The sequence below is a fragment of the Phacochoerus africanus genome, chromosome 13, assembly GCF_016906955.1.
Source record: "Phacochoerus africanus isolate WHEZ1 chromosome 13, ROS_Pafr_v1, whole genome shotgun sequence".
Taxonomy (NCBI): Eukaryota; Metazoa; Chordata; class Mammalia; order Artiodactyla; family Suidae; genus Phacochoerus; species Phacochoerus africanus.
Genome location: NC_062556.1, coordinates 4,615,567 through 4,756,484, shown reverse-complemented (window position 1 = coordinate 4,756,484; position 140,918 = coordinate 4,615,567). Strand labels below are relative to the sequence as shown.

At 48.4% G+C, this 140,918-nt stretch overlaps 3 protein-coding genes, 1 long non-coding RNA gene and 2 other non-coding genes across 7 annotated transcripts in view; 2 read left to right on the top strand and 4 right to left on the bottom strand.

Moving 5' to 3' along the window:
* The window catches only part of RASL11A (RAS like family 11 member A), a 2,456-nt gene extending 1,404 nt beyond the window's left edge, over positions 1–1,052 (bottom strand). Inside the window, exons 1-3 of the mRNA XM_047756347.1 lie at positions 857–1,052; positions 424–480; positions 245–324 (exon numbers count right to left, since the gene is read on the bottom strand). Of these exons, the coding sequence (XP_047612303.1) occupies positions 245–324; positions 424–480; positions 857–980 (261 nt within the window). The 5' untranslated portion in view covers positions 981–1,052. The remainder of the gene's footprint in view (positions 1–244; positions 325–423; positions 481–856) is intronic.
* Positions 1,053–11,257: 10,205 nt separating this feature from the next.
* Positions 11,258–15,618, bottom strand: RPL21 (ribosomal protein L21). Of its 2 annotated transcripts, none has more exons than XM_047756231.1 (6): positions 15,388–15,618; positions 13,225–13,303; positions 13,017–13,078; positions 12,539–12,651; positions 11,503–11,653; positions 11,258–11,388 (listed from the first exon to the last, which is right to left on the bottom strand). In XM_047756231.1, exons 2-6 carry the CDS (start codon positions 13,289–13,291, stop codon positions 11,299–11,301), a joined length of 483 nt encoding a protein of 160 aa, XP_047612187.1. In that variant the 5' UTR covers positions 13,292–13,303; positions 15,388–15,618; the 3' UTR covers positions 11,258–11,298. The 2 variants fall into 2 exon arrangements, with proteins under 2 accessions (XP_047612187.1, XP_047612188.1); XM_047756232.1 differs by lacking the exon at positions 15,388–15,618 and adding an exon at positions 15,261–15,360.
* Positions 12,365–12,492, bottom strand: LOC125113699 (small nucleolar RNA SNORA27). Its single transcript, XR_007131562.1, has one exon. It is a non-coding gene; the product is annotated as a small nucleolar RNA SNORA27 (small nucleolar RNA).
* Positions 12,753–12,823, bottom strand: LOC125113693 (small nucleolar RNA SNORD102). Its single transcript, XR_007131555.1, has one exon. It is a non-coding gene; the product is annotated as a small nucleolar RNA SNORD102 (small nucleolar RNA).
* Positions 15,619–29,886: 14,268 nt separating the features above from the next.
* LOC125113558 (uncharacterized) lies at positions 29,887–49,695 on the top strand. Its single transcript, XR_007131489.1, has 3 exons — positions 29,887–30,019; positions 46,946–47,146; positions 49,162–49,695. It is a non-coding gene; the product is annotated as an uncharacterized LOC125113558 (long non-coding RNA).
* An 8,856-nt stretch (positions 49,696–58,551) lies between these two features.
* On the top strand, positions 58,552–135,820 carry USP12 (ubiquitin specific peptidase 12). Its single transcript, XM_047755729.1, has 9 exons — positions 58,552–58,763; positions 95,507–95,587; positions 107,622–107,835; positions 116,969–117,198; positions 119,104–119,180; positions 119,298–119,381; positions 126,721–126,918; positions 131,332–131,410; positions 132,685–135,820. The coding sequence occupies exons 1-9, from the start codon at positions 58,716–58,718 to the stop codon at positions 132,784–132,786; spliced, it is 1,113 nt and encodes a 370-aa protein (XP_047611685.1). The 5' UTR covers positions 58,552–58,715; the 3' UTR covers positions 132,787–135,820.
* The last annotated feature ends 5,098 nt before the right edge of the window (positions 135,821–140,918 follow it).

The window sequence follows — 140,918 nt, the reverse complement described above, 5'->3', positions numbered from 1 at the left end:
CCCTGGCCAGGGCTGCAAAGAGAAATTAAGCATCACTTTCCGAGGTGGCCGACAAGCGGAGGTGGCCTCTAACCACCCACTCTCCCTCCCCACCCCGCATTTCGGAGGGTTTCTAACACCGCAAGGACCGGCCCCACCTGGGGACAGCCGCCTCCCGCACCTACACGCACAACAGGCGTGCTTAGACACCTGGCTCAGGGGTTCAGGGGCAGCGGGAGAGGCATCTGCTCCGGGCTGTCCCTACCTGGATGCCCCCGGGAGTGTCCTGGATCTGCAAGGAGAGCTGGTCTCCCTCCACGCACACAAGCCGAGAGTACAACTTGCCTGGAGAAAGAGGGAGAGTTTGGTTTGTCAATTCTCACACGCTCATCAGGAAAAAGAAAATCAGAGCCAGCAGCCCCAACAGCACGAAATGAATCTAACCTGTATTCGGTTCGTAATCGCCAATGAATCTCTTGGTCAGGAAGCGCACGATCATTGCTGGAAAGATAGGAAAATCAGCTCAAGGACTAGGACCAGACGGTCGAACCCGGACGGTCTCGGGGAGATGAGGGCGTGCCAGGCCGCGGCTACTGCCCGCATCCTCAGGCTCTGCAAAGCCACGGATGGGGCCATGGCTTCCCGCGGGTTTTGAGGTGGGTGCGCCATCTGCCACACCAGCCCCCATTCTCCAACAGGTGCCCACCTGGCGAACGCCCCTAAGGGGAAGCTGCGGGGAAGCAGCGGGAGACCAGGAGGGTGGGCGAAGGGAGGCCGGCACGGTCTCAGACACGTCCGGGTCCTCCCTGCGCCCTGACCTCCCCTCTGCCGGGAGCCCGGCTCTCCCCCAGCCCTGACTTGTCCCCGGGGCACTCACCGCTCTTGCCCACGCGGCCGGCGCCCAGCACGGCCAGTTTGATGTCCTTGGGCAGGAGGTAGTCCGAGGAGGACTCGGGGATGGGCGCGAGCAGAAAGTGCCCGGACATGGTGGGCGGCCGCATGGAGCGCACGGTCCGAGGCAGGGACACCGTTGCGCGGGGACCGCGGCGGCCGGGGCCGCTGTCCAGGCCCGCTCTTTTAAAGGGCTGGGAGCGCGGGGCGGGGCGGGGGACGCGGGAGCTGCCTCTGGCTCCTCCCCTTCCCGCAGCGGCGGGGAGGGGGAGGAGCCGCAGAGCTTAGGTACCGTCACGGCGGCGTGCGCATCGCCCAGCCGTTTGACGCGCTCTGCGGGCACCTGCGCGGCTCCAGCCCCCGGGCCCTAGAGATCCAGCCTCCACTGTGCCGCAGAGCCCTGGCGGCCCCCTCTGTCCCACAGAGGCGAGCGTGGGTCACTAGACCAGTGGGAGAAACTGAGATCAGAATTATGAGCTGGGGGACGAAGCAAAGAGGAAAAAGGGCAGACAGCCGCCGTTTTTGCAATGATAGGAAGGATAAATTCCTGCCGAGTGTTAACCTTTTTATTTTGGAAAGGTGCTGCGGGGTGACATTATTAGCTAAAAGAGAGGAGTGGGAAAGAGCCCTGACTCCAGATTTGCGAAGACCCCCCCCCTCCTTGGGGGCAGTAATTGTTTACAGCGCAGCCTCCAAACCAAGGCCCTGGCGGCTGGTGCTGGTTGACTGGACTCATTACTCAGCGCTCTCTAGGCATTCCATCCATCCACTGAGGGCGCTGGCCCTAGACTAATTCTCCATCAAATACAGTCCTATGACTTGAGTCGTGCATTTGCTTCATTATTCAAGCACCTATTTCAAGGTATAAAGTGGAGTTTAGGGTCGGGCGTGGAAGTGCGAGGAAGAGGACACCAAAGTCAAATCCCGGCTGTCCTGGTGCCCACCGTGGCCGGGCAAAAACAAGCTTGGGATTGCTGGGCTGGAACGCTTTCATGCCTCTGGCCACCCCTGCTCAAGCCTCACAGGTCCAATTGCCTTACCGGCATTCCCATCCTTACTGGCCCCTCTCTATCCTGCTCGCATCAGCCTTCGCTGCTTGACAAACTGCACTAAACTGAATGCCTTAAAACAGCCCCTCACAGTTGCTCACAAGTCTGTGGGTCAGTGAGGACCTCACCCAGGCCAGGCTTGGCTGATGCTGACACACTCATCCTTTCGTGTATCTGCAGAGAGCTGGCTGTGGTGAGCTGGGAATGGGAGGAGGGGGTGAGTGCAGGATGGTGGGTCAGAGGGAATGCTGGCTAGTGGCTCCAGAACAGCTGTCCTGATACAGCTGACCAATAGTCAGCTGGCGGGGCCGGGCAGTGTCTGAGTCACATGTTTCTCCAGAATCATGCAGGCTGAGCAGAGTCCCAAGAGAGCGAGTGGAAGTACCAGGCCTCCAGAGACCTAGGCTCCAGTGTGGACCCATCAGCCCTGCTGCATGGCTGGCCAAAGCAGGTCACAGGGCCAGCCCAAATTCAAGGGCTGGGGAAACGCCCTGCACTCCTTGGCGAACGGGGCTGCAAGGTCTCATAGGAGAGGCTGAGAGGCAGAGACGGGCAAGGAGTAGGGTCCGCTTCCGCATCCACCACACTAACGAATGCGCCTCTGCCCACCCGGGAGCCCAGCGACTCCTCCAGCCCAGAGTCCCAGTCGGTCCACCGAGAGGCCTGAACTCTAACCCCTCTCGCTTGCACAGGGCTTGATGGCCAAGTTCCGTTGCTCCTACTGCCTCCATTTCCGTCTCCCTCTCCATCCCTCCTGCTCTCACTTCTCACTTGAAGAATCCTGACGTTGACCAGAAACAGATGGGGACTGGTTTACTTGTCCCTCCCTCGGGGAAGCGCGCTCTCCTCACTGCAGCCATCCCACAGCAGTTACTCCCTCTCAGGGAGCAACTCGGCAGCACCGCTCCCAGCTGTCCTTATTTCCTGGTGGAATATTTATTTGTCTCCCGAAGGCAGGGGTTCTAGAGCTTGTCTTGGGTGCCCAGCTCATAGTGATACCTCGGCCTTCCGAGGTCCCTACTGAGAGTTCACACCGACTCAGTGATGGATGGTGTCTTCACTGTGTGAGCCGGAGAAGACAGAAGTCAGGTGCATAACCAGTATCCAACACCTTGACTTTATCAGCGGTCCAGCGGGAGTTCCCGTCGGGGCTCGGGGTTAACGAATCTGACTAGGAACCATGAGGTTGCAGGTTCGATCCCTGGTCTTGCTCAGTGGGTTAAGGATCTGGCGTTGCCGTGAGCTGTGGTGTATAGGCCGGTGGCTACAGCTCCAATTCGACCCCTAGCCTGGGAAACTCCATATGCCACGGGAGCAGCCCTAGAAAAAAAAGACCAAAAAAAAAAAAAGTGGTCCAGGGACTGCCCTGAGATGAACTGCTTATTTCAGCTGCACTGCCCTTTGGCTGTTCCCAAGGCAGTGTCCCATTCAACTTCAGCTTGACCGGAAAGACCTGAAGCCCAGCATCTCCCTGGAGGCTATACGCGTTGCTACCCCTTAGAAACCAAGCAGTGGAAGAGGGGATCCCCGCTGAGCAACAGTTGCTGGGGTCCTCTACAAACACCCTTCACGCTCCTGAAGTAAAAACTTCAAGGGAAGAGAGCCCTTTCTTGGCTGAATCAGGAGCTTCTCTCTTCACCTCAGTCCCTTAGGATCACTTCAGGCCGCGGAGGCCTCATAAGGAAGATTGTCCCCTGCCGGGTGATGCTTATGTTGCATTTTGCACTTATACTGCCCTTTTGCTCAGAGAGCACAAAATGCTAATCCATTCCTCTTGGAAAGTTCTTTGCATTTGCAAACATACAAGATCATCCATGACCTTTTAATGCAGACATTGTTACTCAACAGTGGAATTATAAATAGCCTTTTCTAAGTTGTTGCTGCTTGCGTTCCATTTCGTTTTTGGGTTTGTGTCCAGAGTTACATAAAATTGTGGTGCAAACAATATAACACAGGCATGCTGAAGTGGTTTTAAAAAGATAATAGAAATGCGTAGGCACAGATATGAATACACAAATCTGTGGGTGTTTAGAATGAGTCTGCAGGGTAGAATTTGGTAATGTGCAAATAGCATCAGGCTTGGCAAGCTATTAACTCTTCATTAGTTGAATAAACTTGATTTCTAGCCCTCAGTCAAAACTCTCCCAGGGGCTAATATCTTTTAGCACCATTTATCACCCCACATTAACCATCTCTGTCTATCCTCAATCCCTGAATACTGATGCTGAAGGCTCTGACTCTGCCTTCAGGTACTTTCGCCAGCCAAAAAAAAAAAAAAAAAAAAGTGCCTCTGTCCTCTACCTGCTCCCTACTTTATTTCAATTCAAAAGTCAGAAATCACTGAAACTCTACTCTCTGCTTTAAGGGCTGGTACAGAACACGAAGAACAGCTATTAATCAAACATTTACTGAGAGATTAATGAAGAACAGCTATTAATCAAACATTTACTGTAAGACACTCTTGCCTGCTTTCACAAACATCCCCATTGTGAGTTAAACGTTTATACATTGCTGTTGAGTTCACAAAAAAAATTTCTCAATTATCTTCCCTTTTGGGGGGCGGGGGCACCCACAGGGACAGCCTGTGAAAGTTCCCAGGTCGGGGATCAAACCAGAACTGCTGCAGTGACGCTGGATCCTTAACCTGCTGTGCCGCAAGAGAACTCCATCTTAATTCTTAATCCATATCCTGTGTAATGGGTAAAAGTGTCCTTTTTGGGGGGCGAGGGGCTGTGCCTGCAGCATGCCAAAGTTCCTAAATCAGGAACCCAACTTTCACCACAGCCATGATCCCAAGCCACAGCAATAAAGAAAAAAAAAAAAAAAAAAAAAAGCCAGATCCTTAACCTGCAGTGCAACAAGAAAACTCCAAAAATTATCTTCTAAGTTGAGATCTGGACAAGTTTAGTCACTTATCCAAAAGCAAGCCCTCTGATTTCAAATCTTGGCACCAGAGTGTGGAGAGCAAGACAGAGAACACTGGTCCCATAAATGGAATGACAGAGCAGGCTGGGGTGAGAACTCCAGTACAACTGCAACAGAACTTAATCTGAACAGGTTTATAGCTGGGTTCTCAATTCTGTTCCATTGATCTCTCGTCTGTTCCTATATGAACACCATACTGTTCTGATAATCAGAAATTAACTATTTTAGTTCTGTAAAAAAAAAAAAGAAAAATACTATTGGAATTTTTATCAGGATTGCACAGAATCTGTAGATTATTTTGGGTAGTAGAGGCATTTTAACAGTATTTTCTTCTAGTCCATGAGCATGAACTATCTTCTCATTTGTGTCTTCAATTTCTGTGACCTACGTCTCAGTTCAATGTATGTCTTCTACCCCCTTCCATTTATTTCTAGTGGGTTTTTTTTTTTTTTTTTTTTGCTTTTGGTCTTTAGGGCCACACCTGTGGCATATGGAGGTTCCTAAGCTAGGGATCCAATAGGAGCTACATTTGCCAGCCTACACCACAGCCACAGCAACATTAGATCCGAGCCGCATCCGCAACCTATACCTGATAGCAACACCAGATCCTTAACCCACTGAGGGAGGCCAGGGATCAAACCCTCAACCTCATGGAGCCTAGTCGGATTTATTTCCTCTGCACCATGACAGGAACTCCTCTATTTCTAAATTTTTTTTAAATGCAATTTTAAGTGGGATTCCTTTAATTTTTTTCTTTTTTACACTTTTTCTGGCCATACCTGCGGCGTATGGAGGTTCCCAGGATAGGGGTCGAATTGGAGCTGTAGCTGCTGGCCTACACCACCGCCACAGCAACGCAGGATCCGAACCAAGTCTGTGACCTACACCACAGCTCAGGGCAACGTCAGATCCTTAAGCCACTGAGCAAGGCCAGGGATGGAATGTGCATCCTTATGGAGGTTAGTCAAGATCTGTTAACTGCTGAACCACAACAGGAACTCTTTGACTATTTCTTTTATAAAAACATAACTTCTCTACATAGGTTTTAAGGTCTAAACTAATGAATACATTTTATTCTAAAAGTTTCTGATGGAGCTTTTGGGGCTTTCCATGTATAGCATCATGTCACCTGCAAATAGTTTTATTTCTTACTTTTCTATTTAAATACCTTTTCTGGAGTTCCTGTCGTGGCGCAGTGGTTAACGAATCCGACTAGGAACCATGAGGTTGCGGGTTCGGACCCTGCCCTTGCTCAGTGGGTTAACGATCCGGCGTTGCTGTGAGCTGTGGTGCAGGTTGCAGATGCGGCTCGGATCCCGCGTTGCTGTGGCTCTGGCGTAGGCCAGTGGCTACAGCTCCGATTCGACCCCTAGCCGGGAACCTCCACATGCCGCGGGAGCGGCCCTAGAAATGGCAAAAAGATAAAAAAAAGTAATAATAAATAAAATAAATACCTTTTCTTTTTCCCAAACATGTATGGACAATTAATTTATGACAAAGGAACCAACAATATACAATGGAGAATAGACAGTCCTTTCAATAATTGGCACTGGGAAAGCCAAAACATGCAAAAGAATGAAACAAAAACAAATGGGACTATATCAAACCAAAAAACTTCCACATAGCAAGACACCACCAAAATAAAAAAACACAAAAATAAACAACTGTGTCTATGAAGGTTACATGGCACATCACAGGGAATTACAGCCATTATTTTGTAGTAACTCTTTTTTTTTTTCTTGTTGTTATTTCTTGGGCCGCTCCCTCGGCATATGGAGGTTCCCAGGCTAGGGGTCGAATCCGAGCTGCAGCCACCGGCCTACGCCAGAGCCACAGCAACATGGGATCCGAGCCGCGTCTGCAACCCACACCACAGCTCACGGCAACGCCGGATCGTCAACCCACTGAGCAAGGGCAGGGACCGAACCCGCAACCTCATGGTTCCTAGTCGGATTCGTTAACCACTGCGCCACGAAGGGAACTCCTGTAGTAACTCTTAAACCTCCATATGCTGCAGGTGCGGCCCTAAAAAGAGAAAAAAAAAAAAGTGTGGGTAAGGATGTGGAGAAAAGGGATTCCTTGTGCGCTTGTGGGCCTATAATTGATGCAGCCACTATGCAAACAGTATGGAGGTTCCTCAAAAAATTAATGTAACCACTGTCCGATCCAGGCACTTGAAATCCATCGGGGGCCTCCATACATTGTGTTCCATCCATGTGCCAGTGCACAGAGCTTTCCAAATGAGTGAGACGTGGCACATCAAGGAAGACCCGGAAACCTTTCGGAATAGTTCCTCTATGGCAGGGTCGGCGGGAGCAGGATTTGCAGTGGGGGCCTGGGAAATTCAGCTACAAAAGAAATGAGGAAAGCACAGGAAAAGCCATTTGTTCAATCTGCTGACGTCCACAAGTCTATAGGGGGAGGAAGTCAAGGTAGCAGTAAGTGGAATGGGTCAAGGAAACAAGAGACCTGAATAATAATGGAAAATAAGAACCCTGTGAACATTGACTCTCCCTTTTACACTCTATGGTGCCTCATTTTGCCGTGATTTAAACAGGACTTGCGGGTGTACTGCTCCTCCTGCATTGTAACTTCCTCAGTGGTGCGTGACCTCCACCTCTTTCCTGGGTAGAGCCACTAATATCCCCTGACGTAGAGAATCTGACTTTGGACTGGAAAGGGTACAACAATGATACAGGACTTTATAGGAATATAGAGGGACTTCGTATTTGGAGGTCAGAAAGGCCCCACAAAGACTACACTGGAGGTAAAAGGAAACCAGGACACTGTTTCAGAAGCTGACAGAAGCCAAGCTCAATAATGCAACACTTTCTCCTACCAGATTAGCAAAGACCAAATTCTAACAAGCAATGCTGAGTGCCCAGACAAGCATTTTCACTCACTCATGGGGTACAAACTGCCACCACCCTTTAGGACAGCAATTAAAATGAACCAAGAATCTGGAAAGCACCTTTTAAACTCAGTAATGTGTGTGAGAAATCTCATCTTTAAAGGACCAACAGGAGTTCCCGTCGTGGCACAGTGGTTAATGAATCCGACCAGGAACTATGAGGTTGCGGGTTCGGTCCCTGCCCTTGCTCAGTGGGTTAACGATCCGGCGTTGCCGTGAGCTGTGGTGTAGGTTGCAGACGCGGCTCAGATCCCACGTGGCTGTGGCTCTGGCGTAGGCCTGTGGCTAGAGCTCCGATTAGACCCCTAGCCTGGGAACCTCCATGTGCCGCAAGAGCGGCCCAAGAAAATGGCAAAAAGACAAAAAAAAAAATAAAAAAATTAAAAAAAAAAAAGACCAACAGGTTTTATGCATATTCGCAGTATTGCCATTGGCTGATGTCTTACAAAACTGCTGCTCTGGAGTTCCCGTCATGGCGCAATGGCTGACGGGTCCGGCTGGGAACCATGAGGTTGCGGGTTAGGTCCCTGCCCTTGCTCAGTGGGTTGACGATCCGGTGTTGCCGTGAGCTGTGGTGTGGGTTGCGGACACAGCTCGGATCCTGCGTTGCTGTGGCTCTGGCGTAGGCCGGTCGGTGGCTGCAGCTCCGATTGGACCCCTAGCCTGGGAACCTCCGTGTGCCACGGGAGCGGCCTGGGGAATGGCAGAAAGACAAAACAAAAAACAAAACTGCTGCTCTACACACCAGATGGAAGAGTTCCCATTCTCCGGTCACCCGCCCTACTGACCAACTCCCCTTAGCCGGGCGTGTGCGGCCTCAGCAGCCCTCCTGAACCAAAGGTTATCCTGCTCGCCCATCTCCTTTGGCGGGTCACAATTATACTTCATTTGATCAGTTAAACATGAATTTATAGACTCAACATGCGCTAAAATCTAGGAAGCACCTGGTCCAACCCCTAACTCACAGATGATACCCGCATTTTACAGAAGCAGCAACAGAAAGCAAGGATAACATGACTTGCTAGAGAATCAACAAAGAAATGTGTGAGAGATCTTGATCTTTCCACATCGTGAGGTATTTAATAATCCAAATTACTCTTGAGCAAAATGGTTACTCCTCAAAATTCAGAAAATTCACAGAAAAAAAAAGTGGACATAAAATAGATGCCTATTCATTAAAAAAAAAAAAAGCATTGAGAGGTTTTTATGTGCCTTGTATTTTATTATGTATAAAATATAAGGCACAGCCCCTGATCTCAGGCCCAGGAAAGGACGCAAACACCCCTGTATTGGGAACAAAGATACGGAGCATTTTATTCCATCAACCCCAACTGCCAAGTTCTCCATGAGCAGATCATGAAGTGAAAGCTGGCAGCTACTGAGGATATGCGACCCCACATTTTACATGGATTCCTGTGGAATCTGCATAACCACCCTTGGTGGGGGTGATAGTTAATTTACAACATAATAAGGGGACCAATAAGCCTTGAAGTTGCCATAATTGTTTAAGGGAGAAATGCAGTGAGACTAAAGGGGCAAGAAAGGAAGGCAGAAATGGCTACAAAAGGTCTTTAGGAAATAGGATTATACAAACGGAAGTTCTCAGGCTAGGGGTTAAATTGGAGCTGCAGCTGCCACAGCTCACAGCCATCCTGGATCCTCAACCCACTGAGGATCGAACCTGTCTCCTCATGGATACTAGTTGGGTTTGTTACTGCTGCGCCACGACGGAACTCCAGGAAACAGAATTCTTAAAACATGCAGTGAGTGACCATAGTTTAAAATGACTTCAATTGGGTGCATTAAGCGGTGCCATCAACCTAGACTGAAAAACAGGACAGACAGGAATGCCGACTGCTGCAGGTCCTAAGGTTCTCATTTTCTGTGCTAGTAGCAAACAAAGTGACTAATGCAGACTTAAACACAACCCTCTACCACTGGGTGTGAATTTTTTTTAATGGCCACACCTGTAGCATATAGAAGTTCCCAGCCAGCCAGGGACTGAATCTGAGCTATAGCCGTGGCAATGCGAGGCCACTCATCTAAACTGCTCCCCCCAACGGCAACCAGAACAGCTGCAATAGGATTCTTAACCCAATGCTGTGAGTTTTTAAGGGCAATTAATAACCACCATTTATTGAGTTACGTTGGGATAGGAATTTACCAAGATTTAAAACCAGGTTTGCTGGATTCCAAAGCAGCTCTACCACTATTGAAGTTCACTAGATAAAACCGAAGGTTTTAAACTATTCACAGCCTTTACTAAAGTTATAAATAGGGGAATTCCCACTGTGGCTCAGTGGTAACGAATCTGACTAGTACCCATGAGGATTTGGATTCAATCCATGGCCTTAGTGGGTTAAGGACCCAGCGTTACTGTGAGCTGTGGTGTATAAGGCGGCAGCTGCAGCTCCGATTCCGCCATTAGCCTGGGAACTTCCATATGCCACAGGTGCAGCCCTAAAAAGCAAAGAAAAAAGGGTGGGGGGAAGGTGGCAACAACAGCAATACAGCACCAGTGACTAAGATGCCTGGGTTCAAATCCTTGTCCAACGCTTTGCACCTGTAACTGCTGGCAAGTTATTTGTGCTTTAGCTTCATTTTATATAAAATGGGCAAAAGATACCTATTCAAAGTTGTTTGTTTTGATGACACCTGCGGCAGGGCTTGAACTGGAGCCATAGCAGTAGAGGCACCTGATCCTTAACCTGTTGTGTCACAGGGGAACCCCTCCAATCTTTTAAGTAACATTAAATGCTATATGTTTAGCCTTTGAAATAGTTTTCAAACTATTGAAAACTATTTCACTTTTCTGAACACTACTGCAGGAAAGATACCAACAACTAAGAACCAGCACATAACTCACAAAGAAGCAAGAGGGTACTTTAAACAATGTGTTTTTAAGCAACTGTTTCAGGGAGTTCCCTTCGTGGCGCAGTGGTTAACGAATCCGACTAGGAACCATGAGGTTGAGGGTTCGGTCTCTGCCCTTGCTCAGTGGGTTAAGGATCTGGTGTTGCCGTGAGCTGTGGTGTAGGTTGCAGACGCAGCTCGGATCCCGAGTTGCTGTGGCTATGGTGTAGACCGGAGGGTACAGCTCCGATTCGACCCCTAGCCTGGGAACCTCCATATGCTGAGGGAGTGGCCCAAGAAATGTCAAAAAGACAAAATAAATAAATAAATAAACTGTTTCAAAGTTTCTAATCTTTGAAACATAGCTATTTATGATGCAATTATGAGTAATCAACTTTCCTTGGGTTTAACTATAATACAATAGGTAATTTTTCAGACTATTTTCAAACTAGTACAAATGTTTTATAAACAAGTACCTGGCAGTACTTACCAAGGAGTCCGTTTTATATTGCTCAACAACCTCAAACTTTCAGAAAGAAAAAAAAATTAAACTTGGAATAGTAAAGACACCACCCACTGAATTCGAACACAAAACCTGCTTTAAATATTTCTCTGGAGGAGGAGAAAACACTTCCATTCAATTAAGAGAAACGTTTTTACAATCTAAGTCTTTTATTTTCTTTACACTCATCATGCCATGAATTCATAAGGAATGGGTTCCAACAGTTCAGGCTCCTTTCCGTTGGTTCTCACGAAGTGAGCTTCTCTGGGTGGAGCAGGCTAGTGAAGAAAAAAGGGTGAGGGAATAATTATGTAGAGTACAGCAACTCAATTTCAAAGTGCTCCCAGAGCTAAGTACCTACTCAGTACCAAGAACCCCTGCCAGTCACTTACCTGGCGCTTCAGCTGAACCCAAGTCCCTTTCTCTTTGGCTTCCTTCTTTTTCTGATCGTTTTCCTTCACACGTTTCAGGAAGCTGTCTCGGCTCTTAGAGTGTTTGATATGCTCAATACGCACATTAATTCTCTTGGCAAGAATCTTGCCCCTGAGAGAAGAAAAAACTCTTAAATGTTTCTTCAAAACCACAGCTGAGGAGTTCCCGTAATGGCGCAGTGGTTAACTTCACTACCATGAAGTTGTGGGTTCGATCCCTGCCTTTGCTCAGTGGGTTAACGATCCGGCGTTGCCGTGAGCTGTGGTGTAGGTTGCAGACGCAGCTTGGATCCTGCGTTGCTGTGGCTCTGGCGTAGGCTGGAGGCTACAGCTCCAATTCAACCCCTCCCTGGGAACCTCCATATGCCTCGAGAGGGGCCCAAGAAATGGCAAAAAAAGACAAAAAAAAACCCCAAAAAACACAGCTGAAATTCAGAAAATTCTTTTGGCAATTTCATTTACTAATTAAACCAGGAAAACTTTTACCCACAGACAGGAAAAACCAACAAGATGATAGCAAATTTATAATTATTTATTAAACCTTACTGGATGGGGCCTTGAGGCAACATCCCCATTAAAAATGGGGCCCTCTCTTTTTTGTCTTTTTGGGGCCACACCTGCGGTACATGGAAGTTCCCAGGTTAGGGGTGGAATTGGAGCTGTAGCTGCTGGCCTACACCACAGAGGCGCTCTTCTGATGAAGTACACCAAAGAACTCAAACTCGACTGCTCATAAAATTTACAGCTGATTAAACTTTGTATCCTCTGAAAACTAGGGCTGTTAGTAACACATTCCACAAGACCATGCAGTTAGTTTATCACAACTTGTTTCCTCTGACAGGTTACAAGACAAACACTCAGTTTGCTTGAGTTTTAAAAGGATTATTTTCTTTGCCCCATTTGAATGACCAATAAAGACACAAGTCCAATTGGCAAAGTGAAAAGGGGATGCGAGGGAATACTAAGTAGCCACAAAGAATCCTATGACGTCACTTACTTAACCTGTTTGTTTACAACAATGCCAACAGCATGCTGGGTTACATTGTAGACTCTTCCAGTTTTGCCATGGTAACACTTGTGGGGCATTCCTTTTTGAACAGTGCCCATTCCCTGTTAAGAAAGGAGATAAATGTTATACCAGCAATTTCCCCTTCCTTTTAAACCCAAAGAAAGATAGTCTAAGATTTCTTTGCCTTAAATGACAACTCAAGAGCTTTCAGAGCCGGTGAAATGTCATTCTCACTTTGCTTTAAGCAATCAAAAAGATCATCATCATCAAGCTCGAGTGCCAGGACAGGCGCCACCCAAATGCTCACCACCTCTTCTCCCTAGTTGTTCCCAGTAGCTGTTAACAACGGGAAAATTCTTAGATTCAAAACAGCACTTTTAAAACGCAGGTTTCTGCAAGTAAAACTAAAGTAGCCACGCTACACTCTCAAGTTCTTTTTAGTCATTTCCTCAATCTTATAACTTACCTTGATGTCTACAATATCACCTTTCTTGTAGATTCGCATGTACGTGGCCAAAGGAACGACTCCTGCGGAATAAACAAAAAACCTGAGTCAATATTAAGACTGAGAAGCTAAAAATAAGAAGTAAATATATACATACGAACCACAACAAACAGCAAACAAAACACGAATGTATGCCATGCTTGCCCCCAAGGAGTGTGACTCCACTCACCATGTTTTCTAAAAGGCCGAGAGAACATATAGCGGGTGCCCCTCCTCTTTCCCTTCGTGTTGGTCATTTTGGCGAATTACTGAAACCAGAAAACATAAAATAGTCAAATACAACTGCAAAGTTGTTACTTGCCCCTTAACCAAAAAAACCGTGTAATTACAAATGCACGCATTTCGGTAGAAACATCAGAATCAAGCCAGTATCTAAAAAGCCGGTTCACCATAGTTCTTAGAAAGGGTAAAAACAAAACAGAAACAAACTCAAGTTATTTTACCAAGTAAGCTTTCTGCCAAAACTACCTGAGTTCTATAACTTTAAAACTCCTAAAAAGCAGAACTGGATTTAAAAATCCAAACCAGTACTTTTCCTATTAGGATATAAAAACACAACAGGACTTGTGCCACACTAATCAGGAGAACCCAGCCTAGACTGCTAAGAGCACTGGGATTGCTAACTAGAAGATGTATGTACTGTTCGGGGACATGACAATGACAAAACTCAGTCTTGCGTTTTAACACAACAGATTAAAGCCCCTTTCTTATCAACCTACAGGTTTCATTATACAACATCTATTAACTGTCAAAACTAGCTCACTTCATATATCTAGGTTTACAAGGAAATATAAGACAGGAGGACATACAGTAGGCTTTAAAATCACTGAACTCATTTTGACATAGGTTCTGCCCAGTATTTGCTGGGAGACCTACTCTTAAGCTCTGACCCTCCCATGTGAAATAGGGTTAATGCTTTTACAACTAAGGTAATGTCTACAAAACACGGAGCAATTCCTAGCACTCGGAAAGTGGTTATTACTAGTAAATAGTAGTCAAAGAACTCATCAATAGGCTTTCACAAGTTGAACCTTTCACTTTATGTCCCCAAAGGTCAGAAAATGGCTTTCATTGCTTCAGATCATCCAAGTGGCGAACATACCATTGCCGGCAACTCCTCCGACCACAAGGCAAAATAAACCGAAGGCCTGCTTAGGCTTCTGTCAGTGTTCCAACATAAACCAGTCTCTTATTACCTACCACCCCTTAACCGTAAAGAACAGGGACACCCAAGTACCTTGTTCACGTTAACTTGTGTGGCAAGAAGACACCCAAGAACGGTTCACCTAACCCATTGGAAGCAAACCATTGTTAAAACAAATGCACCCTTCACTTTTAAAAGGCATTAAGCATCTACGCAGCACAAGTTCTGCTTTAATTCTCAACTCTGTATTAAGTTCATATAAGTTTGGGTCAAGTTCACAAACAAGGAGACATGCTTGCAGGTCCACCTCACTATGTGGAGTCACAAAGTGGCACAATCCGTAATGGAAGTCACTTCTGACTCCAGAATCCACGCTCCTTCCACTAGTCCCATTTTTTGAGCTAGAAATTGAACATGGTTAAATGCACAAACGAACGCGTTTTTAAAAATAACACTTAACGTCCCAAGCAATGATGCTTTAAATTCTGTAATACTTCCAAAAATGGGACCCACTACGGAATGCAACCCGCAGTTTGCATAACCAGACTCAGATGTAGTGGTTATTCACATTAGCTCTGACTCGGCTACTCATGAATCCCTCCGCTCATCACTTGTCCAAGCGTTAAGAAAACAGAACCCGCAGCACAGTTTACTCCCTTTGTCCAACTGTGATCCCAGCCCAGAATTAAAGCCGCGGGAAATCATTTCCTGCATCACCAACGAAAGGCCGGGACTTCCTTATGCAGATCGACGCAGCGGGCACCTGTGTGGTTCACCGACACAAGACCCCCGACTTTCAGACACACGTAGGCCTCACCGGAGCTTCAGGCCGGCGGCTGACTTTAAACCCGTTCCCACTACCCTAAATTTCTACCCCACAGCATCACGCTGCAAGTTCCCAAACGGGGGTTAGGACACCACACCGAAAACATTACAGAAGCATGTGTCTCTCCCCGATGCCTTGAGCGCGTTTCCCCCGAGCAGGGCCGCAGCATCGGAGCCCGGCCTTCGGCCCCGCGGCCCAGGCCGGAGCCCGCTGCGGACGGACATAGCTCCCCCACCTACGCCAGCGGGCCCGAAGCAGACTGGACAGTCTCTCCAGAACTCCCACGCCCGGCCGCCGCGGCCGCCGCGCTGGCGCTCACACCGGTGGCACGCGGGGCGCCGGGAGCCACGCGCGGGCCCTACCTGGAAGATGGCGGTGCCGGCCGAAAAGAAGGGGGCGGGGCCGCGCGCGCGCCTTACAAGGGCCTGCGGGCTGCCCGCGGCGCTGCCTGAGGGGACGCCGGCCCACAGCCACTCTTTTCTGGGGGCGGGTATCGTCCCCAGGAACCAGAAGAGCCTGTGAGAATGGTTTCCTTTCTTGAGAAAAAGAGGTACTCGACCCACGCAAGCTGACACTTGGATCTTGCCAGACAGCCCGGAAAGGGGCCTTCAAGGCCGCCACCCGGGCGGCGACGCCCCGAGCGTGCTGACGTCAAGCCTGCGACAGACGCCACGCCGGAAGCGGGCGGGTGCTTGCTTTGTGGGGCAGCTGGGAGCGCTTGGTTATTTCCTCTGAGCGCTTAGCTGCCGCTTGTAGACTTGACTACGTGGGCACAGAAGTCTCCATAGTGGTGGAGAGAGTCTATTATCCAGTTTGTATGTCTTTCAGTCAGCTTTTTCCTCCACGCGTCTAAACATACCGCGCACCTGCTGGTAGGTGCGTACATGTTAAGACCACCTTGAAGCAGTTGGGCAAACTCTAGTAAAACCGAAATACCCAAAGAGCAAATTCCAGCATTCAGCTCCTAACTGTGTATTTTATAGGAACTTTGCTGTGTAGACAAGGGTGTCCATAGCCCCACTGTGAGTAGGAGCAAAAAATTGGAAACTTCCATCAATAAGAGCATAAACATGGGATATTCACAGGACGCAATATTATATGCCAGTAAGTCAAGACTGAACCTAGAAATGTGATGAAGCAGAAGGAGGGAGATTTATGTAGGTACAATTTTTTTTTTCTATTTTTGCTTTTTAGGGCCACACCTGGGGCATATGGAGGTTCCCAGGCTAGGGGTCTAATTGGAGCTACAGCTGGTGGCCAACGCCAGATCCGAGCGGCGTCTTTGACCTACACCATTGCTCACAGCAACGCCGGATCCATAACCCATTGAGCAAAGCCAGGGATCTAACCCTGCAACCTCATGGTTCCAAGTCAGATTTGTTTCTACTGTGCCATGGTGGGAATTCGTGTAGGTGCAATTTTAAAACATGTAAAACAATGTTATATATTGCTTTTGTTATACATGCATATGTAGTGAAAGTAGTCCAGGAATAAAAGGAACTGAAAATCTAATTTAGAAGTGTGGTATTGTCTGATAGGGAGGGGACTATAAAGAAAGGGGTAGAAGGGAGGCTTTAACTTTCTTGACTATTTTTGAGCTGGGTATTGAATACCTGGCTGGGGGGGGTGGTGATTAAATTAGGAATTAAGCCTGGGAGACCACTCCAAGGAGGTGGGGGGGGGGGGAGAGCAAGGATATATGAGTTTTTGTAACAAAGAGAGAGTATTAGGGACAAAAGATTTACAGAAAACCAGATTTGCAGAAAAAGTTTTACAGAAAACCAGTTTCTTTGGAAAGATGCACCGGTCTGGGCTTACAGGAATCACTCCTCTGATATGCACCAGCCGTGGGCCAGTATTTCTTTTTTGAGTTCCTTCAGGGCTAACTGGCCCAACTTTGGAGTGACTGACCTTGACGTCTTTTGTTTTGTCCACTAAGTACAGCCCAGAAGGCAGTATTTCAGCCAGCTCTGAAATACTGCCGCCTGGAGGAAAGGGGAACTATCAAGCTGTAAGTGATAAAGGGGGAGGGGGAGGTGCATGCAGCCGTGCACGAATTTTACACAGTTTGCTGCTGGTCTTGTGAAGGCTACTTCTTGTCACATGGGGCAGATGTCACCATGAAAGGTGTTAGTGTTTCTCTAGATATGAGGGGATGCAAGAAGTGGGCTCATAAAATGTCCTAAAAATATCTATCTGGAGTTCCCAACGTGACGCAGTGATTAACGAATCCGACTAGGAACCACGAGGTTGTGGGTTCCATCCCTGCCCTTGCTCAGTGGGTTAAGGATCCGGCATTGCCGTGAGCTGTGGTGTAGGTTGCAGACGCGGCTCGGATCCTGCGTTGCTGTGGCTCTGGCGTAGGCCGGCGGCTACAACTCCGATTCGATCCCTAGCCTGGGAACCTCCATATGCCGCGGGAGTGGCCCAAGAAATGGCAAAAAGACCAAAAAAAAAAAAAAGAAAGAAAGAAAATCTATCTGAAGACCTGCTCTTCCAGTGTCCCCAGAGCACAGAGTACCTCACTCCTGATTTCCACCCGGAGATCTGCCCGTCGGTGCCGTGGTTGGCAAGTGCAGTGGATCATGTTTTACTCTGTGTAGAGGCTGATGACAAATCCCAAACTTCAGTCCACGTTAGAATGGTTCAGTTGTTACAATTAGTGAACCAGTATTGCGTGTTTTTGTTAACTAAAGTCTATAATTCACATTTTTTCTTAACATCCTTTTTCCTTTCCAAAATCTAGCGTTGCCACAGCTGTGGCTTAGGCTCAGATCTGATCGGGGCCCAGGAACTACATATGCCACAGGGCGGCCAAAAAAGAAAGAAAAAATTCTTGATGCTTCTTCCCAGTTAATCCCCCCTCCCCCTCTAGAACCATCCACAATTCTGATTTCTATAACCATAGATTAGTTTTTGCCTATTCTTTTTTTTTTTTTTTTGTCTTTTTGCCATTTCTTGGGCCGCTCCCGCGGCATATGGAGGTTCCCAGGCTAGGGGTTGAATTGGAGCCATAGCCACCGGCCTACACCAGAGCCACAGCAACGCAGGTTCTGAGCCGCGTCTGCAACCTACACCACAGCTCACGGCAACGCCGGATCCTTAACCCACTGAGCAAGGCCAGGGATTGAACCCGAAACCTCCTGGTTTCTAGTCGGATTCGTTAACCACTGCGCCACGACGGGAACTCCTCTTTTTTTTTTTTTTTTTTTTAAATTCAGCCACATCCCTGGCACATGAAATTCCCAAGGACCGGGGATTGAATCCAAACTGTAGTTGCAGCCTACACCACAGCTGAGGGCAACACTGGATCCTTAATCCATTGCACCCCAGTGGGAACTCCTAGATTTGCCTGTTCTTTAATATAAATGGTACTGTACAGTATGTACTCTTTTATTTGGCTGTTTTTGTTCAGCTTAATGTTTTTGAGGTTCAGTCATGTTGTTACTTATACCAGTAGTTCTATTTATTTCTTGTTGCTAAGAAGTATTCCACTATATGCGTATACCACAGTTCACTTACACATTCTCCTCCTGATAGAAATGTGGGGGGTTTTGGGGACTTCCCGTCATGGCTCAGTGGTTAACGAATCTGATTAGGAACGAATCTGATTAGGAACGACGAGGTTGTGGGTTCCATCTCTGGCCTTGCTCAGTGGATTAAGGATCCGGCGATGCCGTGAGCTGTGGTGTGGGTCAAAGACATGGCTTGGATTCCGCGTTGCTGTGGCTGTGGCGTAGGCTGGCGGCTACAGCTCCGATAAACCCCTAGCTTGGGAACCTCCATATGCCCCGGGTGCATCCCTAGAAAAAACAAAAACAACAACAACAACAAAAAAGAAATTTGGTTGTTTTTTTAAAACAAAAACAAAAACACAATTTAACGGTACTATGAATAAAGCTGCCATAAATATTTTTGTGAATATATGTTCATCTCTCTGGGTAAATACTTAGAGTATAGCTTGATCATAAGGTATGTCTGACTTCATAGAAAATTGCCAAACGGTTTTCCAGAGTAAACCCTATTTTATTTTATTTTTCTTGCTTTTCAGGGCCACACCTACAGCATATGAAAGTTCCCAGGCTAGGGGGCAAATCAGAGCTGCAGCTGCTGGCCTATGCCGCAGCCACAGCAATGCTAGATTTGAGCCACTTCTTCGACCTACACCACACCTTTTGGCAACGCTGGATCCTTAACCCACTGACCAAGGTCAGGGATCAAACCTGCGTCCTCATGGATACTAGTCGGGTGGTTGCCCCTGAGCCACAACAGGAACTCCCAATATATTTTTAAAAATTTATTTAACATTTTCCTCTGAAGATAGTAAGGCATTTATTTTTACGACAGGTTTTTTATTTTTTATTTTTTTGTCTCTTTTGTTGTTGCTATTTCTTGGGCCGCTCCCTCGGCATATGGAGGTTCCCAGGCTAGGGGTCGAATCAGAGCTGTAGCTGCCAGCCTAAGCCAGAGCCACAGCAACGCGGGATCCGGGCCGCGTCTGCGACCTACACCACAGCTCACGGCAACGCCGGATCCTTAACCCACTGAGCAAGGGCAGGGGCCGAACCCGCAACCTCATGGTTCCTAGTCGGATTCGTTAACCACTGCACCACGACGGACACTCCTACGACAGGTTTTTAAAGTAGATTTGTATCACCAGCTCCATCTACAGATATGAAAACCAAAGTGGTTTCTTAAGTGTCTAACGGTCAGTTTATCTCGTTTGAGATCACTTTGCATTAAGTAAAAAGAATAAGAAAAGAATTGAAACATGGAAATAGGAAGTAAATTAAATGTAGAAAGTAGGAAAGCTCAAAATTCATTCAATATTTATAAGGCCCTAGATTAAATCACATACTGTACTGAGGGATGAGACTGTAAACGTGAGTAAAACATGATCCTTGCCCACAAGGCTCCACAAGGAGTCTGCAGAGGAAGAGGGTGCTACAGTGTGCTAAGGAGACGGGAAACAGGTGCTGGCTGTGAGCAGTGTGGGGGCTGCGCACCTGTATTAGAGGAAGGAGTGGGAGAGAAGAACCCCTGCATGAAAAAGGGAGTTGCGTTCCCCTTGTGGCTCAGCAGAAACGAATCTGACTAGTATCGAGGATGCAGGTTCAACCCCTGGTCTCGCTCAGTGTGTTAAGGATCCAGTGTTGCCGTGAGCTGTGGTGTAGGTCACAGATGCAGCTTCGATCCTGAGTTGCTGTGGCTCTGGTGTAGGCCGGCAGCTGCAGCTCCAATGGACCCCTAGCCTGGAAACCTCCATATGCTGCAAGTGCGGCCCTAAAAAGCAAAAAAAAAAAAAAAAATAAGGTTGAACTTGATGAAACAGCAGCCATCTACCAGAGGATAAGTGGTAAGGATATTACAGGCAGACAGTAGTTTTTTTGGGTTTTGGACTTTTTTTTTAGAGCCAAACCTGCAGCATATGGAGGTTCCCAGGCCAGGGGTCGAATCAGAGCTGCAAGAAAGTAGGTTTTGCTTATGTAAAGGCATTGTACATATACAAAAACTTTAAACACTCAGAGAAATGAAAGTCTCTGTTTAAAACAACTTTAAAAACTCAACTTTAACAACTCAGAGGGGAGTTCCCATTGTGACTCAGTGGAAACAAACCCGACTAGTATCCATGGGGTTGTGGGTTTGATCCCTGGCCTCCCTCAGTGGGTTAAAGGATCCTGCATTGCCGTGGCTCTGGTGTAGGCTGGCAGCTGTAGCCCCGATTCAACCCCTAGTCTGGGAACCTTCATATGTCACACCTTTGGCCCTAAAAAGAAAAAAAAACTCAGAGAAATGGATAACGACTTTAAAAACTCGGACAAATGAAAGTTATCCAGTAGCTTTAAAACATAAGTTCAGCCCATGAGCAGGAATGTGATTTACTAAAAGGAAGCAAATTTGATCTTGCCTCAGACTTGAGTAAAATACTTATCAAAACCCTTAGGAATTCCCGTCGTGGTGCAGTGGTTAACAAATCCGACTAGGAGCCATGAGGTTGCGGGTTCGGTCCCTGCCCTTGCTCAGTGGGTTAACGATCTGGCGTTGCCGCGAGCTGTGGTGTAGGTTGCAGACGCGGCTTGGATCCCGCGTTGCTGTGGCTCTGGCGTAGGCCGGTGGCTACAGCTCCGGTTGGACCCCTAGTCTGGGAACCTCCATATGCCGCGAGAGCAGCCCAAAGAAATAGCAAAAAGACAAAAAAAAACCCAAAACAAACAAACAAAAAAAAACAAACCCTTAACTTGGAGTTCCTGTCTTGGCTCAGTGGAAATGAATCTGACTAGTATCCATGAGGACGCAGGTTCGATCCCTAACCTTGGTCAGTGGGATAAGTTTCCAGCATTACCATGAACTGTGGTGTAGGTCGCAGATGCAGCTCAGATCTAGCGTGGCTGTGGCTGAGGTGTAGGCCAGCAGCTGTAGCTCTGATTTGACCCCTAGCCTGAGAAACTACATGCTGCCAGTGTGGCCCTAAAATGACAAAAAAACAACAACAACAAAAAAAACCCCACGACTTTTGGTCATTAAAGTAAATTCAGGAGTTTTCACTGTGACTCTGGGATCGGTGGTGTTTTGGGAGCGCTGGGACGCAGGTTCGATCGAGCCCCACCCAGCACAGTGGGTTAGGCAGCCGAGGCTTAGGTCAAGACTAGCTCTGATGTCTGGCCGTGGAGCGCCATATGACATGGGGTGGCCAAAAATGAAAAAAAAGGAAAAAAAACCTAAATTCACATCTCTGTTTCTGTATTAACAGTATGTTTTGCTTTATTTTGTCTTTTCAGGTGACACTGGCAGTTTATCTCCAGCAGGGCAAGTTTTCTAAGCTTGGAAAAAAGATGGATTTGCCCTCTTAGGTGTGGGGCTTTAGTTGGGAACTCACATAGGACATCAGTCAACTCTGTTGGATTTGCCCGTCGTCTGGATGGACTGGCAGGAAGACAAGTTCAGGTAAGAATCGATGAGGAGTTTCTAGTGTAGAAAGTATATAATGAAAATTCATGTCTCCAGGAAAATGTCGCTGAATGATAGCTAAAATAATGAGGCAGAAGTACGATGAATAATTGAAAAACATATTGTGAAGTATAATTATGCAAAATAATCTTTTTTACATTAAAATTTTCATTCGAAGTGCTCCCTTTGTGGCTCAGCAGTAACAAACCCGACTAGTATTCTATGAGGATGTGGGTTTGTTCCCTCGCCTCGCTCAGTGGGTTATGGATCTGGTGTTGCTCTGAGCTCTGCTGTAGGTCACAGATGCGGCTCAGATCTGACGATGCTGTGGCTGTGGTGTAGGCTGGCAGCTGCAGCTCCAATTCAACCCCTAGCCTGGGGGCTTCAACTTAGATACTTGAAATCCGAACTGAAATCAAAAAGAATAAAATACTTTGGGAGTAAATTTAACCAAGGAAGTGAAAGACCTATATACTGAAAACTACAAGACATTAAAGAAAGAAATTGAAAAGGACACAAATAAATGGAGATATATTTCATGCTCATGGATTGGGGTGGAATTAATATTGTTAAAATGTCCATACTATTCAAAACGATCTATAGAGTCAATTCAGTTCCTATCCCAGTTCCAATGGCAACTATACAACTTTGCTGAATTGCCTGGAAGTGAGGTTCTTGGATTTTTACTTTATCTTGTAAGCTAGATTTGCTTCACTGTTATTCTGTCATGACTGTAGATTTCTAGTGGAACTGCTTATTAGTCCAGCAGGTCAGATTTGTGGGAAAATCAGATAGGTATGGAGCTAGGACTTACTTATGCTTATTAAAATTGCTCTCGGAGAAACTTTAAAAAGAAATCCACAGAAGTTTCTCAAAACTGGTTGTTAAATGAAATAGGTAAGCAATTAGGCTTCTGTCCTCTGAGTAGCTTCAGAATTTTCTGCTGACTGGCACAGTGTCCTGTCTCTGCCTCTCTGCTGTCATTCAGGTACTTGGCTGTAGTCTGATGGAATAAAGAAGAATCTGTGATTGAAATATTTTGACTACAGGACTTGCTGACAAAAGACTAAAACCTTTTTAGCCATTAGAAAAATTACTTTGGCTACAGTTTCATATATGCCAGGAATTTTTCAAATAGACTTTTTTGGAAAACCAACAATAGCTTTAACCATTATAATGAACCACAATGACATCAAAATGCGTCTGCAAAATAACTGATACGAAATGCTTTTAGAAAGTTTTAGCACTGGAGTTTGTAGTTAAAGCATAAAATGTTATGCAAATAACCTTTTTCAGACCTTAGTTTAATGCTGCTAATTTTACAAAGCTTTCAAATTTTGCAAATTCCACTGCCAACTACTTTCTTCAAACTAGTTTTCAAGAATCTGTGATGCTTAAAACTTGGTTTTGCTAGTATCTGAAAACCGATTTATGTGCATGAAACTGGTAAGGTTCAATTTACAGCATTTGCTAGAATTCTATTTAGTTTTAGTTGATCTAGGAGAAGATACTTGAAACCAGAGAGTAAAATAGACGGGGAACTTCTGAGGAGAGTGGTCTGATTTCTTTGGCACAGTGCATTTCAGAAAATTTTAACCTAAGCTTCATAAAGGTTAGGATTTAGTCCTTATAGGTGTACTGCCCTGTATTCCAGTGCTTAGCATATAGTGAATGCTTTAAAAATATTTGGAAACTGAGCTGGAAAAGATGGAAGTGGAAGGGAGCCACAGGATGATCCAATTGGGTCATTGTTAATATGAGTAATTTTTTTTTTTAATTTTTAGGGCCACGCCCAGGGCATATGGAAGTTCCCAGGCTAGCAGTTGAATCAGAGCTGCAGCTGCCAGTCTGCACCACAGCCACAGCAACACCAGATCCAGCTGCATCCCCAACTTACACAGCAGCCTGTGGCAACACCAGACCCTTAAGCCTTTGAGCAAGGCTAGGGATTGAACCCACATCCTCATGGATACTAGTCAGGTTCTTAACCAGCTGAGCCACAACAGGAACTCCTAATTCGAGTAATTTTAATAGTATTAATGGAATTTAAAGAAAATGATGGGATTTTAAGAAAATGATCATTCACACTTGCAGAGTCTTACAGTAACAGAATGAATTGGGATTTATGGCCACTTGAGATTGACAGTGGGTCCAACTTAGTCTGCTGCCCAGCTGACTGGTTTCCTCAGCAGTGCTCAGGGCATTCATTTATTCATTCATTCAGGGAGCAGACATTCATTGAGCATCTGCTCTGTGACCGGCACTGATCTAGTGCTGGAGGTATGTGGAAGTAAAACAGACAAAAATCCCTGTGCTCTTGAATTTACATTTAAGAGGTGAAAGACATATAAGAAATAATACACTATTTCTATATGTTATAATACCCATATTATGACAGATGGAGATGAGTGCTGTGGAGAAAAATACCAAACGGGAAAGGGGAAATGATGAAACATCACTAGTTAAAATAGGGTGTTCGGAGAAGACCTCACTGAGAAGAGCATTTGAGCAAAGATCTGAAGAAAGTGGAGGAAGCTATGCAGATGTCTGAGAGAAGAGCCTTTCAAGCAAAGACAACAGCAAGTGTGGACAAAGAGTGTCTGATGCATGAAAGCAATGTTAGGTTTGGCGTGTTGGCAGTGGGCTGGGCCAAGGAGGAGGGGGAGCTGGTGTGGAATGCTGTGAAAGATAAGGGGGTTTTTAGGCATTGTATGTACTTTGACTTGCATTTTGGGTGGGGTAGGTGGGAAGGCATTAGAGAATTTTGAAGAGGAGTGACATAATCTGACTTATTTTTTGTAAAAGTTCACTCCGAGGTTAGTGTTAAGACTAAACAGAAGGTAAGTGAAAGGAGAATTATAAAATTCAAAAATAATAGGTGGATTCCCTGTCAATAATGGATAGGACACTCGGACAGAAAATTAGAAGAATATATCAACCAAAACAAAAAAAAAATGTATGTATCAACCAACTAGGCTTAACTGAAATCTATAGAATATTCAAACAATAGCAGAATAGACATACCAAGTTCACATGGAATATTCTTTGGGATAGACTAGATACTAGGCCATAAAACAAGTCTCAAAAAATTCAAAATAATTGAAATACAAAGTATGTTCTCAAACCACAATGGAAACATAAGGAAAAATTTGGAGATCACAAATGTGTGGAAATTAAATGATACTCTGTAAATTACTAATGGATCAAAGAAGATATCGTAATGAAAATTTAAAAATACTTTGAGATGAATGAAAATGAAATATACCAAAATTTATGGGTTGCAATGAAAGCTGTACTTAGAGGAAAATTTCAGCTGTACATTCTTTTTTTAAATTGAGGTATAATTAACATATTAGTTTTAGGTGTACAACATAATGATTTGATATTTGTATATACTGCAAAATGACCATAATAGGTCTAGTTAATATTTTGGAATAAATTAGCAAAAATACAAAACTACAACATTTTAAATTACAAAATATTGTTGAATGCAATTGAAGACCTAAATACATGGGAAAACATTCTCTGTCCATAGATTAAAAAGGACTTAATATTGTGTAGAGATGCCCCCCCCAAATTGTTCCACATATTCAGTGTAAACTCTATTAAAATCTCTGCTGGCTTTTTTGGGGGGGTTAGAAATTGACAAGCTGGAATTCTCATGGAAATGCCAAGGATCCAGACAGCAATATTGAAAAAGAAGAATAAAGCTTGAGAAACTACACCTCCCCATTTCAAAACTTAATGCAAAGCTACAGTAATGTGTGATAGTGGCAAGAGGATAAACATAGATCAATAGGATAGAATTAAGAAGCCCACAAATAAACCCTTACATTTATGGTCAATTGATTTTTAGCAATGGTATCAAGAAAACCCAATGGGGAAGAAGGAGCCTTCAAAAATAGTTCTGGGACAATTGAAGATCCACTTAGGCAAAAAACTGAATTTAGATCTCAACCTCACACCACACAGAAAAGTTCACTCAAAATGGATCATAGACCTAAATGTAAGAGCTAAAACGGTAAATTTTAGAACAAAGCAAGGTCTTTGTGACCTTGCTTTTGGCAGTGATTACTTAGAAATAGCCCCAAAAGCACAGGGGTAAAAGAAAATATAATGAATTAGACGTAAAACTTTTGCATTTCAAAAAACACTTGCCAGGAAGTGAAAAAACCCACAGAATGAGAGAAATATTGCAAATCATATATATTCAGTAAGGGATTTACATTAAGAATATAAAACTCTAACAACTCACTAAAAATGACCCAATATATTTTAAAAGGGCAGAGGATTTGAATTGATATTTCTAAAAAGAAGATATACAATGGCTGATAAGCACATAAAAAGATGCTTACTATTACTAGTAATTAAGGAAGTGGAAATCAGAACTACAGTGGGAGGAGTTCCCACTGTGGCACAACTGGATTGGCGTCATCTCTTCAGCACCAGGACGCAGGTTCAATCCCTGGCCCAGCACAATGGGTTAAAGGATCCAGCGCTGCTGCGTCTGTGGCTCGGGCCTGATCCCTGGCCCAGGAATTCCATCTGCCTCGGGGCAGTCGGAGAAGGATAAAAAAGAAAACACACACACAACACACACAGGGGCTACTGCTTTACACCTACTATAGTGGCTAATAGGGGCAATGAACACATGTTCACACACAGAGTTTTCACATTGAATATTCAGAGCACTCATAGTCGCTGTAGCTAAAAAGTCAAAGCAACTGAAATGTCCATCAACTGGTGAGTGGATAAACAAAATGTTATATAATCTGTATCAAAGACGACTGGTTGGCAATAAGAAATAAAATACTGATACATGCCACATAAACATGTTCAAAGACGCTAGACACAAAAGAACACGTGTGATTCAATTCGTATAGACTATCCTGTGGGGACGGGAAGTGGATTAGTGGCTGGGAGGAAAGAGAGTTGACAGCTGTTGGGCAGAGGGTTTAGTCTGAGGATGAAGGAAACCATCTAGAATTAGATTGTGGGAAGGTAGTAAATAAGGTTGAAATGGGTCGAGTTTACGATGTGTAAGTTACCTCTCCGTGAAGCTGTTTTAAACACTGGCTCTTGTCTGGGGAGGCCTCTGCCCCGAGTGACTGTGGTGATAGGATACCGAGGTCACCATGGAGACCAAATATTATGCTCGCACGATAATGGATTTCAGCATTGCCTTTTTTTTCCCCACAGATATTTTAATGAATTCTTATGAAATGCATAGAAGAGATAAATAGAATTTTTTAGCAGGACCTGTGTTATTCACATTTCAACAGGAAAAAAATGTTTCCTCTTCTAGAATTTTGAGTGGGTGGCATTTTATTTTCGTGATCAAAGAACGGAGTCTATGGTTCTCGTATAGAATTGAAGGATTTTACTCCTGAGGACAAGAGGGGGTGGTGGGACAGACTTTGGCCTCGGGATCTAAAGACTGTCATGGGAGACGGTCAGCCTCGTGGACGATCAGAGGCAGATTCTCGGTCAACCTCCAGACTTTTTAGGCGGAACCTTAGGAATCTGCCTCTCTCAGGCTCCTGCCTCTCCAAGTACACGTGATAAGTGGCATCCGTTCTGTACCCGGCGGCCAAAGCAGCGGCTGCCTCTAGAAGGACGGTGGAGCCAATGCAGGTTGCTGCCAGGGGGCTGAGTCCCGTGGGACCTTCCTCTAGATGCACTCCCTTCCTGGGACACGTGTCCTGCCACGTGTGTCTGGGAAGGTGCGACAGATTTGCAGGCCTTCCTCTGGGAAACGTAGCTCCCTGCGCCAACATTTTTCCTCCTTTCTTTTTGACTTTTTATTTGGAAATAATTGTGGAAGCCGTAAAACAAGTACAAAGCGATCCGAGTGCCTTCACCGGGTCCCCCCCTGTGGCCGTAACTCATAGAGCTACAGTGGAAACCAGCCAGGTGACAGACGCTGTGTGCGGGGGTGGTTTCATGCCGTTTTATCACCTGCAGAGGTTCCCAGACCACGAGTGCGGTCAAGCCCCAGAACCCTTCCAGCCCGGCAAAGTCTCCCTGCTGCCACCGCTCCTTGTCCTCCCCACAGCCTCCACCCACCATCCGTGGCAGCCACCAACCTGTCCTTCAGCCATAGAATCTACCGCCTCCAGGATGTTAAATAATCTTACAGCCGATCAGCTTCTCTCTCTCTCTTTTTTTTTTTTTTAAACCACCCCGAAGCTTATGGAATTCACGGGCCCGGGATCAGATCCCAGCCGAAGTTGCGGCTTATGCTGTGGCTGCGGCAGCAACAAATCCTTAACGCGCTGTGCTGGGCCTGGGGTAGAACCTGCTTCCCAGAGCTGCAGAGACGCCACCGAGACCATTGCGTCACAGCGGGAATTCCTAGGTCAGCTTCTTTTACTCAGATGATTCATCCAAGTTGTGTTTCTCAATAGTTCCTTTCTTCTTAATATTTAGTAGTATTTCATGGTATGGATGCCCCCAGGTGGTTTAATCATTCGCTTATTGAAAGACTGTTGTCTCTTTCCATTTGAGGGACATTTTATCAACGGGATCTTTTAATCAGGAAAGTTTTAGGAGTTCCGTGGTGGCTCAGGGGGTTAAGGATTTGGTTTTGTTACTGCTGTGGTTTAGGTTTGATCCCTGCCCTGAAACTTCTTCATGCTGTGGTACAGCCAAAAATAAATAAATAAATGACATGGGTTTGTTGTTGTTGTTGTTGTTGTTGTTTGTCTTTTTGGGGCTGCACCCAAGGCATATGGAGGTTCCCAGGCTAGGCGTCTAATCAGAGCTGTTGCTGGTGGCCTACGCCAGAGCCACAGCCACGCCGGATCCGAGCCGCGTCTGCGACCTACACCACAGCTCAGGGCAACACCCGATCCTTAGCCCACTGAGCAAGGCCGGGAATCGAACCCTCAACCTCATGGTTCCCAGTCGGATTTGTTTCTGCCGTGCCACAATGGGAACCCCCCAAGAAGGAAGATTTTAAGCCAATGTGTTTGAAACCCAGGACACCAAAGTGAGAAACTGCTGCACATGTTAGGAATAAAAAGTATACTTTGTCGTTATTGACTTTTGACAGGAAACCTTTGAATGCCAGCACCTCGTCCCCAGTGCCTTCCTCATGCACCCCTCTATGTCATCATTCTCCATGCAGACCAGAATCATGACACCTACAAAATTAGAGGGTACCTTCTTGCTAAAATCCTCTAGAGTAGGACATATTTATTCATTCATCTTTTACCGAACTATTTGTAATGTGCCTTTTGATACTGAAACCTCTTCCTGAGATGGGAACAAAGTCTATGCCTTCAGGGAAATTACGCATTCTCCGGGGGAGACAGAGTCCTAACTAGTAATTAGAAGATTATTTAACAATAATTTTCATCTGGGCCATGAAGCACCAGCTGAGGCTGTGAAAGCACCAACGGCACAATCCTTCCTCTGGGAGACCCACAAAGACTTCCCAGAGGAGATGGACTCACACAGCGGGAGCAGTGAGGGACCAGCGAGGGGCAGAGGCGTTCAGCACGCCGTTTTTGGTCATTACTTGATAATCACATCCGGGCCCCTGAGAAGTATGCATTTTAGCAGGGGATACAAATTGTAAGTTATATTGACTCAATGATATATGGTCTAGGAAAAAGACCCACAAATTTCTGTGGTTCTCCAGGACATGTAGATTTTTTTTCTAAACAATTTGCTATATAAGTAATACATGTTGACCTTTTCAGCTTTAGTAATGAACATATTTTGCTAGTTTATTAATGTCAAGACTTTTCTGAGCACACGTGCAGACCGGGCACGCATGGGGGCTTCTAGATTCCTTGAAAACACAGAAGCTTTTCAAAGCCTTTATTCCTTGAGCTATGCCCTTCTTTTTTCCCAGGATTTTTGGTCTTTCTATTGCCTGACCTAATGGTTATCCTTTATTGCAGGTGGCAGCAGCTAATACATTTGCCTGTAAATGTTTTCGGTAAATGTCACCCAAGAAGCTGTGTGCAGCCCTTAAAGAGATCCTTCAAGGAGCTTCCATAGGGGTCAAGTGCAGAACCACAGTTCTCTGAGAATAAGGTCAGTATTGGGCCCTCTGGTACCAGTAACCTGCACCAGGAAATTGGGCTTCTGGCCTCAAGTCCGCAGTTGTGTTGGGGGGTGGGGGGGAAGGTAGCAAGGTAAGTTAAAATGCAACAGAGGAGTTCCCTCATGGCTCAGTGGGTTAAGGATCCCACTGCAGAGGCTTAGGTCACTGTGGGACTGTGGGTTCCATCCCTGGCCTGGCGCAGTGGGTTAAGGATCCATGGTTGCCGCAGCTGGGACGTAGGTCACAGATGTGCCTTGGATTTGACCTCTGGCCCCTGGAACTTCTGCATGCCATGGCTGTGGCCAAAAAAAGAAAAAATAAAGCCATAGAGCTCTTTTACCAAAATTTAGCTTTTTTTTTTTTTTCCTTTGTTAAGCTTTCCACTTGTTACTGTTAGTTTTAAAAAGTAGATTTTAGGGTTCTGAACAAGTTCACCATGATCTTTATTGCCGTTTCTTCACTGCTGTTGTGAACAGTGGAGTTTGGGGTTCTCTACTCTGCTGTTTTCACTGATTTCTGTCCAAGGCGGGGGAGTGGGTGACGTGGGTGTGATGTTACTGGTCCCTGTCAATAAGCAGCATCCAGTCCAGACCCCTTCAGGTTTGGCTGCGGGTCTTCAGAGTTGGAAGCCGCTCACCTGCCCCTTTCGTGGGACCACCTTGGAAGTAGGGGTGCAGCTTCCCACTCAGGTGCTAGCCCGACAAAAGGCTTTTCATCTGCTGAGTGCTCTCAGTTCTTTCGGAATAAGTAAATCCAGGACAGCCTGGCCCTTCGACACGTGGTGGCCCTCTTCGGCGTGTCCAACACCCAAAGGCCAGCACTGGACGGGGGCCCTGGGATGGAGGTTTACGTGACCAGGGCAGAAAATCAGCAGAGTCCACTCTTCCTTTCACCTGAACTCTTTTGAAGACCCCTCCCTGTTGACATCCTGCAAACCCCGCTCACGCTTCCCCTGCCTCGGGCCTTTGGTGAGAGAATCGGGGATGGCTTTCCACTCTCAGGCACAGAGGGTCAGATCAGTGCGGCCCGGGAGGCGGAGGTCGGCGAGCTGGCCCCTGTGCCGAGTGGGCGCTGCCAGGTGCAGAAATCCGTGTGAATTTGGTCTGCATCCAGCCTCTGCCACTGGCCACTCGCTGGCATTCTCCACGACCTGCAGGGTGTCCGGCAGAGCCGGGCAGAGAGCCCCGAGGAGGTGGCTTTTCCTCTCTGCTGCTCTCGTCCCGGCTCCGCTTCCCCTCTGGCTGCCACTTTGGAGCATGGTAGTCATGGGACGGAGCCTGATGTCGTCCAGGGAGCTTCCCTGTGCCTCTGGAGCTCGGATTCCGGGCTGCGAGCCTCCTCAGAGGAGGACTTGAAGTTGCCCTTGCCGAACCCAGGACACATGAACCTAAAATTTCAGAAGCTTCTGCACGAGTGCATAGGAAACATCCATAAGGACACTCACAGCAAGACTGAAACAGTACTTCTGCCTTTTCTGCGAGCATTAGCTAGATGCAAATTTTGCCTCTCTGGCTGAAGTCACCAGGAATTGTAGTTCTATGCATAAGTCAGGGAAGGGCTTAAGAACAAATAAGATTTTTGTAGAGCTACTCATTCCCTTTTTATTTTGGGTAATTTTATCATCAGGCTGGCAAGTCACCTCTAATAAAATACAAACTGAAAATAGATTTTTTTCTTCCTTGTCTAGACTATTTAATTTTGTCCTCCTTTGCTGTTGTCTAGTTCCAAAAGGAGCAGCTTAGTGTGAAATTTGTGGGAAGGATGCTATTCAAAGTTAATGTTATTATTTAGTAACCCAGTGAAAACCCAGCCAAAAGAATGTCGATATTTCTAGAAGATGTAAAAACTACTTAGAAATGAAGAATTGGAGTTCCCATTGTGGCTCAGCCGTTAAGAACACGATGTTGCCTCTGTTAGGATGTGGGTTCAATCCCTGACCTCACTTGGTGGGTTAGGAATCTGGAGTTCCTGCAAGCTGCAGCATAGGTTGTAGATGCAGCTTGGATCCAGTGTTGCTGTGGCTGTGGCCTCAGCTGCAGCTCCAATTCCATCCCTAGCCTCCTGGGAACTTCCACATGCTGCCAGTGTGGCCCTAAAAAAAAAAAAAAAAGAAGAAGAAAAAGGAAAAAAAAGAAAAGAAATTAAAAAAACAAAACAAATATATGATATATATGATCCATCAATTCCACTCCTGGGTGTTTATCCAAAGGATACAAAACACTAACTCAGAAAGATACATGTAGCTTCATGTTCATTATTTTTCATAGCCAAGACATGGAAGCAACCCAAAGAAATGGAAGAATGGCTAAAGAAAATGTGACCATACATACATGTAAATATTCAGTCATAAAGAAGAAATCCTGTTATTTGCAATAACACGGGTGAAACATCAGGGCATTATGTTAAGTGCAGTAAGACAGAGGAAAAAATACCATATGATATCACTCATGTGGAATCTGAAAAGTAAAACAGCAAATTTATAGATACAGATTGCAAATGGTATTTACTCTCCTGGGGCGGCCTGGGGGTGGGGGGGAGGGGAGGGGAGGGGAGGAGTGGGCCCTGGTGAAGGTGGTCGTGACATCCTGGACGCCACGCGCGTCACAGAGACTAGAGGTAATAATTCTGTGTCCTATACTTGAAAGTTGCTAAAAGAGTAGACCTTAAAAGTTCTCATGCCCAAGGAGCCCCAAACGGCTGAGGATCAGACTCGGTTTCAACTTCCAACGGGATGCGAAGTCTGTGTTCCCTGACAGAAATAGCCTTCCTAGGCCGCTAAGCCCAAGGTCACACAGGAAGCACGTCTTATTTGATGGTTGTTTGGTGTCGTGGTGAGAAGGGCCACCCCTGCCCCACCCTGTGGTTCCCAGACCACGGCAGTCTGGTTATGGCGTGGCTGCTGGGCTGTGGAACTGACTGCATCCAGCAGGAGAGCACCCCTTTGCAGGGATTGCCTCCCTGCTGGCTCCACACCTGTGCCCTGCAGCCACTCTGTTAAGCAGCCTCTTTCTAAGGAGCGAAGCAGGTGATAAGGCCAGTGACTCCCACTGGCAAATTACATCACCTCTGAAAAAGCGTCTCCTTTGGGAAGGAGGTGTTGAGCGGCAACAGCGTGGTCGTAGCTAAGGCATTCTGTAAGTTCAGGAGAGCTGGTGCCGGCAGAAGTCTGCAGGGGCCGCAGGGGGCGGGGGCGTGCAGGGAAGGCAAAGCCATCAGGGTAGCAAATATCTATGTCTCTGAGGCTGGTTCGGGCCGTTGTTGATGTCATCTTCTATCAGGTCTCTGGCTGATCCCCTTGGGAAGCGGCGCTGATTCAGGGTCTCAGTGTGGATCCATTGCCAGCAGATTAGATCTCAGCCCCGCAGGGTTAAGGGTCTGGCGTTGCCCTCAGCTGCGGTGTAGGTTGCAGACTCAGCTTAGATCCCGCGTTGCTCTGGTGTGACTGGGAACCCCTAGCCTGGGAACCTCCATATGCTGTGGGTGCCGCCCTAAAAAGCAAGAAATAAGATAAAATAAAATCCTAAGTATTGTGTCTCCTACGTGGTACGTGGGGGCAAGGTGCCACAGCTGTCCCTCACTTGTAGAAGGGGATATTCCAGCATGTCCCAGAGTACTGGGCCCCTAGGTCCATCACTGGTGTGGCAGCCCCTGGACTTTCCCAGGCTTTTCTCCCAGGTCACAGTGTGTTTATTTTACCAGTGCACTGGGCGCTGGCCACCTCCTGCTCCCTGAATCCAGTGAGCATGATGCCATCAGAGTAAGGACCAACAGGAAAATTCTCCTGTTCTCTACACTATTAGGACAAACAATGTCCTGCCAGATAATGACAGCAGGATGTGTCCTAGCCCTGAGGCAGGAAGTTAAGATAGAGTGCCATCCTTGACATGTGAAAACAAACTACTTTTAATTTTTTTTTTCTTTTGCTGATAAAGAAGGGGGTGGTGAAAGCATTTTCCAGATCAGCAGGTGCATACTAGGTGCCAGGAACTGTTGCTTCTGGAGCAGCCAACCCACAGCAACCCTGCTGAGAGAAAGCCAGGGTAATAAATATGCCAAACACTCTCTAATCTCCTGCTGGTGCCTCCAATTAGCCAAGTCCAACTAAAAACCAATCCTATAGCTCAGCCTGTGGGACCCAAGGCAGAGAAAAGAAGGTGGAGGTTGGGTCAGAGATGCAAATGGAAACAGTTACCATACTGGTGTGTGACAGTGCACAGCTAATAAATGGTGAATAATTGGGTCCTGCTCCAATGTTAAGAGAGGGTTCCTTTCTTAGGAAGAGAATTTAGGAGTCATGTTACTGGGCAGGAAGCTCTCTGGATCAATTAAAGTTAGGCTGCCAGGACAGGATGCACTTTCCGGCTATTGAATATACGGCGGAGTCAGAGCTCTTATACGCACACTAGTGAGCACAGGATTTGAGGTTTTGAAAATTCTCCTGTCCTCTGCTGACTCACCACTGTTTCAACAATCTCCTTAATGATGCTGAGTTTTATCACAACCTAATTCTTCCCACTTTCAGCTCCAGTTGGGGCATATTCTTGCTTTTGGATATTATCAGGAAGTATGAGGTATTAAAAAGATATTGGTGCTGATGGCTAAGCCTTGAGGGGGTTATGCTAAGTGAAATAAAGCAGCCACAGAAAGCAAATTCTGCCCGATTCCAAGAACATGAAGGTGCTGAGAGTCATCAAACTCCGAGAGAAACAAAGTAGGATGGTGGTTGCCATGGGTTACGGGGAGGGGAAAATGGGGGGTTATTATTCAGCGGGTACAGAGTTTCAGGGTTTTTTGTTTTAGGGGGTTTTTTGGTTACACCTGCAGCATGCAGAAGTTCCTGGGCCAGGGACTGAACCCCAGCCACAGCAGTAAGAGCCAGATCTTTAACCCACTGCACCATCGGGGAACTCCCAGGGTTTCAGTTTTGAAAGATGAAAAGAGTTCTAGAGAAGGATGGAGGTAATAGTTGCATAGGAATATGAACGTACGTAACGCCATTGAACTGTGTGCTTAAAAATGGTTAAGAGGAGTTCCCGTTGTAGCTCAGCGGTTACAAACCTGTCTAGTATCCATGAGGATGTGAGTTTGATCCCTGGCCTCACTCAGTGGGTTAAGGATCCAGCGTTGCCATGAGCTGTGATGTAGGTTGCAGATGCGACTTGGATCCTGCATCGCTGTAGTCGTGGTGTAGGCTGGCATCTGCAGCTTGGATTCGACCCCGGCCTGGGAACTTCCATGTGCCACAGGCATGGCCCGAAAAAGACAAAAGCAAATACAACCCCATGGTTAAGATGTTAAATTTTATGTTATGCATATTTTAGCACAACTTTTAAAATTGTAAAGAAAAGATATTGGCACCTGCTGTAGCAAAGTATGCTTCACCCACGGAGACAACAGGTCAAAATCCCAGCATTACCGCTTCCTAGCTGTGTGGCCTTGGTCAAGTTGCTTAACTTCTCAGAGCCTTGATTTCCTTACTTCTAAATTGGCACTGATAATTCCTGTCCCTCTCAGTCATTGAGAGAATTAGGAGATAATCTGCATAAGTGTTTCCAGCAGGAGCCCTTTCTAGATGCCGATTCCCTTCTGTCCTTTGAAACAAAAGAGCAGGAAAGAGGTGGTCTTAGGCCACAGGTGGGCAGTTCTCTGGGGAAGCTTGTTCGGGCCAGTCTATCCTGTGAGGCATAAGGAGGATGTTTACAGGCCCTTTACGTGCTGCCCACTCTCACCGGCAGGGAGCACTCGTTTTCACATGCCCTTCCTTCAGGCTGGAATGCCTTTCCACCCTCCTTTCTATCCCCCTACACCCATCCTCTGGCCCCCACATCATACCTGGTCATCCTTCAGATCTCAGCTTGGACAGCCTTTCCTCTGCAGGCCTTTCCTCACCCGAAAATCCGGTCGGGGCATCTTCCTGCAACACGTGCTCTGCTAACGCCCTGAGCTGTTCTACTCACGAGTCTAAACCTCACGAGAAGAGGGGCTGTGTCTGTGTCTGTCTTCTTCTTGCCCAGAGCCCAGCAGATCCCAGTGAAATGGGAGAGGCTATAGGAAAACAGTGGAAGGACACAGAGACCTTGAGAACAAGAAAGCTCCATCCACAGACAAGACACTATGGAGTATTTACAGACGATAGAAAGTGGGTAGAAAGTGGATCGCAGCAGAAGGAGACGTTAGCCCAGGCCACCCCGGGTGTGATGGCTGTTTTTCCTGGCAGAGCTCTGGAGGGATTCCAGGACGTGGAGTCAGCAGGTTTGGAGAGGAGCGATGACGGGAAGGACCAGCCACAGAGCAGCCCGGTCAGTGCGCCCTCCCCCTCCAGTAGGGACTTGGAGCAGCACCGCTTGGCCAGCTGCCGCCCTGGGAGCCCTGGTGTCAAAGGCAAAGCTGTGCCTGAGGAGACCCCCCGGTGAAGGTCTGGGGTCAAAGCTGATTGAGGCAGGGCGGGAGCTGAGACTCGGGACCCCCACCTGGAGTCCCAGGCACAGGCGTCCAAGATCACAGGGACTCCAGTTTGTTCCGGCAATTCCCAGAAGCCTGCCAGTGGGGAGGACAGGCCCACTTACACAGACTTGTACCCACCCCCTATTCTGGTGGGGGTGGGGGTGGGGGTGGGAGTAGGCTGAGAGGGCGGCCTTTGGGATAAATGGACCTACCTGTTTGCAAAGAAGACACATCTAAGTTGCCTGTAAAAAATCAATATATCCCATCACTCCTAAGGCAAGCCACGTCAAGCAGAGATCGAAAGACATTTAAAAGCAACTACTGCTATGAAAGACCAGTCTGAATAAGTAAAACACATGGTTTCAGAGAGTGGGAGATGAGAAACAAAACTTAAAAAAGAACTGTCTAATCTGAGCTCCAAAAGATATACTATTTATCTATTGGAAAAAAGAATAGGGACAGATGGCCATGAAAAAAAGAGAACTCAGGAAATTCAAAATTCTCAAAAATTAAAAACATCATTGCTAAGCTGAAAAGTCAAAAGTGGAAGGTCTGAAGGAAGATCAAACAGTAATCCAGGGGTTATGGATGTGGAAACATTTTGGTTTGTCGTTGTTGTAGTTGTCTTTTTAGGGCCGCACCCGCAGCATATGGAGCTTCCCAGGCTAGGGGTCTAATCGGAGCTACAGCTGCCGGCCTACACCACAGCCACAGCAATGCCAGATCCTTAACCCACTGAGTGAGGCCAGGGATCGGACCCTCAACCTCATGGTTCCTCGTCAGATTCGTTTGGGCTGTGCCATGCTGTGAGCTCCAGATGTGGAAACATTTTGAAACATGGAGCAAAGGGAGGGAAAGTGCAGAGACAAGGAGGATTCAGAATCTATCATAGGAGTTTCAGGAGGAGAGAACAGTGAGTGGAAAGAAAATGTTTAAAGAAACAACTAATGATAATTTCCCTGAAGAAAAACTCAAGTGTTCAGATGGAAAAAATCGATTAGTATAGAAAACAATGAATTTTTTTACTTCAGGAAGTGTATTGGGGGAGTTCCCACCGTGGTGCAGCAGAAACGAATCCAACTAGTATCCAGGAGGTTGCAGTTTCGATTCCTGGCCTCGCTCAGTGGGTTAAGGATCTGGCGTTGCTGTGGCTATGGTGTAGGCCAGCAGCTATAGCTCTGATTCAACACCTAGCCTAGGAACTTCCTTATGCTGCAAGTGAGGCTCTAAAAAGCAAACAAACAAACAAGAAATGTTAAGCACTCAGAGTTTACTGCTACATATTCCCTTCCTGAAAAAGAAAATGAATTGAGGATGTGCTCCTCCGGGACTGAGAAGGAATCTAAGAAAGAGGGGGCTGTGCGCCCAGGAAGCTGAAGCCGGGAGTCAGCCCAGATCACTGCAAAGAACGCGGGGGTCACGTGTGTAACAGGCCTGGGAAGCTGTCAGTTCACATGGAAACAGGAAGTCAGAGAGCTCCTGAAAGATCGTCTTGAGGAAGAAAATAGATTTCATTACACGCACTGAATACTTAAGAATTTGGAAGTACTTAATGACAAAATGAAGACATTTGCATAACTACATATAAACATGTGTGTGCGCCCACACACGCACATGCACACACAAGGAAACCAGAAACTGAGGAAAACAAATGCTGTACAAGGAAGTTATAGAACAAATAGGATTTTGAGCGATATAGAGACTCTAGAAAATACTCTCCTTGATCAGGCATAGGTGTCATGAGACAAAATGCTTTTCCTTTTCTAAGGGGTCAGTTACATTGCCTGTTTTTGTGATGAACCGCTCTATGAGGCACTTTACCGTTACAGACGGAATGAAGATGTAAGTGCAACAGCAAACTTGAACTTGAGCAGAGAGAGGGGAAGAGAGAGAAGCGGAAAGGCCTGCCCATCCTTTGCATCCCCCTTTCACCAAGGGCAGCCGCATCTTACCCAGCTCTGGGGAGCTGCAGGGCACCCCGGGGTGGGGGTGGGGGCTTCCCCCTGTGGGCTGGGGTCTGGAGAAGGAGAGAGGAAAGAGGAGGAACCGGGTTTTGTGTCCCAGCCCAGGGCCTCGGCAGTGACCTTGGCTTTGGTCTTTAGTCTCAGGTGGGGCACTTTTTGTCCCCATCACCGTCACCACAGGGGGCCGGATTCTCAGTTACCCCTGCCTGTTTGGAACCACTGCCTGTTTGGAGACCCATGGCCCAGGTCCCACCCGGCTCCTACCTTTCCTCTTTTTTGTCCTCCTAAGTCATTGTCTTATTATCTTTTTTATTTTACTCTGTGTATGCTCTGTTTGGCATATTTTGTTTGACATTGCTTAATGTTTTGCAGAGGATGAAATACATCTTGCTGTACCATCTTGACTGGAAAGCCACTGTGTTACAATTTATAATTTTTTTAATGATATCTTTTTTTTTTTTTTTTGCTTCTAGGACCATACCCTAAAAGGAGAGTGGCATTATGGAGCTTCCCAGGGTAGGGGTCTAATCGGAGCTACAGCTGCCAGCCTGCGCCACAGCCACATCAGATCCGAGCTGCCTCTGCGATGTACACACCACAGCTCAGGGCAACACTGGATCCTTAACTCACTGAGGGAGGCCAGGGATCAAACCTGCAACCTCATGGTTCCTAGTCGTATTCGTTTCTGCTGCGCTACTACAGGAACTCCTTTACCGGTATCTTAAAACACGGAAAATTCTTCCCTCTCTGTAGGATCTATTCTTCAATCTACTGAAAGTATGTAATTATTACTTTTTCCATACATGCAAAACTAGGACTTGTCTTTCAGATCAACACAGTACCCCGTCTCTGAACCCTGAAACATCGTTATTCCGTGAGCGAAACGGGCACGGGAAAGGAAACGCGTGATGTGCAAGCGTTCACCGGCCCCCTACCTGTGCCCCGCCCCTCCGCCCCAGCCCCGCCTTGGGGGAGGAGCATATGCAAATACCCCCGCGTTCAGGGAAGTCCGTGTGTACTCTCCACCTGCGGTATTTAGCAGCCTTCCTGCCAGCACCTTGCTCCTTACAGGTCAACCTAGGTCACCTCTGCCTCTCCTCCCCTTGCCTTCAGTCTTAGTGGCGCTAACGACCGGCCCTCCTCCTTCCGCTCCTGCTCCCTCCTCTCCCGGGGCAGAGTCCTTTGTGCCGCGGGAGACGATTATTTGTCAACCTTTAGCCGTTTCTTGCCCTGCCTGACTCACGCCCCTTCCTTAAAGTCTGTGCTAGGTCTTAGCGTTCGGAGCTGTCAGCCGTCTGGTGGCTTTTCTTTGAAATCCTCCCTGAGTCCTTTTGCTCTCTGAGCGTGGAGGTGGGAATGGGGCGGACACTCGCTGGCGAGCGTTTCCAGGAGCCTGGGAGCATAAACCTCTCCATAACTCTTAGGATTAAAACATAAAACGCCGTAAAGTAAACCCCCAACAACTGCGGCCTAACAAATAAGGAAGCAAATGAACACCTTTGCGGGTTGCCCTCATTTCTCTTAAATAGTATTTTATTTCGTGCTCGGAGCAGTTGCTGGCTGCTAGGCTCTGCTGGGGAGCGCCCTTTGCCTCCCCCATGGCCGTTCTCCTGGGTTCGTACTCGGACCCGCAGTGATCCGCTGGCACCTGACCCCCCAGAAGAGAGGCTATTTTCTAAGCTTCCTCGGAGCTCAATGGGATTCTGAGACCAGTTCTGACCAATGGAGGGTTGATGGACGTGTTGGGTGCCCCTACTGACAGGTGTTTTTAAAGGGGGAAGGGCAAGCCCATTTCCCCGCCCCCCTCCCCGCTCCTCCCCACTGCCTGGAACAGGACATCAGAGCACCTCCAGGGCCATGAGGCAGCTCTCTCTGGAGGGAGGGCAGTACAACCAAAGGCCCCCGGACCCAGATCATGTGTCCACTGGAAAAGTCCTGGGCTGCCTACTTTCTGGGTTATTTTATCTGTGAGAGGAATTAATTTCTGTTTTCCTAAACTGCTGGTGTATGTGTGTGTGGACGGGTTATTTATTCATTTCGTGCAGCTGAACCTGATTCAGTGGCCAGTGGAAGGTATTTATATGTTTTGTTTTGTTTTACTTGGAGGGAATGATACAGACCGAAACTATCCAGCTGGCTGTGCTTTGCTCTCCCTTGCGTGTGAACAGCTCACTCAAATGCTTACTGTATACCAGGTATTTTGCATGTCATGTCTTCCTTCAACCTGACATAAACCTATGATGCTGTTATTTTCATTTTCAATCAGGGTACGTTGACACCCAGAAGTTAGAAAATCATGCTGGGAGTTCCCGTTGTGGCTCAGTGGTAGTGAACCCGACTAGTATCCATGAGGATAAGGGTTTGATCCCTGGCCTTGATCTGTGGGTTAAGGATCTGGCATTGCCATGAACTGTGGTGTAGGCCAGCAGCTGCAGCTCCAATGCAACCCCTCGCCTGGGAACTTCCATATGCTGCAGGTGCGGCCCTAAAGAGAAAAAAAGAAAGAAAGAGAAAGAAAACCACGCAGAAGGTCACACAGTTGTTACATAACAGATACGGGATTTTTTTTTTCTTTTTTTCTTTTTTCCTTTTTAGGGCCATACCCTCGGCATATGGAGGCTCCCAGGCTAGGGGTCGAATTGGAGCTACAGCTGCCGGCCTATACCACAGCCACAGCAACACCAGATCCAAGCCGTGTCTACAACCTACACCACAGCTCCACAGCAATACTAGATCCTTAACCCGCTGAGCGAGGCCAGGGATTGAAAGCAACCTCATGGTTCCTAGTCAGATTTGTTTCTGTTGCGCCATGATGGGAACTCCCAGATGTGGGATTTGAATCCAGACAGCCTGGCCCCAGGGTTAGGGTAAGGGTTAGGGTTAGGTATTCATGGGAGTGTTGATTCTGTTCCCCAAGAACCTACTGAAAAGCTGTTCATAAGAACTACCATTCATTGAGTCCCTGCTGCGTGCAGGCACTGTGCTGGGACAGAAAGCACATTCTGGAAAGCCTGGACTGAACTGGGTGCAGGGGAAGCAGAGCAGGCCAGGGAGCTAAGGGCTCAGATGGCGCTAAAGCCTTTTCCAGTTCAGAGTGCCTTTCAGCAGTGCTGTGTAGCGCAATTTTCCTCTCTTTCCACTGATGTATTTTGAAATTGTGCTTGATGGATGAATTCTTTTTGGAAGCTCAGTAATCTGGGATTCTTTCTTGCTCTTTGGTCTAAATTAGTCTCTTAAATTGCTTCATCTGGACTTTCCTTTTGTTTTATGTTGAGGACATTGACATCATAAAAATCTGATTATTCATCTTATGCTTATATTAATTCTGGAAAGTAGTTACTCTGAGGTACATCTTGTCTTACTGACTCACATCCAAGCTGATTATGAGACAAAAAAAATATGAACTATAATAAAAATACAGTAATTTATCAGCTAGTCACCTGGTGATACTGTACATGACTTAAACCACAAATAGTCAAATAAAAGATTCTTCAGTGTCACTTTTACAAACTAACAGAGTATCGTTAAAATATCATCCTCGGAGGGAGTTCCCGGTGTGACCCGATGGGATCGGCAGCATCTTGGGAGCCCTGGGACTCGGGGTCGATCCTGGCCCAGCGCAGTGGGTGAGGGATCCTGCATTGCTGCAGCTGTGGCTTAGTTTGCAGCTGTGTCTTGGATCTCATCTCTAGCCTGGGAGCTCCGGATGCCACGGGGCAGCGAAAACAAACAAATAAACAAAGATCATCTTCCTTCCCATTTAGACTAACCACCTTTAGAGACGTCAATACTCAGTATATCCAACAAAGTACTGATTGATGGGACATGAAAATAACCATTCTTCTTATTTAGTCTCCTTTATCTATTGCTTTTCTTTTTTTTCTTTTTTGGCCACCCCCACAGCATATGCAAGTGCTGGGGCAGGGATGGATCTGCGCTGGAGCTGTGCAACAAAGCGTCCTGGCCATACACGCACACATATCCACTCTCTCTCAGATTCTTTTCCCACAGAGACGATCACAGAATACTGGGTACAGTTCTCTGTGCTATGCAGCATTTTTTTTTTTTCCCGTGCTGATGCACTAAAATGACACAAATAACATCAGTTGCAAGATAGAAAAAAATTTTTCATAGGAAAATTGGTAATAGGGCTTTGAACTACCCCACTAGTTCTTGAATATGGAAGCAATATAGTTTCTGTAGTACCAGGTAGTACCATAAAAAAGAAATGGTTAAGCATAAAAGCAATGTAAAAAGAGACAAACTCAGTAGTTAAAAATGTAACTAAATTCTGTATTGCAAAAGTATGGCATTCAAAATGCAAACTACAAATGTGTAGAAATAAATCTTTTTAAATTTTATAATGATTTTTATTTTTTCCATTATAGCTGGTTTATGTAGAAATAAATCTTTAAGGCAAAAAAACAGAGAGCTCACAGAAATAATTTAAAAAAAACACCAACGGAAGCATAGGCAAAGACTACAGATACATAATTCATAAGAGATACAAAGAGCTAATAAACATAAGCTACTCTTAGAAACAAAGAGATACTAACTAAAATGCACTGTGATTTTAAATATTTCATATTGGAAAATATTTAAAATAATGCATCATTAAATAGAAGCGGTTGGAGTGGACATCCTTGCTTTGATCTGATCTTAGGAGGAAAGCATTGATCTGAAACCATTAATTATGATGCTTGTTGTACATTTTTCAGAGGCTCTTGATCAGGTTGAAAAAGTTCCTTTCTACTCCTAAATTCCCTTTTGTTCTTTATTTTGACAACAATGCACAAGACTGGCAACAATGCAGCGAGACAGACACATGATATTCTGCTGTGGGAATCTGCACATTCTCCCTAGAAATTAAGTTAGCAATATGTATCAAATAACTTTATGCCATATTTTATGTCGATACTTTTGTTTCTATGCACCAGACATAAGAAAGTAATCTGATATATGGCTAAAGATTTATTTACGAAAATATTCGTTGGAATGTTATTCATAATAGTGACAAATTGAAACTAGCGTAAGGTCAATATGAGGAGAATGGTTGAGATAATTATGGCCAAACATAAAAAAGAATAATATGCAACCACTGCATTTCAATTTACAGAAGCTTCTTAATGCCGTGGGAAAGTGCTTGTAACTGGGGGAAAGGTACGATAAAGATCAGATCTGGTCCAGGAATTTGGTTTCAGCGTCCAGTTGATGACGTGAAGGGATTAGAAGTGCCAGGGCTCGGAGATCCTGATCAGGACGTGATGGGGGGACCAGAGATTGAGTGAAGACTTGAAGTAGGGTCGCAAGACCATAGCTGTGGGTTCCGTGGGGGCAGGGCTAGAACACAACGTAAGGAAGGAGAAGCAGAGTCATCCGTGAGGAAAGGCAGAAGACCATACTGCTTTGCCGGAAACCAGAACGTTCTCCTTGTGAGTTCCCGCAGGCTCAGCACCAGAGCCAAATCCAGGGCCCCAGGGCAGAGAAAATCTTGTTCAAATTGCAGAGAAAAAAAGACTGAAGGAAATACACCCAAATGTTAACAGTGGTTTTGTCTGAATGGTGGATCGTGGAAGACTTCATTTTCTTTCTTTACACCTTTATGTGTTTTCAAAATTTTATAATCGCAGAAAAGTTTTTTTTTTTACCTATATCTGCGGCATGTGGAAGTTCCTCAGGCTAGGACAATGCTGGGTCCTTAATCCACTGAGCCACCAGGGAACTCCTTTAAGAATTTCTGGCTGTAGAAAATCAGCTTTTTTTTCTTTTATTAATGATTCTTATTTTTCCCATTATAGCTGGTTTACAGTGTTCTGTCAATTTTCTACTGGAAAATCAGCTTTTTAATTCCCCATGCCAAGTTCAGAAACACACCGTAATGGAACAAAATAACTAAAAGATGGCAAAATTTGGGGTATAGCCTCTTAATCTCCAGGCCAATTCCCAGTTACTTCACAGGTGAACTTTTCTCCCGAGCGTACTTGAGGTACTGTAGTCACCTATGCTGAGCTGAAAATGTGTCACACATATGTTTCCTTAAACACTCGGTTCAGGTTGGCAGTCCGTGGGTGATTTTTTTAAGGTAACTAATCTTTTTTTTTTTTTTTTTTGACTCCACTTGGGTCATGGGGGAGTACCAGGGATTGAAACTGTACCACAGCAGTGATCCCAGCTTCTGTAGTGACAATGCTGGATCCTTAACCCACTGAGCCGCATAGGATCTCCTTCAATAATTTTTTTTTTCTTTACAGAACACCTGTGGCATATGGAGTTTCCCAGGCTAGGAATCAAATCGGAGCTACAGCTGCCAGCCTACACCACAGCCACGACAACGCAGGATCCGAGCCGCGTCTTCGACCTATACCACAGCTCACGGCAATGCCAGATCCTTAACCCACTGAACAAGGCCAGGGATTGAACCAGAAACTTCATGGTTCCTAGTCAGATTCGTTAACCACTGCGCCATGACAGGAACTCCCCACAAGTATATACTTTTATCAAAACATGTTGTACACTTAAAATCCGTGCATTTTACTACATGTAAATTTTTTTGTGGAAAAACTAGGTGATGAGTAAATTGGTTTCATTTTCCTATTCCCTCTACTTAGAGTCTGTAGGCTTGAAAATTTTTATAAAAAAGGAAGGAAAAGAAATAGAAGAAGAAAGACATATACCCCAGTATTGGAAGCAGGACAATTATTTATTTATTTAAATTTATTTTCCCACTGTACAGCAAGGGGGTCAGGTTATCCTTACATGTATACATTACAATTACATTTTTTCCCCCACCCTTTCTTCTGTTGCAACATGAGTATCTAGACAAAGTTCTCAATGCTACTCAGCAGGATCTCCTTGTAAATCTATTCTAAGTTGTGTCTGATAAGCCCAAGCTCCCGATCCCTCCCACTCCCTCCCCCTCCCCCTCCCATCAGGCAGCCACAAGTCTCTTCTCCAAGTCCATGATTTTCTTTTCTGTGGAGATGTTCACTTGTGCTGGATATTAGGTTCCAGTTATAAGTGATATCATATGGTATTTGTCTTAGGACAATTATTTAAATTAGAGTGGTGGCAGGATGAAAGGGGAATGAATGGGGACCGATTGAGAGTGACCACTTTTAGGAGTTCTCTAGTGGCTAACTGGGTTAAGGACCTGGCATTGTCACTGCTGTGGGATGGGTTCGATCCTTGATCCAGGAACTTCTGCATATTGCAGACCTGGCCCCCCAAAAAAGCGATGCCTTTCAGGTTCAAACAGGTGATGGACCATTGGGTCCGGCCTCATGGGAACACTCCCAGGGGGTCGCCATCCTGCAGGCGGGCTAGGTTGTTTTGACCTAGGCATTAGAAGAGATCACAAATTCACTCATTCGGTGTTTCCTGATGTAGTTCTCACTTTCTCCAACCAACTTCATTGCCGATGTCGTGAAAACGCCTGCTTGAGGAGTTCCCATCGTGGCGCAGTGGTTAACGAATCTGACTAGGAACCATGAGGTTGCGGGTTCGATCCCTGGCCTTGCTCAGGGGGTTAACGATCCGGCATTGCCGTGAGCTGTGGTGTAGGTTGCAGACACGGCTCGGATCCCACGTTGCTGTGGCTCTGGAGTAGGATGGCAGCTACAGCTCCGATTCGACCCCTAGCCTGGGAACCTCCATATGCTGTGGGAGCGGCCCAAGAAATAGCAAAAAATTAATAAATAAAAGGCACTTAAAAAAAAAATGCCTGCTTGATATTCTTGTCTGGAAGCAGCTAATCCGTCATCTCTTAAGGAAAAAAACTAAGAAGAAATTGTCTAAGAATGTGCTTTTGGAGTTCCCTTCATGACTCAGTGGAAACGAATCTGACTAGGAGCCATGCAGTTATGCATTCAATCCCTGGCCTTGCTCAGTGGGTTAAGGATCCAGCGTTGCCGTGAGCTGTGGTGTAGGTCGAAGATGTGGCTCGGATCTGCCGTGGCTGTGGCTGTGGTGTAGGCCAGAGGCTACAGCTCCGATTAGACCCCTAGCCTGGGAACCTCCATATGCCACGGATGCAGCCCTAAAAAGCAATGACAACAACGAAAAAGAATGTGCTCTGGGCAGCTCCCCTTGTGGCTTAGCAGTAATGAACCTGACTAGTATCCATGAGGCTGTGAGTTCGATTCCTGGCCTCGCTCAGTGGATAAATGATCCAGAGTTGCCATGAGCTGTGGTGTAGGCTGGCAGCTGCAGCTCTGATTTAACCCCTAGCCTGGGAAATTCCACATGCAGCAGGTGCGGCCCTAAAAAAACCAAGTGCTTTGGTTATAGGATTGAGACGTTCTCAGGCCATTTAACAATAGTCCCAGAAAGAAAGGTATTGAGGCCTTTCCCGGGTGGAGCTAATCTGAAAGAGCTCTGGCGCCGCGCTTACCGTCCGTGGAGTGCCGACTTCTGCTGGAACACTGTTCACGGAACAGACCGTATCGCCACTTTCGGGTCTGTTGATTAGTTTTTATTTTAATAATTTGAATGGTAACCATCCGCCTGTAGCTCTTTTTCTACAGATTTGATACTGCGATGACTCAACATGACTACCGGGGTGCTTGACGTCAGAGTTAGGGAGCAAGGAAGGCCAAGATGGACCGTGTACTGGGGCAAACGCGACGAGGCTCCGACGTGATGTGTGCGCGCAGTTGCTCATCCCCAGCTTTACCAGAACATTCTGAATTACGTTAACACACTGTCCCAGAGGTGAGCTGATGGGATGGAAAGAAGACATCAGCACAGGTGGCTCTGGCCTGGAAGTGGGTCATCTGTCCCGGGTCCTACCCCAGATCAGTGTGTCTGCCCAGCATCTGTTCCTTGCGTCTTCTTTTTTATTTATTATTTTTTTATTATTATTTTGTCTTTTTTGTGTGTGTGTTTTTTGCCATTTCTTGGGCCGCTCCCGCGGCTTGTGGAGGTTCTCAGGCTAGGGGTCAGATCCGAACTGTAGCTGCCTGCCTATGCCAGAGCCACAGCAATGCAGGATCTGAGCCGCGTCTGCAACCTACACCACAGCTCACGGCCACGCCGGATCCTTAACCCACCGAGCAAGGGCAGGGATCGAACCCGCAACCTCATGCTTCCTAGTTGGATTCGTTAACCACTGAGCCATGATGGGAACTCCTATTTTGTCTTTTTTTTAGGACTGCGCCTGCAGCATATGGAGGTTCCCAGGATAGGCGTTGAATCGGAGCTACAGCTGCTGACCTACACCACCGCCACAGCAACGTAGGATCCTTAACCCACTGAGCGAGGCCAGGGATCAAACCCGAGTCCTCATGGGTGCTAGTCAGGTTTGCTAACCGCTGAGCCACTAAGGCACTCCGCATCTTCTTTTTTTAGAGCTGAAATGTATTATCTTTTTATTCTGAAGATGGGACATCTGACCCAGGTCTTGGGGCTAAAATCAAGGTCTAGACAGGACTGTATTTCTTCCTGGACACTCTGGGAAGGATCCATTTCCTGGCCTTTTCCAGCTTCGAGGGGCCACCCGCATTCCTTGGCTAGGGGCCCGCTTCTGCCATCCTAAAAGCCGGCATCCCGCCTCTCTCTGACCCGGCTTTCATCATGGCATTGTGCCTCTCTCTTTCTGCTTCAATGCTTGTTTCGGCCAGAGTGGCCCTCATTCCTTAGACAGCCTGGTGCCTCCAGGGGAGCTCACCCCAGCCCAGCTCTGGGGGTGAAATTGCGCCTGTCCTCTGTTCAGAAACTAACTCATGCCCGTCCCCTCCACTTCAGGGTGAACTCCAGGAGAAAGTGGATGTTCATCTCTTGTGCCAAGAACCTGGAACACTTAATAAAGTGTTCCGGGCACTTAATAAAGGAATTCATCTTTCCCATTCTCTCCAGCAAACGCAAGCTGACCCCTGCTTTATGTCAGGGACTTTCCTGAGAGCTGGGGGTGAGCAGGTATATGAGGCCGAAGGAGTCCAGCAGGGCAGACAGACAATTCCCTAACAGTGTGCCGTGCTGGACACTGTCACACGCTTGCCTGGGAAGGCAGAGGGGTGTCCCCTGCAGGAGAGGGGCAAGGCTCCCCCCCGCCCCCGGCCCCCGACATCCAGCAGGTCATGGAGGATGGGCAGAGGTTGGCCAGGTGAAGAACGAGGGCAAACGCAGTGTGGCCCCATCACTTGTTGCCCAAAGCAGGACACTTTGGAGAATGAAAGGCAGGCTGTTACGAATAGCACAGAACCAGTGTAGACAGAGACTGCGCTGGGCAGGCCAGGCCATACGCCCGCCCTGGGCAGAAGGAGCTGCATGGGCCAGGGCAGAGGGGGTGGAAGGCGGTGGGGAGAGGAGCCCTCTGCGCGTGGGAATGATGAGGGGGAGGGGCTGGGGGCCGATGTGAGGGGCCTGTTCTGGCAAAGACCTTCACCTTGGTCCTGCAGCACCGGGGGGCCTGTGGGCTCAGCAGGAGAGCACCAGGACCAGGTTTGCGTCTGGGATCAATGGCTCTGGCTGTCGTGGTGAGAAAGGCCTGCGTCGGGGTGAGGGCAGCTGGGCCAGAGACTTGAGGAGAGAGAGCGGAGGCTGGCGCAGCGGCTCCTTAGGGGACCACGGCCCTGAGCAGCAGGACGGGAGGGCGGCTTCGGAAGGAAATACACACACTGGGAGGTCCCGAGGCAGAACTGACGGGGCCGGAGGAGGGAAGGCAGAAGTGGATGGCGCTCAGCCTTCCGGCCTCGGGCTCTGGTGGCTTCTTCTCTCCTTGGCCGTAGGTGGCGACAAGCAGAGGATGACCTCAGCGGCTTGGCAGACCCAGAGGCATCAGGGAGCAGAGACAGGAAGCGGAGTCTCGTGGGGCCAAGTGCCCCGCCTCGTGCGCCATCCAAAAGCTGAGTCACTCCACCCAGAGGGTCAGCACGGGTGGGAAAGAGGGAGGCCAGGTGACTCTCGGGACCAGGGAAGCCCATGAAGGAGAAGCACTGAAAAGGGCAGGCCGGGGACCAGGACCTGAGGCCCGGTTTCACACTGACCCATTGATGTGCCTGGTGCATCTGTAGCCTCTGCGTCCTGGTGGTGACTCACAACGGAGCAGGGCGCCTGGGCAGACGCGTGGGCGCTCTGGGAAGACATGCCTCGGGTGGAGCGTCGCCGGGCAGCGGAAGAGGCGGGCGTGTAGGCACGTCAGTGTGGCGACCGAAGAGATCTGTGCTCCGGGGACGGGAAGGTGAGGGAACTCAGCAGAGACGAACACACCGGGAGCTCCCGTCGTGGAGCAGCAGAAACGAATCCAACTAGGAACCACAAGGTTGCGGGTTCGATCCCTGGCCTCGCTCAGGGGGTTAAGGATCTGGCATTGCTGTGGCCATGGCGTAGGCCGGCGGCTACAGCTCTGATTGACCCCAGCCTGGGAACCTCCATGTGCTGCAGGTGTTATTGTGGCAAGATATACATAACATAAAATTTACCATTTTAACCCTTTTTAAGCATACAGTTCAATGCCCTTAAGTACTGTTGTGCCACCATCACCGCCATCTGCACCCACAACCTTTTCATCTTCCTCGACAGAGACTCCGTCCCCATCAAACACTAACTCTGCTTTCCCCCTACTCCCAGCCCCCCGGCAACCACCATCCTACTTTTTGTCTCTATGAATTTGACTATTTTTAGGTCCTTCATGGGAGTGGAATTATACACTAGTTATCCTTTTGTGACTGGCTTAGGCTTATTTCTCTTAGCACAGTATCCTCAAGGCTTATCCATACTGTAGCATGTGTCAGAAATGTGTTCCTTTTCCAGGAATTCATACTATTCCACTACATGTATTTGCCATAGTTTGTTTATCCATTCATCCATCGTGGACACTTGGGTTGATTCTACCTTTGGTTACTGTGAATTTCTTCTTCTTTGAAAGAGCAGCCATGCACTGTTCTGACTGAATTATCCTGTTGAGAAGAGAGGAAAGATTCCAGCAGAACAGCCATGCACTTTTTATCTCATCCATCCTGGGGGTTGCCTGTGCGTTCTGAGTCCTTGTGTGCAGTGTCTCCCTTAATCTTCCCAACGGCCTGGTGAAGTAGGGGTCTCCCCCTTTGTCTAATGAGGAAACCGGAGCTTAGAGGGTGAGAGCTTGTTCAGGATCACAAACTGGACATCCCACGGGGGAGGAGGGGAGGGATTCGGCCAAGCCTTTAGCCGCTAATTCTTCACTTGCAACCCGCTAGTGTTTCTAGCATTGCAAACGACCACAGACCTTTATAAAGTGTGTTTTCTCTTATTTATTATTTTCATTGCCTATTTCCTATTTCTTAGTAATGATTGACAATGGAATCCTTAAATAAAAAAACACCTTACTGCTTAGAGGCAGCAAAGATGAGGAAGCAGTGGCTCTGGGGACACTGTATGCCCAGGTTGTCAGGAGAAGCAGGCGCGGACTTGAGGCCTGGAAAGATGGGCTTGTGTTTCCCTCTTCTCTGAACGACCTATTAACAGACATTCTGGTTCACTTATCATTGTGTATCCTCAAGTTTTATGCCAGAAAGCAGCTATATCTGCTCTTGTGCATAATTGTTGTTAAAAAGAAAAAAAAAAAAGTAAATTTTCAACCATGCTTGGTAGAATTGACCAGAGGGAACTGGGAAAGTCTGAAGCCAAAAAAGAGAAAAGAAAGAAAGAAAAACCTATCAAAAAACCCCAGCAAAGGTTAAGATGCAGAGGTGCCTGGAAGGAAGAGCACTCTTCCTCTGCTGGGAAAAGCCCAGGACTGTTCTGAGGACAAGTGTTGGTGGTCATGTGATCACTGCTTACATGATCACGTGAGGCACTGTGGTCCTTTCATCTCTTTTCTGTTTGGGCCTGGAGGATGGAGCTCCAGGAACATGAGAACAGAGATTTTTCTGGGTTCACTTCCTTTCTTCCCATCTCTCAGTTCCTTCACAACTTCTTCCTTTTGACAGAGCAGGAAAAGCACCCATAGCCAGCCCTTTGAGGCAGGCCAAAAAGCTCGCCCTTCTGTAAAGAGACTGTTCTCTTTCTTAACTCTCTGAGTCTGAGCCAATGCAGGCAGAAAAGCCCAAAGAGAGTCCTGAGGAAGTATCGGAGTTCAAGTATGTGTTCTGTGTAGGCAGATTCAGACAAGAAGAACTAGGCTCGGACTAAGTTGCATTACAAAAAAAAAAAAAAAAAAAATTGTTGGAGTTCCTGTTTCGGCACAGCCGAAATGAATCCAACTAAGAAACATGAGGTTGCGGGTTCTATCCCAGGCCTCACTCAGTGGGTCAAGGATCAGGTGTTGCCGTGAGCTGTGATTGTAGTCCAGCAGCTGTAGCTCCGATTAGATCCCTAGCCTGGGAACTACCATATGCTGCGGGTGCAGTCCTAAAAAGAAAAAAAAAAAATAAATAAATAAATAAAAGAAAGAGAAAAAAATTGTTTAGCTAGTGCCTAGTAATTTAAAAATATTTTCACATGAATATATCTTTTAAGTTTTTAGAAAATTCAGTTCACTTAATTTTCAAAATAGTTATACATTTGCACGGTTCCAAATGCAAAAGGATAAAAAGTATACAATAAAAATTCTTTTTTCAACATTGTTGCCCAGGCTACCCATTCCCACTTCCTCAATCCAGGGAAATCACCATGAACAGTTTCTTGTATTGTCCAACAGGAGTTTCTATTTGCTAAATATATGTTGGAATTTTTCCTTTTGTTTAACATTGCAATTCTCGGTTGTTTTAATGGAGTCTTTTTTTAAAAAGAAGAAGTGGGAGCCATGCTCTTTCTCTCAAGTGATGACAGATCTTGTGCATCTCAGGAAACCCCCGGGGGGTACACCCTGGGGCCCCACACTAGTGCCTTAGGCGGGGCCTTTCAGTCAAGTGGCAAGGAGGCCTGGTGGTACCAAGATGCAAAAATGGCAGTAAAATCACAAGTTACATTGAGCTCTTTCTCTCTTTCTTCCTCCCTCCCTCCCTCCTTCCTTCCTTTTTTTCCCTCATTTTGGGCAACCCTGAGGCATATGGCATTCCTGGCTAGGGATTAGATCCAAGCCACAGCTGCGGCAACAATGGATCCCTAATCCACTGTGCTGGATCCTCGAACCTGCATCTCAGCGCTCCCAAAAGGCTGCTGATCCCCTTGCAGCACAGTGGGAACTCCAGCAAAATCACAAGTTAGAGCCAAACTTTTACAATACCAACTCCAGGCATATGGTTAAACTCATGTGGAAAAACCAGCCTCGCATTTTTGAGAAACGGGTCATAGGGAAGTGGCGGGACGAAGTGAGAAGCTGGTTCCATAGGGAAAAAACCCTAGAGCACAAAAAAGAAAATCAGAGTTTTGATTGGGGAGGTTAGGTGTAGGTGCATGAGGCTTTCTGGAATCCAGAAAGTAAATTTTCTCCTCCTTCTCCACCTCCTTCCCCTTCCCATACCTTTTCCTGTTCCCCCTCCTGTTTTCTGATGAATTTTCTCAGCAGAGCTGAGCAAATACTGAATGGGAAACTCCAGTCTGAAGAAAGTCAAGCGGCAGAGCATCTGTGAGCACTTTGGGAGACTTAAATTGTGTTGATTAGTTAAGGTAAAACACCTCTATGGAGCAGAATTCTGTTTTTGTTTGTTTCTTTGGTCTTTTTGCCTTTTCTAGGGCTGCTCCCGCGGCATATGGAGGTTCCCAGGCTAGGGGTCTAATCAGAGCCGTATTTGCTCCGGAGGTGGACATACCTAAAGTGTAGGTGTTCCTCAGTTTCCGATCATTCACTATCATTTATTTATTGAGCATTTGCACTGCTTCCCAGGCCTGGGGGATAGAACTGCAGAGAGATGCGGTTCCAGTTCTCGGGAGCTCCCGTGAGAGGTAGAGAGGTGAGGAGCTGGCAGCATCAGCGCGGGCCTCCTGGAGGAGGTGACCATGCGAAGGCGGAAGCGTGTCCCCGGGAGAAGGAACAGGTGGTGCGCAGTGCGGAGGTGGCACGGAGCTTGATGGTGTTTGAGGAACAGGACGGAGTCAAGTGTTACTTAAAAGCTCTAATTATGTCACCCTTGGAGAGTTTCAGCTTTTCTCTTTGGATCAGGTGGCCCCCTCTCCAGCCGTGGCATTTTAGGATGACCTACAGGATAAACAATCCCTTCTCTGAGCCCAAATAACAGTGTGAATCACACAATTGGTACTTATCTAACTTAAAGTGGTTTGTGTACACGTCTCCTCTCTCAACTTGGTGGCAAGCTTTGTGATGGAACAAGCTGCTTGTTCCTCAAGGATCTCCCACAAGCCTTCTGGAGTCGGAGTCGGAGGCACTCAAGGGATAAGCACCGACTGAAAAAATGGGGTTTCAGTGCTCATCCCTGGGGACTCGCAGGACGGGACCGGATCCTGTTTGCATCCAAGGCTGGCACTTGCTGGCTCTGTCTCTCTCTGCTCTCCCCTAGAATAAAGGGGTGCCTGCTGTTAGCCCTGGAAGAGGCGTCCCCATCTCAGTTAAGCTCAGCAACTCTTGCATCTTTTCTAAGCAGCCGGATGCTCCCCGGCCTCCTGGAGTCAGGCGCTGCTGGCTGAGGAGCGAAGCACTCAAGAAAACATTCTGGTTTCCCTCTGTGCTCCCCAGAAGTCAAGGTGTGCTCCCCGGTTCCAGACCTTTTAGTCTGAGATTCTCTGGCCACGCTCGGCCTCAGCAAATTCCAGGGCTGGGAATCCAAGCTGACACTACGGAGAACAAGGGAGAGGTTTTATTTAAGGTAGGGGCTGATTGTACCACTGATTCTACCCCCAAAACCCTTGCCCGCGTCCCTCTGGGTCGGATTAACATTCCACACTCGTCTCCACAAATCCACAGCCCGCTCAGCTGCGCAGCCGTACACGTACCCCAGGCTCCCACCGGTCCAAGCCGTGAGGGCCTCAGCCCTCCCCTCCCCCAGAGTCTTCATCCTGTGAGCCTGTCCTCAGCTCGTCCCTCCTGCCCGCAGCGTCTCAACCCCCTCGCAGTTGACAGCACTTAGCTCTTCACCTTTTCAGTCCATTTGCCATAAAAGTCATCTGTCTACCCCAACGGACTGGGTGATCCCCGAGGGCCCAGGTTTCTCTTGACCGTCCGTAGATGATGGATAGACACTTGTTTTGATGAATGAACTCACTTTTCAGGTTTAATAGACTATAAAGGGGCTGTGTCTTTGGCCTCCTAGTTGAAAGCTTAGATTTAAATAATGACAGGAGTTCGCGTCATGGCTCAGTGGTAACGAACCCGACTAGTATCCATGAGGATGCGGGTTCGATCCCTGGCCTCGCTCAGTGGGTTAAGGATCTGGCGTTGCTGTGAGCTGTGACAGAGGTCCCAGACACAGCTAGGATCCTAGGGTTGCTGTGACTGTGGTGTAGGCCGGCAGCTGCAGCTCTGATTCCACCTCTAGCCTGGGAACTTCCGTATGCTGCAAGTGTGGCCCTAAAAAGACAAAAAGTAAAAAAATTAAAAGAATAATGACAGCGTTGTAGATATATTAGCTGGATGCCATCCTGCCGAGCCAATCAGCCACATATCCACAGGGCATGTGATTTGACCTCACTGGTGCTTTAGAAAGCAGACTTTCTACACCCAAAACACTGTAAAACGACTATACTTTAATGAGCGAAAACAAAAAAAATCAGCCTTGAAAAATAAGTCTCTGATTTGTTGATTCAAACCAACAAGAATATGACTGTTTTGATGGCCATTCCCCTGGGACGGCTGGATGATATTAATTAATGGCACCGAGAAGTTTAGTTCATTCACCTGCCACTGGGCAGGGCAGCAAAGGCGAGAGACCATGGGTTTTCCAATCAGAGGGCCTGGGCGTGGCCCAGCCCTGCACTGGCTGGGCAGTGCTGCAGTGAATGTGGTGAAATGAGCACAGAACGATCCAGCTCCTAGGGCGCTGGAAGGTTACATAAGAAAACGCATCTAAGGAGTTCCCACCAAGGCACAGTGGGTTAAGAACTTGGGGACTGCACAGTGGAGTTCCTGCTGTGGCTGAGTGGAAACAAATCTGACTAGGATCCTTGAGGATGCAGGTTTGAGCCCTGACCTCCCTCAGTGGGTTAAGGATCTGGCATTGCCGTGGGCTGTGGTGTAGTTCACAGACTTGGCTTGGATCCTGCACTGCTGTGGCTGTGGCACAGGCCGGCAGCTGCAGCTCCAATTGGACCCCTAGCCTGGAAACCTCCACATGTCGAGGGGGCAGCCCTCAAAAAAAAAAAAAAAAAAAAAAAAAAAAAAAAAAGGCAAAAAGACCCTGACTGCAGTGGCTACGGTTGCTGTGGAGGAGCAGATTTAATCTCTGGCCAGCACAGTGGGTTAAAGGATCCGGTGTTGCCACAGCTCACAGCTGCCTCTCAGATTCTGTCTCTGGCCCGGGAGAATCCATATGCCTGAGTGTAGCCATAAAATAAAGTAAAATAAAATAAAAAAGAAAGAAAGAAAATGCATCTAAATCAGGTGACTGGCACATAGCAGAGGCTCTTTACATGTATGGAGGAAGGAAACCGGCAGCCTAAGAGCTGAACTAGCCCATTCTGACTTTTAAAATGTTGACACCGAATGTCCATTCAGCGCTGTCCTGTCTGCGTTGCGTGCAAGCCGTCTTAGAAACTTGTCTCCGTGTTCTATCCTCAATGCACCTCTCTGGGGTAGGCATAGTCATTACCCTTATTTTCCAGAGGAGGAAAGTAAGACAAAGAAATAGCTGTCTGAGTATATTTTGTAGCTAATACCTGCACATGGGTCCCCAAAGAGTCAGTGCCTTTCAATCCCGTTTTACTAGAATCAAAATGAAGCACTTTGACCTGAGCTGGTTAGCAGAAAGGATACAGGTGTGGCCTCTGGAGCAAGGTTAAAATCATGTTTCCATTGCTTACGCGTTGTGCAACCTTGGGAAATTTATCTCGTGGCTCTGTTTCCTCATCTAGAAAATGGGGATGATAATGGCATCTCCTCTCCTGGGTTGTTATGGGGATTTGAGAAAATGCTTGGGGCATGGGGCTAAGTCCTCGATGAGCACTCCCTGTCCTTAGGGATGCCTCTCCAACCCCTCCCCTCACTTCCTTCCCCCTCCATCATAGGCAAGAAATATACACAGCAACACGTGGTTAACTGGAGCCTGGGAGAATAACAGAAAAGATGAAGTGGCTTGCAAGGAACTGGACAGTACAGGATTGTATACAATTATTCAAGTGAAACCATTTTAAACTCGGCCCTAGTTTGTTTATTTCCTCGGTCCCTAAATTTATCTGAGTATAATTTGTAGCTTATACACTCAGGAAGGCCCCAAAGAAGGCGGTTGTACACAAACTCATCTTTCCCTACGTACAATGAAGCTCTTTGTGAAGCTGATACCACTACGGGTTAAAAATGATTCTAAGCCCAGATGATCCCTTTTAAGCTCTGGGGCAAAAGTATGACATTTCAGCTAAATCTTATCTTCAACTGCATTATATATGGCGAAAAAAAAAAAAAAAAAGAAAAGAAAGAAAAAACACCCCAGCACAGCACCTAGGACATGGAAGCCTCTCTTTTTATGTTTGTGCCTTTCTAGTCAACCTTACGCAGGGAGGAGGAGGCACTGTGAGCTTTGCCATTAGGCTCTGCAATGGTATCACCTGTGCCTTTCCGTGTGGCTATAACGCACAACTCCAGTCCAAGTCTAGGCAGCGATTAGGGAGGCGAACCCTCCAGGTACCTGAATGCGTGGTGCTGGCACCTTCTAGCACTGACTTGCGTGTATCAGTGCATAGAGGGAGGGCCTGGCTATCATGGAGGCAGGTGCCTAGAGAAGTGGGCCAGCTACTCTGGGACTTGGGTATATTCTATTTGCAATCGCCCCCTCCCCAAGCAAGCTTATAGTGAGTGGAAATCACTATGGAAACAGCATTCATGTATCAGAAATCTATTCTTCATCTAAATTTTGTTTGAATGTTGTTTTTTGAATGTCTTAAACCTGCAAGTTAAGGCATATCTGATTTTAGAGATCTGTCTGAATTTCTGCCCCAGTGAAACCGGGGAACCCCAAAAAGCCCCTCGCCACTAGTTCTCCAACAGTGAAAAATCACAAGCTTTCTAATATAATAATTGGTAAAGCTATTCTACTAACTTGAACTTCTTTCGCAAATAGGAATAAATAAAGCCTAGCTGTCTGGCACAAAGAGCAGGGTGCAATGATGCATCTTATAAAAACGGCACATAGGAATTATCCCCCTGACTAACACCATCTCTTTCTCACAGGACATTTTTCTCAACTTGCGGGACTTCTTGTCTCTGGGAACATCATCAGCGCGGGGTTGACATCCTCCCTGTTTTGCGACTCAACTTTTGGAACCAGTATATTTAGATACTATATTTATAACCATATTCTAAATTTATGGCCGACAAGCAGACAGGAAAAGCAGCTTTGCCCCCTTCCCCATAATTGACCTTTCTTAATTCAAAGAACTAAGCATATATAGTTTCTTCTTTGCCGCTTTCATTTTTATGTAATTAACTTGTCTTCTGCTACATTTCGGTATTTTGACCTAGGTGATCCACCCAATGTGCGTAAAAAGAAACAAACCCCCTTACATTTTAGATGTTTGGGACTCTGGATGACCTGGGCTATTTTGACCGTGTACGAGCACGTTTCCTCCCGCCGCACCCAGAATTTTGAGATCGCCCCTTCGGTTTTCTGTCTGGACAGGGCCCTCGGTAGGGGCTGCGGGGCAGCCCCTTGCACGACGGACGCCGAGGGCCCTCATCGCCCCCGGCGCCCCTCTCCCCGCTCACCCGCTCTAGGACCCGGCGGACGCGGGCGGGAGGCAGGGCCCGCGCGAGCCCCTCCCCGGCCGCGCGCGGGGTGGAGCCGGCGCCGGAGCTCCCCGACTCGCGCGCTCGGCGGCTGGAGAGGCTTCCTCGGGGAGTGGGCGGGGGCCGGAGGGGGAGTGGGCGGGGCGCGCGGCGGTGGGCGGGGCGCGCCGCTGGGCCGCGCAGCTGCCGGGCGGGCCGGGCATTAGGGCCTCAGCGGAGCCCGCTCCCCAGCGCGCTGGGCGGGGTGTGCGGCGGGCGGCTTCGCGGGCAGGCGCGGGCCCCGAGGCAGCGGCTGCGCCCTGCGCCGGGGAGGAGCCGGGGGCGGGCGGGCGGCAGGCGGGGGCTAGGGCCCGCGGCGGGGAGTGCCGGCGGCGGCGGCGGCGACGACGGCAGCGGCGGCTGAGCAGGCTCGGAGCGTGCGTCGGCGGCGGCTCGGGGTCCGCCCGCGGGCTGCGGTGCGAGCGGGCGGCCAGGCTCTCCTCCTCCCCCGCCCGCCGCCGCTGTGATTGGGTGGAAGATGGCGCTGGGCGGATGGAAATCCTAATGACAGTCTCCAAATTCGCCTCCATCTGTACCATGGTAGGTGCGGCGGGGGGGCGGCGGGCGGCCCGGGACCCCGCCGGCGGCCCTGGTCCCCGCCCCTCGCCGCCCGCGGGGCCTAGCGCGGAGCCGCAGCCGGGCGGGGGCGGCGCGGGCCGGGCGGGGGCGGTTGGACGGCCGGACGCGAGCGGAGCGGCCCCCGGGGACGGCGGCGCGCGGGTGGTCGGCGGGGTGGGCGCCGGTCGTCGGCGCCTGGGGCTCGGCCCCCGGTCCCCGCGGCGCCGGGGCGGAGCGGCGAGGCACCCGGGCTGTGGGCGCGCGAGCGGGGCCGCGGGCCCGGCCGGGGTCGGAGGGGAAGGACGCGAGGAGCGCCCGCCTTTCCGTCCGGCGGGGCCGGGCCGGGCCGGGCCGGGCCGGGCGGGCGGGCGGGGAGGGTCCCCGGCGGGCGTGGGGGCTGCGGCAGGAAGGCAGGGTCTCCTCCCCGGCCCGGAGGGGACGGAAGTCGGGCGCAGGTTTCCTCTCCGCGCCGCGGGCGAGGCCGAGCCCCCCGCCGGTGCCGAGGGGAAGGGGGTGTGTGTGAAGGTGGAAACTTTAAATAGGTGCTGGTGAAATTTCCCTTTTCTACCCTTCCTGAGAGGAACGAGCTCCCATTTGCAGCCCTGAGCCCAGGTGGCGGTCTTGTCGTGGGGAATCCACGTAAATCTTGGAAACGGCTTCAGCATTCCTGTCATTTGTTTACTTTAATGCCCCAGACGCATCCGTGTGTGGCTGGAAGTATTTCTTTGCAGGAGCTGACGGCGAGGGTTGCTGTGTGTGTGTCACCGGAGCTCTGAAATCCACTTTAAGGGAAAAGTGCTAATGCCTGTTGAAAAGTCCCGAGTTAAGCAAAACGTGGGTGCGTTTCAATCCGGTGTCTAGTGCTCGGGCAGAAGGACCAGCTTTCCACACGGTGGGGCAGATTGGTTTCATTAGCTCCTTAGGACTTAGATCTAGCGCTCTTAATTATGAGTCATCACAGAAAAGTTATCCTTTGCAGCGCGGGCCCAGTGATTATGTTATCAAAGACTTCTGGTATCTTTCCTTCTTTTTTACGTCTTACCAACCCTTTTCAACGCTTATAGCAGGTTCCCCAAACAATCTTCCGTTTAAAATTAGGGATGGTACCTTGCGCATACCTTTAAGAAGTGCTGAATGGTGAATCAGATAGGAGAGAGGCTTTAGAAGCAGATTCCATACAGCACGCCGAGGAACCGTATAAAAAATGGCTGAAAGCAGGTGGGATTAAAGTCTACAGTATTAAATCACACTGAAGGATGAATCAGTGAAGAACCCGTTTCCTCAAACGGATGTTTGTTTTTCTCTCACAAGTCACATTTTAGGAAAGCCTTGATATTAAAGGGACGATGTTAGAGGGATTTCGGGGGGTCATGTACATTAATTATTTTTAGGTAGGCCAATTATTATCTTATTCTGCTTCAAAAAGAATGTGATAATTAAATCTTGGAAAGTGATAATGTTGCCGGATTGCTGAGCTGCACAGATTGTCAGGTCATGGTTCACTGTCAAAGTCTAGTTTCTGGAGTGATGTGTTAGCCTTTGCTGCCTGTTCATCCACGTTTAGCACCTGCCAAGTGCTAGAGGGTATGCAGAGGGCTGGGGAGACAGCCGTGGTCCAGCCAGTCTCTGCTTTCCTGGTGTTGACATCCTAGTTAAGGAAGACAAACTGTATTCACATAACCATATTAATATATGCTCTAATCAGATTCAGAAAATGAGGCGCAGAGGGATTTGCCACGTCAAACACGGAGTAAGTGGGATTATGATCTCAAGAATTGTAGACTCCAAAACTCTTTCTAGGGCTTTCGCTCGGGGTGCGTTAGTTGCATGTGGTGTGTGGGTATTGTTGGCAGATACAGAAACATCGTGCCCAGCCAAATGAGATTGCTCCAGAAGTAGTGTTCAGATTGGGTGTGTCTGTGTTCTCACTAGAAGAAATTCTGATGCGCTCCCAAGATAGTGTCGAACACCTCAAAGTAACCTGCAGTTTATTCGTCAAGAGAACCGCCGTCTGTCGTCTGAGAATGACAGCACTGATAATCAAGAAAAGCAGAGATACTTACCTCTGCGCTTGTACAGATGTCTGGCAAGTTCATAGCTGTCTCTCGAGCGGGTAGCCTTGAAGCATCAGAGGCCTGTCCGTCCGTCCGTCCGTACCCCCCCCCCCCCCCCCCCCCCCCCCCCGGTCTAATTTCACAGCCTTTTTGTAATCTCAGCGCTTACCATGCTTGCTGTGTTGTACATTTTTCTCTTATCTCCTTATTAGGTTGCGAAGGCCCTAAGTGGAAGGACTCTCATTTATTTCTGCGGTTTGGGGGAGCACTAACTCCTGTGTACAGGACAGCGTTCCTGGGTCCTTCGTTTCTCCTCCCCCTGATGTCTGGGGGAAGTGAGCTTGGGGTTGTGTGTGGGGCGGTGGAGAGAAGAGGGGCTGGACCTAAAGAGAATGATCTTTCAGAGAATCAGCAGCTGTGAACACATTTGTAATGAGTTGACATTTTGTTCTATAAATACTAAAGTTGACGTAAATCTTTCATGTGTCCACATAAGGCCCCTGGGCGAATCAGCAGCCCTTTAATTGGGCTAAGAGACTGTTAAAAGGGAATCTCTTCAGGTGCCTCTTGTTGTCTGTCACCGGCTCTGCTGATTTGGGAACCTTATTAAGTTTGTTTCTCTTAAGTGTTAACAGCTCCACCCAAGTGAGTGTGATTAAGTTTAGATGGATTTGCAGGGTACTTCTAGAAATGGCTCTTGCTATTTGTCCATGAAATAATTTCAGTATCCCAAGGTGCTTGTTTTGCCACTGCAGTAGCTTCAGATTTCAGGGCATAGAGTAGCTTCCAAATGTTTAATATTATACTTCATAGTTGTGAAATAGTGGGGAAAGCAACCGAATACGTATAGTGGGGCCTATGCTTTGAAATCACAGTGGAAGTTGTAGAGCCGCTTGGAAAGTGACCGTGACCCTAGATGGCACAGCGGGGTGGGAGGGCCATCCTCTCTCCCTGCTGGGTTGTGGGAGTCCCAGCTGGGAAGAGGGTGTTGGGGGGCTCACACTCTGGGTAAGGAAGAAGTCGTTACAGGGGAGCTTAAGCCCTGGCCTGGCTCTTTGCCCACCCTTAGCCCCTGGAGGTCAGCTCCGTCCCCCAGGACATGGGGCAGCGAGGCCAAGGCCACAAGTCAGCTGCTCCGTGGGTCCGACAGGTTTGCTTCTAAAAAGCCTGTGTCTAGCACAGGGGCTGGAGGTGGTGACTTGAACTGTACTTACTGCAGACAAGTCCCAGGTGAGACTGACGGTCTTTTCTTACTATTTGAGTCTCCCCGGGGTCACTGACGAAGGGTCAGCTGTCTGTATGGTTGGTGCAGCTTATCACTCCAGAAGGAGGCCGAGAGGAAACCCTCCAAGCCCCTGCCTTGTTCGTGGGGGTGGGGGTGGTGTCTTCATAGAGTCGGAGGGTTATACTGAGTAATAACTTTATCTTTTCCTTCTCAAGAAATGATGTGGATGTAATTCTTCTTTTAAAAACATGCATTTTTATTTTGCCTTCATTCTTTTTTTTAAAAATATGTGTCTTGGAGTTCCCGTCGTGGCTCAGTGGTTAACGAATCCGACTAGGAACCATGAGGTTGCGGGTTCGGTCCCTGCCCTTGCTCAGTGGGTTAACGATCCGGCGTTGCCGTGAGCTGTGGTGTAGGTTGCAGACGCGGCTCGGATCCCGAGTTGCTGTGGCTCTGGCGTAGGATGGCAGCTACAGCTCCGATTCGACCTCTGGCCTGGGAACCTCCATATGCCGCGGGAGCGGCCCAAAGAAATAGCAAAAAGACAAAAAAAAAAAAGTGTCTTTATTTTGCCTTCTAGGCTTCACTCACGGCATATGGAGCTTCCCAGGCGAGGGGTCCAATCCGAGCCGCAGCTGCCGGCCTACACCACAGCAACGTGGGCCCTGAGCCATCTGAGCCGAGTCTGTGACTACACTATAGCTCACAGCAATGCCAGATCCTTAACCCACTGAGCGAGGCCAGGGATGGAACCCCCATCTTGGGATGCTAGTCAGTCAGGTTTGCTAAGCACTGAGCCACGACGGGAACTCCCATTTTTCTTTTCTTTTTTTCCTTTTTCTTTTTACAGCCACACCTTTGGCATATGGAAGTTCCCAGGCTAGGGGTGGAATCGCAACCGCAGCTGCCAGCCTACGCTGCAGCCACAGCCACGCCAGATCTGGAGATCTACATTGGCAATGTATGCTGCAGCTTGTGGCATTGCTGGATCCTTAACCCGCTGAGCAAGGCCAGGGATCCAACCCACATCCTCATGGGCACTATGTTGGGTTCCTAATTGGCTGAGCTACAACGGGAACTCTTAATTTTGCTGTTTTTAATGTTAGTTTAGGAGGGATGAAAACTTCAAAAATAAACATTTTAAATCAACTATAATAAAAAAAAGCACCACAAATCATTCTGATGAGAAAACTTCAAAAATAAGTCTTCTATCATAAATGGTTAAATAACGATAAGTAATGTTTAAACTTGTGTTTGAAAACCTCAGTGGAGAGAATGTTTAGAATAAGCTTTATATAAGCCTGCTGATCTTTTGAATTTGGCTAAAATACATATTGGACATTAAAAATTACACACTCTCATTATAGGAAATTTGGAAAAGATTTCTTTTTTCCTTTTTAGGGCCATACCTGCAGCATATGGAAGTTTCCAGGCTAGGGGTTGAATCTGAGCTGCAGCTGCTGGCTGTGCCACAGCCACAGCCACACCAGATCCAAGCCGCACCTACAGCCTGTACCCCAGCTTGCAGCAGCACCTGATGCTTAACCCACAACCCACGGAGCAAAGCCAGGGATCGAACGAGCATCCTCATGGATGCTCGTGGGGTTTGTTACCCCTGAGCTACAGTGGGACCTCCTGGAAAGTAGTCTATAAAAAAGAGTCTGGAAACTATTAAGGAAGCAAAAAATAATGTGCTCTGCTTCCCAGAGCTTTTGACATTTCACGTTTTAGTTTCCCGTGAATCGTTGACACCGAAAATAAAGGTGAGACCTTTGGGATTTGAAACTTCTTTTAGAAATTTTTTTATTATTTATTTATGTATTTATTTTTAGGGCTGCACCCACAACATATGGAGGTTCCCAGGCTGGGGTCAATCAGAGCTGTAGCCGCCGGCCTACACCACAGTCACAGCAACGCCAGATCTGAGCTGTGTCTGCGACCTGCACCCCAGCTCACGGCAACGCTGGATCCTTAACCCACTGAGTGAGGCCAGGGATCGAACCCGCCACCTCATGGTTCCTAGCCGGATTCATTTCTACCGCACCACAATGGGAACTCCTGGATTTGAAATGTTTAATGTGCTTTGAAAGTATGGTTTTAAATACTGTATTCAATTGTGTGAAACATGTGTGACGACTCCAGTCTCATTCTATATCGGTTGGCTTTGCTTTCCCTCTTGGGGGTTTTCTCCTTCCACCTCTGGCTCATCTTTTGATGATAGCTCTCAAGGTGGGTTAGTTAGCCTCCCACGATCCATGTGGCCAGTTCAGCCAGACTTTGTCCCAGCATAGCTGGTTGTCTGTCTTTTTTGTTGTTGTTGTCTTTTTGCCTTTTCTGGGGCCGCTCCCTCAGCATGTGGAGGTTCCCAGGCGAGGGGTCTAAGCGGAGCTGTAGCCGCCAGCCTACGCCAGAGCCACAGCAATGCGGGATCCGAGCCGTGTCTGCGACCTACACCACAACTCACGGCAACGCCGGATCCTTACCCCACTGAGCCAGGCCAGGGATCGAACCCACAACCTCAGCGTTCCTAGTCGGATTCGTTAACCACTGGGCCACGACGGGAACTCCTCTGGTTGTCTTTCTTGGTTCCTGTCTTCGTGGGGCTTCTGATCAGGCCCCCGGACGCTGAGTCCACTTCCATTCTCTCGCGTGGTTCTTTCTTCCTGCCTTTCAGGTCAGTGTGTCACCGAAGCTCTCCTGAAATGTTTTCTGTCTCCGGAAAGATTATTTAAGCATTCGTTTACTTAGCATTAATTATTTTCCAGAAACCTTCATTTTTTTAGATTTAAGTAATCTAGTTGTGTTTTGATTTCTCTTTCAGGAGCTCAGTTCCAGAAGCTTAATATAGTATTTTATAATGTGTCCTACCTCATGGTATATTCAAAAGAGCAGTTGGACCAGAAGGAAAACTCTAGTCCAGATTTTGACATTTAGATCGGTGCATATGGGAAAGTCTCTTAAACCTTTCTGAGTTTTTCTTGTCTGTAAAATAAAGGGATTGGACTAGACACTAATACATATTCCTTCTGTGTTTGTTTCCTTGTAGATCTAAAACTCAGTATTCTCTGATCCTTGGAGACTTTATAAATAATTACTGATATCATCATTTTGGGACCGCTAATCATGTTTAATTAATTTTTTTTGGCCACACCCGTGGCATACAGAAGTTCCCAGGCTAGGGATTGGATCTGAGCTGTAGCTGTGAACTATGCTGCAGCTCCAGCTGTGCCGGATCCTTTAACCCACAGTGCTGGCCCAGGGATCGAACCTGCACCCCTGTAACAATCTGAGCCACTGCAGTCAGGTTCTTGACCCATTGCACCACAGCAGGAACTCCCTAATTAAATTTTTTCTTTTATCTTTTTGACTTCCTTCACCCATTTCTCTCCACCCCCTGCCCCACCTCTGCTGCCTCTGGCAGCTACCAGTCTGTCCCCTGCAACTATGAACCTATGTTTTTTTTTTTTTTTTTTAAGATTCTACAGTTAAGTGAGGTAATATGGTATTGGTCTTTTTCTGACTATTTCACTTAGCATAATGCCCTCGAGGTCTGTCCATGTTGTCAAAAATGGCATTTTTTGTTCTTTACGGCTGAGCAGTATTCCATTGTGTATGTACATACCACATCTTAATCCAGTCGTCTGTCGATGGACGTTTAGGTTGTTTCTATATCTTGACTATTGTAAATAATGCTGTAATGAACACAGGAACACATTTATTTGTCTTTTCGAATTAGTATTTTAATTTTATTCAGTAAATATCCAAAGAGGAGTTGCTGGATCATATTATAGTGCTGTTTTTAGTTTTTTTGAGGAATCTCCATGCTGTTTTCCGCAGTGGCTACACCAGCATGGCACAGGGGTTCCCTTTTCTCTGCATCCTCGCCAACACTTGTTTTCTCTTGTCTTTTTGGCACAGTCTCATAGGTGTGGACTGATGCCTTAGGGTGGTTTTGACGTGCATCTCCCTGGCGACGAGGGATGTAGAGTATGTTTTCGTGCGCCTGTTGGCCATTGGCAGGTCTTCTTTTGAAAGATGTCTGTTCAGATCTCCTCCGTTTTAAATTTTTTTTTTCTTCTACCAGATCCTATGGGTTCGTGTGTGTGTGTATTTGGATATTAGTCCTTTATCACTAGGTTACGTCTAATCATATTTTAAGTGATACAGGAGCATGGATTTAGATATAGTTAAACATGAATTGTACTTGGTTTCCTTGTTTTTTTCCAGTGTCATGGAATTATGGAAAATTATGGTCCAAAGTAGACAGATTTCTTCCTTCAAAAGCATTTAGTGAAGGTGAGTGCTGTCACCATTTTATTCACGGACAGGCTGACCCACATAGCTATTTACTTATTTTTGACATTTTTTTTTCTTTTCCAATATTATTTCAAAAGAAGATGTGTATTGGTGTCCTTTTTTTTTTTTTTGGTCTTTTTGCTATTTTTTGGGCCGCTCCTGCGGCATATGGAGGTTCCCAGGCTAGGGGTCCAATCGGAGCTGTAGCCACTGGCCTACGCCACAGCCACAGCAACACAGGATCCAAGCCGAGTCTGCAACCTACACCACAGCTCACGGCAACGCCGGATCGTTAACCCACTGAGCAAGGGCAGGGACCGAACCCGCAACCTCATGGTTCCTAGTCGGATTCGTTAACCACTGCGCCACGACGGGAACTCCTGGTGTCCTTTTTTTGAGATTCCACTTTTATTTCTGTGGGTGTGAGTGTGACCTTGGACACGTGACTTCTCTGTGCCGCGGTTTTCTTATCTGCACAGCGGGGGTGAAATCAGAACCCATTTGTAGGGTCGTGGAGTGGTGCCGTCACTCGGTAGCGTTGGTGGTTCCCATCACCCTGGTCAAGTGATTTGCTCCCGTCTGGGCACGGAGCAGGACTCGTGGCACTGCTCCTTAGCGTCCGCTCAGCGAGTGCTAGCAACCAAAATGGAAAATTTAAAAAAAAAAGGCGGTTGTTTTAGTTCATTTTCATCACGAGAAGCAGCTTAGTAATGGCATATGCCTCTGCGAAAGCACACATTTATTTTGAAGTGAAGTAGGTTAGATTATAAGATTACATGCTAAGAAGGTAGCTGGTCTTTTCCCCCCTGTTTTGAATAGTTTGTAGAAAGAGATTTTATTTGTTTTGAAGTTCCTGTCGTGGCTCAGTGGTTAACGAATCCGACTAGGAACCATGAGGTTGCAGGTTCGGTTCCTGGCCTTGCTCAGTGGGTTAAGGATCTGGCGTTGCCGTGAGCTGTGCTGTAGGTTGCAGACGTGGCTCGGATCCCGCGTGGCTGTGGCTGTGGTGTAGGCCGGTGGCTACAGCTGCGATTAGACCCCTAGCCTGGGAACCTCTGTATGCCGCAGGAGCAGCCCCAGAAATGGCAAAAAGACAAAAAAAAAAATTTGTATTGTCTGGGAAGAAAACGTCTGTGCAGACATGTTTTGAAGCTTAGGGAAGGCGGGAATGCCGCTTCGAGAGGGAAAGTCCTCTTTTTCATATGGAAAGACGCGCACAGCTTCCTGTGGTCGTGAGGCTGCGGCGCAGCTTTGGCGGTGGCGGCGGCCGGGCCGAGTCTCCTGACGGGTCCCCCGGCTCCCCGGGGCCGTGGTCCCGCCCTCGGCCCCAGGTGCAGGTGCCCAGCCTGCTGTTAGAAGAGGACTGCTTATATGTCTGTAAAGTACCGTAAGGTGTTGGAAGAAAAAGCTAAATGCTGGGAATCGCGAGGCCTTACGGGTTGCTGAGTTAAACATCCAGACACCCAGTGCTGTTGAAAGGACCTGTACGTTGGGGACCTGATGCTCAGAATTTGTGTTAGGAGGACTTTGGGGAGTTACCGTCGAGGCTCAGTGGAAACCAGTCTGACTAGGATCCAGGAGGACACGGGTTCAATCCCTGGCCTTGCTCAGTGGGTTAAGGATCTAGCATTGCTGTGAGCTGTGGTGTAGGTCGCAGACACGGTTCGGATCCTGTGTTGCTGTGCCTGTGGGGTAGGCCGGGGGCTACAGCTCCCGTTCAGCCCCTAGCCCGGGACCCTCCATATGCTGCAGGTGCGGCCCTAAACAGAAAAAAGGAGATTGGGAGAGACAGAGTTTGGGAAGAAAAACCCGGAAGTTTCTTTGTTTTCACAAAAGTACTCGGTCAAGAATTTTGTGACCCTGTGAGGCGCGGTGGTGAAGGTGGAAGGTGGTGGAAGGTGGTCGTGTGAGGTGCTGTGGGTCTTCCCGGTCCCGGGCGGTCACTGCTTTCTGCTCTGCTGCTGCTGCTTCAGAAGAAAGAACACGAGCCTTTTCGCACAAGTGCGTGGTGTCTGCCGAGCGATGGATGAGCGTGCTTAGCCTCTCCACACGTCTGAAGCTGCGTGCAGTAAAAATGTATTTCCAGCTAAAACAAGAAGTGGATGTTTTTCTGTGATAACTGACAGATGTTCCTATTGAAATGCTTCGTCGTAGGTGCGGGACCCACCATGCATTTTCTGCTTGCGAGTGGTGATTTAGTCATGGTGTATTGTAATGGAGTGAGGGTATTGTCGCCTCTGATTTGATTTCAGTGACCTAAGGAAGCCTTCTGCCTGGTGGTGAATGAGTGTAGTAAGTGCGTTTCGTGCAAGGGGTGGGTGTATCCTTTTTAAGGTAATAGGATGTGTTCTTTTTGTAAATGCCTTTTCTTTTTGAGCCCTCTGAGGAAGTGTTCGTGGACCCTGTGTGCTGTCGGGGCGCACGTGGGCACTGAGAAGGCAGAGATGGCCGTGATAAGCTCTGGTCTCGCGGGGCTTCCCAGTCAGTGTGTGCAGTGGGTTACAGCCCTGCAGGGAAAGGAATCCTCTTGGCCCCGGGCAGCCAGGAGGTGTCGGGATGGACCAGAGGCCTCGGCCGGTCGCATCCAGGCGAGGATGGGCTCATCTGTGTGTTCTCAGCGTTGTCTGTGTGTGCCATGACGAGAAAAAGGCTGGCATGGAGGGTGGACATAGAAAACAGTAACAAGCAATGGGGAGCAGGTGGAAGAGAAGTGGGCATTTTCTCCCTGGGAGAGAGAAAGCCTCACGGAAGAGCTCTGTGAACCGAGGTCATTCGCTGTGTGGACAGGAAGAGGGGAGTCCGGAGGTGAGCAGAGGTGCAGCCTGTGGGATACTGTGCTCCTCTGAGGCGCTGGAGGTGGTCGGGGGAAGGGGTCTTGGGAGGAGTGAGGCTGGAGGGGAGGAAAGGCCAGAGAGTTTCCCAACTCTCGCCTCTCACTGAAGTGTCATCAAGTATTTAGCCCGAGAAAGTGGGTCCAGAAGAAAGTTGAGATAAAGAAACAGTGGAGTTGATAAAAAGTATGTTGGTAAATTTTGTTACGGTGATTGTTAAAAAGTTGTGTGAAAAAAGATGACAATGTGGGGGGGTGGGGTAGAAGGGACTATTTAAGTGGTCGTTAAAACCTATTAAGTAGTTTTTTCCCCCAAAAAACCCAGTATTAGAAAATCTAAGGTTGTATATGAATGTTAAAAATTAAGTCTAGGAGTTCTCAATGTGGCACAGTGGGAGCACGGGTGCCTCTGCCAGCACCAGGATGCAGGTTCAATCCCCAGGCCGGCACAGTGGGTTAAAGGATCCCGCTTTGACGCAGCTGCGGTATAGATCAAGGCTGCAGCCCAGATTTCATCCCTGGCCTGGGAACTCCATATGCACTCGGCAGCTAAAAAAAGTAGGAAAAAAAAAATAAGGCTAAATAGTTAATGACACAAGAAATGAATTTTCTTGCTTCTAAACCAGCAAGAAAACATAAACTTCTATCACTCAAGCTCTGAGGGCAGGAAAATAGACAGAAAGAAGATTTTTAAAAAGATCAATTTATTTATCTAATTTATTTATTGATTAAAATAAATCTAAAGGGATTAAATTTATCTGTATTATATTGAAGGAACTATCAGATTTCATAAAAAGCGAAATGTGGCTTAACAGCAAACCCGCCTGAAACAAAAGGACAGTGTGTAACAGCACACCCCTGTTGTCACCTCTGAGAACTTAATAGATGAATAGCTTTTCTAGATGTTTCAGAATGATTTAGTCCTTTTCTCTCTCTCTCTCTTTTTGAATCTCAGTCTTTCTCATCTCCGTCATCTTTAAGATCCTTGCGGAGCTAGAGACACTCAGGAAACGTTAGGCCCACCTTCACAGCCTGGAGGAACAAGCACCAGGGCAGCCCCCCGCCTTGGGCTGGGGCTGGGGTTCAAAAATCCCCGACTCCCGAGTGGATGATGATAGCTGCCAGCCAGTATGTTGCAGCCCTCATGGTTGAGACTAAGTTGCTTTGCCTTCCTTATTAAAGAAGAATTGGGAATTCTTTTTGTCCCCAGTTTGTAAGCTCTGTGTGTGTGTAGCTTTGAGTCCCAGTTCACTTACTGCTTATCTGCGTTTGGATGGACCTGATGGCAGTCGCGAAATGGAAGAGGAATTGCCTGGTTAGATCAAATGAGGGGATGTATGTGGAGTGAGGTGATTCACCGAGCGTCCTTTGCGCAATAAACGTAAATTCAGATCATCACGCGGTTGTTGCTGATTAGACTCCGTGTCCTCACAGTGAGGCCGGGGCTCAGTCCGAAGCCACAGCCTCTGGCAGGGGCACCGGGGCTCTCAGGTTCCCCTGGGCAAAGTGCGAGTCATTTCAGAGTTGAAAATGGGGATTTTTCGGAACCCCGGTCTGGAATGCTCATGTAAGTGATGAAGCCAAGTTTCAGATTACTCTTTTTTCTTTTTTTTTAAGTCTTTTTAATCTGTTAGAAATTTATGGTTCATAGCGCTTTTCTTTTTCTAATAAGTCATCGCTGGGCTTGGTGCTCTTACTGACTTGCGGTTCTTTGCCACAATTTCGCTGAGAGAGAGCAGTTCACCTCAGACGTTAGCAAACTTCCTGTCATTTCCTTCTAGTAACTTATTTAAGGTCTAAAATTACAGTGACTAAATGGTGATAATTTCTGAGTCTTGGTTTACCTGGGTTTTTCAGGGATCCCTGGAAAGAGAACTTTTGAAATTCTTTCAAATTAGATCCTAATCCCATCTGGGCACAAATAAAATAAGCAGTCGAGTAAGTCCTGGGGGCAAGGAGAGACGAAAACAAAAGCCTTGTGTTCTATGGAATGGAAAATATGTTTATAATGTGAGATCCCGTAGACAAAAACATGGATTCTGCTTTGGTGCTCGGTTCAAAAAGCTGTGCCCGGTACCTCGGAAGAAGTTAGCTTTTTCTCCAGAATGTGGTCCCGTGGTTTTCTGTTTTCCCCGATGCTGGGGGGATTTCCTGGTGGTGCACCTGCCTCATGCCACTGCTCCTGGGCAGGATGACCGGCAGTGCCTGGGTGGCCATTGGCACTTCACGGTTGGCAGGAGGAAGATGTGTCTTCAGTAGTAGAGGAAGGAGGTACTTGTTTCTGCAGAACAAGATTGAATGTTGAGAATGTTTCAGCCTCTGGCCTTGGGTGGGGAAGCTTTGATTCCTTTAGCAGCAGGTGCGGGATGGAAACAGGTGTTTTCGATGTTCATTATTTGTTGGACTGAGCGGTGATTTCCTCTGACTGATGGCATCAGGGTTTTGTTTTTTTGTTTTTTTTTTTGTAATAGTTATTTCCCCAATTCAATTCTTTTTTTTTTTTTTCCTACTGGACAGCATGGTGACCCAGTTACACATACATGTACACATTCTATTTTCACACATGATCATGCTCCATCGTAAGTGACTAGACATAGTTCCCAGTGCTATACAGCAGGGGCATCAGGGTTTTTTTTAAAGGTGAACATAGGTTGGGACAGTTTTGAAATGGCAAAGGCTCAAAACTGGATACAGTTGATCAAAAACAAAACCTACAATACTGTGCTTGGATTCTGCTAGGCAAATTTATTATTTTTGTTGTCATTATTTGCATGTGTTTCTTTAAAAAGACAGTTCACTTTTTTTTTTTTTTTTAATTGGTCTTCTTAGAGCCGCACCTGTGCCACATGGAGGTTCCCAGGCTAGGGGTTGAATCGGAGCTGCAGCTGCCGGCCTACACCACAGTCGCGGCAACACAGGATCCCTAACCTGCTGAGCGAGGCCAGGGATCGAACCCGCAACCTCTTGGTTCCTAGTCGGATTCATTAACCACTGAGCCACGACGGGAACTCCTACTGCATATTTCAAATTCCAGGAGGTTGCGTCTCCCTCACAGGGAGCCTGGCTTACAGACAGGAGCCCCCCCCCCCCCCCCCCCCCCGCTGCAGCAGACACCTGGATGGTGCCCATGTGGGGCAGCGGCTGCAAGGCCCCTCCCATGTCCCTGTAGGAATCCAGCCTCCCTGTACCCATGCTGGCACACCTGCATCCATGTCTTCTTGTTTGGAAACACTTAGAGATTGCCCCTTTTTAACCGAAAAAATAGAAGATGATGCTGTCACCTTTTTTGTCTCTGTGGGTTTGTCTCTGGGAGCTGCTCTTGGTTCCTGCCCCCTCCCTTGGTTGCAGGGCTTCACTCCAGATGTCACCGTCTTTCCCTTTCACGCCTGGAGCTGTGCTGTGGCGGTCATGCCTCTTCAGCGTGTTCCCTGAATGGTGACTGGCCATCTTAGCAGACTTGGTGAGATAGGAGGTGACTTCTGTAATTCTCAGCTTCCTGGGAGCATGTGTTGAGATGTGGCTCTTAGTGGCCTGGTGCTGTGTGCTTTTCAGATGGACTTAGTAAAATGATGGATGATATTCTCAAGTGGGTTATTAACAAGAGGTGAGGTATTTGGGTCTGTTTTTGGTTGACAGAGGCTGAGTGTCATGTGGGGCTGTGACAGGGAGAAGGCTGGGCTGAGTAGGTGTGGCCCAGGTGAGAAAGGAAATTTTGTGTGTGTGTGTTTTTAGGGCCACACCTGAGGCATATGGAGGTTCCCAGGCTAGGGGTCAGATTGGAGCTAAAGCCACTGGCCTACACCACAGCCACAGCAACACCAGATCCAAACCATGTCTGTGACCTGCACCACAGCTCATGGCAATGCCAGAGCCTTACCCCACTGAGCGAGGCCAGGAGTGGAATCTGTGTCCTCCTGGGTGCTAGTCAGATTCATTTCTGCTGAGCCACAAGGGGAACTCTGAGAAATGACGTTTAATGTAAAACCTCCAGGATTGAATTCCTGGTAGACACGATATGGTTGGTAAGTGTTATGTTTTCCTTTGGTCATTTTTGCAAACAAACTGTGTTTAATACTGACGCTGAAATAAAACAACGTGGTCAATTTGAGAAATGATGTGGTTGCTGTGCCTTTGCAGTTTGTAAATAATGAATTGTTTTGAATTAGGAAAATTAGGATCTTAAAAGTGAAGTAAACTTAGGTTTAGCTTTGTGGATTGTTTCAGAATACTATGACATTTGATTTCCTTGGAAACAGTAGTTTCTTTTATTTCTTCATTTTTAAAAAGTTAAAAAAAACCCATTTGTTATTTTAAAAAGTACAGAGTTGTGTGAAGGAACAAAATCCATCTCCTGCAAAGAGAAGGAGGGGCAGCCCTCATCCAAGAGCTCACTGCTTGTCAGAGTGGGTGTGTGGGTGCGGGTGGGTGGACGTGGCCCCGGGCACACGCAGACACTCACTGTTGTCTGTGTTTGGTCATCACCCTGCCCCCAGCGGACTGTGCAGATTTGTTTGCAACTTGCTCTTTTCACTTAATGCGGAATGGACATTTTTCTTTGTCATTAAGTTGCTTCCTTCTGGGTCGGAGCTGTGCTCTTTTCAATTCTCCGTCGTTGTCATCAGTGCTGCGTCGTGTTGGGAAAGGTCGGGTTTTACGGTACTGTTGGCACATTTTCATTTTCTTTACCATCAGTTGTCTTAGTTTCCCCAAACTGTGTGGTTTGAGATAAAGGAGGTTTAGGGTCTCACACCTCTGGAGGCAGGGTCCACCAGCAGGGGGTGGGCGGGGGTGGTGCCTGGGGAGGGCTGAGAGGGCAGCTCTCTGGCTCTCTCCTGGCGCCGGGGTCCCCAGGCAGTTTTTGGGGTGCGGCTGCATCCTTCCAGGCTTCGCCTTCATCTTCTCCTGCCGTCTTGCCCTCTGTTCCTGCGTCTTGCTGTTGCCGTCCCTCTGGGCAGGTCCGCATCGAACTGGGTTAGGACCCGCCCTAATGACCTTCAACTCCATTGCCCTTGTGAAGAGCCTCTTTCCCAACAAGGTCCCTGTTCTGAGGTGCTGGGGGCGAGGCCTGCTGATGTCTCTGCTGGGAGCCACGGTTCATCCCGCGCACCAGTGGGCGGTGAGGTCCGTTTTTACGGTCAGCATCAGTGAATGTCTGTCAAGTAGGGTTATGCACAGGACGCCAGAGGTGCATTTAAGTTTCAGTTTTTGTCCTCAAAGGACTTGAATGAATGAAAGATCAATAATGAAAATAAAATGCTACATTGGAGTTTGCATTGTGGCTCAGTGGGTTAAGAACCTGACTAGTGTCCATGAGGATTCGGGTTTGATTCCTGGCCTTGCTCAGTGGGTTAAGGATCTGGTGTTGCCATGAGCTGTGGTGTCGGCCGGCAGCTGCAGCTCTGATTTGACCGCCAGCCTGGGAACTTCCATATGCTGAAAGTGTGGCAGGGGGGAAAAAAACCTACATGAGACAACATTCACTTAATGCAAAAGAAAGCAAGAAAGGGGGAACAGGAATAGAGGGGAAAAAAGACAGGAGTCAGGGGAAATTTTCTAAAATTAGGGAGTTCCTGTTGTGGTGCAGTGGAAACAAATCTAAGTAGTATCCGTGAGGATGCGGGTTCGATCCCTGGCCTCGCTCAGTGGGTCAGGGATCCGGCGTTGCCGTGAGCTGTGCTGTAGGTTGCAGACTCTGCTTGGATCCCTCTTGTGGCTGTGGCGTGGTGGGCACCTGTAGCTCTGATTGGACCCCTAGCCTGACAACCTCCATATGCCGTGGGTGGGTACAGCCCTAAAAAGCAAAAATAAATAAATAAAGTACAAATCAAATTAAAAATACATATGCATATTATACATTTATATGTGTGTATATTCTCTGTATATTTTGGCTCTAGGTTTCACCATATAATCTTCGCTGGCCAGCATCAGCTTTAGCTTTATACTAGCTTCATTCCAGGGCTGTGCAGGAGCGTTGCTCCTCTGGCGGCCCATTCCCTTCTCCCCTTGTGTGACATTAGTCTTATATGTACTGCATCTGTCACTGTTACAAGGACAGCACCGGTTGCTCCAGTTAGTGCTTGGCCGTCTCTGTTTGCTAAGCCCATTGCAGCTTTGCTGCCACCCCTCCTTGGGTGCTGTTACGGGGAAATGTGTGACCTGTGCGTCACAGTTACGGAGAGTGTGTGCCCGGTGATGTTTTACATGCAGGCGTCTTAGTTTATGCAGTTGCTTTTAAATCAGCGAAGAGAAGAAAGAAACTGTGTGTTTATGGTGTGTCCTTTGTAGTGAGACGGTCACCGTCACGAGTCCTGTTTTTTTCGCTCCTGTGGGCTGTACTTGCTGTCTGAGGTCACTTGCGTTCAGCCTGAACAACCTCCTTTAGTATTTCTTGTGAGTCAGGCCTTCTAGCAAGAGATGGTTGGGGTTATTTTATTTTTCTGATCTGGGAAAGTCTGTGTTTTATGTTTAGTTTGAAAGTGTTGCCAGATTGAGTATTCTTGGTTGACAGTTTTTTTTATTTTAGTGGTTTCTCATTTTCTCTATTGGCAACAAAAGTTTGGCTTGTGGGTTTGCAGAGTTTGGGAGTTAAAGGACTGTATGACAAGTAGCCCTTTAGAGTGACAAGTAAATAGTACAGGGGAGCGCCCGCTGAGATCACGGCCTTTCGCGGTGATGAGCACACGCTCAGAGAACTTCTGAACATGGTGATTTAGATTCAAGCTACGTGGGAACTGGTTTATGTTATTATTAACTTGGCCTTCCTTCGGAAAAGTTACCCAACTGGAATGACAAGCATCGAAGGAAAGTGGGTGTGCAGGAAGCCGTCAACTAACAGATTCATTTCCTAGGGTCTTTTTTCCCAAGTCGGTTGATGGGCGCTCAGCGTGCATTTTGCGTGTGGCAGTGTGTGAGTTCAGCTCCGTAGCCAGGCCGGCCCGTGGCTTGTAGCACGGGGGTTGCTCTGGTTCAGCAGAGTCAGGGCGTGTGGTACACTTACGGGGGCTGCTCCTGCCACATGGGGAGGGGAGGGCCGGGAATGTCATGTCCTCTGCCACCCACATTCTTCATTCTTCGGGGAGGAGACTCACTGGGGGGTATCTCACCCTTGATAGCTACTTGAGGAGAAGGTGGCATTTAGGAGGGAGGCGTGACGAAAAGGGGGAGCTCTGTGTTTGCCACAGACCTGCACTCAAGGTTCCCCTCCCTTTGCACGTGCTCACTCAGTGAGGCGGAAACTCTGGGTGTCTCTTAGAAGGAGACCAGCACGGCCCTGCTGGCCTGCAGAGTTGTCCCAGGGTCACAGACACAGGGAGCTGGGGGAGCTGGACTCCCCTCCTGAGGGCCGGCTCCAGTCTTCCTTCCGAACTGTCACATTCACCTCCTTGTCCAAAACACTGCTCTCAGCTCCCAGGAGGGTAAATAAGAGAGCATGTCAGGGGTCCGCTTCAGCAACTGTTAGTTCCTTTCCTCAACTCCAGGTGTCTGCGAGGAACCCTGCAGTTTCGTGGCCGGCCGGCTGCCGGAGCACCGTCATGAATTCCCCGTGTCAGCAAAACCAGGTGTTAATAACACAGCACCGCTCTTGATTTGTCTGCACATTACCTTCCTCCTGCAGGGGCAAATCCCCCAGTCAAAATGTAGGCAGTTTCTGGGCGATGGAAAGGGGGAGGGCCAGACCCCGACACCGGGAAGGATCTGACCGCTCGGAGGTGATGTCACCTGATGTCAGGCACAGACGTCAGGTACTGGTCGGAGCCCTCCCCGCTGGGAGGTAGGGGCCTTGTCTTTGCAGTTTTGCTTTGCTTTTTCGGACCGCACCTGAGGCATCTGGAAATGCCCTGGCTAGGGTGGAATGAGAGCTGCAGCTGCCAGCCTGTGCCACAGCCACAGCAACGTGGGACCCCAGCCTCATCTGCCACCGCAGCTCACGGCAACGCCAGATAACCTGATCCACTGGTTGAGGCCAGGGATGGCACTGCATCCTCGAGGATGCTAGTCAGGTTGGCAACCTGCTGAGCCACCATGGAAACGCCGTAGTTTTGAATTATGCTTATTACCTCTTTCCTAATTCGGGTTCCAGTGAGAAAAAGGTCAACCTTTAGATTAAAAGTTACACACTTGAGGAAGAAATTGTGTTCTAAGGAATGACTGAGTAGGGAGCAGACTGATGGGTCATCTGAAAATCAGGGCGGGCTTCCGCCCGGCAGTCCTGCTCACTCACAAAGAGCCGTAGCAGCCTTCTATTACCGTCTGCTATTTAGAATGTATTCCAGTTGCTCACTTTGCTTAAAAATGTCTTATGTGGTCTTTTGTTTTTTGTTTTTTGTTTTTTTTTTTTTTGAATGACAGTCTGATCACGGGTCATGCTTTTACATTTGCTGTTCTGTCTGTATAGTCTTTTTGTTCTTTTGTCGTTTTTGGCCGCCCTGCAGCATATGAAGCTCCTGGGCCAGGGATCAGATCAGAGGCAGTCTTGACCTAGGCTGCAGCTGTGGCAACGCCAGATCCCTAACCCAGTGTGTCAGGCCGGGGATTGAACCCATGTCCCAGTGGCTTCGAAGACACCACTGATCCCGTTGCGCCAAGCGGGAGCTCCTGTGTTGGTAGTCTTTTAAGTCTAGAACAGTCTCTGACACTGACTTTTTGAGCAGACGAGAAAGGTGGTTTCATATAGTGACCCTCACATTTCTGTAATTTGCGCCTCTATCCCTTCTATTTCCTATAGAGAGTAGATCCTAGGGCTTGATTAGACTGCGGTGAGACATTTTTGACAAGCGTCATTTGTAAGTGGTGTCATGGACCTTGTGTGGCATGCCACGTGGAAGGTGATGGCACTTGTGTCACTGTGAGTGACGCCGAGTTTGATTCCTCGGAGTGGAAACTTGTCAGTCTCTTCCCTCTGCAGTTGCCGAGTGATTGGAGGACTCGGCTCTGCCTGCGTCCTGTTCCCCGTTCCCCCACTGACGATTAGGGCGCCTCTGCTCCTCGGGGGTTTTCCAAATGGTGTTTTTCTGATCCTGTTACTCCTTCCCTGTTGACTAGCAGGCATTTTTCTATAAGGAATTTTCCCTCCTTCGCTGGAGTTGAGGTGTAGTTCTTCCTAGAGAGGCAGAGAAAGTGTCTTCAGGGATGGGTGTTAGGATGCGGTGTCAGTACGACGCTCCGCGGCCGTGCTTCCGACGAGTCCTTCCCCTCCTGTCGCTCTTTTCCTCCTTTTGAGGATCACGGTGGAGCCTCATCTGAAGGTTTTATGACCAGGTACAGTTGATGGGATGGTCACAATCACTGTTTTGTTTCGTTTTGTGTTTGTTTTTTTGGCTGTGCCCACAGCATGCAGAAGTTCCCTGGCCGGGGACTGAACCCAGGCCACAGCAGTGACAACGCCAGCTCCTTCCTGTTAAGCCACCAGGGAACTCCTTGAATATTGTGCTTTGTTCTTCATGCTGCACTTGTTTGCGAAAGAAATCATCACCCTGGGAAAAGTCCCACCAAATGTTAACAGTAATGAAGAGAGGTATGTGTGCGTTCCGAGCAAACTGTAAAGAATAAGGTGTCAGTTGGTGAGTCGGCGAACAAGCCTGCGAGCAATGCCCAGGCCTCTCCAAGCGCCGCTCTGCCGTCCCGGCGCCCTTGGCATTTTCTCTTGGCTGGAGCAAGTCACAGGCCCCGCCCGCACGTGAGGGGCAGGCTCGAATCGGGCGCCGCGCGGGATGGGTTCGCGGTGGCTTCGCAGACGGGGACCGTCTCACTGAGGCCCATTCTCGCCTGGTGTGGAACATCTTCCTTGTGCTGTCCCCGGGACGCCACTTTCTGAACTGCTGCGGTGGTTGGTTTCACTTACTCGGCGGTTCACCATGTTTTGCATTTTGTTTTAACCAAGCCTAGACTTTTTCCTTACAGAAAAGTGAGCACCGAAGGTGGACGAGTAGTATGGTGGCACCGTGGCCACCCCCCCTCCCGCCCCCTCCCCAGGCGGCCGCAGTCATGGCATCTCTGGACCTGCCTGGCTTCTGGGCTCCCACCCACTTTAAACTCCCAGGTTAGTTGGAGGCCAATCCCAGCTCTCATTGTGTGATGCAAATCTTGTGGCTCGAGGTTCTCCTTTCTCAGGCTGGGTGTTCCCTGAGGATCTGGACCATCCAGTCCACAGCTCACTTTGTCCTAGGGGCCCTCGTAGGTGGCCCGCCACAGGCACACCTAAGTGTCCTTGCAGGATCCCACGGTGGACGGGTGCTCGCCCGCTCTTCGTGGTTGCTCTTTGCGGTGACCCGGGCTGGGAGCAGGCCTCTGGTGACATCGCCCCTCCCTAGCCCAGGCCTCTAGCTGGAAGAATTCTAGGTGGAATCTGCTGGAATTCTAGAAGGAGGGAGCCCTGTGGGAACAAAGCTCCTGCGTTCCAGGTGGGGCATCTCCCCAGCTCAGCATGAAGGAAGCATGTGTCCTTGGTCCCCTCCCCGGCTTGCTCCCAGCAGCACTGTTGCTATGCGTCTGTGTCCTGCCTAGAAAACAGCAGAGGTCTTATCATTTGTATGTTTCATAGACCTTAATACTTAGTTTGTATATGTAAATGTTTAGGGATTAGCTGGTATAATAAAGGGTTACTTTTTTTTTTTTTGGTCTTTTTAGGGCCGCACCCATGGCATATGAAGGTTCCCAGGCTAGGGGTCGAATTGGAGCTGTAGCTGCCGCCTACGCCACAGCCACAGCCACGTGGGATCCGAGCCGCGCCTGTGGCCTGCACCACAGGTCCTGTGCCTCCCTATGTTTAATTTATAAATGTTGTCACATGTAGAGATTTGAGGTGAAAAATGAGAATGTTTTCACATTCTCGCTGCGACGTCATGGTCTTCACGTCGAGGCTGTTCGTGGGTATCGTTTACGTCAGCGTTTCCTTCTTGCTTCTGTGACCCCGGCGGTTCGGAGAGCACATCGTCTCTCCTTTGGTTCAATGCGTCCCTACGCGCAGCACATTTTCGCCCTGCGGATGCTTGGCTGGGCAGCCTTTCTTTTTTTATACTATTGACCATTGGTTTTTGTTTGATTGTTTGCTGATATCCCCACGTAATAAATCACTGATTTCCTACCTATTCTTTTCTTCGTGAAAGTGATTTTAAAGCCTCATTTGTTGTAACAGCCTTCATGCACACTAATGAGATCAAATCTCTGGCCTAATTAACACATGGGTTCCAGTTCCTTCGTTCTCTCAAGGAATTAGAACGATCATTTCTTGGGGTGGTTTCCTCGGGTGACTATTGTTTTGAGTGACGGGGTTGCGAGAGTGCTGTTGGTGATGGGAGAGCCTCCAGGGGACCTGCAGAGAGAGGAAGTCCCTCTTCTGAGACTCTGAGTGTGCCGTGTTCCTGGGCAGGTGTGTGCATCCTTGCCCTGGACTCACGGAACTCTAACTTCCCCTCCTCTCGGATGGAAAGGATGGCCTGTTCTCTGCTTTCCTGTGGCAGTTTCAGAATGTAACAGAAGAGGAGTTCTCGTTGTGGTTCATTGGGTTAAGAACCTGACATAGTATCTGTGAGGACACGGGTTCGATCCCGGGCCTGGCTCAGTGGGTCAGGGATCTGGTGGTGTTGTGAGCTGTGGTGTAGGTCAAAGTCACGGCTCCAGTTCAGCCCCTAGCATGGGAAGTTCCATATGCCATGGGTGTGGCCCTAAAAAGACCAAAAAAAAAAAAAAAGAGTATAACAGAAGCTGAGTCTAGATGGCAAGCCACATGTGCTAAAGAAATTTTAGAAATTGAATTGCTTTTGATCAAAACACTTCCCTGGCAGTTCCGACTGTGCCTCGGCAGTTAATGAACCTGACCAGGATCCACAAGGATGGCGGTCCGATCCCTGGCCTTGCTCAGTGGGTTAAGGATCCGGTGTTGCCACGAGTGGTGCTGTAGGTCGCAGACATGACTCGGATCTGGCGTTGCTGTGGCTGTGGTGTAGGCTGGCAGCTGCAGCTCAGATTCAACCCCTAGCGTGGGAACCTCCATATGCCTTGGGTGCGGCCCTGAAAAGCAAAAACAAAACAAAACAAAAAACTTGCCCGTTTGTTGTCTCTCGCCAGGTTCTGTCCTGTGGATCCTTAGTAACTCTGTAAAGGGAACTTCCTTACTCCCTTTGATCTGACTGGAGACGCAGTTCAGTCATAATGTGTGGCTGATAAAATGTTTATGTAAGGACAGAATTTGAAATTTTTTTCTGAAATACATAATCTGTAAATTTCTTTTTATGTTTCTATATGAATACTTATGAAAACATTGGAAATTATTGCAGGGAACAGTGGTCTGAGTGAAACTGCCCTGGCACAGGCTGGGTCAGTGATGAGGCTGATTTAACACTGGAGGTTCTCCTTGCATCATTGTAGATGTTTATTGACAAAGCTTTTCATATGATTGAGACAACATTTGCATTCTGGAGAGAGGAGACCACTTGAAGTCGTGTTATACTCGTGAAAATAAAAACTCTTGTTTTACAAGAAATCTGTTGTAAGGGACCCTGAGGCCCGGCCGAGCACGTGGAGAGCCGCTTCTCCAGCCATGTCTGTGGCAGTGACAGACAGCTGTGTCTGCGTGCGTGCGGTGAGTGCTGTTGTGCTGAGTTGATTAAACTACCGTAGAGCTAGAGGGTAAACGGTGCTGCCCGTGGCCCAGGCCCTTTTGAGGAACCCCAGAGGATTAAAAAGGCCAGGGCAACAGACCCGAGTCTTCCCAGGCGAGCCCCTTGGAAGCGTGGATTTGGGATCTGCAGTTCCTGGTTGGGGCGTGGCCGCGACGCGTCACCATGGCGATGGCCGAGCTCAGTGCGTTTGGAAGAGCTGCTCGTCTCTCTTCCTGGTCACAGCCGAGGGGCCGGCCTGCCAGGTTTCTACTTGAGGGGTGTAACACCTGGTCACCTTTTCCCTGGGGGCTGAGAGGCCGGTAGAGCCGAGGGTGGGGCCCTCGGCCGCATCCCTGCCCCTGTGGACCTGCCTCCCTGCGCCCGGGAACTTGGAACCGGCTCCTGGGGACACACGCGCAGGATTCCCAGCCGGGGCCCCTGATCGCCTTTCATTCAACCAGCACTTCCAGACACTTCAAGAAACCCCGGAGCTTGCAAGGCAGCGGGAAACTTGGCAGCTGCCGGTTGACTGACCGAGGGCCGTGGTTCTGGTCCTCCGCCGCCTCCTTTTCCTCCGTGGCTTTCCTGAACCGCTTTTTGTTGGAGTGGCGATATTTGCTTCGGTTTTGGGGGCACGTAACTGACCTTTTCTCACGGGGCAGTTAGCAGCATCTCTCCCTGTCTGCCTCAGAGTCAAGCTGCTTCAAGAGCGTTCTCTGCCTCCAGGCTGCTCTGTTAGTGCCTGCTTGGAGTGGAACGTGGCAGATGTTGTAATGACAGAAGCTAGTGGCGGTGGCACCTGAGTGGGTAAACAAGTCCTGGCCTGTGGGGGAGGAGAGGAGGGCGGACGGGGAAATGGGGTTTATGGCGGGAACTTGCATCGGGTTTGAAATTGCTCAATCTAGGGGAAGATGTAGATACAGAGGGATGGGAGCCCTGACCCAGGGTCCGGCCCGGAACTGGGAATGAGAGTTCGGAGGTGCCGTGGGAGCGGCGGGTAGGAGTGTGCCCGGTTCTCATCTTGCAGAGCAGATTTCAAGGCTCTTGGTGAGATGTTACTTACAGTTGTGATAATAATCCCTAAAACCCAAAGCACTCAGTTGGCGGCTGGGTCTCTGGGGAAAGGAACGGGAGCCAGGGAGTGGCAGGTGACACTTCGGTTTGCTTTCTATCCTCTGCACTCTTTGTGTTGTTTTCAAAAGCGTGTGGGCATGCCGTGCTTATTCAGTCAGGTTTTACACAAGGCACACAGAAGGATTTGCTGCTTATTCTTGCATTTATTACAACTCTCCAGGGGGAGCTAACCTCAGACTTTGGGAGAGATTAAAGGTCTGTATGTTTTCCTTCTACTTACACAGTGGCTTGAAAAACAAAGCACAGAATGCTATTAAATTGGGTAATGGTGATCATTGTACAATTATAAATGTAATAAATTCATTGACTACTTCGCTGCCTTCTCTTGGAATTTTCTCTTGTATCAGTCAGTTTGGTAAAATGATCACTCAGGAAAATTTAAGTGGCTGATGCTTCTAGTACCTTCACCCAGTGGCATTTCACCCTCACTGGGTCTCCACACCCGTAAGCCTGGCCGAGTGGATGGTTCCCGGTGGTGGAAGGTGGGCCAACTGAGGCTGGGACAGTGACTTGTCTGTGGCTGTGAAGTGGGGCCAGGCTCGGGCTCAAACTCTGTCCGCATCCCAGGTCCCTGCTCTTCTCCTTGCTTGTTCCCGACGCCTGGAGTGCCTCCCTCCTTTGTCACGTCACTCAAACTCAGGTGACAGGCTCATTACTCCCTGCCTCCTGAAAACTGTGTTCCAGTTGTATTTAAAATACGTACGTCTATGGCGTTCTCATTCTGGCTCAGCAGGTTATGAGCCTGACTAGTATGCATGAGGATGTGGGTTCAATCCCCAGCCTAGCTCAGTGGGTTAAAGAATCTGGATTTGCCACAAGAAGCAGTGTGGGTTGCAGATGCGGCTTGGATCTGGTATTGCTGTGGCTCTGGTGTAGACTGGCAGCTGCAAGTCTGACTCAGCCTCTAGCCCCGGAACTTCCATATACTGCAGGTACAGCCCTAAGTAAGATAAAATAAATGGGCTCGAAAATATGTACATCTGCAAAAAAAAAAAAAAAAGTACATCTGTGTTTATTTTGAAGGAGGAATTTTAACTGCAGTTTTCAAGAAGGGCCACTCACAAACACTGGGTGTCATTCAGCCTCCTGCTGTTCCAGCCGCTGGCCACCTACTCCTTACCCCGCTGATCAGATCTGGTCACAGACATGGGTGCCCCCCAGCATTTTTCTGGTGTCTTTGTTTTGCACAGTTGTAGCTTGCTGAATCAAAGCACTGGCATGCTGGTGTTGTTTGCTTCAAGGATTATCATATCTTTTTGGGTTTGTGATACTGAATAAGCAACATCTGGCCCTCGCTGATTCCTGCAGCTATGTATTTTACCCGAGAAATGATGGATTTCAGCCAGTGACTGGCTTTCCAGAAAAAACGATGGTGGGGAAGGAAGCACATTTATTAACTCCTGAAATCCCAGTGAGACATCCTTGACCTTGGATCACGCGGTCTTTTTCTTTGTTTAAATTGTGGGTTTTATCTATATATATAATTGGCTCTTTTAACTGATTTTAAGTGTAGATTTCAGCAACATTAATTACATTCGCCATGTTAGGCAACTGTCACCACTAATTCCAAAACTTTCTCATCACCCGAACCAGCAGCTCTGTAGCCCTCCAGTAATAACACCCTCTTCTCCTTGTCTGCAGACTTTGCTTGAGAGTCTGCTTTCTGTCTTCTGTCAGTTTCCCTGTCGTGTGGACATTGCACATAAGTGGAATTGTACACTACTTGTCCTCTTGCGTCTGGCTGCTTTCACTTAGCGTGATGTTTTCAGAGCTCACCCATGTTGTGGCGTGAATCACTGCTTTCCATTTCCGTTATGTCTTTCCACACTTGTTCATGCATCTCCCTTTTTTTAATAATGATTTTTATTTTTTCCATTATAGCTGGTTTACAGTGTTCTGTCAATTTTCTGCTATTCAGCAAGGTGACCCAGTCACATATACATGTACAGGTTCTTTTTTCTCACATTGTCATGCTCCATTGTGAGTGACTAGATATAGTTTCCAGTGCTATACAGCAGGATCTCATTGCTTATCCATTCCAGAGGCAATAGTTTGCATCTATTAACCCCAAATTCCCAGTCCATCCCACTCCCTCTCCCTCCCCCTTGGCAACCGCAAGTCTGTTCTCCAAGTCTGTGATTTTCTTTTCTGTGGAAAGGTTCATTTGTGCCATATATTAGATTCCAGATATGTGATATCGTATGGTATTTGTCTTTCTGACTTACTTCATTCACTATGAGAGACTCTGGTTCCATCCATGTTGCTGCAGATGGCATTAGTTTGTTCTTTTTTAGGGCTGAGTAGTATTCCGTTGTGTATCTATACCACATCTTCCTAATCCAGTCATCTGTCTATGGACATTTAGGTTGTTTCCATGTCTTGGCTGTTGTGAATAGTGCTGCAGTGAACATGTGGGTCCCTGTGTCTTTTTCAAGGAAAGTTTTGTCTGGGTATGTGCCCAAGAGTGGGGTTTCTGGGTCATATGGAAGTTCTATGTATAGTTTTCTAAAGTACCTCCATACTGTTCTCCATAGTGGTTATTCGTTCATTTTTTAATGGATATTTGGAGTTTTTTCCACCTTGTGGCTGCTAGGACTAAAGGTGTGAACATAGACATATAATCGTCTGATTTCCTCTTTTCAAATCTTTTGCATATGTACCTGGGATTGAAGTTGTTGAGCCATATGGTAAGGCCATGCTTAAGGTTTTGAGGACCTACCAGATTACCTCACAACCTCACCATGGTTGTTATTTTCCATCCACCCCCCCCCCCACCCCCGTTTCTGGCCATCCTGATGGAGGTGAAGTGGTACCTTGGGATTTTGATTGCCGTTTTCCTAATGAGTGGTGATACTGAGCATCTTGAAATGTACTTATTTGCCACTGGTATATCTTTGGAGAAATGTCAATTCAAGTCACCTCTCCATTTTTTAATTGGGCTCTTTTTTTGTTCTTGAGTTGTAGACGTTCTTTTTTTTCTTGCTTTTTTTTTCTTTTTTGGACACCCCGTGGCATGCGGAGTTCCTGGACCAGGGATCAGATCTGAGCCACAGTTGCAACCTGTGCCGCAGCTGCAGCAATGCCAGATCCTTTAATCCACTGTGCCGGGCTGGGGGATCGAACCTGCTGCACAGACAGCCCTGATCCCATTGTGCCACAGCAGGAACTCCTGTAGAAGTTCCTTATTCTGGCTGTTTATCCCACCTGGCCATGGTCGGTAATCCTTTTAATATGTTGCTGTTACGGTTTGCTTGTGTTTTTTGAGGTTTTTGCATTTATATTCATAAGGAATATTGGTCTGTAGTCGATAGTCTGGCTTGAGCGTTAGGATAATGCTGGTTTCATAAAACGAGTTAGTGTTCAGGTTTTTGGGCAGTTTTACAACCCCTGGTTGTGAGTGTTGTGACGGAGTTGATGCTGATGGGTTTTTCAGCTGGGTGGTTCCAGGGGAGGGACCGACCCCTGGAACGTGCTGCTCATCCTTCCTGTGACGTCTTTCCGCCTCGGGGATGTTTGGGACGTGACTCCACGTGGTGCTGACGGCCGTCAGTCAGTTCCTCTCTGTATTTGACACAACTGTTTAAGTTTGACGATGGTTTTGATTACAGTTAGTCCCTAGAATCAGGAATCAGGAATCTGTTGTCATAGCAACAGAATCATGACGTCAGTCATGTCCGTAGGTTTGACTTCGCTTCACCCCAGCCGTGCCTCGTAGCTGCAGGGTGATTTTCTTCCCTCGGGTGTGAGGGACCTTCACGTAGTTCATTTACTGTAACCCAGGCCTTGGGGAAGATAGAGGTGTTGATGTTTTTGTAAGCGGAAAAGCATCGAGCGCATGTTTTCTGATCGGGCACCACCGCGATCCATCATCCAGGTCAAGTGTCTAAAGGAGTCCAGGGCTCCTTGTTTTTATAGAACTGAGACATTACTCGGCAACAAGGAATGTAAAAATGCCAAGAATGTGGTAGAAAGGGCTTGAAATGACCAACCGTTTCTTGTAATTTGGCTAAGCAGGTGCATCTCTGTGCTGAAAAGCAGGCAGAGATGCTGCGAGAACCAAGTCTCGCCCTTCTTTTGGTTCTAAGTACAGTGCCAGTGGTGGAGGTCAGCTGTGGTTGTGTTTTGGGGTCTTTTTGGCTGCACCTGTGGACGTGGAAGTTCCCAGGCCAGCGCCACAGCAGCGACCATGCTGACGCCTTCACCCCTGGGCCACCAGGAAACTCTCATGGGTGTGTTTTAAATGTTTAACCATCCGTGAAAGTATTTTGTGAATTGTTTGGATAAAGGTTTGTATTGGTAGAAGAGGGGGGTTTGTAAAATTCCTTGTGCCCCCTCAAATCGTTTGTTAAGTATGTTGCTCCTGCTTGAGGATTTTCTTTTTGATGCTGTTATTAAGGTTACTGTGAAGGTTTTCCAGAGTAATTCTTGCTAAGCCCAGCATCACTGCTGTTACAATGACGGAGGTAAATTAATGAGATTTTTCTCAGTAATTCATTGTCTCCTGGTCACACACAGGTCAAAAGCATGGGCTTTTTGGTTATTGGCTCCAGGTGAGTGCAACAGTTTTTCAGTGATTTAAAGTGAATCTGTGTCATCTTTTATGTGTTTCATGTAAATATTCTGTATAAGTAACACATATTTAGCCATGAGTTAGATAACCAAACTTTTCACTGGAGATATTAGATCAAATAATTTGAAGGTTGTAGTATTTAGCACCTGTCCGATAGGACCATTGAGTTTCTAGTGGGTATCTGAATTTCATGCCTGTTGTTTTTGGTTTGGTCATTTGTCATTGATTTACAGCAATGATGCAGATATGTAGCTCTTTCCTAGCTTCTGTTTCTTGTGTGGTATATTTGTGTATGCGTCACTGTTGGGTGAAAAGAATTACGTAAGTGCCGACCTCTGAGTAAGTTTAAATTTTTAGCGTTTGGCCAGTGATTAGTCATAGAATTGAGTTTCCCCGAATTACTCTGATGAGGAGTTTTCCGTGTTTAATATGCGCTTCCGTGTTGCCTGTTGATGAAAGGAGAAAGTAAGCTACTTTAATTTCTTCTGGGAAGAATTCTTTTGTAATTTGGCAAAACAGAAGAATCCCTCTGTTGAAAGGCATGCAGAGATGCTGTGAAAACCAAATCTTGCCCTTTTTTGGGGGGTTGTAGGTAAGGTGCAACCAAAGCTTGAAAACTTGAAAAACCTGGCCGAAGTCCTCCTGCCGGGTGGGTTGAGGATTTGGGGGGTGGTCAGCAGGGAGGAGGTGGGCGCGCTGACCTGTACACACCTCCCATAGAAAGAAATTGGTGGCTTTCAGAAGAGTTGTGTCATCACGGGCAAGGCCCTTCAGGCCCGTGGTGGCCCGAGCTGGCCTTTGATTCCCCCCAGAGGCAGCATCCTGCCTCCCTGCGCTGCTGACCCCGCTCCCTCTGTGCAGTGCCTGGCTTGGGCCTGGGCCAGCTGAGAACCCTTTGTCCTTTGTGCGGAGCTAAACCTCCACTGTGAGGGCCTCCGTTTCTTAGGATGGCTGCACGTCACGGGAACCCCAGACGCTTCCTGTGCTACTGTGGGGTGGCACTTTGCAGAGGGGTTCGCCTGGGGAGGGAGGAGGAGGGGCCCAAGAAGCTGCATCCTGGCAGCCTTTGCTCCAGCGGGCCCTCTGCGTCCTCTGGGCGTCTAGAAACAGGCCCCCACGGGGCTGCTCTTTGCCCAGGGTTGGAGATTTGGGGAAGTGGGAGCGCAGAGGCGGGCACATCTGCCCTAAATCCCCACCTTGAACGTGGTGGTGTGTTGCTGCTAGACGCATGGGTTTTGATTTTCTGCAGGTGCCGCAAGTCTGGGCTCCCGGCCAGGCTGTGAGGGGAGTGGGCGGTGGGGCCCTGCCGAGTGGCCCGTGTGTGAGCCCCGGGCCCTCCTGTGCCTCCAGGCTCTCGCTTCACCGCCCGAAAATCCCTCTGACGGCGGAGCCACGGCTCAGCTCTGTTGGTTCCATCTGTTTGTGGCGCCTTTCCAAATTCTCCGGCTCTCAGGTCCTCCCGCAGCACAAACGTGCTGTCACACAGCAGTTGGGTAGCTGTTCTCGCCTTTGTCATCTTAGATTTATCTTTCACTAATTTTCTGCCTGTGTGTCATGAAAAGCTCATTTTGATTCAGTGTACTTGGATTGGCCGTTTTTCTTTACCCTTTTTTATGTTAATCAAAACATTTTTGATTTCAGCCCATAGGGAGAAAGAGGTTCGACAGAGCTATAGAAGCATCGTTTACTCTTGGTAGGGAGAGGTATAAAATCCCACCTGTTTTATTGAACCAGAAAACGGTGGGGGAGTTCCCTGGTAGCTCAGGGGGGTAAGGATCCCACCTTGTCACTGCTGTGGCGTGGGTCACTGTTGTGGTGTGGGTTCGAATCCTGGCTTGGGAACTTTTGTATGCCTCAGGCACAGCCCCCCCCCCCCAAAAAAAAAGGAGCAGGAAAAGGTTGTGATCCACTGGATTGATCTCACCTCCACTCATGAATTTAAAAGCCAAGATCTCCAGCGTTTCTGCCCAGGCACTTCCTGAAGGGCGTCTTTGGCTGCGGGAGCCTGTTTGATGATGCCCGCAGCTCCGGGTATGGAAATGGCTCGTGCTTTCGCAAGCATGTGTGTTGTCTTTGATCTGGTTGCCAGGGGCGCGGGCGCGGGGGCCGTCGGCCTTCGTTTCTGCTCCGGTTTCTTGTTTGGGAGCTGGAGACTCGTCTCTCCCGTGGTCTTGCCGGGGGCCTCCCTGACCGCCCACAGTCGCGCTTCGGCGCGTCCACGTCCTCACGGCGGCTCTTCCTGCGCCTCCAGAACTTTTCTTGGGTCCTGAGGCCGCTTGCTGCTTTGATCTTCAGGAAGCCTTTCCTGCTGCCTTTGGCAGCTCTCCTCTGGCTTCCGACCTGGTCTGACCCTTTTCAGTATTAAACTTGGAACGATGATTGCTGGCTTCGAAGATATGACTGGAAACGCAGAAGTGGGGGGAGAATATTACATTTTCTCATATTTGTATTAAACACAAACTAGTTTAAAGAAGGAAAAGTGACCCTCCGTATCCGTGGGTTCCAAGTCCAAAGACTGAAGGTATTTGGGGGAAAAAATCCCGAAAAGTTCCAAAAAGCACGGCTTGAAGTGGCTGCATGCTGGCAACTGTTTGCGCAGCACTTGCTCTGCATTCGGTGCCGTAAGTAACTAGACCTGAGCCAAAGTGCGCGGGGGCTGTGTGGGCGAGCTCGCTGGGGGTGCCCGACCGGGTGCTGGAAGGACCTGAGCGTCCTCGGGGTTCTGTCTGCGTCCATCCCGGAACCCCTTCCCCACACACCCTCCGGGACGTCGGTGTTCTTGCTCAGGACACTTTCTGCATGAGGTGTTCATTCTTCAGCATTTTCATCATTTTTTATTTCTTGCTGAAATGTATTCAGTTCACTGTTTTCTTAAGCAGTATATACTGAACATAATCAGCTTTTCAAAATAGTTAGCTTTTTTTTTTTAAGATCCCCAGTCTAGCTTTAGACCATGGAGGCAATTTCCTTAATTTACTCTCCCGAAAACAGTCCTGGGTGTCCGTTTGCTGCTGTGTAATTGCTGCTTTCTCATAAGTGCAGACCACAGGGCAGTCAGATGTGTGCTTTCCGGGGTCGACTGTGTACACGTGATTTAACCAGGAGCAGCCGTCCCCCAAGTGGTTTTCTTTTTCCTTGTTTGCAGATGGTATCTTCACAACATGGGCATCCATATCAATAAATGAAAGGTATCCTTGCACTTTGAGCTGACTCTTCGTTCCCTTCGCTGGTTCTTCTCGGCATGAAAAAGCAGCAGTTGGTTCCCCAGCGTTGCAGGGACCGCGAGAGGCAGGTTGAGGAGGCCTTGGCTCCTCCGCCTGCCGTCCTCCGCGGGACTCTTTCTGCAGAGGTGCTGCTCTGCTTTCATCCAGAACTTGGTTAACGTCTGCCCTGGCACAGCCGGGGCGGCTTTTCATCCTTCCCGTTTCTGGAAGACTGGAAGAGCCAGTAGCGTCTCACCCTGCGGGGAACGTGGGGATGGGAGGTGCTGAGGTGTCAAGAACACGGTGTGAGATGATGGAGAAAGGTCTCTCTTGGAGCTCCACAGTGGAGCCAGTCTGCGTGCGTTTTCTCCTGTGAAACAATGCTCCCTATTTCTAAAAAAATTTAGTTTCAATTAGTAGCATTATATAGCATTATAAAAAATGTATCAGCAATATTAACCTTATTTCTCAAGCAAACATTGAGTTTTTTCCCCCCCGATGATTTATTAAGACTCTTGTTTTTTTTTTTTTTTTTTTTCCTGAGCAGTTTTAGTTCTATGGCAAAATTGAAAGGAGGCACAGAGGTGTGTGCCCCCCCCTCCGCCCCCACCCCTCCCCATCTCCCTGCTGTCTGCGCCCCCAGATGGCACAGTTGCTACAGCTGACGAAGCTGCGTTGACACGTCATAATGCCCTCGAGTCTGGAGTTTACAGGTCCCTCTTGGTGGGCATCCTGTAGGTTTGGACACGGGTAACGACATGTCTTTTGTTCTGTTTACTGACTCCATAGTTACCATTGAGTTTTTTACTTTCAATTGTAATTTTTATATTTAGAAGTTTTACTTGGTTCTTTAAAAAAGTCTGGTTAGGCTTTAAATTCTCATCTTTGTTCTTATAATCAAGTCTTTGTTATTTCTTGGCACGTGTTAAGCGTTTGTTTTATAGTGTATCTGAAATACTTATGTTATTTAATATCTTGAGTCTCATCCTGCTGTTTGTGCTTCTGGCTTTTATTCGTAGTGCTTTGCTTCCCTGTTGTATATGTGTGATTTTTGATTGTGATCTCAAATCTCTTGACGTTTTATTTGGGCGGATTCATTATGGGGTAGATCGAATTTGTTTTCTAGAGTGAATTTATAATTCTGCTTTGTGGGGGGTGAGGGCACTGTCAACTCGGGGGCTCTTTGAATTTCATATTCTCTTTTTGTTTGTTTGTTTTAGGGCTACACCCATGGCATAGCACTCCGGCATGTGGACGTTCCCAGGCTACGGGTCAAATCGGAGCTACAGCTGCAGGCCAACACCACAGCCATAGTAATGCCAGATCCGAGCCACGTCTGTGACCCACACCACAGTTCACAGCCGTGCCGGATCCTTCACCCACTGAGCGAGGCCATGGATCGAACCCACATCCTCATGGATCCTAGTTGGGTTCATTACCATTGAGCCACCATGGGAACTCCCTGAATTACATTTTCTACCTGAGTTTTGTTTGTTTGTAAGATCATAGAGCATGTGTGAATTTGGGTCACAAACCTTCATGGGGTCCAACTGGGGTTATGACTCTTGGAAGGTATTTGTCATCTCTCCTCTGTGCCAAAGACAAGTCAGGCAGGTTTCTTTGCTGTGTCTTGTTGCCCCTTACTGAAGACATAGCCCTCTTGGGACCCTGTAGTGCTGGGGTCTTCTTAGGCCTTCCTGTCTTGGGTGGGCCCTCAGCCTCAGCACCAGTGTCCGTGCTTTGCTGCATCCGCCGTCAGAGGAGGCATAAGGGTCACTGGTGCTGGCAGGTGCCCTCCAGGTAAAGTCTGTCTGCGGTGCTTGCTTATCTCCCAGAGTTCTCCCTTTACTACTTTCTTGGTTTCTGCAGATTCCTTTTTTTCTTTTCTTTAATTTTTTTTTTTTTTTTTTGTCTTTTTGCCATTTCTTGGGCCGCTCCCGCGGCATATGGAGGTTCCCAGGCTTAAGGGTCTAATTGGAGCTGGAGCCACCGGCCTACACCACAGCCACAGCAATGCAGGATCCGAGCCACGTCTGCGACCTACACCACAGCTCATGGCAACGCTGGATCCTTAACCCACTGAGCAAGGCCAGGGATCGAACCCGCAACCTCATGGTTCCTAGTCGGATTCGTTAACCACTGCGCCACAATGGGAACTCCAGATTCCTTATTTTCTCACCAGCTCAGTTATTTGTTATTTTTTCAAATAAAATGTTTATTCACCTTTTGGCTCCTTTCATCAGGAGGGTCATGAATTCGTAGAACTAGGTAATAACTAATAACTAATCGTATCTAGGTTACAAATAGGGAGGCAGAACAGCCAGAATATCTTCTTCCTTCTGTGCGTGTTGTGTTCTCAGACAAAACAAATGAACCTGGTGCCCATGAAAACTTTAGAGCAGACATTCCTGCCCGAGAACTCCAGCATTTCTTCGCTTTATCCAGACAGCACTGTTGCTTGCAGTCGGGTCCTGTTTCCCACGTGCGGGGCTGGAAAGCTGTCCGGAGCCGTCACTGCTCTAGGCTCAGTTTCATCTTGGGGTGCCTGGTTGACTGTTGCTTGACATGATAGGGTTTGTTAGCCTTCAGCAAAATCCTCAGGGGTGATGTTGGAGAGCCCTTCTGTGAACGTCCTCGGAGTCGAGTGGCGAATTTTCGGCTTGGTGGCGGTTTTCCCCCACGGCACATATAACTGTAGTGTTGAGTACGCTTTTAAGTAAAAAACTGCTCATTGGAGACGGACGGCCGAGCCTGCCCCTCGCCTTCGGGTCGTGGTTCTGCCTGTTGCCTGGCTTTGGGGGTGGGGTGGGGGGCGGCTAATAGGAGTAGCTTTTTCCCCTTGGAACCTTGGAATTGAGGTGGAGGGAGGGAAGAGAAGCGTGTCGTGGACACCAGCTTGCGGACGAGGCTCCGCCAGGTGCTTTGGCAGAGGCTTCAGCTCCGCCAGTTCGTAGCCACCCCATAAAGGGTTGGTGCCGTTTTCCTTCCACGTTTAGGAGCCTGAGGCCCGGGCGGGGAAGGGCCTTCTGATTAGCACCTGCAAGGATGACGGAGGCCCCGTGGGCCATCGGGGAGGGCAGGACCCGCGGTGCGTGGATGCTGTTGGGGTCGCCCGGGAGAGTGTTCGCCTGGCGTGCTCTCTTGCTTCATCCTGAGGGCCAGGAAGGCTTCCCCAGGTGTATGTACTGGCATTTTGTTCCAAGCAGGTAGGTGTGAGAGGCTGGACTTGGGATAATAGTGCTTTTTCGTTCCTTTTTTGTGGGGAAGGGTTGTGCTCTGTGAATACAGCGCTGTCAGTTTACATTCTTGCATCTGGCGTAGTGCTGGTTTTCCGCGCGTGCTAGGACATCTTGGGCCAGGACCCCTGAGCTGGAGGGTGTGGGGAGTGGGGCTTGCAGCCTTCCACCAAGACGGTGTCTTCAACGGATCGTAGAGTCGCTGTGATAATTGAGTTTGGTGTTAAAAAACCGTTGGTGGATCGCTAAATCGAGAGGTAAATAGCATATGTAAACTAGTGATTGCATCACGGTCTTTATGTGAAAGTAAAGATGTGGCAGGGATAGACCTGATAGGGCCCTAGTAGTAATTCTTAGATTGAGAAGAATAAGGGCAGTGGCGTGCTCCGTGCAAGTGCTGGGCGGCTGGCGGATGTTAGAGGAAATATTTTGCTGCAACCTGCCTGCTGGTGCACCCGGCCCCTTGCATCAGTGTTTATTTTCGGGCCTGGGTCGTCAGGAAGTTGGGAGGTCTGGTCCGCTAGGGTCTAGGCTTCCCAGGCTCAGGCACGGCAGGGCGGGCTCCTGGGCATCGGGTGATGCTGACCACGGCCGTGCCCTCGGGAGGTGGTGTGTCGTCCCGTGTGCAGCTCTGCAAGGCGGCCGTCAGCTATTTTGTGAGTAGAATGAGTTAAATCTACCTGGTGGTATGTGTTCTTGGGGGTTTTCACTAAGCTTAGGCAGCATTACCGTGTTTTCGGAGTTGCTTTTACTTGCCTTCGTCCTGAGTCCATCGCTGGCATGTGGTGGTGGGGGGGACCCCCCCCAACCCAGATGCACAGAACGGAGGCGATCGTGTTCCCGACGCCGTGACCCACAGTTACCGTCTGAGCAAGGCCCTTTTTTGTCGGGCTTCGTTTTGTTTTTTCCTTCTGCTCCTTCACTTCGATTGCCTGTCCCGGCCGCCTTCCCGCCCCGGCTCAGCTGTGCTCCGTGTGGGGTCTTCGGCCCCTTTGCCATGCCGCCCTTGGGTACAGGTGTGGTGGCCGCCTGGGTTAATCGCCTGCTTGCTTTATCTAATACTGTGTTTTTGAGAAATAGCCATGTTTTTGTATGTCAGTCTGGTTCATTTGTTGTGACTCACCTGGATTGCTGTCAGCCGTGAGGTCATCCGTGCTGTTTCAGTCAATGCTCTTGTCGCCTGGAGTTCGCTGTGAGAAACGCTCAGGTATATACCTCTGAGGAGGTGTCAGGTCACTGAATAGATGGGCCTTTAATTTCACAGAATTTTAGCTCTCCGAGATGGCTTCTATGAGGTTATGTTGCTGTTAGGCTACAGGACACAGCAGGCGTTTCATGCATTGCTTAGAAAAAAGAACAAGGTATGAATATATAATTCCTTGATCCAGCCTTTGGCTCCGTGAGAACATTCCTGCAAGCTGGTTTTTAGTCATATTGTAAAAGCCTTTATTCTTCACTGTCGTCCTTTATCGTATTTCCATAATGTCAGGTACAAGGATTTCTCTGTAATGTGTATATAATTATGACAGCATCATGAAAATGCCGTAAATACTAAGATTTCTGTGTTTCACTTTACAGGGCGCCAATGCCTCGGCATTAGAGAAAGAGATTGGTCCAGAACAGTTTCCTGTCAACGAGCACTATTTTGGGTTAGTCAATGTAAGTATCCATTGACACTTAGCCGTCAAAGTGATGGCTTGGAAGTAGTTTTAAGAATGATGAATGCAGTTCGCAGTTGATTCAAGGAAAATTGTTTGTTTGTGTCAGTAGGCTTAATGCCACGAAACCTGACTTGGAAGTTCAGCATCGTCTCTAATAGAGAAACAAAGTGACCTGATGTCTTCAGAATTTTGGCACGTTATCTAACTTGTCAGCCTGATTTTTCCTATTTTGTGTCAGACTTTTCTCGTAACCAGAATTTCATTTGGCCAAAAATCAGTGATCCCCCGGTTCTTTGAGAATTAGTTACATGTCTGAATATATCTGGTCCAGAAGTGCAGATATAAAGATGGTTTGTAAATACCTCCTGCATCTGTGAGTCTTCGTCAGTTTGCCTCTGGCCCTGTCCCCGTGGTATCCATTTAAGAGTGTATAATATAAGAAAAAAACATAGCCCCATCCTCGTCGATGTGATTCTTGTAATTACAATTATTAAAACTTCAAAAGAACTCTCTCCGGAATTATCAAATCTTTGTTACATAGTTGTCAGCGTTTGTTTACGCTGTTGTCCTGTATTGTTAGGTGTATCCATGCGAGAGTTTTAAAATAAACATGTACCGATGATCACACAGGCAAGTAAGTTATGTTGAACAAATCGGCGTGTCCCTGAGAGCTGGTGCGTAACTGACGTGCAGATAAGAGTTCCCCGTGCGATTCGACGAGGGCGGGTCATACTGTGTGTGTTCTTGTCGGGGACCCTTCCCTGTCTGCACTGGGCGGAAGCTGATCACACGCGCTCAACGGTACCCTCTCCTCTGTCCTTCCCTCCCCGAGGGACGCTGCTCTTCAGTCCTCTGGCTTTTTTCTTTCTTTTTTGGGTCTCACCCACGGCATATGGAGGTTTCCAGGCTAGGGGTCGAATCGGAGCTACAGCTGCCGGCCTACACCACAGCCACAGCAACCTGGCTATTTTTTTCTGGAATTTGCCCTTACAGTCTAAAGAAAGTGCTTATACTCCTATTAAAAAAAACCCCACCGACTTCCTGTTTTGGTAGATAAGAGACTTGGCCCTGCTCTCCGTCCGTCCCTGTCCAGCCTCACTTTCCCTCCTTCTTGGCACGGCTTCAGTTTTCATTTATTCTTCCCAAGTTTTCAACAGAACTAAAAAAAAAAAAAGTCCCCCATGTCAGTTTCCCCCGAGCCCTGCCGTCAGGTCGGTGCGCCGTCCTCTCCCTGCGAAGACGCGTGTCACGGCCCCCTGCTCGCCGCCCTCTCTCTTGCTGGCCGGCCTGTGCCCCGGGCGGCCTGTGCCCGGGCAGCCAGCCGGCTCTCTTCCATCACCTTCTCTTCTCGTGTCTCCTTTCCTCCATCCCGTCTTCTCACTTTCTTCCTCCCTCGCTGGTGGAACACGTCCTTGAGTACCGGGTTTAGGAAGTGTGCGTGCGAGATAAACGTTGAGGTCTTGTTTCTTTAAGAATGTTCTGGCCGTTGTAAGAGCTGGACATCCATCCATCCGAGGCCCCAGCCTGCCTTCAGAAGGACGCGTGAGGGCTCGTCCTCTCGCTTTCTGGCTGCCGTCGGTGCTGCGGGGCTGATGCCTTTCGGGTGCTTGATCTCGGGGTACTCGGCTTTTTCCCCGTTTAAAAACCTTGAGAGGCCTTCAGGGTGTTTTCTATCCACAGTGTTCCTTTTTTTTTGTCTTTTTAGGGCCACACCTGTGGCACATGGAGGTTCCCAGGCTAAGGGTGGAATTGAAGCTACACAGCTGCTGGCCTGTACCACAGCCACAAGAGTGCAGGATCCGAGCCGCATCTGCGATCTACACTGCAGGTCACTGCAACACCAGTTCCTTAACCCGCCGAGTGAGGCCAGGGATTGAACCTGCATCCTCCTGGATACTAGTCGGGTTTGTTACCTCTGAGCCACAACGGGAACTCCATATCCACAGTGTTCTGGAACCTTTGCATGTATCTTGCCACCCCCACCCCGTCATTGTGTTGGGTGTTGATTCAGACTGATGATCTTTTATTTCCCTTATTTCTAGAACATTTCTCATACTATTATTGGGATAGTTTTCTTCCGGTCAATGTAATTTCTCTGTTTTGTTTTTTTAATATGGTTAGTTGCATATTAAAACATATTGAAGCACTTAGACTGATTATTTTTCCTCCCATTGTTGATCATCTGCTGTACTCTACATTTTAAACTGTATTTTCCACTTCTTTGTCCAGCTCATTGCACTTTGTGTTTCTTAGAATGTTACTTTTTTTTAATCTTGTTTAATGGAGGCAATATTTTCTGCTATTTTTCTCAGGATATTTGATTGCTTCTGAGACCTTCAAGTTTCTTTTTCTTTTGGCTGCACCTGTGGCATGCAGAAGTTCTAGCCAGGGATCACACCTGTGCCACAGCAGTGACAATGATCCTTAACCCACTGAGCCACCAGGAAACTCCTCTATTTTAAACTTTACTGTCTCTGCTATCTGAAGCTTTCCTCAAGTTTTATTCACCTGTAACAGTGAAATCTCAAAGGAGGATTGGGGCTTTGCGCGTCTTGTGGGGGGAGGGCTCTCCTTTTGCTCTAGAGTGACCCCTGGCCAGTGCCTTCCTCCTGCAGCCCCACCCCATTCAGTAGCTAGAGCCACTTCTCTGGGCTGTTTATTTTCTGCGGGGAGGAGCCCTCCTGCGCCAGTCGAGGGTGGCTTCATTCTGTGTTTATTTAGTCTTGCTTCCTGTGTGGTGCCTCACTGCTGTCCTGAAGTCTCAGACCTGGAGTGTCCTAGTCATTTTCTGTGGACACTAAACCTGCAGCTAAAAGAAAGCGTAAATTGGAGTTCCCGTCGTGGCTCAGTGAACCCCACTAGCATCCATGAGGAGTCAGGTTCAATCCCTGGCCTTGCTCAGTGGGTTAAGGATCAGGTGTTGCCGAGAGCTGTGGTGTAGGTGGCAGACACGGCTCGGGTCTGGTGTGGCTGTGGCTCTGATCTGACCCCTAGCCTGGGAACCTCCGTATACCGAGGGTGCAGCCTTAAAAAGACAAAAAAAAAAAAAAAAAAAGAGAGAGAGAGAGAAAGGAAGCCTAAGTGCCCGGGATTGAAATGATTCTCATAAGGCCGCACACCCAGACTCATGTTCTCAGATGTCCCTCGCAGCCCACGGAAAAAGTCCCTGACCCTGTAGCCGTGAGTCTATTGTTTCCATTTGTCTCTAGGGGCCTTTGGGCTTCTATTTCCTGTAAGTTCGCTGATAACTGTAGTCAGCAGTGGTTTTCTGTGGCCTTTTGAGTTTTGGCCTAATCTCTTGTATTACCATCATTTTATCGGGGTTTCACAGGGAAGAGAGTTAAAGGAATATATTTAATCTCCTTTATCGAGAAGTCTGGCCTCCACTTGTGACATCTGAAATGTTTGTGCTCACAGACAGTTGTCTAGTGGAAAAAAGCCTCGTTTCAGTGCTGGGGGTGGCAGAACCCCCGTTTCTTCCATCTCTTCGGTGTCACCAGTATTTGGTTCAGATTCCAAAGCTGCTTTGTGTCTGGAACTGAGGTAAGGGGTGCCCGTGGTTCGGATCCCAGAAGAACCCGTTTTCTTGAGGACAGACAGCAGGGTCGTGTACACGGACGGCTGTCTGGCCTTGACCTTCTCCAGCAGAAACATCTCAGTCTCCATTTGGCACCTAACTTGTGTGCACGTGGCCTCAGAACAAGTCAAACAACATCCTAGATAAAATCGTAGGAGTTCTATCATTTTTTCTGCTGTTGTTTTTAATTAAAAATAACATCAGTGTCCACATAGCAGTGTTGATGGTGTTCAAAAATAAAGTTTCTAAGAAGGTATCATTTTTGTTACTCCGTAGGCATCAGTTTAAATGCAGAAGCTAGAATTTGTGTTTCTCCCTAAAGCTGAGGAACTGAGATCCAGTAAAACCAAGGAAGACAGAACTTGCCGCTCTAGTTTCTGGTCTCGGTGCCTGGTCATCCGGGTCCGGAGTGGAGATCTGCGAGGTGGCCGGGACGCCAGCCGTGAGACCGAGGAGCACCTGGAATTACACTCCGCGATGAGCTGGTGGTCAGAGTGGCTGCAGCAGAGCCAGTGCGGGGATGACCCGTCTCTGGGACCTGGGCGCTCGGGCTGCTTGGCAGCTCTGTTCTGTACCTTTAACTGTCTTCCCTTGCGTCCTATGTTCAGCTCTTAAATTATCTTCACGCTGCTCTCTCATTTCCTTCCGCCTTTTTGATTTGTGGAGTTATCACACTCTTTATAAAGTCTCTTAATCATTAAGGTTGGAGCCTTGAGGGGTTGGGGAGGGTGGCTTCATTGATGCAGAGATGTGCATTTTAACGTTTCCGCCCCTCTCTCTGCCTGCCTGCCTTGTAGTTAGTGTTTTAGGCAGCGTGGGATGTAGATGCTCTAAGAACTCGGTGGTTCATCTTTCCTGACCTTTGGAGCCTGTTAAAGTGAGGCACCCAGTTTCTTCTCATCAGCCTGTTCTTAGCTAGGTGTGCGTTTCCAGGTTCATTTTCACTGCTCTTCACAAAAGGCTGATACTGAAAAGAGTTCCTATTAGATTTGCTCGATTTGTTCCCTTTTTGCGACCAGTAAGTGGTAGAATCACCCAATAACACTTGCTTTTGGGAAGTAGTGCATGTACTTGGGCAGATAGCACATGAGACTTCTTTTTTCATGGAGAGAAGAAAAATAGACACAGTTTAAGTTAACCTTACCAGAAATTCAGTGAAGTGCTTACTCTTCACTTGGTTGGTTCATAACAGCCTGTTTTCCACTATTTTCAGTTGTAGCTATTTTTATCTTGGAAGAGTATTTTCACAAATGATAGCTTTTATGGCAGTTTATTCTTAATGGTAAATACCGAAGTTATTTTAAATTAAAAACAACAGCAGAAAAAATACTATAGGACTCAAATGACTTTACCTAGGATGTTGTTTTACTTGTTCTGGGACCATCTGCAAAGAAGTTAGATGCAAAATGGAGAGACTGAAATGTTTACTCTTAATGAGAAAATAGCTGTAACATGACATTATAATTGGCATCTTACGTGGAGTCGGTGGTGCCTCTTGCCTTACTCTTGGGGATTCTGGTGCTGATGACGAAGTCAGGGAGGAGGAGCCCTGCTGTGACGCGGGTTCCAAACCCTCTTGAGGCACAGGAGCCTTGGGCAGCTTTCTCTTGCTCTGAAATACCCCACTTAGCTACCTGTCAGCTGTTTACACTGTCAGCGGAATGCTTTGAAAACAGATTGCCCTAATCTGATAGGCCAGACTGCCTTTTTCCTTTCTTTTTTTTTTCCTTTCTGCCTTTTTCTAGGGCTGTGGAGGTTCCCAGGCTAGGGATTTAATTGGAGCTGTAGCCACCGGCCTGCGCCATGGCCACAAGCAACGTGGGATCCGAGCCACGTCTGCAACCCACACCATAGCCCATGGCAACACCGGCTCCTTAACCCACTGAGCAAGGCCAGGGATCGAACCTGCAACCTCGTGGTTCCTAGTCGGATTCGTTAACCACTGAGCCACGATGGGAATTCCTGCCTTTTTCCTTTCTCTCTCACAGCTCCTGAGTATTTACCGCGCAAAGGTGATAGCAGGGGTGACTTGGACTAGTGCCATCTCTTTCTGACTTTTATGCAGTCTCTCCATTGTTAATAGCCTTTTTTCATCATTTTATTGTGTGATTTTATATGAATTTTCTGATACACGAGGCCCTCAAACACAGGTAGGTTGAGCTTCATAAATCTCATTGTGAGGCTAGACCGTCTCATCAAAGGCCTTTTAGCCTGAATTGCTGGTAAGTCATTAGTCGGAACTCTGGATTCAGGGAACGGAGGCGGTTACGGAGGAAGGAGCGACATAAAAATGAATGTTTCTTTCCATTTGTAGGTTATAAAGTTGATTAGGCAGATGTCTCTGGCCAGATTGGATCAAGTGCCCAGGGCTGTGGCAGGGCCTGCAGGAGGCCTTGTGGCCGCCCCCTCGCAGGAGGAGGGACAGGCCGTGGGGTGAGGCTCTAGGACTGAAGATGGCCCACTAGCCTTTGGTTTAGGTCCCCTGGCGGCAGGGAGCCCGGTGGGCAGAGGCAGGTGGTGTCATGTTATGGGAAACAGGGCCACTGAGCGAGACATGGTGGCCGGGGGGGGGGGGGGGCGCCCAGAGGGGGCTGTTCCACAGGACAGGTGCCACTGCCAGCCAGCATGGGGACAGTGGCGCATTTAAACATTTTAAAACATGGTGCTCTTGACATAATGGTGTTAAAACCAGAGTCTCCAAATGAAATATGTAAACCGATTCATTGGGAGGAAAAAATTAGCATTTTTCATGTTTATTTTTATCTAATTCTTAATAAATTGATGACACTGGCGCCCACACTCTGTCTGTGGGAGGTGGTTCTCTTTTACCCACAGTTGTCCCTCTTACTCTCTGTGCTGTTGTGTTCTCTTACGACTGAAGTGTAGATTCAGAAACTGTGTGATTTCATTTCAGCTAATCTAATTCTTCAAAAGGGACGAGTGGCTCAAATAATTGCATAGGGGAGTTACTTTTGTGGCTCAGTGGTAATGAACCTGACTAATATCCATGAGGACACAGGTTCGATTCCTGGCCTTGCTTAGTGGGTTAAGGATCCGGCATTGCCATGAGCTGTGGTGTAGGTGGCAGATGTGACTTGATTCTGGCGTTGCTATGGCTGTGGGGTAGCTTGCAGATGCAGCTCGGATCTCGTGTTTCTGTGGCTGTGGTGTAGGCTGACAGCTGTAGCTCATTTGACCCCTAGCCTGGGAACCTCCATATGCCACCGATACGGCCCTAAAAGGACAAAATAATGATAGTAATAATAAAAACTGTAGTGGTGGAGTTCCCGTCGTGGCGCAGTGGTTAACAAATCCGACTAGGAACCATGAGGTCGAGGGTTCGATCCCTGCCCTTGCTCAGTGGGTTAAGGATCCGGCGTTGCCGTGAGCTGTGGTGTAGGTTGCAGACGTGGCTCGGATCCCACGTTGCTGTGGCCCTTGCGTAGGCCGGGGGCTGCAGCTCCGATTCAACCCCTAGCCTGGGAACCTCTATGTGCCGTGGGAACGGCCCAAAGAAATAGCAAAAAAGACAAAACAAACAAACAAACAAACAAAAAACTGTAGTGGTGAGGTACTTTGAACTATGCTGAGTTCTCCATGCAGATTATTCATTTAGTTCTTTACAGCGTCTTAGAGGCGGGTGCTGTTACAAACCTCCTTTACCGGGGAGGAGACTGATGAACGGTGGCTTGGTAACTTCCCAGGGTCAGATAGCAGATTGCACTTGAACCCGCGTAGTTTCAGATCCTCTGTGCTTAGTTGCCATGCTTTGCTGCTAGAAAGACAGGCAATTACTTAAGTGAATTGAGACAAACTTGTCAGATGACGTTGAAAATTTAATACCATCTTGTAGGATGTAAAGGCTGTCGAGGAGACGCTTCTCCCCTTGGGCCCACTTGTGTATCTCTGTGAAGGTACCCTTTCAGCTCTGATAGCCATGGAAACTAGATATCCAAATAATTGAACTGTCAAATCACTGCATTCAAATCTATAACCCACAGTTGACAAAAAACAAAACAAAACCCAGTCTCATTGCTCTCATGTAATGTTAATAATTCACGGGTTCATCTTACTTACATTTGTACATTTTAAAATTTTTTTGGCTGTGCTCATGGCATAGGAAATTCCCAGGCCAGGGATGGAACCTGTGCCACAGCAGCAACCCAGCAGTGGCAATGTTAGATCCTTACCCTTCTCTGCCACAAGAGAACTCCACATTCGTTTTGTGTGTGTGTGTGTGTGTGTATTTTTTTTTTGCTTTTTAGGGGCGCACATTGCAGGGTATGGAAGTCCCCAGCCCAGGGGTTGAATTGGAGCAATGGCTGCCGGCCTACACCAGAGCCACAGCAATGCCAGATCTCAGCTGTGTCTGTGGCCTACAGCACAGCTCATGGCAACATCAGATCCTTAACACACTGAGTGAGGTCAGAGGTTGAACCCACATCCTCATGGATGCTAGTCAGTTCTGTTACATCTCAGCTACAACAGGAGCTCCACATTTGTTATATTTTTAACATACATAATGTAGTACATCTATTATTTCTAAACACATATGTGTATATTAGGGATATGTGCTGAAAATCTTTTTTTTTTCTTTTTTTCTTTTTAAGTCTGCACCTGTGGCATATGGAACTTTCTGGGCTGGGGGTTGAATTGGAGCTGCAGCTGCTGGCCTATGCCACCACCACAGCAACAGCAGTGCCATATCTGACTCAGATCCGAGCTGCACCTGTGACCTACACTGCAGCTGGCAGCAGTTCCGGATCCTTAACCCACTGAGTGAGGCCAAGGATTGAACCTGCATCCTCACAGACCTTATGTCAGGTTCTTAACCCACTGAGCCACAAGGGGAACTCCAAAAATGATCTTACTGATGGGGGGAAGTTTTTTTTTTTAATACTTGGAGAAGAAGACATTAGAGAAAGCCAGGGATAGGTCATTGTATTCAGTCAACAGTTGAGTTCCCGGGTGGCCTAGTGGTTAAGGATCCAGCATTGTCATTGCTGTGGCTCAGGTTCCATCTCTGGCCTGGGAACTTTTGCACGCTATGGACATAACCAAAAAGAAAAAAAAAAGAAAGAAAAATCAATGATCATACCTTAAGGACAGCAACTTTTAATATTTGTTTCCTCCGATTTTACACCTGGTCATATCTTTGATCTTTAGAACGAGCTGAAAAAAACACAGGGTAGGTTTTAACCCCCCAGCAATGTATTTTTTAGAAACCGAGCATTTCAGAGACAAGAATGTGGAGGAAATCATCCCAGTCTTTTGCCGGAAAACTGTGTCTTTGGAGGATATGTGTTTGGGTTTTAGGAACCTCAGTGAAAGTTTCCATTAAAAGTCAGGGAACTAGAAGGAAAAGCGCCCAAGTTACGAAGAAGATTGAAGGTTAGCTTGTTCCGGAGAAACAGTCGTTTCAACTTTTCATTTTTCCGTGCTGGGATTGAGGCAGGCGAGTGAAGAGCACATAACAGAAGGCTCAGAATCCACGGCCGTGAGGCCTGTGCGCCCCATCCGGGTGCGGAGGTGAGCGGGCGGTGGGGGGCTGGCCCCGGCCTCGGATCGCGGGTTGCTGCTTCCCGGGCTTGTCCTCCGGGCTTCCTTTCCCTTCACAGGTCAGGGGTCATGATCATAAATGCTTTTAATAAGCCGTGAGATGCTGTCTTGTGTTTTCCTCCACCGACTCCATGGAAGTTGCCAGACTTTCCTGGTGTTGATTCTATAATAAAACGTCCAGATTACGGGCATTATATCTTGGTTTACAAAGCCGTGGTTTGTTGGTCATGACGAGTGCAGTTACTCGTGCTGTTCAGACTGAAGAACTGGAGAGTCTCCTGCAGCTGTGCTCAGTCCCTGGACAGGCTTTGCTGAGGTATATCGCAGTTACGTGTATGGCCGATGATAGCCATGCACCATCGGTGTGTACCTGTTGGAGCATTTCTCCGGAAAGCTTTTAAAGCGTCTGTCTTTATGAAGTCAGCTCTCGGCTGCAGCTAGCACTGTCAGCATAGATGCCGTAAATCTTCACCGCCTCTCACGTCCTACTCGTTTTTCCTTCTTTCTTTCCTTCCTTCCTGCTTTCCTTCCTTTCTGGCTGCCCTGCAGCATATGGAGTTGGCAGGCTAGGGATCAGATCTGAGCCATCGCTGCACCCTAAGCTGCAGCTGCAGCAACACTGGAGCCTTAACTCGCTGTACCGGGCCAGGGACGGAACTTGCGTTCCAGCGCTGCCCAGACACCACTGATCCCATTGCACCACAGCGGGAACTCCCCTGTTCCTTTTTTGGGGTATTCTTCCTCTGTTCCCTGAGTATCTCATAAATTAGTAGCTAGGTCTGGACACTTAAAGTTTAGTGATTTTGTTTTGTTTTTTAAGACAAGAAAACTTTTTAGGAATTGCTACATGCTTCTTGGTGCATCGCATCGTGAGATGTGCAAGTTTGGTTCACTTTCAATGAGTGCCCTGGGGGCTCGGCTCTGAGCCTTCCGCCGCCCCCCTTAACTTAATGCTTTTAGTATCCGTGATAGTTGTTGCCTAACCCACTGCTTCCAACTCTTTCCTCCGAGTTTATTAGCAGGAGTTATTCTCTAAACAAGAACTTCAGTGCCCCTGAAATACGGTTTCTGTAGGAAGGGCAGGGTAAAGCTTTGATGCTTTCCTTTTTTATATATTTACACCTCCGCTTGGAGACTCATAGGCTGTGAATTTTTACGTAGTCGATGTTCTTGTCCGTTGCAGTGATTCTCTTTGGTAAAAGTTGGCTCTCGAAACCACACAAAAAGATCTTCCAGGCTAACGCCGTTCGTTGTACAGTGTCTGCATACCTTGTGCAGCCGCATCTGTAAGTTGTCCGAGTTCTTTTTGTGGAAAAAAGGTTTTTAGAGGCCACAGCCTGTGTGTGTGGGAAACTTATTGCTCTGGAGGCCTTTTCAGTGGACAGGACTTGAGAACTTGTGCACGTGTGCAAACACACTTTAAGATTTACAGAAAGGCGTGCCTTTAGTGTTTTTCTTTTTTTTGTCTTTCGTCTTTTTGAATTGGAGCCACAGCTACCAGCCTACGCCACAGCCAGAGCAATGCAGGATCCTTAACCCACTGAGCGAGGCCAGGAATCAAACCTGCGTCCTCATGGTTACTAGTTGGATTCATTTCCGCTGAGCCACAACAGGAACTCCTCTCTGTGGCCTTCTAGGGTTAATGTTTACGGATCCTGTCCCTGGCAGGACTGTGAGAACCGTCCTCATTCCTTTTTTCACAATTTCCAGGCACTCCCCACAGCTTCACCGATTGACTTTTAGGTGTTTTATTAGTTGGCATTGGGAGCCAGTGTCTATTAATGGTAAGGGAAAATGAAGGCAGAACATATTTATCAATTATGTGTTATTTTCTTTGTAAGGCAGGAGTGTTTCCTCCTGTTATTAAAGAGCAGGAAGTTGAGGCTCCGTGAGTGGTATGGACCTTCTCCAGGTCACCTGGCCAGTAAGACAGAGGTCGTGGTTCAGGACTGAGCTCAGGAGCTGAGTCCACGTCTTTCCCATAGATCAAGAGTAGTCTGACCTGCCGTTTCAGCGCGTCCCTGGTGGATATGCTTTTGCACTGGTGCTTTTGCAGTTCATGCTTCAGAGGGTCTTGTTTTTCCTTGTCTCTCCTTTTTGTTCATTTTTTGGATACCACTGAGGAACCTGACAGTAAACCTCACTTATGTGGGGAAGAATTTTTTTGAGAGTTATATTTATTTTTATTTATTTATTTACTTTTAGGGTCTCACCCATGGCATATGGAAGATCCCAGGCCAGGGGTCTCATCGGAGCTACAGCTGCTGGCCTACACCACAGTCACAGCCACACCAGATCCAAGCTTTCTCTGCAACCTACACCACACATCCTCATGGATACTAGTTGGGTTCGTTACTGTTTAGCCACAACAGGAACTCGCAGAGTTATATTTTAAAATATATAGTATATCAAATGCTTTGTATATAATTGATACTAACGATGGGAATTGAAAAAGAAAAATTCTCCAGAATCCTAAAGCTTACCTATTCTCACGGTTTAAACTGCATGGTTTTTTGTGTGTTTCCTTTTCTCTCTCTTTTTCCCCTTTCTCTTTTGGAAGTTCCTGCACCAGATCCCAGCTGCAGCTGCGCCTACACGACAGCTGCAGCAACACCGGATGCTCATCCCACTGCACCACGGCAGGAACGCCCCAAACTGCCGAGTTCCTTGAATCTGTTTTCGTTAAGGCCAAACTTACTGCATGTGTTTGCTTCCATTGTAACCGCAAGACCGGAAGCGGATGCCAGGAGCATCCGCTGAATGTCGCAGCGGCCGAGGCAGTTTCAGTTCACGGGGATCACGAGGCCCCCCGCTCTTCTCTCCGCCACTCACGTGCGCATTCGTTCTCGTGACTGCGTGTTCCCCTTTTTCACAAACCGTGTCTTTTCCACCCCAGTTCGGGAACACCTGCTACTGCAACTCCGTCCTCCAAGCACTTTATTTCTGCCGTCCGTTCCGGGAGAAAGTTCTCGCCTACAAGAGCCAGCCCCGGAAGAAGGAGAGCCTCCTCACGTGCCTGGCCGACCTCTTCCACAGCATCGCCACGCAGAAGAAGAAGGTTGGGGTCATCCCGCCCAAGAAGTTCATCACGCGGTTGCGGAAGGAGAATGGTAATCGGCTGCGTGCCGCCTCGCTCGCGGGCCGGGGGGCCGGGCGGCCGGGCGCGGGTGCGGGAGCCTCCCCGCGTCGGAGGAGGTGCCGGTGCAGGGGGCGCTGAGCGCTGTTCCGCGATCTGGGTCTGTGTGCCAGCAAGCCGGGAAGCCTGGTGTCGCGGTTGGCCTGCGGGGCTTCTCTTCTCGAGAAAAGTTTGGTTTGGGGCCCAATTATTGTACACTTGTGGCTTTCATCTCGCTTTCGTGTGTGTTACCTCAGGTGGTCCTGACAGTAACCTGATCAGGGGAGCATGTTACTGCCCCGTTTTGGCATGAAAAAAACAGGCGCTAAGGGACTCGCCAGGAGTCACACCCCAGGGACGAGAAAAAGCCAACAGGAAATTAAACTGAACGTCCCGGCCTAGGATAGGCGGTTTTACCCCGTCCTCCTCCCTTTAAAAGTAGTTACTGGCGTTCCCGGCGAGGCGCAGTGGTTAACGAATCCGACTAGGAACCATGAGGTTGCAGGTTCACTCCCTGGCCTCCCTCAGTAGGTTAAGGATCTGGCGTTGCCATGAGATGTGTAGGTCACAGACGCGGCTCGGATCCCGTGCGGCTGTGGTGTAGGCCGGCACCTATGGCTCCAATTCGACCCCTAGCCTGGGAACCTCCAGATGCCTCAGGTGCGGCCCTAGAAAAGGCAAAAAGACCAAAAAAATAAAAAAATAAAAATAAATTAAACAGTTACCGATTACACCCCACTTCCCTTTTCTCTTAAGATGCTTTTCCTTCCGTTTCCACGGCCGGCCCGCACCTCAGACATCGGCTCCCTCCCTTCACCTGCATCACTGGTGCTCAGAGACGGTGGTGAGCTCGGCTCCGTCCTGGTCCTGAGGGTGGAGCACAGCCGTCCGCTGGGCTCTGCTGCCTGAGTTCAGAGGGGTCTAGGGGACGCGTAGGGTTCTGGGTTCCGTTCCGTTGGATGTAGGCATTTCCACCCCTGTAGAAATAAAGTCGGGTGGTGGTTTTAGTTTGTTAGCTGTCAGCTACAGGGATCCCAGTGCTTGGCTGTTTCTGCCGCACAACAGAGCGAGCCAGCTGGACGCGGACACCCTGACTCACTCTGTTGTGCAGCAGAAGTGGGCACAACATTTAAATCAACTGTGCTTCAATAAAACTTGAAAAAATGAAAAAAAATGCGGTGGTGTCTGCGGACATATGATTCGAGACGTCTTTAAGGTTGGTTGGTAAACACACCAGAGGGGCGTCCTGCCCTCGGCTCAGCTGACCTGTTCATCGTCACATGATTAAGCGGGGGTCGTATCTCACTTCCTGAAGCGCACAAAGACGCTGCAACGGCAGGGCTGTAGATGATTATTCTTGAATCTGATACCCGTGTTAAAGGTTTTCTTCATTTTTTTCTATATAAAAATATAGAGCAGTTGATGAACTGCTCACAAAACACACAGCTCTGTTGTGTTTCCCTGATTAAAACTAAACACTGATGTAAACTACAGGCCTGCATGGTATCTTCTGTTTTAAAAAAGCCAAGTACAACTCGGTTAGAATGTGGACTGAGTGATTCACGTCTTTTTGCCCGTATTAGTAAGAAACTTAAAAACGTTTGTCCTGGCAGAAAGTTTGTGTACAGTTGACCCTTGAACGGCGTGGTCTGACGCGCGTGGGCCCGGCGTCTGGGGTCTGCTCGTTAGTAGATCCCGCAGGACTCCGCCCTCTGCACTGCTCACAACCACAGACGCGGGACCGGGGCCAGGGACCGCGGGTACAGGGGATTGGGTCTCTGTGGGGAGTCCCTGCTCCTTATTCAAGGGTCAGCTGTACACGGTAACCGAACATGCTGTCCTTTCGGGGCGATGAGTGTTTCAGAAACATGAAACGTAGAATGTGAGTGCCCGTTATTTCCCTTTCCATGTAACAGGACGTTTTTCTTGACCTTGTTGAAGAGTGGATTGTACGTGTTCTCTCTTAGTTAGAGCCGCTGTAGTCAAAATCCCGGACACGAGGTGGCTTAAACCGTAGAGGACTTATTCCTCCCAGTCTAGAGGGTGGCCAGTCCCAGGTTAAGGCACCAGCAGGGTCATTGCACACGGCCACCCTCCTGCTGGGTCCTCTCGGCACGACAGGGAGAAGCAGGCTTTCTCATGGCTCTTCTCATCTGATCACTGTTCTCAGCCCACAGGACTAAATGACCTCCCAGAGGCCCCATCTCTAGACAATATCGCCTTGGGGACTAGGGTTTCAGCCTGTGGATTTGGGGGGCAGGTGCATGCCGTCCTTAGCGTTATCTTTAAGCGAGCAATACGTTTTGTTTTTTTTTTTGTCTTTTTGTCTTTTGTTGTTGTAGTTGTTGTTGTTGTTGCTGTTGCTGTTTCTTGGGCCGCTCCCGCGGCATATGGAGGTTCCCAGGCTAGGGGTCCAATCAGAGCTGTAGCCACCGGCCTACGCCAGAGCCACAGCAACGCGGGATCCAAGCCGCGTCTGCAACCTACACCACAGCTCACGGCAACGCCGGATCGTTAACCCACTGAGCAAGGGCAGGGACCGAAGCCGCAACCTCATGGTTCCTAGTCGGATTCGTTAACCACTGCGCCATGATGGGAACTCCCAGCAATACGTTTTTAATTCATGTTGATGCTCTAGCTGAACACAGAGTTCAAGTTACTGCTTTTGAAAGTTCTTTGTGGTTCAATATCTGCAGTTTTACACGTTAGCTTATCAAACCTGGGATATCTGTACAATGTTTATTTTGTTTCATTAATTTAATTTTTTAACTTTTTTTAAATAGTGCTGCACCTCTAGCATACGGAAGTTCCCAGGATAGGGGTCATATCGGAACTACAGCTGCCAACCTACGCCACAGCCACAGCGCTGTGGGATCTGTGCTGCATCTGTGGCCTACACCACAGCTCACAGCAACACCCGATCCTTAATCCACTGATCGAGGCCAGGGATCAAACCTGCATCCTGATGGATACTAGTCAGCCTCGTTACTGTTAAGTCATAGTGGGAATTTGCTGTTTATTATATTTGTTTTTAGGGCCGTACCCATGGCAAATGGAGGTTCCCAGGCTAGGGGTCTAATCAGACCCCTGTAGCCACCAGCCTACACCACAGTCACGCTAGCTCTGAGCCTTATCTGTGACTTACACCACAGCTCACGGCAGCACTGAATCCTTAACCCACTGAGTGAGGCTGGAGATTGAACCTGAAACCTCATGGTTCCTAGTTGGATTCGTTTTTGCTACACCACAATGGGAACTCCTTGTTTCTTATTTTTTAATAGCTCAGTATTTTGTATATTTTTTTTGTGTTTAGGCAGAGTCTGTTGATACACAGTAGACTTCTTAATTACTTTCTGAAAGAAATTGATTCCAGAATGAATATTCTGGAATGAATATTTCATAAGCTTTGTTTCATTTTTCTATACTTCAGAAACAATATTTAATAGAAAAGCACATTTATTACTTGATGTTGCTGGCTTTTGTTGTGTTTTGATTTTTGGCTTTTGGGTCCCCCCCCCCCAGTAATTAAGGGAGTGCATACAAATCAAAGAAGATTTAATAAGTTATGCATTGCCTAACTCTCCTGGGATTTTACTGGCTGGTTTACTTTAAATCTGAATATTAAGTTTGCTGCCTGTGTGAGTAGCTTTTGCTGTTAGATGTGCGTCTTAGATCAGTCTCCTTCCGGCTCGTGTTGAAAACCTCACATTCTGTGCTCTGAGTGGATATTAGCGCTACTGTTCTAACCACTCTAGCTTTATATTATTAATCATTTTGATAAATATCCCTTGGAAAAGAATCGATTTTACTTTCAATTATGGATTTTTATTTTTAAAATGTTGTTACCTAATCGTGGTAGCAGCTGCTACAGTGCCGTGCTCACACACAGTTGCTAACACATGCTCCACACGTGTGCTGTCTTTGCTGACCGGCAGTGTCTGCACGGCATTAGTGACCCTGCCGTGTGTGCCAGGTGCTGTGCAGGACCTGGGGACAGTGCAGTAGGACAAACCTGTGCCTTCAGAGGGCTGACAGACAGGCAGTTACATGAAATACTCTGTCAGTGCTATGAGAAGAGTAAGCAGGACAGGCTGGTTGAGAATGAGGGGGCTGATGAGTGAGGGGAAAGAGAAACCCGAGGTAAGAAGCAAGGTGTTTGAAGAGCCGAGGCAAAATGCCTCCAGGCAGGTAGAGCAGAAATTGCAGTTGCCCTGGGTGTTTCGAGAACAGTGAGAAGACGACCGTGGCCGGAGTGGCACGCGATGAAGACCAAGTTGGAGAGAAAGCAGCGCCGGGCCGGCACCTCGGGGGTCCTTCTGAAAGCCGTTGAGGGGCTCCAGGAGGGCTCTGATCTGCAGCGGAGGGTCCACTGGCCTCAGGGGCCTGGCGGGGGGAAGGGGCACCGGTGGGCAGCACGAGCAGAGGCGGGGCCTGGCCGGGAGGCCCCTGCAGAGGTGCTGTCGACTGTGACCGCCTGCCTGCGGGCTCTCCCGCGTGGAAGACTCACACGCGGGTTGGTGACCTAACTCCACGGCCAGCGTGGCCCAGCGGGAGGCCTGGCGGGCAGACCCGCGGGCTCTCAGCAGTGCGCCGTGTGCAGCTCTTTGGGGCCGTGTTTGTTCTTCGCTTGTCCTCTGAGCTGTTTGCACCCCTGCTGTCTGCTGGCCCGTTCATTCATTCACCCCCTTCAAGAGATGGCAGCACGTCTGCTGCGCGGCGGGCACCGATCTGAGTGCTGGGGCTCGGCCGGGACCGCCGCCGGCAGCGCCCTGCCCCTCGGGAGGCTGCGTGGGCGTGGTGTGCAGAGAGACGGGCACAAAACCGAAGAACATCCTGGCGATGGGTCTTCCTCAGGTGAGGAAGTGCTGGTTGTTCACAGGTAACAGCTCTGAAACAGATCCTAGGAAACAGCTTTGTCATATTCATCCATCCTTTTCCCCCCAAAGAGCGTGGAAGATATTTTGTATAATGAAAAGCTGTAGCTATTTCTGAATTATGAAGAAAACTTAACTTTTAGGCGGTGATTTCACTTTTCCTCTTTTTTTTTGTCAGTAATCTTGCAGCCGTGTCAGGACTTTGATAGCTCATATATGTCTTATACGTGTAATGAAATTGCCTCTCCCACTAGACTGTCAGTTGCTTGGGGTCGGGAGCCATTTGTTTTTTTCCTCACCTTTGTCTTCCCAGCACTTAATCTAGTTCCTGGCACGTGTTAGGTGCTTGCTAAACATTTGTCGAAGGAGTGAATTTGTTTGATTTGCCAAAGCAAGTTTTTTGTTTTTTGTTTTTTCTTTAGCCTTTTTGTCTTTTTAGGGCTGCACCTGTGGCATATGGAGGTCCCCAGGCTAGGGGTCAAATCAGAGCTGTCGTCACCGGCCTGTGTCAGAGCCGCAGCAACGAGGGATCCGAGCCAGGTCTGCAACCTACACCACAGCTCATAGCAACACCGGATCCCTAACCTGCTGAGCAAGGCCAGGGATGGAACCTGCGTCCTCATGAATGCTAGTCGGGTTCGTTAACCTCTGAGCCACGATGGGAACTCCTTGCCAAAGCAGGTTCAAAGTCCGCCTTTCCCATTATGCTTAGCAGAGAAGAGAGCAACCCAGGGAAAAAACAAGAGTTTAGAAATTAAATATAACATACAGGGATTGTTGTGTGGCCATTTAGTTGGTGTAATTTCAACGTTTATGTGGTCTTAGTGGGTGTTTAAAACTTGTAGTGGCTGCTCTTAGCTTAGGCTCTGCAGGATTCTGGCATATAAGGTATACTATGTTTATAGAAAATAGACTCTAAATTATTTTAAATGTCATCGCAAAATGGCGTATTCTCTGATCCACTTCACTTCTCACTTCCAGAGCATTCGAATCATTTGAGGTATTTCTGTGACGATGAAGTCATTGTTCTGTGTTAAAAGAACATCCAAATAAAGATGTTACAGCTTTAAAAAAAAAAAATTGCATATTTCTGCTTTACCAAAAAAGTATTTATTTTGGAAACATGTCCATATGCCAAAACAATTTTTTAGGAGGGAGAAGGGAGTTTAGGTTATTAAGCCGCCACGTAGGGATCCACCGTGACTTATTTAACCCTCACCTTAACCAGGCCCTTAGCAGCCTTCGTAAAAGCTTGTTTTGGGGAGTTCCCGTCGTGGCGCAGTGGTTGACGAATCCGACTGGGAACCATGGGGTTGCGGGTTCGGTCCCTGCCCTTGCTCAGTGGGTTAACGATCCGGCGTTGCCGTGAGCTGTGGTGTAGGTTGCAGAGGCGGCTCGGATCCCGCGTTGCTGTGGCTCTGGCGTAGACCGGGGGCTATAGCTCCGATTGGACCCCTAGCCTGGGAACCTCCATATGCCGCGGAGTGGCCCAAGAAATGGCAAAAAGACAAAAAACAAGCAAACAAGCAAGCTTATTTCGGGTACACTGTCATTATCCCTCGTCCTAGAATTTCTACGATTTCCCCAATTTGTTCCCAGTCAGCTCCAGCAAAATCTCCTTCCAGTCCTCCTCCTGAGGTGGGTGGGTCTGGATTTGTGTCCTGGTTTGGGGGGGGGGTAAGTGAGAGATGAGGGCTCTTTGTTTTTGGGGGTTCGCGTTCATTGATAGAAGCTGCCGGCTCATGGAGCAGGTTAGCGCAGGACTCAGGGTGCGTGGAGAGACCATAAACCAGGCCGTCCGCGGGTGGGGTGCTGGCGGGTGACGGCAGAAAGGTGCGGTTGAGGTCCGGATGGCCAGGACTTGGAGCTTTCTCCCTTGAGGGTGGGTTTTCTGTACCAGAAAGGGGGCGGTGCTTTACAGGTGGCAGCAGGGAGCTGGGAGATGCCGAAGGTGAATCGCTGGGGGGTCGAGAGCAGAAAGCAGCTCCCAGAAGGAATGGCAGAACGGCCGGGGGGGGAAACGAGGTGCAGCAGGCGAATGAGAGGAGTGGGGATGGGAGACGGGGCCCAGGGGTGGAGGCTTGGGAGACACGGTCAAAGGTGTTGGCCTCCGTGAGCTCCACCTCGGCTTCGCCGGTCCGGTGGTGGCCCCGTGTGAGGGTTCCCAGGGGGCTTGGCTTGTTCTCAGACAGAGGGGGGGCCAGGAGGTCCTGCAGAGGCTCGGCCGCCTCGCCGTGTGGGTGGCGGTGGGAACGGATCCACTGTCCCTCGCGGGCAAAGCCAGTGGACGCACAGGATTTCCAGGTCCAGTTCCACTAGGTTAGGGCGGCATGAGCTCTGCAGTGACTCTCAGGGCTCAGGGCTTTTACTATTCTTAAAAGTATAACATGGGGGGGGGTCGTTTAGGGCTCATCACCCCCTGGGACAGACTTAGAGCAGAGGAGTGAGGGGGGCCCCAGTGTGTTCTTAGGGTCCCCGGGTTTTGCAGCCCGGTGCCTCTGACGCCCGCGTGGTCGGGGCTTCGGCCACTCTTGCTCCAGCAGCTGCACCTTGAGTGGGATGCTTTTTAAAGTCTTTTTGCCACCAAGATTTAAATCATTACTTTCTTTTAATATTCCTGAAAATGACTGTTTTCACTTGTTTCCATTTGGTCTTTTAACAGCCTTGCGGCGGGAAGACGGGGTTTCATCTCACAGACAGAGGCGAAGGCGCTTTTGGTTACCCTGGGGTTGGATGTTTTTCCTGTGTCTTATTTAACCTTTTGAATTTTGTTACTGTAAATTGTTGATTTCAAGTGCTTTCCTATTTTGTATTTTCTTTTTAATAAACTTTTTATAGGTTGAAGGTGTTAATTTTCAGATTTCACTATTTAAACCTTTTTAAATGATTTCTAATGCATAGAACTTAGGCATATCTGTAGCCTTTCTAAAATACAATTTTTAAATTCCTTTTATCTTAGGACGGCTTTCCCTAAATTTCCTTTTTTTTTTTTTTTGGTCTTTTTGTCTTTTTGCCATTTCTTGGGCCGCTCCCACGGCATATGGAGGTTCCCAGGCTAGGGATCTAATCAGAGCTGTAGCTGCCGGCCTACGCCACAGCCACAGCAATGCAGGATCTGAACCAGATCCTTAACCCACTGAGCAAGGCCAGGGATCGAACCCGCAACCTCATGGTTCATAGTTGGATTCGTTAACCACTGAGCCACAACGGGAACTCTTTTTTTTTTTTTTTTTTGTGGTCTTTTTGACCTAAATTTTCTTAATTTCTGTTCTACCATTTTAAAAAGGTAAACTTTCTGGAACTTATTAAGTGTGCTTGGGGGCTCAAAGGTAAAGCTTCCTGACTGTGTGGTTGTCTCAGTGCATTTTACTGACTGACCGCGGTCCTCTTGTGAGGCCGGGAGGCCATGCTGCTTACGTGTGGCTGGGTGGGTCCAGTGGCCTGGCTTGAGCCCCGGCCCTGCCTCTTCCTGGCAGCGTGACTTCACTGCCCTGGTCCCACTTCCTCGCTGTGAAATCACGGTCATAGCGGCATCACCCGGCGTGAGGAAGACGGGGTGAGGCCCTGCCTCCCAAGCCCATCCTCTTGTGACTCGGGCCGATGCTTACTGTCCTGGGGCCACAGCACTTACTCATTAGTGGAATTACAGGGAGCCGTCCGCGGAGTCAGGTCTTGCCTTTGGAAGACGCCTTCGAGATCACCCGGAGTAGGGAGATAATTCACGATGCCTTTAGTCCTCGGGCCTGACTGCACAGCAGTCACCTGGAGTGGTTTTGAAAAGCGCAGGTTCCAGGCCTGGTCTCTGACCGACTCAGTCACAGGGTGTGCTGGGCTGTGTCCCCGAACTGATGATGTCACAGCTTCCTCTGCGGTTCGTCTGCATTCGGCTTGGCACTGCCAGGACATTGTCCAGCTTCTACTTTAAAACTTGCCGTGTTGTAATATTTGGGCATAATAGATTTGATGAGCTAATAAAAGCAGTTTCTTATCTCCTCGGTACATTCTGTATGAAGACGGGTTTTGCTTTTTCTCACTGATCAATTGCTTTTTTAAGATTCTCATCGTTTTTAATTTTATTTTCCCCCAGTTCTGTCGTAATTTGTATGTGTGAAAGATACCTACCTATTTCTCGTACATCACTAGCCCATTCCAAACACCTGTCCTTAGTTCTGATAGAATACTAAGTGGTTTTCAATTTGGTTTTTAATGAAGTTACTGATTCTGAAAGAATTCTCTCTGTATTCTAATTTTTAGAGCTTTTTGACAACTACATGCAGCAAGATGCCCATGAATTCTTAAATTACCTACTAAATACGATTGCTGATATTTTACAAGAAGAACGAAAGCAGGAAAAACAGAATGGCCGTTTGCCTAACGGTAATATTGACACTGAAAATAACCACAGCACACCAGACCCAACGTGGGTTCATGAGATTTTTCAGGGAACATTGACTAATGAAACCAGATGTCTTACTTGTGAAACCGTAAGTATATCATCAAGTTTTGTTGAGAACACATCTGATCTGTTGTGTTGGAGGGTCTCGGAGGAGGCGTGGGAGGGTGGAACTTGATCGTTGTCCGAGTGCAAAGCTGTGCCCGTCAGCTGGACGGCGTCTCCTGCACGTTAACATGCCAACATGAGGTGGCAGAAGGGAACCTGCTGCAGGTTGAATTATTTGAGTTTGCTTCAGTGCAGGAGGCCATAGAGCCCTGTTCTGGAAGTTACAGCCTTAGTTAAGCTCACAAGGAACCTACAGATCAGGGAGGGCTATTCCCTTGATATTCCTTTGCCTGCAGTGACCTTATTTGTGGTTGGAATGAGCCCTGGAGCACGCTCCGTCCGGTCATGGAGTTTCTCGAGATGAGCGGCAGGTCCGGCTCTTGGAAGCGGTTTCCACGCAGCATCTCCTGTTCAATTCTTAGCTCTTCCCCCTTGAGGAATGAAAGCTCACACTCGTAGTTGGCGCCACCATCCAGCTGAGCCAGTCATGTCCCCTGTGGACCGTCCCCGCTTTGGCACAGGGTCGGGTTTGAGGCTTTAGAGGGATGGAGTGAGGGTTAGGTGGGTGTGAGCACAGAGCGCCTCGGCCGCCCTTGCCCCTCGCTAGCGGGTGGGTGCTGAGCCTGCTGGGGCCTGTCACGTCCCCCCTCCCAGCCCGTTGCCAGGAATTAAGGCTATGAGCTGCCGCTTCTCCCGCTGCGTTGGGGAGGGCCCACTCCTGTTCCGCTTCTGCCTGTGCTGACGGTTCCCCAGCCCCAACCTCTGCACCAGCGTTAGCCCCAGGCTGTAGGGGGCTGGTGTTAGGAAGGAGCCGTCCAGCAACAACCAGATGTGTTGAGAAAAGTCACTGCTGCCCCACTTGGATGACCTTGGAGGACACAGCCTCACTGTGAGAAACGCAGGCCCTGACCATCACCCCCCTCGAGCCTCATGCGCAGCCCGGCCTGTCCTGGCTTCGGCCCCCATCCCGCACCGTCAGGTCACCTCACTTTCCTACAGCCCGGGGGCTGCTTCCTTAAGCACCTGTTCTCTTTCCTCCCTCTGAGTGGTCTCTCTTCCCCTTTGTTGTCACTGAATCTTGGGGGCCCCAGGTAGTTATCTTAGTGTCGCAGTACCTCGTATACACAGCCTTCTGTTGGCTCGTATTTGCTTAAGTATATATAACGTACAGCCACCAGCTGATGACCCCCGGCTGGTGGCCGTGGTCCAGGATTGAGGCGGGGAGGCGTTGGCTTGCTGGGTGCAGAGGCGTGGGTGGGACACGCTGGCGACTGACTCAGCCTTGCATGGAGTCAGCGAGGGAGGCAGCCAGGAAGGGGACGCACAGGGTTCCGTCCTGCTCCAGTGCAAACCAGTAAGTGGTAACTTTATTTTTCATGAGATGATGTCGTCGTAATCCAGAACAACACATAATTTAATGTGTAATTCAGCACGTTGTTAAACTTTCAGGGGAGGGATGAAAGAAGTCCATAAAGTGAAGATTGTAGTTTGGTGTTTGGGGCTAAATTTTTTTCTTAAACGATAAAACAATACAGATATCATGTCCTTTGCCAAACATTCTCGTTCAGTCTTGGCCTGTGTTTTTGAGGAACGAGCGTGTGTGGTGCCCTTTGTTTTCTGCGTGACAGTATTGCCAGGTTAGGGAGGTGACAGGAGCCTGCCACGCAGCCTGTGCAGTAGGGCAAGTCCGGCCAGGTGCCCTTTGCTGGTTTTTCTCCGCGGATAATGAGAGAGTCCAGGATAAGTCCCATCAGGTCGTTTTCTTTTGAACTCCGGGAAACAGAATTCCTTATATAATTACTACTGCTAATAGAATGCATGTAATTCTATCATTTTGGAACAGTTGACTGATATTAAAGAAATCAAAGGTAATTCCCGATTTTTACAGATAAGCAGCAAAGATGAAGATTTTTTAGACCTTTCTGTTGACGTGGAGCAAAACACATCAATTACTCACTGCTTACGGTAGGTGTCGAGTTATTTATTTTGACATTTGATGACTATCTTTGGTTCAGAGTATTTTTCCATGAATACGTAATTTTCGGATAGAGACAGAATTAACTAATTTTGAATTTTACACAGGGGTTTTAGCAACACGGAAACTCTATGCAGTGAATACAAATATTACTGTGAAGAATGTCGCAGCAAACAGGAAGCACACAAACGGTAATTGCATGTTTTTGAAATTTATGGTGATTCTTTGGCAGTGGGTGCTGTGGGCTGGCTTTTCTAGCTGAAAGTGATGAAGTGGCAATTGACCGTGAGTCAACAGTCTCAGTTTTATCACCGACAGTTGAGACTCATTAGGTAATTACTAGATAAACAGTATTTGACTCGGTAGGTACCCTTGGGTGATTTTCTGCATTTAGTGATTGTTTAACAATCGTAAACCGATGCAGTTAAACTGTGTTGCTTTGAGGCTTTCCTGATGCGGTGAACGTTTTCTGGGTGCAGAAGGATGAGGGCGAAAACACTTCCCTCACTCCCACCCCAGGCTCCACCATTCCTACATAGGATCTTGTAGTTTCTCTCTCTCTCTCTTTTTTTTTTTTTTTTACTTTTTAGGGCCCCTCCCACGGCGTATGGAGAGTCCCAGGCTAGGGGTCTAATCGGAGCCGTAGCTGCCAGCCTACGCCAGAGCCACAGCAAGGCCAGATCTGAGCTTCGTCTGTGACCTACACCACAGGTCACGGCAACGTCAGATCCTTGATGCACTGAGCGAGGCCAGGGATTGAGCCCGAAACGACATGGTTCCTAGTCGGGTTCGTTTCTGCTGTGCCACGACGGGAACTCCTGTAGTTTCTCTTTGTATATTACTATAAAGACTGTATTTTGGCATCAGGGAATCCATCCTGATTATTTTACTTGTTACTTTGAAACAACCTCAAACTCAGACAAGTTGTGTGAACAATACCAGGAGTGCTTTTCTACCCTAAGCCACAAGAGAATGCCTTCCGGAGGTGATGTCACATGATCCTGGACACGTGGGTAGCCCTGTCCTGGGTACCACATCCATCCCCTTCAGGAGAGTAACCCTGACCCGTGACCTTCATTGGAGGCCTTCCTTGAGTATCACCACAGGTCCCAGCAGTGTCCTTAGAGAAAAAAGGATCCCGTCAGAATCACACGTTTGCCCTTGGTACTCAGGGCCCTTCAGCCTTTCCCCACGTGGAACAGTTCCTCCGTCTTTTCTTTTCTTCTTCTTTTTTTTTGCTATTTCTTTGGGCTGCTCCCACGGCACATGGAGGTTCCCAGGCTAGGGGTCTAATCGGAGCTGTAGCTGCCAGCCTACGCCAGAGCCACAGCAACGCGGGATCTGAGCCGCATCTGCAACCTACACCACAGCTCACGGCAACGCCGGATCCTTAACCCACTGAGCAAGGGCAGGGATCGAACCCGCAACCTCATGGTTCCTAGTCGGATTCGTTAACCACTGCTCCACGATGGGAACTCCCCCTCCGTCTTTTCTTGACATTCGTTATCTCAACCCTTGAAAAATCACGGATTCGTTATTTTATGGGATGTCCTCCTCTGGATTCATCTCATGTTACCGTATGATACGGTTCGGGTTACGTATTTTGGGCAGGAACCTCGCAGACGTGGTGGTGTGTTCTGCTCGTTGTGTTCTCTTGGAAGGCGCGTGCTTTGGGTGTCACGTTGTGGGAGCAGGTCTCGCCCTCTTCTCACTGATGAGCTGTCTTTTCGCAGGGGAGTCTCTCCTTCCCGCGCGGAGCCAGGCCTCGCGCTGGCAGCGGGGACAGAGGGGCCGCCTCCCGGCTCTTCGCTGTGCGCCTCTGCTGTCCCCAGCTGTCACTTTACATATTTTGTGTGCAGCTGTGTAGCAGTGGTAAATATGTCCCCATTTCTCATCAGACGTTCCGCTTCCTCCGTCTCGGGGAGGCCTCGGTTCCTGTCCTCGGGCCCTGGTCTCTCACGTCCTTACGGTTTTCACCTTCAGACTCTCCCGCCTGGGCCGGCGCGAGCCCATCGAGCAGGCAGGCCTGTCCTTGGCCGCGGCCCTGTCGTCCTGCAGCCCCTCTACTCGCCGCCGCAGGCGCCCAGGCTCGCTCATGTCCCTGTACCTGCTGTTGCTCCCAGGAGCCCTGGTTCCTCTTAGGAGGAAGGCCTGGGACGTGGTTGAGACGCGCTTTCTGACTTCGGGGTGTCACGCCTCCCGGACCCCTCAGTGATCAGAACTGGGGGACGTGGGCACGTGTGTGTGCACCTGTGTGTGTGTGTGCGCCTGCGCACGTTTACGTCTGTACTTACTCATCTGTCTGTATCGAAAAATCGCAAATTCACGGTATTGCGATTGCTGCCAACAGCATAGGGTTTATTCTCGTTTGCTTTTTGTAGACATTTGTCGTCCCGCCTCTGACGGTAGAAATTGGCTCCTGTTATCCTCACAGGTGTACTGATTTGGTCGGTGCCCCGGAGGGAGCCAAGCTTGTCCCCGCCCCACCCCCTCCAGTTCTCTCCTGCAGACGTGGCCTTCGCTCTGCTTGGGGTCCCCTCCCCCCCCACAGATGTGACCCTGTGTGCTCTCATCTCGTGGCTGAGCTGGTGCGTTGGGGAGGGAAGGGGGAGGACTAGACGGCTAAGGAACGATGCTTTTGGTGTCAGTCTGGACATAGGTGTGTGTGCGAGGAAGGGAGGTGCTTTGGGTCATGGACACAGGTAATGAACACGGCTTTCCTCCGGGTTCCCTGCCTTGGGTGCGGGTGGCTGGAGCCCCTCACGGTACGTTTGACGGGGCACGGGGCCGCTGCATTAGAGTAATCCTGAAAGTGGCATAGGAAGCACCTGAGACCATGGGTCACAGAATGCACGTGGCAGGAGGAAGGCAGCACCCGGACGTCGCTGACCGCAGGAAGGGAGGGAAGGCTGGCTTCCACGCCTGGGACAAGTGGCTGCACCTGAGGAATTAGGACTTGTCTGCACAGTCACCCTCTTTGTGTGAAGGCATCCATGAGATTTTCACGTTATTTGATGTTAGCTTTGGAATTCCTGGTGTGGCTCAGTGGGTTACAAACCTGACTCATATCCATGAGGATGCAGGTTCAATCCCTGGCCTCGATCAGTAGGTTAAGGCTCCAGCATTGCTGTGAGCTGTGGTGTAGGTTGCAGCTGCTGCTCAGATCTGTTCCCTGGCCTGGGAACTCTTTAGGCCAAGGGGCGGACAACAACAAAAAGTTATAATCTGGATGAAGAACAGAAAAAACACACAATCCCAGTAGATGCACGAAAAAAGCACTTGACAAAATTTAATACTTTCACTTTTTTTTCATTATTTAAAAAAAAAAAACCCTCAACAAACTAGGAATAAAAGGAAACTACCTCAACATAATGAAGGCCATGTTTGAAAAGCCCACAGCCAACATGCTACTCAGTGGTGAAATTCCTCTAAGATAAGAAACAAAGCAAGGATGCCCATTCACCGCCTTTATTCAAATAGTACGGAAAATCCTCGCCAGAGCAATTAGGCAAGAAAAAGAAATAAAGGTACCCCAACTGGAAAGTCAGATCATCTCTGTTCACAGATGTCATAATCTTATATATAAAGACCCCTGAGGGTTGTAAGTCCACTTACAACACCATCAAAAAGAATAAAACACTTAGGGAGTCCCTTGGTGGTGGTTAAGGATCTGGTGTTGTTACTGCTGTGGCACTGGTTTGATCCCTGGCCTGGGAATTTCCACATACCTCAGGGGTGGCCAAAAAAAAAAAAAAACCAGAGAATAAAACATTTATAAATTTTAACCAAGGAGATGAGAGGCTTGTTCACTAAAAACTATAAAATATTATTGAAAGACCTTTTTAAAAATAGATACAAATAAATGGAAACATATTCTGTATTCATGTATCAGAAGATTTAATTTTTTTTTTCCTGTCTTTTTACCTTTTTTAGGGCTGCTCCCACAGCATATGGAGGTTCCCAGGCTAGGGGTCTAATCGGAGCTGTAGCCACCAGCCTACACCAGAGCCATAGCAGTGCTGGGTCTGATCACAGCTCACAGCAATGCTGGATCCTTAACCAACTGAGCAAGGCCAGGGATCGAACCTGCAACCTCATGGTTCCTAGTCAGATTCGTTAACCACTGCGCCATGACGGGAACTCCAGAAGATTTAATATTGTTAAAGTGGCTGTGCTACCCAAAGCCACTGGCAGGGTTGCAATCCCGATTAGCATCTCAATGGCACTTTTTTTTTTTCATTTTATTTATTTATTTTTTGTTACTCAAATGAACTGATCACATCTGTAGTTGTATAATGATGATAACAATCCAATTTCACAGGATTTCCATCCCACAACCCAAGCACATCCCTCCACCCCCCAAACTCTCTCCTCCAGAGACCATAAGTTTTTCAATGTCTGTGAGTCAGCATCTGTTCTCAATGGCACTTTTGAAGAAATTTAAAAAAAAAAAAAGAAGTTTTAAATTCATACAGGGAAGCTTTAAAGACTGACCATCCGACACAACCCCGAGAAAGAAAAACAAAGCTGGGACCTCACACTTCCTGCCTTCAAAACTTTACCAAGCTGCCGGAGTCAAAACAAATGGTGCCAACGGAAAGACACACAGGCCACTGGAACAGGAGAGATGGCCCCGAAGTAACCTTCAGGTGTGTGGTCAGATGACCTTGAACAAACGGTGGTGGGGTCACTGGGTATCTGCCTGCCCCAGATTGACGCTGGGCCCTTAGCTCAGACCAGGTACAGAATTAAACTCAGAGTGGATTCAAGACCTAAACCAAGACCCGAAGCTATAAAGCTCTTAGAAGAAAAGCTTCATGACATTGAATTTGGCAGTGGGCTCTTGAATGTGACTCCAAAGGTGCAAGCAGCAAGAGCGAAGACAGAAATGGGACCAGAGCAAACCTTAAAACTTAAGTGCAGCAAAGGAAACGGTGGAATGAAGAGGCATGAGTGGGAGAGAATATTTGCAAACCAGCTGTCTGGTAAGGGTTTAATATCCAGAGTGTAAAAAGCACTCAGGCACCTCGACAGCAGAAAACCCCATCACCAGGCTGAGAAATGGGCGGAGGACTGGTATAAACAGTCCTCCCAGAAGACCCGAGATGGCCAGTAAGCATATGGAAAGGCACTGATACCACTAATTTTCAGGGAAATGCACCTCAAAACTACTGTAACGCGGTTAGGACGGCCCCTTTCAAACCAACAGAACACAGCTACGTGTGGGCGAGGGTGTGGAGCAGGAGCCCCGGGAGGGCACTGCTGGTGGGAGGGGAGCTGGGGCAGCCGCCGAGGGGCCCCAGGACATCGAGAAGAGAACCGCCCTGCAAGGACTTAGAAGTCAGTGTACAGGAGAGAAACAGCACGTCTGATTCAGACTCTTAACCAAAGAGGAAAGAATGTTCTCTGTCCTGTTTTCTTCCTCAGCGTGTTTGTCTTTTGCAGAGAGCGCTGCGTCCTAAGCCCACTTCTGTAGAAGCAGCGACGGAGGGCCAGCGCCCCCTCAGGTCGCCTCTCTGCACTGAGTTGGAGGGGGAGGAGGACCGGGGCCCTGTCAGCCTCCGGTGTGTCGGTGGCACTGGCCTTGGCAGCAGGCAGTCAGCTGCCCTTTGCTTTGCTCTGCGGCACCGTCTCCCGCGTGAACTCGACCCCGCCTGTGTGTGTGTTCGTTTCTTCCCGATCCGTTTCAGTACCAGGAAGATGTGGCCAGCCGCTCTCTTGGCTTCTTTAAAGTATTTGGGCTTGGGCTGGACTCGTGTCGGGTTTCCTGGGGGTGGCTGGCAGCTCCTCCCCTGGAGCCGCCCCTGCCCCGAGGCTCCGCCCGTGTCTATCAGCCAGCGTCTGGTCTGCCCGGAGTTCTCCGGCCCCGGGGACCTCTCTCTCCTCCGCTCCTGAGGGATTTCTAAGAGCAGGTTTTTCCTAAGCACCAGGCGGCATCGGTCTCCTCTTCCTAGTCCTAACTCACTGCATCTCGTACACTGACAGGTAGGGTCTGCACCCCACAGCAAATGTTCAAAGGATGCTTTGTTTTTGTTGTTTTGAAAGAATTTGTTTTAGCAACTCTACATGAGTTTAATCGACATCTATATATATTTATGTCTTTTTTACTTTCCGTTAAGTACTTCCCATGCGTGCATTTAAAAACTTTTATCAGCATTGTATAGAGTTTTATCATATTTTCTTGTATTTGTGTTGCAGTGTATTCGAGCATTTCCTGTTGCTGACTAGCTAGGATTCTCAGTTTTTCACAATATACAATAACTCTGATGAAATTACAGAGGCGAAGGCCATAAAGACTCTTCATATTGTTAGACTGCTTTCCAGGAATGATTAAATGTTTACATTTATTTTCACTAATGTTTTGCAGAGGCCACGTTAGCAGAACAATAGCTATTTCTTGAATAACAAGCTGTCTCACCACATTTAAGATGTGTAGAATGCAGGTTTAGGGTAATGCTATAAAATGATTTTTTTTTTCACCTTATCAGAGGCAATGGCTTAGTAAATGTCATTTTTTCATTATGAAACGTGTTTTGCTTCGCTGAACACAGACAGAATTGAGGTCTACAGTGTCTGTGAGTGCCTGCCCTGTGCCGGGCGTGCTGCTAGATGGCAGGAAAGTGGAATGAAAGCGTTTGTGTGCCCGGAGTCCAGACCCCCACAGGGGACAGAGGCCCATAATCACCACAAGGTTTTATATAGTGTGATAAACTCTACAGGCCCCAAGTGACTGTGGAAAGTGCTGACAGGGGATTGAGGGGAACAGTTATCTGTGCAGAAGATAAAGCCTTCGGGCTGGGTGTTAGAAGAGCAGACCCTTGCGAGGTGACGGCGGGGAGCGGAGGCATTTCGGGGAGACGGCGTGGGGTCCTGAGCGTTGTTGAGGGCGGGAACGGAGCCCTGTGCTTTGCAGGTGAAGACTTCACTCCTGCGGTTCCAGATTGTTCGATCACCTTTCCAGGGCACAGGCAGTGGGCCCTGCTCATGTGGAGTCGCTGCTTTCCAGCCAAGACCTTCAGTGAATGGTCGTCCACGCGTTCCTCTCCTGCTCTTCTCAGTCTGCCGCCGAAGCGTGTGGATGAAGGGAGCAAAAGGAGTTCATTCTGCCCTCACCTCCTCAGCCGGCAGCGGCTCTAAGGAAGCGGGGCTTCCTCCCCCAGGCGGAGGCATCGTGCACACCCCCTGATCGTAGGGACCTGCATTTGAGAAATGCATCGTTCTTTTAAAGCAAAGCTGATGTACCGTGTTCCGTCAATTTCTGCTGTACAGCACAGTGCAGAAACACAGATTTTTTAATGAAATCTCACCCCACGTGCTGCGTCAGAACCTGGGGCTTGATGATGGGGGCAGGGGCGTCGTCTTAGGACGTTGAGGACGTTGCTGACAGCAGCGCAATAAGCGGGACGGTGGGCGGTGCTGGGCTGTTAAAACTGCCCGTCAGCTGTTCGTGGAATCACTGGGTTCGATCCTTCTCTTACGGACACGGTGACTATCGTTGATGACCTTTTGTTTTCATGTTTCTTTTAATAGGATGAAAGTTAAAAAGCTGCCCATGATTCTGGCTCTACATCTGAAAAGATTTAAGTATATGGATCAACTTCATCGATATACAAAACTTTCCTACCGGGTAGTTTTTCCTTTGGAACTTCGTCTATTTAACACTTCAGGAGACGCAACCAATCCTGACAGAATGTACGACCTCGTGGCCGTCGTGGTTCACTGTGGGAGGTAAGGTCCCCGACCGCCCCGCCCGAGGTGCCCGTGGTGGGCGGTGCACCTCGAGGCAAAAAGATGTTGCTTAAGAGCTTTTCCAAAGCCCTTTCTGAGATTAACTGGCTCTGTTCACCTGTTAATGAAAAATGCCTAAAAAAGGCTTTGGAGATAATCGGCAAAGGTAGGTTTTCTGATTGTAAAAGCTGTGTGTTGATTTCCTGTCAACCAGCTTAGTGTATTCCCTCATCTATAGATCTTACTTTATAAAATAGCTCTGAGTTCCCCTTGTGCCACAGTGGAAAGGAATCCCAACTAGGAACCATGAAGTTGTGGGTTCGATCCCTGGCCTCGCTCAGTGGGTTAAGGATCCGGCATTGCCAGGAGCTGTGGTGTAGGTCAGAGATGCGCCTCGGATCCTGAGTTGCTGTGGCTGTGGTGTAGGCCAGCGGCCGTGGCTCCAATTAGACCCCTAACTTGGGAAGCTCCATATGCCACAGGTGCGGCCCTAAAAAGACAAAAGACAAATAAATAGTGAAATAAAATAGCTCAAAAAATTCTCAGACCATAAGAGCATCTCCTGACATTTGGATTTGGAACGCACTGTCTTCATCGACTGTTGGGCATTTCCTGGAGTGGCTGGAACGCAGCGCGCTCCTCCTTTCCCCCTGGTTCGGGGAAACCAGTGCTGACAGCATGTTTTAGCAAATGGGCACGGGCCTCGTTCTCACTAGCTGCCCCTCCCTGCCGGCCCTGGGCTCAGATGGCGCAGGACGGCTGGGAGGGTCTCCGCCTCAGTCCCTCGGCCGCATCCACGGACGTGGGCCTCTCCCGCCTCTCTCCTCGGCAGCAGTCCTTCTATCCCATCTTTGGCGCCTTCTCTTTCTAAAGCACGAGGGGTGACCCCTGAACGGAGGACAGCAATATCCGAACGTACTGAGCTTGCAGTGGTGATGGGACCGGAGGCTTGAGAGGCAGAGCAGCTGGCTTTCAGTTCGGTTTTTGCCGTTTACAGCTGGTGTGACTCTGTACAGCACTCCCTGCCCGTCAGCTTTCTCTTCTGTACAATGAAATAATATTTACCCCACCACGTTGTTAGGATTAAAAGGAAAGTGTAAATTACTTAGCTCATCTCCTGTTTTAATGATAATAGATTAATAAAGGGTTACCCTTTCACGTCCTAACTTTGTAGTTCTCTAGCCTCTTCAGATTGACCATTTTCCTTAAATCGTGCTGCATCTTGGAGAAGTGCTCTGCCCATAAGATCCCGAACTCTGAGATTCCTGATCCCAGCCAGGGCCCTGTCCTCCTGCTCCCCCTGCCAGTGCCCCTGCCTTCCTGGCTCTGGAAGTCCTCCTTGCTGCCCTTCTCTTGGGCTTCAGGCTGCTGTGCCTCTGCTCACTTCACAACTGGATGCATGTTCTGGCTGCAAGTTACTGCTTTGTATTGTCTTAGATTTGTTAGTTTGCCTGAGACCGGGCCCTTCCTAAAACAAGAACTAATTTGTTTACAGAAGACTAGCGCTCTTTTAAAATCTTTTCTCGGGAATTCCCGTTGTGGCTCAGTGGTTAACGAATCCAACTAGGAACCATGAGGTTGTGGGTTCAATCCCTTGCCTTGCTCAGCGGGTTAAGGATCCGGCATTGCCATGAGCTGTGGTGTAGGTCGCAGAGGCGGCTCGTATCCCGTGTTGCTGTGGCTGTGGTGTAGGCCAGCAGCTACAGCTCTAATTTGACCCCTATCCTGGGAACTTCCATATGCCGCAGGAGCAGCCCAAGAAATGGCAAAAAGACCAAAAAAAAAAAAAAATCTTTTCTTGGGAGGTCCCGTCCTGGCGCAGTGGAAACAAATCCGACTAGGAACCATGAGGGTGCAGGTTCAATCCCTGGCCTCGCTCAGTGGGTTAGGGATCTGGCGTTGCCATGAGCTGTGGCATAGGTCGAAGACACGGCTCGGATCTGGCGTTGCTGTGGCTGTGGTGTAGGCCAGTGGCTATAGCTCCAATTGGACCCCTAGTCTGGGACCCTCCATATACTGCAGGTGTGGCCCTGAAAAGACAAAAGAAAAATAAATAAATAAAAAACTTTTCTCCTTTTTTATTTTCCCGATGTACTCGTAGGTGTGTTTCGCATGAGAATTTTAGAGGGCTTGCCTTTGCACCTTTGCCCATGGGGAGGGTCCTTTGCAGTGAGCCTGTGCCGGCGCAGCCAGCTCCCTCCCGTCCCGCGTGCCCGAGACGCGGTAGATTCCCAGCAAACTGGCTCCGTACTTGACTGTTAACCTTCACGCCCCGCTCGGACCCAGCTCCACACGCACCTGCCCTGCCCTGCCCTGCCCTGCCCTGCCCTGCCCTCCCCTCCCTGGATGTGGTCCTTCCTCGTCCCTGCCCTGGGGCCTGGCTTTCGCCACCTCTCTTCCCCCCACCTGGGGGTTTGGGAGCAGTTATCTGCTGTACTTTGTCCTGCTACAGCCAGCAGCAGTTCCTGCACACATTAGGCACCTCAGGCATCCGTGCAGGCTGGACCGAGCACGTTTCATCTTCCCCAGAGCAGGAAGGAATCGGCTCTCGTAGGTGTCTGTTCTTTAGCCTGTTATTAAGGCTAAAGCGGTCTCAGTTGTGGTGTGAACCTCTGTCCGCTGTCTTCGGCCTGAAGCTCTGGGCCCGAGGAGGAGCTGCCCGACCTTCGCAGTCTTAGACCTGCCTTTCCTCAGCCCAGCTCCCTTCCCTTTTGGGTGGGTTCTCTGCCTTTTGGTGATTTTTCTCTCTTGCACCCCTTTAAAAAAAGTGTCTTTTCTTTTTTACCCTCTCACTATAAAACACAAGACTTTTTAGATGAATTCTGTAGAAACAGAAAATTTTAGCATTAAAAGACTTATTTTAGCATTAAAAGTTGTTTTTAAATTTTGAGATATTTTCTTCCATAATGAAAAAGTCCTCTGTGTCATTTTGTCACCTAAGATGTTCATCTTAACTGTGGGATCTAAGATCTGAGTAGGAAACTTGGAAGTGGCTTATTCTAACAACTGAGGTTGCTACTTTTAACGTAATACTCACCATAAAGAGTAATTTTGTTGAAAATTATTTCAAATAATATAATACAATAATTGTACTAGAAATATAATTTAATGACATTGTATGTAAGCTTTTAGGATGAGTCCTACTTAGCCTGGGAGAGGTTAATATCTTTGACATGTTCTTTACAAAGAATTTATTTATTTTATTTTATTACTTTATTTTTTGTCTTTTCTAGGGCCGCACCCGCGGCACATGGAGGTTCCCAGGCTAGGGGTCGAATCAGAGCTGCATTCTGTATTCCAGATTTGTTTAAAATGAGATGCAGAGGCAATTATCATAATTACGGTAGGGCTAAGAGTTAAATACTTAAAAAGATAGCTCTAATACTAAAAAAATTGCCGTTTTCTTTCTTGCTTGCTTGCTTGCTTTCTTTTTAGGGCCTAACCCACAGCATATGGAGGTTCCCAGGCTAGGGGTCGAATTGGAGCTACAGCTGTCAGCCTACACCACAGCCGCAGCAACTCGAGGTCCCCAACCCACTGAGGCTGGGGATTGAACCTGCATCTCCATGGATACTAGTCAAGTTTGTCTCCACTGGGCCATAACAGGAACTCCAAGAATGTCATTTTCTCAAGGACGTTGATCAAGTTTGAACTTGATTTCAGAACATGGATACAGTATATTTTTTCAAGCATATCACATGGATTCTTTCCTGGAGGAAACTATTGCCAAGGGAGTAAGGCTCGAACATATGCATTGTTCTGTATTCAGTTCAGCATGTTCTGGCTGTGATTGCCTCGCTTATCCCCTCCATCCCCAAAATGCTACAAAATTTTATTAAAATTTTTCATAGAAGCAAATTTGAAATTAACTTAAAAATAACTTAAAAAGGTAACAAAGAATTTTAATAGTACACCTTTATACAAGTGGACTAACTGGTTATATGTCTCAGAGTACTAATTACTTGCTTTTAAAATTGAATGCCAGTTCCGGGAGTTCCCGTCGTGGTGCAGTGGTTAACGAATCCGACTAGGAACCATGAGGTTGCGGGTTCGGTCCCTGCCCTTGCTCAGTGGGTTAAGGATCCGGCGTTGCCGTGAGCTGTGGTGTAGGTTGCAGATGCGGCTCGGATCCCGCGTTGCTGTGGCTCTGGCGTAGGCCGGTGGCTACAGCTCCGATTCAACCCCTAGCCTGGGAACCTCCACATGCTGCGGGAGCGGCCCAAGAAATAGCAAAAAAAAAAAATGAGTGCCAGTTCCAATCAGTGTAGTCTGATCTTTGGGGGAAAGGATAGGTAAGGAGTATTTTTATCTGTTTGAGTTTCTCTGCTTTTTATAGAACATGAAATTTGGGGCACGGAGGGATGATATTAATAAACGTCGAATAAAATTAACTTCTCTTTCTCTCTGTTTTAGTGGTCCCAACCGAGGCCATTATATTGCAATAGTTAAGAGTCACGATTTTTGGTTGTTGTTTGATGACGACATTGTAGAAGTAAGTCGTTTCCGAATTTCGTGTTTTTCTTCAAAATCGTGTATATATTTTGCTCTTCATGTTTGTCTCCCAGCTTCTTATCTGTATATACAGGTGATGAATGTTAGACAAATATCCGAGTTCAGATCGTGGTCTGATTCCTACTTCTTACTCCCTAATAGCCAGTTCCAGTGCTGGAATAGTTGGCTAACCTTTAAAATGTTCAGGATCAAAATCAAGGGAAATCTTTTTTTTTTTCTCTTTCTCTTTTTGCTATTTCCTTGGGCTGCTCCCGCGGCATATGGAGGTTCCCAGGCTAGGGGTTGAATCGGAGCTGTAGCCACCGGCCTACGCCAGAGCCACAGCGACGCGGGATCTGAGCCGCGTCTGCAACCTACACCACAGCTCACGGCAACGCCGGGTCGTCAACCCACTGAGCGAGGGCAGGGACCGAACCCGCAACCTCATGGTTCCTAGTCGGATTCATTAACCACTGCGCCACAATGGGAACTCCAAGGGAAATCTTTTAACAGAAGAGGTAGTTTTTTTTTTTTTTTTTTAGAAAAACTTAAACTATTAAAAAAGAATTTTTGAGGTGGGTTCCCGTCGTGGCTCAGCAGAAATGAATCTGACTAGGATCCATGAAGACGCAGGTTCGATCCCCGGCCTCACTCAGTGGGTTAAGGATCCGGCATTGCCATGAGCTGTGGTGTAGGTCGCAGAGGCAGCTTGGATCTGGTGTTGCTGTGGCTGTGGAGTAGGCCGACAGCTACAGCTCTGATTGAACCCCTAGCCTGGGAACCTCCATATGCTGCAGGTGCGGCCCTAGAAAGACAGAATGTATAAATCATTTCTGAGCTGTAACCTACATACAGTAGAGAATGCAAATCTTAAGCAACAATTTAAATTTTTACATGTGAATGCATACACATATGTACACACACACACACACACACACAACACAGCTGCCATCCAGATGACAAAACAGTGTATTTTCTGGAGTGCCCATTGTGGCTCAGTGGGTTAAGGATCCAGAGTCAGCTGTGGTGTAGGTCGCAGATGCTGCTCGGATCCCGCATTGCTATGGCTGTGGCGTAGACCAACGGCTGCAGCTCTGATTCCACCCCGAGCCTGAGAACCTCCATATGCCACATAGGGTGTGGCCCTAAAAAGACAAAAAAAAAAAAAAAGTCATAAGAGGAAAGGCCTCATTCTAAGAAATGTTGAGGATTTTGCTCGGTTTAAGCAGTTCGGAGAACTCATTCTTGTCCTAATGTTTATGCTTTGCCTCGAAGAAAATAGATGCACAAGCTATTGAAGAATTCTACGGGTTGACATCCGATATCTCCAAGAACTCGGAGTCTGGCTACATCCTTTTCTACCAGTCTCGGGACTGAGGGAAGCGGCACGGAGACTTTCTGCCTCGTGTCTTCTCTGGTCGTTTGGGCAAGGATCAAGCACGGATGTTCCCAAGACGAGAGAAGCGAATGCAGGGAGCTCTGGGGGCAGTGGCGCCCTTTGCACACAATAAAGCAAAGACCGTGGATGGACATGCTCTTCCCGTCCTGGCGGTCGATGGGTTTGCTCAGGTATCACGCTGTCTGCGCAGCTGCACACAAAGCGAGAGCAGAGGTACCAGCTCCTCTTGTCCAACAGCCTTCCAGTAATTGACACGCATCTTCTCCTCCTCCGTGGCACCCGTCGTGGTTGAACTCCTTGGGGGTGCAGTAGAAAGCATAGGAGTCCGTGTGAGGTTGGCCGGAGGCCGCGGGGGCCAGCATTGAGCACACCGCATCCGCCTGGCTGGGTTGAACCCCTTGAGAAGGAATCCTGGGTGGTCTTTCCAAGCGTAAACCAGAAATACTTTTGGGCCCAACATTTGCAGTCGCCTTCCTGATGTAAAGAAACTAACCGATGCTAGAATCCAGTGTCAGGAAGACAAATATGTTTGCTTCTCTGAAGAAGCTTTTAATCATATACAGTATATGTATATCTAGGGAACAATTGGTCAAAAGCGGCTTTTTGTTTCCCCAAGGGGAAAGACTGGCTTTGTAATTATACTTGGTTTCCTTATTTATTTTCCTTAAAACTGGTAGAGTCCAAGTGTTGTATGAAGTGCCCATGATTCTGCCAGTGACTTGGAGCATATTTTTATTAGTTTTTGTCGGTTTAACTAATCCTTTTGTTTGTTCCTATTTTTAAGGTGAATTTTAAACTATTCTAAATCGTAAGTTACCTTAAGACCCATTGCAGTGAGAGGAAGTAGATACTCTTTTTTTCAGGAGGAACTGATATCTCGGCTACACATTCGTCCTCGTTGTAAAGTCAGTTATCTGATTCAGCTTTACTTTCAGGAAAATAAAGGACTGTCAGAATCTCGGTGTGGTTGTGGCAGGATGGACGAGAGCGCGGGCAGTGGTGGCGTGCGGGTCCGAGAATCCCTGAGCGCTCGGCGTCGGGTCGGGGCCGCGTCTGCGAAGTCCCCGTCCCCGTCCCCGTCCCCGTCCTAGCAGTTCCGTCGCTTCCGGGGGTCGGTCATCCCGCAGGAAGTGATCCCTCCCGGCCCAGCGCCCGGGGAGCGGGGCATCGGGCGAGGACCACACCCGGGAGCCCGCGCACGCGAGTCCCCGCCCCCCTTCCGCCTTGACGCATCTCCCTGGAAGAGCGTCCCGCAAGTGGACTTGGTGTTTGTAAAAGACCTGACTCCCTCGGGCGTTTTCGGAAGCGACGCAGGCGATGTGAGCCGTCTGTAGACGCTGCAGCTGACACGTCTCACGCCTCAGCAAGTTGTCTGACAGTGGCCAGGCGTAACTGGCAGAAAGTGGAGTAGGTGTTCAAGGAAACAGCAATCCGGTCTTAGATGCTCCTTAGCCAAGTCCTTTCAGGCAGTAATCTTTTTTTTTTAATTGCTGTCCTTTTCTAAACTTCTCTTACTGATACTGTTGAATCTGAACAACAAACAACAAAAAAAGAATGTGTTGTCTGCTGCTATTATTAGCACTTATTTTCAGTATCTTTCAGCTCAGGAAATGACTTCCCCTCTTCGTTCAGTGAATAGATCTTTAACAGGGTCGCTCAGCTCCTGGGCGGTGGAAACAGATGTGCTGGGAGAGGATGAGGATCTCTTTGACAGCTTTTGCCTTTGAAGGCCGTCTCCAGAGCCTTCCCCTGGCTGCGGTGGTTTTGTACGGACGACAGGGCCTGCCTCACCTGCCAGCATCGCACAGGCGACCACCACAGGCACATGGGCAGGGTCGTAGCTGTGGAGGTGGATTCATTTTTGTATTTTGAGGGCTTCCACCAAATTGTCTTGGGAGTGAAAGCTGTATTTCTGCAGCTTTCCGTACGGGGAAAACGTGAAGCGGGACCAGTGTGTACTGTGTTGGGCCAGAGCATGTGTGAGAAAGGGCGATGAAGTCATTTGCATAAAGGTACAGCCTTTGGGATGGGATGTGTTCGTTTTTACATTTTTGCCTTTTTAAAAAAAACGCAGTACATTAAAGCCAAGGTTAACTTTCCTGTTGAAGCAAGTTCTGGAATTTTTCTTGAGGTCCACGGTGGCCACACACCCCGCACATCTTCACCCTCTCAGGTAGGACGGCTTGCCGGGGGTGGGGGGACTCTGGGACGATGGCTCTCAGCAACCTTGGGCTCTACGTGCAGCTGCATCCACGTACATTGTTTCCAAGCTTATCAGAAACTCAGTACACTTTAAAGACATCTCGGGTTGGGGTTGGGGGGCAGCGCGGATGGGAGAGGAGAAGTGACCCGTACGGAAAGCTTCGCGAGGCTGTGTTGACGGGCTGCGGTTGAAATGAGGGCGAGTCTCCGTCGTAAGTCGTGGCTGAGCGCTCTCTCACTATATATGTGTTTGTTGGGATGGCTGTCCCGTATTTTGTATATTGGAGTAAAAAGTTCTATAAATTATCGTAACTGAAAGTAAATATTCTAAATTAAGTCTCACTTCTAAGTCGCATGGCTTCTGTCTTGGCACTTTTCCCTTGAGAAGCTTGCTCAAGACGGGAGCCATGCACCTGGGCAGAGGGGAGTGTGTAATATATGGGTCCCTGTGCCTCTAACCCTCCGTGTGGGGTGTTTTCTTTCCTTGATGGCAGGAGAATGACCTCCCTTCCATTACATATTACTCTTGATACTTTCTTTAAAAATACTTCTCATTAAAGATCTCTCGTGAGGTATTTACCTGGGAGCCCTCAGGTCCTGGCTCTTCAGTGAATTTAGCTGTGTGACCTTGGGCAGGTCACCTAACCTCTCTGTGCTTCACTCTCCCTATCTTGTAAAATGGGAGTGATACCTACCTCACAGGGTTGTTGTGGGGATTAATTAGATATAATGTCTGTAAAGCATCTAAGGTTCTTGAAGAAGGCGCTAGAGAAATATAAAATAATATCTATTAAAGTTGGTTTATTTGTGCTTGTGGGTTTTTGTGTGTTTCTTTCCTTTTTTTCTAAAAGGCCTTTGCGAGCTCGAAGTTTATACTTGGAAAATAGGCTGACTGGCTTTGCTCCACTTGTCACTTGTGTTGCCCGAAGAGGATGTCCCACAGCACATCCCATTCCACGTGTGCCCGCGTTTCATCAGCACGGACCTGGCATTTATTTGTCTTTATGTAGTGGCAGGGTCTTTCCAAAAATCCCAAGTTTCAAAATTTAACTTTTGTTTTTTTGGGGACCGCACCTGTGGCACATGGAGGCTCCCAGGCTAAGGGTCCAATTGAAGCTACAGCTGCCGCCCTGTACCAGAGCCACAGCAACACGGGATCCCAGCCGCATCTGCAACCTACACCACAGCTCACGGCAACGCCGGATTCTTAACCCACTGAGCGAGGCCAGGGATCGAACCTGCAACCTCATGGTTCGTAGTCCGATTCGTTAACTACTGAGCCATGACAGGAATTCCATAGAATCATGGACTCGTAGAGAGCGAGATACCTCAACAGTCCCTGTTCCTGGCACACACACACACACACACACACACACCCCCACCCCGCCGCACACCTCCCTTCCGGGGTGGTAATTAGTCCTGTAAATCAGTGCATGAATGTGAGAGTTTGAAGCCTGTCCCGCTGTTAGGTGATGGGAGTTGCTGTTTGTTTAATCCTCACCATTCTTGGGGACCACAGCCTGTATTCATGTCTCTTAGGTCTGTTCTCAGAGTCGGCCCGGCGATGGGAGCCGGGCCGCCGTGGGGACCTAAGGTTGCCTTCGCTTTTCCGAACGTCTGTATCGTATTGCACTTTGAGTCAAGGGAACGGTCCGTAGTTAAGAGAGTTTCTCGTGCACTGCTGCCTGCCCCTGCCCTGCCCCGGTTCCCTAATCAGCCCGGGCCTGCGTGTGACTTAAAAAGCTCCCCCTTTACTGATAGGTTTTCTGGGATAACCTTTTTGAAAACTCTCCAGAGCCGCTGAAGTAGCCCATCATGTTTGAGTTGAACCTGTGATCGGCCCTGTACTCAGCATTTTACCTTTTTAAAAGACATTCCCCTTGGGCGTCCCCACTGTGGCACAGTTGGTGAAGGACCCCGTGTGGCCACAGCTGTGGTGTAGGTGGAAGCTGCAGCTGGGATTCAACCCCTGGCCTGGGAACGTCTATATGCCACAGGTGCGGCCGAAATAAAAGTAAAAAGATGTCCCTCTTCTCGTGTGTCTGTGAGGTAATGATACCCTCACCTTACAAAAAAAGGAACTAAGGCCTCCAAAGGTTAAGGGAGTTTCCCAAAGTCACTCAGCTGGAAGGTGGTAGAGCCCAGTGTCACTGAGGTGCAGCTTCATTGCCAAGCTCTTAACCCCTTTATTTCCGTGAGGAAGATTCTAAGTCACTTTCCGGAATTCTCCCTCCAGCTGCCACTGTTCATCATATCCCACTTACCACAACCCACCTTTTTTGTTTGTTCCTTTGGCTGCACCCACGGCGTGTGGGAATTCCTGGGTCAGGGGTGGAACCCGCACCACCGCAGGGACGACACGGCATCCTTAACTCACGGCACCGCAAGGGAACTCCTATAATCCACCGTAATAAAGGGGCGCATTCTTAAGTGTCTGTACCTGCTGTCAGTGATCTGCCCGCTAAGGAAACTGATGCAGGACTTAGTGGAAACTTCACACCTTGTAATTGTCCTCAAATAAGCAGAACGCTTCGAAGATCAAGAAACTAGTCTTCCTCTGCCGATGAGCCACTGCCAAGTCTGCATAATTAGAGTTACCAGGGGCGCTTTTCACCTGTTTGGATTCCCGAGATCCATCCTGGAGGATTCTGACTCGCTGGAGGCGAGAAATCTGGTCTCAAGGCTCCCAGGCGGTTCTCATCATCCAGGCTTGGGCCTGTGTTAGGACTCTTCTCAAGTTGCGAGCACGTTTCTAGAAGGTCTCTGCCGATCTGGAGTTGACCTGATGGGAGCATTGTCAGAAACCTCTTTAAGGGATGGCTGTGGGACACTTGAGAGGGGTGAAAACTTTGTCTTCGTATCCAGCACTTGAAGGCATGCCAGCTGGAGGGTGTTGGGCCTCCAGGCTTGAGTTGGAACGGAGTGGTGGGCAGGGCCGGGAGGCCGTATTTCTGTGTGTCGAGCAGTGAGAGAAGCTCGGAGATGGAGCATCAAGCTGATGCCCTTGACCCTTGGCAGGTGGAGTGTCTAGACGTGCTTGGAGGTTGTGTCAGAGCAGCAAGCTTCTTCCCCAGATGAGGCAGCGAGGACAGAGGGCGGACAGGAAGCCAGGGCGCACTCTCAGCTCCACAACAGCGCCCTGTGTCTTTTTAAATGACTGGGCGTAGAGTCTGTCATTTACTACAGGAATGATTCGATTCCGGTGGCCGTTAGGATGGCAGGCAGGCCACCCCCTGTCCCTGACTTGAAAGGGGGGGCCTCAAGGTTTCTGGTGGCAGCAGCTGAGTCTATGTCACCCTCAGGCTGAGCAGCCAGGACGGCCTTGGGTGGTTCCATCCTGTGTGAGAAACGCTCCGCCATCTCTCAAGACCCTTCCTTTGGTGGAGAGTCTGGTCCTTCAGCTTTAGGAACCTCTAAATGATGGCCAACTTGATAGAAGACGTTAAAAAGTGAGAATTTCCCCACCAGCATCCGTGAAGATGCGGGTTCGATCCCTGGCCTCGCTCAGCAGGGTAAGGCTCTGGCGAGGCTGTGGCTGTGGTGTAGGCCGGCAGCTTCAGCTCTGATTCGCCTTCTAGCCTGGGAACTTTACACTGAAGGCGCGGCCCTAAAAAGCCAAAAAAAAAAAAAAAAAGGAGGTGAATTCTCTGATGGCCTAGTGGTTGAGGATCCAGGGTTGGTCAGGGCTGTGGCTCGGGTTTGATCCCCGGCCCTCAAGCTTCTCCATGCTGCAAGCGTGACCAGAAGATAAACTTTTTCAAAAAGTGACAGGATGACCGCTCACCTTGTGTGATTGCGTAGCCCTCACGTGGTCGTATGACCCTCGCCCAGTAGCTCTCGGGGTTGTGATGTGACTGGACACACAAGAACCCCCCCCCCTCCGTGGGGCCCAGGACAAGACGGTAATAGCATCCTGTCCCCACGCCTCGGCGTGATAAACGCAAGGAAGTGTTTGTGTTGTTTGTATCCTGTTTACTGAAACCTGTGATGGCTGCTAGCTTTTCCCTTCGGGAAGCAACCCTTTTCCAAATGGTGTTTATTTTAGGATGCAAAAATATATGTTTTCTTGGCTGGACTTTTACTGGCTAGTTTTTAATGACCTGCCAGAGTGTTGTCCTTATTTTAAGGAAAAATAAAAAGAGCATGAGGAAGAAGTAGACTTACCAGACTGCCTGTCAGTGGGTTAGAGTGTTGGATGGAATAGTGGAAGCTTTAGAAAATATAACTTCAGGTAAGCATCTTACCTATTTTCCCAGCATTGCGTGTATTCATCATTCCAGAAGCCCTCTCAGTTGTTGCACTCTGCTCCACAGATGTATTTTTTGGATTCTTAGCATGAACACAAACATGGGCTATGTCGTATCTGGACTTCTATGCGTTATACATGTTCTAAATTTTACTATAAAGCCATCGGTGAGAACGGACTTGAAATTACATTAATTTGCTGAATGTGAAGTCGTAAACTGAGATAAGGCTTATGACCCTGTGCGAAAGCAGTCAGACAGGGGCAGGGAGCTCTGTACTCGGAGAAGGACCTCCTGGCCTGCGGTGTAGAGGGGGCTTCAGAGGAGGGGGAGTGGGTGTGATGGGGCTTCGGGACGGTGGGACTCGGCCATGGGCTGACGGGGGTGGAGGGCCAGCCCGTCGGGAGGATCCCTGGGTTTCTGGAGCTTGCACAGCCTGGGAGACAGAAGCCTCTGCTGAGCCCCCAGGGGGAGGACCGGGCCAGGGGTTTGTTGGGGGAGGGGGGGTGTCAGGTGTCATACTGCATGGCATGCACGCACCACCAAGCAAAACAAGCCTTTGCTCTTAATAAACTCACCTTTCCTGGCAGTTTGGGGGTGTGGGGTGTCTTCTGTGATGGCCGGGGAGCTCACACTCTCAGTTCTTTTTTTTTTTTGCTATTTCTTTGGGCCGCTTCTGCGGCATATGGAGGTTCCCAGGCTAGGGGTCGAATCGGAGCTGTAGCCACCGGCCTACGCCAGAGCCACAGCAACGCGGGATCCGAGCCGCGTCTGCAACCTACACCACAGCTCACGGCAACGCCGGATCCTTAACCCACTGAGCAAGGGCAGGGATCGAACCCGCAACCTCATGGTTCCTAGTCGGATTCGTTAACCACTGCGCCACGACGGGAACTCCACACTCTCAGTTCTATATACACTCTGTCCCCTGTGCCACAGGGCAAAGCTCTCATATTAGGACCTGAGATTAGGTGCAAAGTTGCAACAGCTGTTGTACTGAGGTCTTTGTTTCTGGTGAACCCCCAGACCATGTTAGAAAGTCCACAGTGGTTTTGTGGCGTTTAATAACTGAGGACAGACTGATCAGGTGGGCGGCCTCCTGTTGAAGGATGCTGGGTGTCTTCTGGAAGTTTTTCCTAGAAATGCATCGTACCTATCACTGGCTCCGGCATAAAAACATTTCCTTTCTTCTATGGAAAAATGATACATGTGAAGGCCCCTAGAGAGGCTTTGGGACAAGAAAAAAAATGCCCTTGATGGGGAACTTGAAAATTTTTCAAAATTTCGTGAAGTGAATTTACTGCCGGGCAGATTGAAGCCTGGTCCAGGGAACCGGGTGCACCTGCCCCAGAGCCCAGGCACCGCTCTGTTAGATGCAGGCGCTGTGGTCCCACCATAGGGCGGCTGTCTCCAGGGCAGCCTTGCAGCCCCCCGGGGGTGGGATGGTTCACTGCCATCAAAGGTGCTGCCTGTCTTTCCAGGGAAAACTCTTTTGTCAGATGCTTGGGGACGTGTTGCTCTGACACACGTCTCTTGCGGGCTTTCCCAGCTCCCATCTAGACCAGAACTGGTGATCACTTGGTGGCCGTGACGCTCTCTGCCTTCTCCTTTGTGTACCGAGCGGATCAGACACACTTGAAGTGGACGGCGAGCCAGCCCCTCAG

Coding starts and splice junctions, on each gene's coding strand:
- RPL21 (XM_047756231.1), bottom strand. CDS start 13,291: ATGACCAACACGAAGGGAAAGAGGAGGGGCACCCGCTATATGTTCTCT. Junction 13,079..13,224: donor TCGGCCTTTTAGAAAACATG/GTGAGTGGAGTC, acceptor TTTATTCCGCAG/GAGTCGTTCCTTTGGCCACG. Junction 11,389..11,502: donor GGGTTCAGCTGAAGCGCCAG/GTAAGTGACTGG, acceptor TTTCTTCACTAG/CCTGCTCCACCCAGAGAAGC.
- USP12 (XM_047755729.1), top strand. CDS start 58,716: ATGGAAATCCTAATGACAGTCTCCAAATTCGCCTCCATCTGTACCATG. Junction 58,764..95,506: donor TCGCCTCCATCTGTACCATG/GTAGGTGCGGCG, acceptor TTCACTTTACAG/GGCGCCAATGCCTCGGCATT. Junction 126,919..131,331: donor GTCGTGGTTCACTGTGGGAG/GTAAGGTCCCCG, acceptor TCTCTGTTTTAG/TGGTCCCAACCGAGGCCATT.